At 30.2% G+C, this 119,534-nt stretch overlaps 8 protein-coding genes and 1 non-coding gene across 12 annotated transcripts; 4 read left to right on the top strand and 5 right to left on the bottom strand.

Moving 5' to 3' along the window:
* Window positions 1–8,740: 8,740 nt before the first annotated feature.
* Window positions 8,741–10,677, top strand: LOC108469250 (probable N-acetyltransferase HLS1). Its single transcript, XM_017770140.2, has 3 exons — window positions 8,741–9,307; window positions 9,418–9,599; window positions 9,696–10,677. Exons 1-3 carry the CDS (start codon window positions 9,125–9,127, stop codon window positions 10,558–10,560), a joined length of 1,230 nt encoding a protein of 409 aa, XP_017625629.1. The 5' UTR covers window positions 8,741–9,124; the 3' UTR covers window positions 10,561–10,677.
* Window positions 10,678–28,586: 17,909 nt separating this feature from the next.
* LOC108470028 (BTB/POZ domain-containing protein NPY4-like) lies at window positions 28,587–32,411 on the bottom strand. 2 transcript variants are annotated; one of them, XM_017771207.2, is made up of 5 exons: window positions 32,211–32,411; window positions 31,225–31,369; window positions 30,726–30,795; window positions 29,378–30,550; window positions 28,587–29,301 (listed from the first exon to the last, which is right to left on the bottom strand). In XM_017771207.2, the coding sequence occupies exons 2-5, from the start codon at window positions 31,284–31,286 to the stop codon at window positions 28,759–28,761; spliced, it is 1,848 nt and encodes a 615-aa protein (XP_017626696.1). In that variant the 5' UTR covers window positions 31,287–31,369; window positions 32,211–32,411; the 3' UTR covers window positions 28,587–28,758. The 2 variants fall into 2 exon arrangements, with proteins under 2 accessions (XP_017626696.1, XP_017626695.1); XM_017771206.2 differs by having other exon boundaries at window positions 31,978–32,411.
* Window positions 32,412–51,721: 19,310 nt separating this feature from the next.
* On the top strand, window positions 51,722–54,201 carry LOC108468163 (uncharacterized). 3 transcript variants are annotated; one of them, XM_017769036.2, is made up of 6 exons: window positions 51,722–51,921; window positions 51,999–52,071; window positions 52,734–52,880; window positions 53,499–53,564; window positions 53,854–53,920; window positions 54,153–54,201. In XM_017769036.2, the coding sequence occupies exons 1-6, from the start codon at window positions 51,890–51,892 to the stop codon at window positions 54,185–54,187; spliced, it is 420 nt and encodes a 139-aa protein (XP_017624525.1). In that variant the 5' UTR covers window positions 51,722–51,889; the 3' UTR covers window positions 54,188–54,201. The 3 variants fall into 3 exon arrangements, with proteins under 3 accessions (XP_017624525.1, XP_052879640.1, XP_017624524.1); XM_053023680.1 differs by lacking the exon at window positions 52,734–52,880 and having other exon boundaries at window positions 51,726–51,921; XM_017769035.2 differs by having other exon boundaries at window positions 51,737–51,921; window positions 53,854–54,201.
* A 3,796-nt stretch (window positions 54,202–57,997) lies between these two features.
* LOC108468002 (BTB/POZ and TAZ domain-containing protein 4-like) lies at window positions 57,998–61,392 on the bottom strand. The gene is made up of 6 exons (XM_017768847.2): window positions 60,983–61,392; window positions 60,310–60,600; window positions 59,824–59,954; window positions 59,288–59,594; window positions 58,897–59,210; window positions 57,998–58,337 (listed from the first exon to the last, which is right to left on the bottom strand). Exons 2-6 carry the CDS (start codon window positions 60,544–60,546, stop codon window positions 58,199–58,201), a joined length of 1,128 nt encoding a protein of 375 aa, XP_017624336.1. The 5' UTR covers window positions 60,547–60,600; window positions 60,983–61,392; the 3' UTR covers window positions 57,998–58,198.
* A 3,540-nt stretch (window positions 61,393–64,932) lies between these two features.
* Window positions 64,933–65,006, bottom strand: TRNAV-AAC (transfer RNA valine (anticodon AAC)). Its single transcript has one exon. It is a non-coding gene; the product is annotated as a tRNA-Val (tRNA).
* Window positions 65,007–73,646: 8,640 nt separating this feature from the next.
* Window positions 73,647–75,657, top strand: LOC108469045 (cyclin-D5-1-like). The gene is made up of 4 exons (XM_017769933.2): window positions 73,647–73,916; window positions 74,016–74,149; window positions 75,110–75,161; window positions 75,237–75,657. Exons 1-4 carry the CDS (start codon window positions 73,685–73,687, stop codon window positions 75,335–75,337), a joined length of 519 nt encoding a protein of 172 aa, XP_017625422.2. The 5' UTR covers window positions 73,647–73,684; the 3' UTR covers window positions 75,338–75,657.
* Window positions 75,658–90,772: 15,115 nt separating this feature from the next.
* Window positions 90,773–95,544, bottom strand: LOC108469838 (calcium-transporting ATPase 2, plasma membrane-type-like). The gene is made up of 7 exons (XM_017770899.2): window positions 95,012–95,544; window positions 94,609–94,663; window positions 92,559–94,510; window positions 92,298–92,453; window positions 91,824–91,995; window positions 91,405–91,703; window positions 90,773–91,307 (listed from the first exon to the last, which is right to left on the bottom strand). The coding sequence occupies exons 1-7, from the start codon at window positions 95,183–95,185 to the stop codon at window positions 91,068–91,070; spliced, it is 3,048 nt and encodes a 1,015-aa protein (XP_017626388.1). The 5' UTR covers window positions 95,186–95,544; the 3' UTR covers window positions 90,773–91,067.
* A 6,179-nt stretch (window positions 95,545–101,723) lies between these two features.
* On the bottom strand, window positions 101,724–102,450 carry LOC108467525 (60S ribosomal protein L26-1). Its single transcript, XM_017768168.2, has one exon. It carries the CDS (start codon window positions 102,348–102,350, stop codon window positions 101,910–101,912), a length of 441 nt encoding a protein of 146 aa, XP_017623657.1. The 5' UTR covers window positions 102,351–102,450; the 3' UTR covers window positions 101,724–101,909.
* Window positions 102,451–112,845: 10,395 nt separating this feature from the next.
* LOC108467835 (adenylyl-sulfate kinase 3-like) lies at window positions 112,846–116,397 on the top strand. The gene is made up of 7 exons (XM_017768633.2): window positions 112,846–113,199; window positions 114,637–114,777; window positions 115,108–115,257; window positions 115,345–115,463; window positions 115,557–115,641; window positions 115,726–115,772; window positions 115,966–116,397. Exons 1-7 carry the CDS (start codon window positions 112,992–112,994, stop codon window positions 116,062–116,064), a joined length of 849 nt encoding a protein of 282 aa, XP_017624122.1. The 5' UTR covers window positions 112,846–112,991; the 3' UTR covers window positions 116,065–116,397.
* Window positions 116,398–119,534: the final 3,137 nt, after the last annotated feature.

Raw genomic sequence — 119,534 nt, forward strand, 5'->3', positions numbered from 1 at the left:
TTTTTAACATTTTGAGATTTAATTATTCATGGTAACAAAGTTAATAAAAATTTATGGGTTTAATCAACTAATAACATCAAATATATATTCTAATTCATTGGACCTCAAAACTCAATAAAATTGATCCATTAAATTAATTATATGTTTAGATCATATCAAACTAGCTTTATGGAATACAAGAGAGTGGGATTATTTTATTATAAAATTGGGGATGAATAATATTATTTTATTTACTTAAAAGGTATTATATGATATAGTCATAGAGGTCATATGTATAGGTCTTCGTTGAGGGTTCCTTCTATATATATAAATACATGTCACCGACCATTAAAAAAATACATAAAATGAGAAGCAAACAAGAGTCTGATTTTAGGTCCTTGATTTTGGCTTTAAAATATTTGCAAAATCCTAACCTTTTTCGACCAGAAAATAACGTACTACGTCGTCTGCATTAGGTCAAATATTAGACAATCTTGAGAATATATATATATATATATAATAATTAATTAAGTTGTTGTTATGAATCAAATAATAATATTGTATTAGATTTTTTATTTTTGTTAAAAATATTTTTAAAAATTTTATTTAATAATGAGTATAGGTAGAGTGGTTATAAATTTATATTTTAACATTATCGAACTTGTGTTCAATTCTTGAATTTATAATTTTAATTCTTTTTAAGATAAAATAAAAATATGAAAAGATAAAATGTCATCATAATAATATTGATTATAATTTAAAAGAATGGGTACTTCTATAATTTCATAATTTAATTGATAACTCGAGTGACACCGACTCAATTAAGTGCTTAAATAATAAGTATAAATAATAAAAAAGAAAATATTTGGTGCAAGTCTTGAGTGAAATTTTTAGATTCTACAAATAGGTTCAAGGGTTAACAAGTGTCTTATAAATGTGTAGTAAAATATTAAATAAAAATATTTTTTTAAAAAACACGTGACAATTTTTAAAATTACTTATGAAATAAAAAAAGTACACTGCTAGTGTACCAAATATAAAAATAGTATATATAAAAATAATTATGTCATTTGAAATTTTTATTTAATATATTTTTGTATAAAAGGACTAGAATCTAAAAGATAGGCTCTTTAAAAGATATCAAAATGTCTATCAAAATTTTGAATGTTTATCAAATTTTAACTTATACTAATATCGAAATTTATAACAAAACCGTCAGAAATTTTGATACTACCTAACATTATTTGTAGAGTTTAAAATTCCACTAGCAATATACGAATATTATTCCTTAAAAATATCATTATCTTTAAAAAATCTAATAATATGTATAGATAATTTTTTTCTTTTTCACCGGTGAGAATAAAATTATTTAATATTATATTTAAGTGTTTAAATAAGTTAATGTCACAATTCAATCAAATATCAATTGATCAGTTCATAAATGATTAAAACCATTCTTTTCATAAAAAATTATTATGAGGATATTTTTATCTTTTTATATTTTTATATAAAAATTAATTTAAGCTCAAAATAAATTTAAAAATAGTTTTAAAAGACTCGAACATAAGACAACATAATCTTTAAAACATCAAATTTACCATTTCAACCAAAACTTAATTTATTTTTACAGAAATTCTTCACTTAAATTGTGAACAAGGTGTAGCTAGGGGCCCCGGTTCCCTAAAATGAATTTTTTTCATTTAAGCCCTTTAAAATTTTTAAAATTTTAAATTAGTAAAGGTAAAATTACACTTTAACTCTCCTAAAAATATAAAAAATTAAATTAATATTTTAAAAATTATAAAAATATAAACTATTAAAATAATAAAATTATATTTTTATAATTATAAAATTACAATTTAATTTTACCTCTTTAAAAAAATGATTTCGCCTCGTGAATATGTTACTATCAAATATATATATATATATAAATTACAAGATACGTAGGTGGTGCTTGCGGCCAGCCTAACCTTTATATATTTTATTAAGCATATGTAGCCCTTTTCATATATCCTTCCTCGAGCCACACCATCCCAATAACTTATATATAAATTTGTTCTTTCATGTTTGGTGGTCAACTTGCTTAACCCTAAACTTTCCAACTGTATTACTATTTATTTTAATCTTCCAATTATGTTATATATAGCAAACATATATATATATATTCGTTTCCATCAAAGAAGACAACTTGGAAGACAATGGTAAACATGTTGGATACTTGTTAATTTCCTTTCTAACCCATGTTTGGTTTCCCACAATACATGAGAATCTCTTTCTTTTTTTTCCTTTTTATTTGATGTGTTTATCGTTTCAAACATGGTGCCTAACCAGCGATAATAATTAAATGGTAAACTATAAAAATAGTCACTTTTATTTGACTAAGATTATATTTTAGTCATTTTGAAATATTATGTTTTTGTTTTGTTACGAAGTGGCCATTCTACTGTTAAACTCTGTTACCTCCCTAGTGGCAACCCTACGCGACAGTCTAAATGAGTTTTAAATGTCAACTTAGATATCCAATTATTGAGATCAAAATAAGTTTTTAATTAAATAAATAAATTTTGGACTGCCACGTAGGACCATCGTTAGGAAGGTAACGGAGCTTAACAATAGAGTGACCACTTCGTAACAAAATGAAAACGCAATATTTCAAACATAAATATCTAAAAAGTAATTTGAGGTAAACAAAAGTGATTTTTTTTATAATTTACCCATAAATAAATTTCTATATATAAATATAAAAACAGATACAAAACACAATGGGATATTACCTAATTTAAGGATTTAATGTCCCAAATTGGGCCTACAATGTTAGTTGTGTTTTGAAGCACTCAAGTCATTAATTAATACATGATTGAAGGGGGAAAAAGAATAACCCACACACACACACGAAGAACAAACTAGATTACATGCGAGAGGGAACAAGATCCCTACAATGATCATTTCGAGGGACTTGTGGAATTTGTTTTTATTTAATTAATTCTTTATATCTAAATGAAACATGTTAACATGACATGTGTCGAGGACCCATATTCTTCCTCTACAAGTGTGTGTTTTTATACTCTATAATAATATGAACCTATAAAATACTCGTATTAAGTCATTTCTTAGATGAATTAGTACGGGTTGACTTATGACACTAACTCAGTTAAAGGTCTTAAACGTATTAAGTCATTTTTTAGATGAATTGATACGGGATTGACTTATGACACTAACTCAGTCAAAGATCTTAAATATGATTAGATCTTGGCACACCTGTGATATTGGTGAAAAAAAGTTTACATAACAAATATATTTATAAAAATGACAAATTTAGGGGGAAGCAAGAGTGTTGGCCCTCAAAATGAAAAATAATTTGCTATGCAGGCTCTTAATAAATGATTAAATTATAAATTAATCCATGGCCAAATTGTATTTTGGCTTCTAAAATGAATATATATATATTAAGTCCTTTCAAAAATAATGAAAACATAAATTAATACAAGATACAATTATATTTTGATCTCTTAAAAATTATAATTCAATTTTACCGCCATAAAAAATTGTGGATTCTCCCCAAAGCGAAACTTTAATTGAAATAATAAAATTAAGATATTGAAGACTATATATGGTGTTTTAAATTCAAAACCGCACAATGTATATTTTTTAGATTTTACATAAAATATAAAAACAATAAATATCTGATCGTAGCAATATTTATTACTTTAAAAAAGAATGGGTTTTCGTTAATTTTTCAATCGATTTAAGAGTTGAGCCGTGATTAATGATCAACATCAACTAAATTAATTAATGTAGATATAAATAAATATATAATATATATCGTTATACGTGATATATCATGCGATATCAGTCTTGGTATTAGGGTTTTTGTGGTCCTAATTTGTTTAAAACTTGAAAGTCTAATTATATATGTGTGTGTGTGTTTGTGTGTGGACATGACTAGGTATTTCGATCCATTATCGACCTACTCAATCTTTTTTTAAAGTTTCCAAGTCTTGACCAAAGGTAGGAAATGTGGAACAAAAAAGCCAAAAACTTGGCGAGAATCATGTGTTTTTGCTATGGTTAACATGTTTCATAAGCTGTTTGGGGCTTAATTTATAGGTTGATTAAGTAATTAAGCTTTAATAATTAAAGTATTCAGGTTTTCATAAAGTCACAAGATAAAATTTTCACCAAAGATAATATAGACCTGTAGACGGTTTGTCGATTTTTGATGAACTATATTTCGAAAATTCAAGAGTTCAGTATTCTTGCCCATAAATGCCCTATTTGTTATAAGGCACATATTCAAATCCCATCAAGCGTAATTATTGAGATTTTCTTAATATTAATCGTGCATGCACACACAATCCAAGGGAAAGGGGGCAGGTAGTGGCCTTCCCCCTAACATGGTAAATTTGCTCCATGGTAAAATTATATTTAGACTTCCAAAATTTTATCATTCAATTTTGACCCCTTAAATAATATTCTACCTTTGCACTTGATACGGTCTATCTCTTCAGACACTCTATGATGTGCACTCACTTTGTTAAACTCGTTACCTCTTAAGATAAACTTTTCAAGCACTCGAACTCTAGAAAGAATTAAAAAATTGCCCAATATCCTTAAATTATGTTTTTAAAAAATAAAAACTGATTAAAAATGACATAGATAACTTCTTCCTAAACCTGCCACTACTAGTGTACTTAATAATAGTCATTAAGCTAATCCTAGATCTTTATAGCATACTTATTTATTTCATTACCACTTTATTTCTAGACCAAATAAACCAAACCTTAATCATTTGAAACAACTATAGCCTACTTAATTAAAGCCCTTTTAATGCATTTTGTTTAGTCAAATGAAAAGAAAATCATTTCATACATATCCGATCGTTAAGGGTGTTTATCACCCTAGATGTAGCTTGGGTTTAAGTAGCGCTAGTCGCGTTTATTTTTTGAACTTTATCCTGTTATTGTAATTCAAAAAAAAAAAAAGACACATACACTCTTTAAAATATGGTAAAAATATATTAATATTAAATATTTAAAACAATAAACATGTGAGGTCACATTACAACTATTTCAATAATTAATTTACAACTTGTTATTAGTAAAAATATTAAAACTCCATGTTTATTATTTAAACAATATATAAGATACTTACAACTTGTGTCAATAGTCAAAAAATAAAATTTAATTTATGGATAAGTCATATATTTTATCCATAAGACCATCCTATCAAGTTTGGTGATAATTATTATTTGGATAAACTATAAAAATAGTCATTTTTATTTACCTCATATTACATTTTAGTCACTTACGCTATCGTCTTGTTACGAAATGGTCACTTTACCATTAAGCTCCATTACCTCCCTAATGGAGGTCCTACGTGGCGGTCCAAATGGGTTTTAAATGTCAACTTGGATGTCCTACGTGGCAATCCAAATTAAATTTATTTAATTAAAAATCTATTTTCATCCCATTAATTGGACATTTAAGTTGGTATTTAAAATTCATTTGGACTGTCACGTAGGACTATCGTTAGGTAACGGAGTTCAACGGTAGAGTGACTGCCTCATAACAAAATGATAACGTAAGTGACTAAAACGTAAAATTTCAAACATAAGTGACTATTTTTATAGTTTACCTTTATTATTTTAAAAGTGGAAAAAAAATTCTATTGTTTTTTTGGTATGGGGAAGAAAATTATAATAGTGAAACCTAGAATATTCTGACATTTGAACATTCACATATATAATATAATAAAAGTACAAAATCCTCTCTAATTATTTCCACAAATCTTAATTTAGAAAATAAACTGTAGTTAGCAGCAATAATTGGTAGTTTACTTCAAAATCAACTCCCAATAATCACATACCATCTCCACCACTAATCCACATAAATTATGTCAAAGGGATGTCCCATTTGGTATTAATGTATAGTTTATGTTATGATTTTTTTATTAACTTTATATTAAGAATGTATCTATTGTAATTTTAAGTACAACCCTAAAGTCAGCTACACATCCATTACCATTTTGATTTATTTTTCTAAATTGTTTGCAAAACTCAGTTCACATGACTTTTCAAGGACTTTCCTTTCATTTTCCTTTTTGCAATGTGTTTTCTTTTTAATTTTATTCAATTAAATCCTCCCTAATTTTAGGTCATTTTCAACATGTTTCTTTTTAATTAATATATTTTATTATTTCTCTTTTGTTTGATATTCGATAGTCACATGAATTCCAACTAGAACTGTTTGTGATCGGGTTATTCGTCCAAGCTCGAAGGCTCGCCCAAAATTTGGGTAAAAATACTAGGCCCGAAAAATGGACTTGGGCAAAAAAATAGGCACGTTTAAAATATGGGTCGAGCTTGGGCTTGAACATTTAACGTCTGAGCCCGACTCGACCAAGTTTATAATACTTTATATTATGTTATTTTTATATATTATGTAATTTAGAACACATTAAAAAAATAAACCTATACTAAATATATAATACTACTATAATGTAAACATTAAAATAATGTTAAGATGACTATATAAAAAATGTATAAAATTATTAAATATTGAAATAATATATATAAATATTTTTAAAAAATAAAAAAAATATGGGCGGGTTTGGGCACAATTTTAAGCCCATATTTCAGGTCGGGCTGGGCTTGGGAAAGCGTAAAGTTTGTTAATATCATGCTTAAACCCAGACAGAGCATAGTCGAACCCAACCCATGAGCATCTCTAGTTCCAACTAAATTCGAAGTTGAGTTAAGTCAAAGTTCTAAATAAAAGTAAAGTTCTCCTATTTTTTATTTTCTCTATCTACCAAACTCGAACCTACGACTTTTTTTTTAAGTTTCACTAATACAAAGATAGTACAATTACAAATATAGGACATGTACGAGTTACAAATTTAACCAATACAATACACAACTGACAAAAATCAAACTAATACAAAAAAAATTAAACAAAACCTACCTCACATATCGTAATTACAAACTCGAACCTCGACCTTCAAAAACCCACACCTAAAATTTAAATTAATTTAAAATATATCGAATTTCTTACTACTCAATACAGTGAATTATTGGTACTTAAATTTGTAACCATATATCACAATAAATAATTAATCATGTTGATGACGTGTCCCTCTCCTTTTAAGAAGCCAATCATTATCGAAACCGTTGTGGGTGGGCTTACAAATTAAACTCCCCACTACCTCAACATGTAACGCCACTCCATTATCAATCATGTGGATTCATTTTTTAATATTATATATTAAATATTAATTAAATAAAAATGTCTTCAACTTTTTTATTAGCTAAATATAATTAAATTTACAAATTTTGAATATTAAAAAATAAATTGATTAAAATAATTTTTTCCTTTTTGTACACTTCAATAAAAGCTACAAAATGGTCGAAATAATTAATTTATTAAAAAAGAGAATTAAAATGAAAATTAAATGTCAAGTTCCATCAAAATTATTATGAATATGATAGAGGTGTATCACATAATAAATATTCCATTCAGAAAAAAAAAGGGGGGGGACGTGGAAGAAAAGTGAGCATTGAGGGAGGCATCATGACCGTCAATTTGGATTCTGATTAAAACGAAATCAAAGATACCAAATTACCAACGGTGATCCTTATAGGAAAAGCCACGCTACAGTAATACCGGTAGTATACTATAACCATATCATATTTCAGTTATATTATTCTTTTATTATCATTCATGAAATATTAATTATTCTTTAGTAATTTGATTAAAGTAATTTTAATATTTATCCTAAAAATTTATCTAAAACGAATTTTATAAACGTTCAAATAAAATAGTGAAAATCACAGATTTAGAATATAGACGTATTTTTAAAAATAACATACAATAAATAATGAAACGTATAGACCTTTCTCTCTGGGGGTAGGAAAATCATGATCGGCATAACGGACCTAAAACTATAGAATTTGGGTGTGAGTCTTTTGTCGAAATGAAGTGACTATTTACTTTTCTATTTTTATATTTATATATAGTATTACCGGCCAAAACAAAACGAAGTAAATATTTTTTTTTTGTTTTACACCCCGTAACTCTTTCTCAACCAAGTTTGAGCAGAATAGCAGAGCAAGTACAAGTATTAGTAGCATAGAAAAATTACGCTCATCGTCGTAATAACACATGAAATATATATAATATTAAAATTTAAAAAAATTAAACATGTCAAATTAACAATAATAAATACACTACAATTGTTATCGAGATATATTAAAATCGAAAAGTATAAAAATTAGTATTAATATGACGAAGATACTAAATTATATATATTAAAATAACATAATATATTTTAAACTTTAAAATATATATATATTATAATTTTTTAATTAAATTGAGGCTAGATTATCGTGACATAACTTAATTTAGAGCTTAAATAATATATATTTAGGGCAACTTAATTTTTTAAAAAATTGACAAACACAGCGCAGCCACAGCCGCCATTTCCACTTCCATCCTTTTAGTGATGATTAATAATAGAAAATTATAATTTATTATTATATTTTTCCCCAATTATTTCGGTATCCATTTTTAACTTTTTTTAATCTTACTAATAATAAAAGAGCGAAAAAAAAATACTATATTTATAAAAACAGACAAAAAGAGAAAGGGACTTTCAAAAGCACTGAAATAAATAAAATAAAAATTTAAACCCAGAAGAGAAAATGAAAGGTCTGGGGATTCTAAAGATAAGTCTTTTCCTTTTCCTTTTTAAAAAATAAAAAATTTAAAAAAAAAAATCTCCTTTTTAAAGGAAGCTTCAAAGTTCAAACCATTTGTTTCAATGGCAATGAACTTCTCAGTATTTTTCTCTGTGAAAGAACCTTTGAAAAAACAAAAAGCTTAAAGAAAAAAAATATATAAAACCCCTTTTTTTTGTTCTTTATTTTTCTTGTTTATGACGTTATTCACCTAAATTTTCTAAATTTTGAAGAAAACTGGGTTTTTCAGTTTTCACCTATATAAACAAACCCTTTCTCTCCTTTCCTCCATTCATCTTCACTGATCAAAATAAAAAACCCCGTTTCCATTTTCCCACTTTACAATACATATACATATAGATATTTACATACATATAGATATATATATATATATAATATAGTGAAAGAAAAATGGGAGAAGATGAGTGTTATATAGTGGTGAGAGAGTATGATCCAAGCAGAGATATAACAAGTGTTGAAGAAGTAGAAAAAAGATGTGAAGTTGGTCCCAGTAGCGGCAAACTTTCTCTCTTTACCGACCTCTTAGGTGACCCTATTTGCCGGGTCCGCCATTCCCCTGCTTTTCTCATGCTGGTACAATTCTACACATTGTTTTTTTTTTTTCCTTCTTTTGTCTCGTTTTCTTTTCTTTTTTTTTCTCACTGATTTTGGTTTTTGTTTTTTTTTTCTCGGGTACCAAACAGGTTGCTGAATTGAGCTCGACCAAAGAAATCGTCGGTATGATTCGAGGCTGCATAAAAACCGTCACATGCGGCAAAAAGTTCTCCCGAAATAGTAAAAACAATGATCCCATCGCAACGAAGCTCGTCCCTGTTTATACTAAACTCGCTTACATTTTAGGCCTTCGTGTTTCACCTTCCCACCGGTAATTTTTTTATTATTTCTTATTGAAACAATGAAAATCAATGGCGATCGATGAATATTTATGTGATTTTAATTTTGGGTTTTTTCTTTTTTGCAGGAGAATGGGGATAGGGTTAAAGCTAGTGGTTACAATGGAAGACTGGTTCACTCGAAACGGGGCCGAATATTCATATATAGCTACGGAGAACGATAACCGAGCTTCCATTAATCTGTTTACCGATAAATGTGGTTACTCCAGGTTCCGTACGCCGGCCATTTTGGTTAACCCGGTGTTCGCTCATCGACTCACTGTTTCAAACCAAGTTACCGTGATCGAACTTTCCCTTTCCGACGCCGAGTTGTTGTACCGTCGCCGTTTCTCCACCGTGGAGTTCTTCCCTCGCGACATTGACTCGGTGCTTAATAACAGACTCAATTTAGGAACGTTCTTGGCTGTGCCACGTGGATTTTACACTCGAGAATCATGGTCCGGGTCGGATAAATTTTTATCCGACCCGCCAGAATCGTGGGCGGTATTAAGCGTTTGGAATTGTAAAGACGTGTTCAGGTTGGAAGTTCGTGGCGTGTCGAGGACGAGGAAGACGTTGGCCAAAACGACGAGGGTGGTGGACAAGTTGTTGCCGTTCTTGAGATTACCGTCGATACCGGAAGTGTTTCGTCCGTTCGGTTTTCACTTTTTGTACGGTCTTGGCGGGGAAGGACCACGCGCGGCTAAGTTCGTTAACGCCTTGTGTGCTCACGCTCATAACTTGGCGAAAGAAAAGGGGTGTAGTGTGGTGGCGACTGAGGTGGCGAAACATGAGCCGTTGAAAGACGGGGTCCCACATTGGAAACGATTATCGTGCGACCATGATTTGTGGTGCATCAAACGGCTTGGGGAAGACTATAGTGACGGGTCTGTCGGTGACTGGACTAAATCACCCCCTGAACTTTCCTTATTTGTAGACCCCAGAGAATTCTAAAGTCTTAACAAAAAAAAAAAAGAGTAAAAATAATAATTTTATTTTTTAGATATTGACCAAAGATAAAAAGGAATAAAAAGATATGGGTTTTTGGTGTAAATCTTTGGGTCCTTTTTATTTTTTTAATTCTAAATCTAGCCTTTTAAGATCATGTTGTAGACAAACCAACCCTTAGGTTTTATTTTTTATTTTTTAGGGAATATTTCTTAATTTTTTAATTTACTTTTCAATGTTTTTTAAAGATGAAAATAGGGATGAATAATCATGTGTAATTAGAATATCCTTCCAACGTCAACACTCTAAACTTATAATGAAATAAATTTATATATTAACAAATTTGACACCAATATTTATAAATTTTGTCACTATGGCTCTCCATTTTGATTTTGTTTGTTTTGAATGGAAAAGTTGACTAAACTATTACAAGTTTAATGGCATTGAAATGACAGCATGCATGGTAGTTTACATTAAGGATGATATCGAACTGATCGTAATTTAATTAAATCTCAAAATTGTACATGAATTTTTATTCAATGTGCAATATTATACATGGAGTTTTATTCTGTACAATTTTATGCATTAAATTTTGATTTGATTCAAGTTTTACAAACTACTAATACAATTGATGACATAGCAACATTTTACGTTTAAATCTAGTATAAAATTAAACTAATACATTTATTCTTTCAAATGCATAAAAAATCAAAATTAAAATTTTATGTGTACATTTGAATCACAATTAAATTTTCATTTGTATAATTGCTTACGAAGAAGCTTCTCTGTCCCTTTCGTAAAACCTGATTCCAAGGACCATCTTCAAACATCAAGTATCAGAGTCTCATATGGCGGATTAGTCCACCACCGGTCCTTCTCCACTGCATCAATAGCAAGAGAAGGCACCTCCTCTAACAGATAAGTTGTTTCTCCTTTGTGAATACCTTCCGTAGCTATGATATGAGCAACTCCATTCCCCTTTCCCAATGCATGTACAAAAACACATCTCCTATAGTTTGCACTTAATGATTTTGAGTCCATAATGTACACACTAATTACCGACCCATCTTGATTATTTACATAAATTCTCTTCACCAATATAAGAGCATCGCCTTCAATCACCGCCTCCAGAAAACCCAGATTGAGACCCATTTGGGCCGCCTGAAAACATGCAAGCGCCTCCGCAGCAAAATCCGAAGGTTTGTGGTTGTTTATTATCATTCTAGAATCTAGATCCCAAAACAATGCCCTCTAAGTTTCTAATCACAACCCCTGTAAATGATCTCTTTGTAAAGCTTTGAAAGGAAACGTCGTAGTTTATCTTGACTGACGGGCATTCTCTATCTTTCAGACTCTACTCTCCGAACAAGTAATTTCTCATTAATGACATTGAGTTCACGAATGTAGTAGTTAATCATATTAATTTTCTCCTGAGCTGTCTGTATAACCCCTTCATGAAGTGCTTTGTTTCTTGCTGTCCATAGTGTACAAATTGCACAAAGCCACAATCCTGCAATGATAATTTAAGATGGTTTTAAAAATAAATGCCAGCCAATCATTATAATCAAAACCTGAGACCTCCTAGGACCATTGTAAATTTAATTTGGGGTAATATACAAAAATAGTCACTTTTGTTTGGCTTAGGTTACATTTTAGTCACTTATGTTTAAAATGTTACGTTTTAGTCACTTATGTTATTATTTTGTTACGAAGTGATCATTCCACCGTTAAGTTCGGTTATCTCTTTAACGGTAATCCTAGGTGGCAGTCCAATTAGATTTTAGGTGCCAACTTGGATTTCTAAATGGAATGAAAATAGATTTTTAATTAAAAATTTTAATTAATTAAAATTTTCAAACTTAAACCTTAACTAAAAGAACTGTTCATCTCCTCTTTTTAATATTTCTTCTGTCTCTTACTTTTTTCAATGTTTTTTTTTATTTGACTGGAAAAACTATTATTAATATTAAAATAGTTGAAATCGGGAATAAGAAAGAATAATTTGGAATACCCACAAAGAGATTGTGAACATATAAGTTGATTCAGATCAGAAAAAATTTGATTGAGAAACTAATTATTCAAGAACTGTGAAAGAACTAGAAAATATAATAATTAGGAACAAGAACAATGAAAGTAACAACCCTTTTTTGAAAATTTTAAAATTAGCTTGAATGAAACATGTTTATGAAAACATGTTTCTAGTTGTATTTTATGGGATGTTACTAATGCAAAATAAAATACATGTTTACAAACAATTTCAAAAAGTAGAAGAAAATATCAAGAATTTTAATTTAGGTTTTTCATTAAACAGTAAAAAATCTAGTTTTTTGTTTTTTAGTATTGAATAAAAGAGATAGAGAAATGCAGAAGACATACCTGAAACCTCCATTGAATCCATCTATATGAAGCAGTAATTTTGATTTCAACTATTTTGATCTTAATAATAGTTTTTCCAATCAAATGAGAAAAAAAAACCCATTGAAAAAAAGAAGAGATGGAAGAAAATAAAAAAGAGGAGATGAACAGTTTTTTTAGTTAAGATTTAGGTTTAAAAATTTTAATTAATTAAATTTTTTAATTAAAAATCTATTTTCATCTTATTTAGAAATCCAAGTTGGCACTTAAAATCTAGTTGGACTGCCAATCCTACCGTTAGAGAGATAACGGAACTTAACGGTAGAGTGATCACTTCGTAACAAAATAATAACATAAGTGACTAAAATATAATATTCTAAAGATAAGTGACTAAAATGTAACCTGAGGCAAATAAAAGTGATTATTTTTATAGATTACCCATTTAATTTGTGCCACACTCCTTTCCAGTGAAACAATCCCAGAAAGTATGCTCCAAGTTTTCATGTCCACTCAGAGCATCTGCGGTAAATTTATTTTGACAAAAGAAATTTTGCATGAATTATTTTTAAATTTATCGTTTTTTTTTTTTTGGAAATTTTACAAAATACATGTGAACTATTACCCGTATGATAAAAATCAATAAAATTAAAATAATAGAAAAAGATAAACATTAAGGATAAAATTTATCATCCAACCAAAAATATTTGACTTTTTTAGTCGTAAATTATTCATTCATTTTTGTTTAGATAGGGAAATAAAGCTTTGAACACATGCTTTAGATAGGGCACCCTACTCTATCTTTTACATTCATTCATTCATCCATCTTTTTATTTTTGGTTTACAATTAATTAGTTCCTTAGTATCTTTCTAATTAAGGGTTTGGTGGGATTTCAATGGCAAAAATGCCATAATTGGCAACTTTCTGTGGGTGAACTTTGGTATTGTTGCTGGATTCTTCCTATTCTAATTAAGGCTTTTGCACGAGGAATATAGGTGAGTTTTCGATAATCACATTTTGAAAAATCTTAACACGATAATATATCTTTCAATCACGTTAAATATATGTATCGAGAATTTTAATTTATATTTGTACTTTATCAAAATACAGTAAAAGTATTATAGAGGCTTCTACATTTGTCTACTTAAAATTGATAAATTAATTCTTATATATCAAATCAAAAAATAAATTAGTAATTCTGTTAAAAATTTTATTCATTTCTACCATTAAAAATTGATCTATGTACATCGACATGAGGTACACATGACACTATTTAATTATTCTGTCAATCATGTTAATTTTAACAGCACGAATAAATTAAATTTTTAACAGATAATTTATAGAGACCTAGGAGAGCACACCTTCGAGCAGTTCTCCGATTATCAACTGACTTCTTTAAACTCTCAGCACTACCGTGTGAATCTCTTATGTTTTTCCTTAGTTTATTACATTGATTTTGGACGGTAAGATGTGAAATTGAAATTGATATTGATGGGATAGGATAAGATAGGATTGTGGCACAAATGATATTAAATTTGATGTGCTTTATTTTGTTTTCATATTTTTGAAGTGGTTTTTTTTTTGTATAACAATGGGCCATGTAAGAGGGTTCTATAGGATTTGTGATTTGTCCTAATCCTTTTTCTTTTTGTTCTTAAAAAAAGACAAAACATAAATTGCAATCATCATCATTGCAAGAATTAATTCATATGGTTTTGGAACTATTATAATAACTATTTATTTATATTTTCACCATCATAATTTTTTATTTCATCGGATTTTTACAAATTATTAATACGGTTAATATTATATATTTTATGTGTTTATATTATATATAAAAATAATTATATTTTGCTCGTATAAAAATAATTTGATATATTTTTTCTTTAAATATGTTTGATTAAATCAAAACTAAAATTTTATACGTATGTTTTGAATTAAATTAAAGTTTACGTATCAAATTATATATTAAATCAAAATTTATATATAATTTTAATATTTATTTTATTTTTTATTTTTATTACATTTTTCATTGGGTCACGGGATTTTGCACCAACGATTTATTTATGACTGTAAAGGGTGATTGGTAGGAAGTGGTCGGTCATTCAAAAGATTTTTTATTTTTATTTTTTTTAAGATATAAATTAGATTTTACATAATTTATAAAATGTCTGAACACATAATTTGGTACACGAGTTTTACATTTTTGTAATATGGTATTTGTGTTTTATGGTCAAATAACAGAAGTTATACATTGACGGTGTTAAATTTTTAGTATTTATTTCAAATTTTAGAGTCAATTTGATGAAAGTTCATAATTAACGATAATATTAGCAATTAATTTTCATCAAATCAATCCTAAAATCCTAATTAAATCACATCCATTGAATTATATTGAACAAATTAAACCCGAAATCAAACAAATTCAAAATTAACACTAAATTTCTTCTATTAACAAAATCATGAAAAATTCAAGCATAATAATATTAACAATTATCTTTAATAAAATTTAAACCTAAATTTTAATAAAAAAATTATTAACTTGCTCAAAAAATTAACTCTCATTTTATTATCTACATCGGTTGTATAGTTAGTTTCAAACCATACGTTTCATTGTTATGTTACTCTTTTTTTTAAACAATCTCATTATAAGTTATGGTCATATCTACTCTTGTTGACACGATACCTAAAATTACTCATAGTCCCTCCCCAACACCCATAAATAGGAATATAATGCGCTTCAGTGCACTCGAACCCATGCGCTTATCTAGATTGCTTATATAGAAATCAACATTTCAACAATTATATGCATGAAATTAACAAAATTGAATAATCCAACAATTTATATGCAACAAATTAATAAAAATAAATAACCCAAAGGCAAAGAGAGGAATTCAATATCGGAGTGCCTAAATAAAATTTTAGAATCAGGGAGGGGACAATGGTAGAAATTTTGTCTAAAAGAAGTTGAAATTGAATTATGAACAACTAAAAAGGACTAAAATTGTTATTAGTCAATTTAACCAAAGTGAGCCAAGGACCTTATCCACTTCCCCTAGCTATGCCTACAAGTTTAACAACATATAGACTAACTTGTTAATTTTTACAAGGTAGAAAGACGAAATTATTAAAAAAAAACAATATTTATTATAAAATTATTACTGTAAGAAATAAATATTCATGTGATGTGATGTAATAAATTTTATAATGATGGTAAAGAAAGCACCAACCAGCAAAAAAAAAGCCATGACTTGACTAAAATATTGTGACCGTCCTTTAAATTAAAGAAGGGTTATTTTTATTTATAAAGTTGTATACCATTTTTATTTTTTGTTTTAAGTGCTTTTGGTCGATTTAAGTATTTTTAATCGATTGAATCTTAATTCGATTAGTATAGATATTGTTGTTAATATAGAGAGATGTGAATTGAGTATATTGAAACGTATTATCTTCTTATTTATAAATTTGAAGAAAATTTATGAATAATTTTAAACATTATACCAAAAATAATAGATACGATTAAAATATATGAATTTTTTTTCTCTTAAAAGCTAAGGTAAAAAAAAGCATATGGGCAACATCACTTTATATTTTGTCAATGAAAAGTGTGATAAATCCAATCATTTTTCATTAATAAAGCTAATTTGGTTGTATAAAAGTTAAAGCTAATTTGGTTTATTAAGCATTATTCATGCAATAAAAGCATCAATAAGAACTTTTTATTATTTATTATTATTTTAAGTTGATGTCGATACAAATAGGAAATTTTGAAAATAAATATAAAAAAAACTTCTAAATTAAAAGGATAAATTGCTATTAAGAGTATTAATTCAATTTGACATTACAATTGATTAATGCAACAAATTATTTTTATTATTAATATTGTTTGAGTCGGTGATTGGGTCGAGAACCGATTTAGGTATTGATCTAATAAGAGATAAAAGAAAAATAGTTACTTGTGAACAGATATAAACCGATTGAACCAATTTCTTTTATAATTTTTTTATTTTTAATTAATTATTTACTTAAAATTAATAATTTGACCAATTCAACCGTATAATTTATAAACATTGATTATTGTTGTATGAATGCTAATCTGGGAATCATGCAAAGCAAGCATATGTATTTGGGCTAGAAAGCTAGACCAATGTGGCTTGTAAAACCCTTTTAGGGCCTTTAAAGTTTAGTGGGATCAAAATTAGGTTGTCAAAATGAAAGTGTAATTTTAATTTTGTAATTTTATATATAAATATTATTTTGATTTGATTTTCACAAATCAATAATATAATTATTTTATATTAACATGTTGTATTCATAAATAATTATATTTATTCAATATAAAAATAAATTGATGTATTTTTTTTTTAAATATATATAATTGAATCAAAATTAGAGTTTCATGTATATATTTAAATTACAATCACAGTTTATGTGTATAACTTGCACTAAATCAAAGTTCATGCATCAAATTGCACATTAGATCAAAGTTCATGTAACACCCTCTTACCCAACCCGATCGTCAAGTCTGAGTTACAGAATGCTACTCTAGTTATCAGAGCATCAATTATCAAATAAACATTCAATTTATGATATTATACACATACATACAAGCAACACAAACATATAATGTGATATATAAATAATTCTGAGACTTATACAGGCTTAAAAATGTTCTTATATTAGTTCACTTTCGAATTAGGACCAAACTGTAAGGTTTTAAATATTTGGATCGACGTCGTGACTTCGCCATGTCCTCGTCACGACATGGCCAGCCATCATAGTATGTCACATTGTGATGACATGCCTGTGCTCGTCACGACGTCACTTTTAATGATGACAACTTCGCAACGTCAAAAGTTCGAAGCCGCGACATTTTCCCTGTTTTTGGAAAAAAATACATATTTGGTACCTAATTCATGAGTTATAAACCATTTTTGTATAAATATTCAATCAACATTGTACACAATAAACTTGTTAAACCATTTCCATGATAACCAAATTCAAGTACAAAAGTACCTAAATCAACCATTCGAGATTACACTATCCAAGCATCCATCATTCAAGCTTATTTACTTCTCGATAAATTAAACATATTCAAAACACTACCATATTTAATTCCTACCTTCAACATGCAATTTTAGACTAAGTATTTTTAATTCCTACCTTCAACATGCAATTTTAGACTAAGTATTTGCTAAATTTGATATGAACTAGCCAAATCAATCTATAACAGCCCGATTTCGGGCTTAGTCGGAACAGTGGTTTCGGGACCAAAAATCCAAGGTTGAGAAATTATTTTTATTATTACTATGGTGTCATAGTATGATTATATGAGTGTATAAAAATTTTGGTGAATTAATTTTAGCGTTTGTAAGCTTAATTGCGAAAAAGGACTAAATCGCATAAAAGGTAAAAGTTTTATTTTACTTGATAGATATACCAAATTGCTAGAGAACCATAATTGGAGGTGTTTAAAGAGCAATTAGACCCCTTAAAGAGGCAAGGTCGGCCATAGGGACAAGAAAAATCAATTGGTCAAATGGTTAGGTGAGTTAATGACTTAATTTTGTTTAGAAATAAAATAAAGAGAAAAATGTTGTCATCTTTTTACTCTTCTTTCTTCCACCGATTTTTTCTCCAAGAAATATCCATAGGAGCTTGAAAATTTCATCCATTTATTCCTCTCTCAAGTAAGTGATTTAGATGGTTATTTTTGATAATTTCGGTACTTTTAGAACCCTTGTAGTATGAGCTATCTATTCAGGGGACTATTTTGCAAAATGTTTGATAGTCTAGGGAATTTTCATGAAATTATTTATTATGTTTGCTGAGTTTTTATGGAAGAAAATGAATTTTAGTTGTTTAATAAAAAAAACTTTTGTGAAATGATGTTTATGAAAAGGACTAGTTTGTAGTAATTGTAAAATAGATAGTAATATTGTGAAATAATGGAAATTTTGGATTTCTGTAAGAGTAAAAAGGGTTTGGCTAGGCTTAAGGCATGAGGAAATTTGATAAAAATTGATTTTCGAGCCTAAGAGTGAAATGGTCATTTTGTGAAAGTCTAGGGGCAAAATAGTCATTTTGCCAAAAACGTGAATTTATGATTGCCTAAATTTATTTAGAGGTTAAATGAGGGAATTTTTATTATTTTAGATCAAGAAATACAAAATCTGAACCTAGACCAGGGGAATGCCAAGCAAGTAGATTAAATCGACTAGTCGCCTACGTTTTGTAATCCGAGGTAAGTTGTATGTTAATAATGCAACTATATTGTTATGATGTGTGATTGAATTGATATTGCATAAATTATTTTGATTGTGAATATGAGTATGGATGTTGAGAAATTAATGTAATAAAGACTCCTGGTTGAACATTAGGAATAGATTTGGATATTTATGCCATGACATTGGATGATATGTGTGCTAGTGTAAGACATGTTTGAGACATGCGTCAGCCACATTACGAGAGCCAGTGTAAGACATGTCTGGGAGATGAATCGGCATTGAGACGAGAGCTAGTGTAAGACATGTCTGGGACATGCATCAGCCTCGAGATATACAAGCTAGTGTAAGACCTGTTTGGGACATGGCGTCAGCTTGTTGTGTGTCAGTGTAAAACCTGTCTAGGACATGGCATCGGCATTGAGATGAGAGCCAGTGTAAGACCTTTTTGGGACACGGCATCGGCCTCGATATATGAAAGTCAGTGTAAAACTTGTCTGGGACATGGCATCGATTTTAATGTGCTAGCTAGTGTAAGACCATGTCTAGGACATGGCGTTGGCATTTTATCCTATGTTTTGGGCTATCAAATATCCTGTAATATTCCAAATAGTTCAACAAGAGATTTATTATTTATATCAAAATTAGAGAACTTATGACCATGTGGTGAGTGGTACAGGTACTTAAATGAGAATTATGAAATACGAGCTTTATTTACGTTGTATGTTTAGTAAGGGAGGAAAATGAGTAAGTTATACCTATGACTACTTGTGTATTTTACACGAATTATGTAATGTGAGTTCAAACCAATGTTGTATGATTGGTGAGAAACAAATATGAGCAAGTAGTGTTTATGAATCCTTACTTTCATGTGCAAATCGAGATATGTTGAGAGTCTAATCCCTTATGGTATCTTGTAGTTATTTCATTATTTACATGCGACTTACTAAGCTTTGTGCTTACTTCTCTTCCTTTCCATTTCCTTTTAGTGCCACCAAGTTAGTCCGTGGATCAGAGAACGAGGCCTTGTTCTCACTATCATTTGAAGCACTTGGTATAGTTAGTTTTTTTATTTTGATTATGGCATGTTCAGGATCTTGTCTTTAAGTTTTGTGTCATTGTTAATTGGCCAAATGTGTTGCCTTGGGGTGAAACCCCTTTATTTTGTATAAGACCATGGATAATGGCTAATACTATCATGATTTATATACAAATGATGATGATTTCATAGATGAGTAGATTGCATGACTAATCAAGTACTTGTTAGGTTGTTAACGTGTAATGTAGTTGTATTAGATATCTTGTTGTGGTTGAATTGACTTTGTATTGCTATGTGGCTTGGTGGTATGAGTTGTTTTGTAGGTTGATGTAAGTAAGGGTTGCAAAAAAGTTTGGTAGATAGCCTATTTTTGTCCACACGGCTAGACACACAGTCGTGTGCCTAGGCCGTGTGCGACACACGGTCAACTTCATGGGCTGTTGTTCGACTATGTGGCCTCTGCACCTCGAATTTGCAAGTCAGTATGTATGGTAATAAACACACGGGCAGAGACACGGCCGTGTGTCTCAGCTGTGTAGAGGACACGACCTCTGGCCACGAGCGTGTGCCTTGGCCGTATGCCCTTAATTTGTTGTTGACGTCAAAAACAGAATGTCAAGGTTTTTACACACAGGCTGGGATACGGGCATGTCATGGCCGTATGAGGGACACGTTATAGACACGGGCGTGCGCCTGGCCGTGTGAAAACCCCTATAGGTTCGAATTAGAAAATAAATCCACACGGGTGTGTCGCCTTTCCACACAGGCGTGTACCCCTGGTTCTAGTGACATTTTTAAAGTTTTCAACGGTGTTCAGATTAAACTCGGATTATTTCCTAAGAATTTCTAGATTAAGAGTGAAAAGTTTTAAATTTGATCTAGTTTTTATAACACTGAAATGATTGTATGCATGTGTTTAAGTCAAGTAATGCCTCGTGCCCAGTTCTGGCCTCGGACTTGGGTAAGGGGTGTTACACAATCTACAAACCATATAACATGCCTAACAATCAACTCACCGATTAAAATTCTTTAAGCAATCTAGCTATTTCAAATGATTCAAATTATAACATACCAATCATTCATGAATAAAATCATTACTTTCACAGCATCATCTTGACCAAAATATGCCTTATTTGGTTTCATACCATAAGTTATAATCAACTCAACCATTAAGTACATGAGACTACCAAATCCTAGAATACCTAAATACATACTAGGGACTTTTAAGTACATGCCACATAGTCTAGCTTCAAAATGACATTATAACTACCGTTTCAAGATAGTGTGTACTCTATTGATCCGGCTCAATAGTTTTACGAAGTGAAAATCTACAAGGAAAGTAAACAACTAAGGTAAGTTCAACTTCATTATCCTTTGGCACATTATGACGTACCTATAATACAACAACATCACAAATTGAATGCATTAGTTACATTTTCGAATATTAAATACTGTAAACATTTAAACAAAGTCATGTAGCAATCTATATGTCAAGAAGCATTAATACCATTTTATTTTTATTTCATGATTAAAATTCCATTTCCAATCAATTGAACATTGTCCGATGGACTTATAGTAAAACAAACTCGGATACACAGAAATAAACTGCACACACAAGCTAACAGTATATTTGGGTTGCTCACAAAAGGTGTCATTATTAGAGTTGCTCACGCAAGTTAACATTATATCAAGATTACCCAACTGGGCTAAACCTACGATACGTATAACCCATGAATCTACAAAAAAAAACTAGATCTCGCAATAAAATGTAAAATCTCTGATTAATTTTTCGTATAACACTAATGGCATGCCATACATATCCTAACAATTTACTAAGTTCATTCAAGCATAATATCCTTATACTTAACGATACCAATTCTTGTACATAATTTCATTTCTCATTTTCGAGTCATATAATCATTCAATAATCATATTTACATATTGTACTCTTTCCATGTAGCCTATATTTACGTGAATTTGTAATTCAGTCCATTTCAAGATATGTGCCAAATTCACTAATTCTACTTAATTCTAATATATAAATATAAATTCAAGTTCAATTCATACATAAAATAAAATAGAATGGTAAGTCCCATATGAACGTACCTATTCAAAATATGTAAAGCGCATACTTACTTCAAGGGCTAATCCGTAATTTTAGATTTTTCCCGATCAACTCCACTTTGATCTGGTTCTTGATCTAAAAAACCATTTTATATCATCAATAAATACTAAATATCTCTATACTATGCTATGATATGCATGAATGTTTATAAATACAATTTTTTATAACCCTAAAATTTTACATTTTATTTAATTTAGTCCCTAAACTCGAGATAGTTATAACTTTAAATTCCTAACCTTGGATTAAAATCGTATTTCAATTATTCTCATTAGGGACCTTTAACTTTTTATTTCTAACATAATTTCATAACAAGTTTTACATTTATTCAATTTGGTCCCTAATGTAACAAAATTAACAATAAGCTAAATTAACTTTACAATCTAGTCTTTTTCATATTCTAAGCTTAAAGTTTATCAATTTCAAGCCTAATTCTTTAAGAAACAACAATGGAAACTTTCAAAAACTTTAAAATTTTTACAAATTGGTACATGGGCTAGCTAAATCAAGATTCCATGACTTTTATTTCATAAAAATTATAAGAAAATAACTTAAACTTACCTTAGAATTTAAGGCCGAATGCCATGGAAGGTTCCGTAAGTTTTTATTCTCTTTGGACTGTGAAAAAGGAGGTTCAAGATGAAGATGTTATTTTTTTTCTCATCAATTTAGCTTATATAGGTAGATTAATACATAAATAACAAAGTTTATTTACTCAATCGTGATTTAATTAACCTAATTAATTCATTAATCAAACTCAGTGGAAGATATCATCACCATTCACTAAGAGCCATAGGAAAATGATTTATTTACCATTTTAAACCTTTGACTAAATGCTATTTAAGTCCCTAAACCTTTGGTCAATTAAAACTCTATAGTGATTGCGCTTTACGATTTAGTCCCTAATCCTTAATTAACTATTAATTCAGTAAAATTACTGGACCAGACTTTAATATTTATTATATCATCCTCATAAATATTAATATTTAATAATTACGAACTCGCCATGAAATGGGGTTTTGAAACTGCATTTTCCAATATCACTAAAAATTGAGTTGTTACAGTTTATGTTCAGTTTTGATATTTATCTTTTTTTTTAATTTGATAATTGAAGTTTAATAATAATATCGTTAAAAGATTCATTAAATCAGATTATATGACCTTTTTTTTTTCTATAGATTGCTTATGTAGATAAGCATGAAAAGCTTAATAAGCGAATAATAATGTTGAATATGGAGTTATAAAATTTTTGGTTCTCTATTTGGGATTGTAAAATTGTTGAGTGTTGTTTCTAAGTAGAGTGAAAGTCTTTTTTTTTTTTTTACATGACTTCCACATGGTTTTAATTTGGTCATTTAAATAATTATTTTAAATGAAAAATAATTCGATTAAATTTTAAAAATTAAAAATAAAATAACTAAATTTCAAATACGCAAAAAGTACATTGATTAAAAGTATAATTAGATATTTTATAATTAAATTTAAATGGAAAGTCTTCTTTATTATTTAAATCGAATTAGGCGGTTCAAACTAGATTGTCAAGCTATCCACCTAAGTTTAAAAATCTGTCCAAATTTGAAGCGTTTCAACAAAAATATGAGGCCCCACAAATAAGATTGGATAAAAATAATTAAGCCCGCTAAAATTATGGGTTGGACTCAAGTTTAAACATTCAATGCCTAAGCCTGGTTCAAACTAATCCATTTTATAAGTTTCTAATATATTATGTTATTTTACGTTTATATTGTAACACCCCCTATCCGTATCCATTGTCGGAATAGGGTACAGGCATTACCGGAGTTTACTGAACATTTTCAGACAATTCTGAGTCATTTATTATTCATATTTTGAAAATAATCATAACGCCTCTCTATTGGGCCCTCGAAACCCAAAACACACATTAGAAACCAACCGGAATTAAATCGGGATCATTGAAAAAAATTCGCAAAATCTTAAATTATATTTTCATCTAAGTACTTACCATTTCAATGCTCCTTATAATTAAACATGTTACCATTCAATCAATAGCTTGGCACTTGTCTAAGCGTCAAACAACATTGTTAGTATACTTGCACATATTTCATATAACTTCAACATTGGTATACCTATTTTCTCGACATATCGCACTTGAGTTTAATAATAGTCTCAACTTACATAATTTTCTTGTATCAACATATCAAAGATAATCATATATGTACATGTCATGAAACATATCATGCTCTTACCGTTTCTTCATAAGCATATATCATTCATTTCGTTATATCAATATTTCATGCTCCATCATTTCCATATATTTTATGTATATTTATTCCGGTAATAGTTTATATCAAACTTAACATGAATTATATTTCATGTACTTATACTTATTACGTTTATCTATTTTCATAATTATTTCATACAACTATCTTGTACATATATTTCCATATAACCAGTTCTTGTAAACATTTCACACAACTATTTCATATAACCATTCGTCATCTAATACATATTACCTGAAAATCAATTGTTCAACAGATGTCATAGCGTCTCCCATCCACGATCTTATTTATCTTTGACATGATGCCATAGTGTCTTTCAACTATGGTCATACTCATTTTCTGCCATGTTGCCATGGTATCTTTCAACCATGGTCTTATTTATTTCATATCACGTTGCCATGGTATCTTTCAACCATGGTCTTACACATTTCATATCAGGTTGCCATGGTATCTTTCAACCATGGTCTTACACATTTCGTATCAGAGAGCACACTCCCGCGAACCTCATCTTTACAGTGGGATTACCAGTCCAAGCTAAATCCCCTGTAATATAAACTCATAAAGTATTGTCGGGATTACCGGTCGTGCTAAATCCCTCGCAACGACAATTACTCTAATGAGCTTGGATCCAATTATCATCCGAGCTAAATTGAGACCTAATTTGGATTACCCGTTTGGGCTAAATCCAATTTACACGTATTCTTCGGGAGGGCTATATCAGGATAGGATCACTCGTTCGGGCTAGATTCTTTTTACCGTCAATTCCTTTTCATTCAACCGAGATTTCTTCCCTTTTTTATCAAATATATCAATGTTTCATCAATTTTCATACAAGGAATATTTAAATCATATTCACATCAATAACATACATTTCAAGTATTTAAAAATATAATTTAAGTTATACGAACTTACTTGACGAAATTACAGAAATATCAAGATTCAGGGGTATTTTGGTAATTTACCATTTTCCCAACTTTCACCCGATTTTAAATTGATAATTTCATTCAATTTATTAATTTATATAATAAAACAATTCATTCCCTTCAATTTAGTCATTTTTGATATTTTTACAAAATTGCCCCTAAAATTTTACTTTTATTTAATTTAGTCCTTAAGCCTAAAACATGCAAATTAGCCATGCTAGCTGAATATTCATATATATTTTCCTCCTCATCCTCTCCATTCCACATCCTTAATGTATATAACACACTTGTAAGTAACATTATCTATAATCTTTATTATTTACTTTTATGAATATTCAAGTTGTCCATCTGTGTCATATTCACTAAATTATTTATATCTAGAAGTATAGAACTCCAAATTAAGTTCCTATAATTTTTCCTGAAACTAGACTCATATATATTCTTACCATAAAGTTTTCAGAATTTTTAGTTTATCCAATAAGTACATTTTATTCTTTAAATTTACCCCTATTCTATTGTCCGACAGTTCTGACCCTTCTTCACTAAAATTAATTATCTATTCTTACAGAATTTTAATGATGTTCCCATTTATTTATATTGAAAATAGACTCATTCAAAATTCTAAAATATAAATTTAAACCCATAATTATTTTTATCCAATTTTTATGATTTTCCAAAGTCAGAAAAGGGGAACCCAAAATCATTTTGACATTGTCTCACAAAATTTATTATATCTCATGATTTACAATTCCATTTCTTATATAATTTCTTCTATAAGAAACTATACTCAATAAGATTTAATTAAATATTTTATTCATCCTATAATTCGATTTCTACAATTTTGGTGATTTTTCAACATTAAACTACTGCTGCTGTCCAGAACTGTTTTAGTGCAAGATATTAATTACTATGTTTATAACACCCTTATTTTCTTTTTTTACACTATTTCTCATCACTTTCTCTTATTTTCTTTTCACTAACATGACAAGAACATAAGACAATATATAAGAAAACTCTAAATCAACATCAATTCCATGCTTTTTCAACAATATTAAACTTAAAAATATATTGAAATCTTGATGTTCTTATCTTTTTTTATTGACTTCAATCTTTAACTTGATTTTTCTCTCTCCTCCAGCTTCTATTTCTTGAATCCAACTTGATATTCTTGCTCCCCATCATCTCCTTGCTATCTTTCTCTCTTGATGGCTATGGAAATTTTTTCAATTTTCAGGTGAAAATAATGAATTTTTGGTGGAATGACTAAATTGTAAAGAAAAAAATTCTTTTCTTCTTCTTCTCTTACGTTGGTTTGCATGGGAAAGGAAAGATGATGATAATCCTCATCATCATCTTTCCTTCCTTTTATACTAAATAAATAATAATATAATAATAAATATCTCATAAAAATATTAATAAAATAATATTTATCTAATTAATTAATTTAAAATATCATCAACATAATCATTACATTCTAGAATTCTCTCTCTTACTAATTGACCATTTTTCCCTTCATGATCTTTTAAAATTCCATCCTTGAGTCATCACTTAATTTGGTAAAATTGCGATTTATTCCTTCATAATTTTTCACCTATTCAATTTGGTCCTAATTCATCCATTTTCCTTGGTTTCTAGATCATTCCACCCTTAAAATATTTGCACCATTAGTCCTTCAACTTTTTTATATTTACACTTCAACCCCTTAAATTTTGAGTATTTACTCTTGTGCAACAAAACTTTTCTTATCTTTGCAATTTAGTCCTTTCCTGAATTAATATATCATAATATACTTCCCAATATTGACATAACTCAAAATTTCCCTTTTTGTCACTTTATTTCCTTATTTTACTATATCACGGATAATATTTTACTGTAAAAATTTTCGGGTATTACATATACATTGAGAATCAACTTATATTAAGATGATCTTAAAATATTATTCGTACTCAATCACATATGATATCATCTCTATTTTAATTTTGGGGAAAATGTTGAAACTGTATGCCGGGAAAAACATAACAAAATATAAATAAAATTTTAAAATGCTTAAATCAATAATTAAAAATTTTAAAAATTGATAAAATCATAAGCACAAATTGAAAAAAAATTAACCATTAAAAATCTAGAAAAAACTACTAAAAATTAAATTTTGAAAATTTATAACCATCATTCGTGGTTTTATCAAATTAAGAAATTTAATTAAATATTTAAAAGAAAAATTAGAAAAGAAAAATTACCTGCTTAATAATTAAAAGAAATAAAAAATTAATTGCATAAAAATAAAATACGATATGAAAGCAAAGAAATAAAAGAGGATTAACTTTAAAAGAAAAAATGAAATAATTTAAAAGTATAAAAGAAGAAAAATATTTGTTTATTTATTGAATTTTTAATTTGTTAAGTAATTTAATCAAAGTTAAATTAAGTTAGAGAAAATATTAGATATGAATGAAGATTTTATACTTTTAAAAGTTGATATGGTCATTGGTTATGCGGGTACTCCTTAAAAGTCACTGAGGAAACGATATTTCACATCGGAGCTTGAGCGATTCTTGAAGGCTTACGTATTACATTGGAAAAATGTTACAGACAACTGGAGATGGAATGCGACAATGCACTACTTGTAGAGTTTGGGTTGAAACTTTTTGAAGATCCCTAATTTCAATTCAAGAGATTTTACAATTCAATGGTGATTTCTTCAATAGAATTGTATAATCTCATTGTTTTTGTTTAATGTTGTTTATTTCTACAAAAAAAAATAAGTTTCAATTAACCATTTACAAATCTGAATGAATTTACGCAGAACTTAAAACCAATATTTTAAGTCGAACTTAGCTTTAGTTAAATATAAAGTGTATAAATATCATTCACAAACCTAATCTAATTTGACTCTACCGGACCTATGAATACCTTTAAAACTAGTATATAAAAATTCCTTTGTCTAGGGTTTGGCCAGGCAAGCATCTGGGGATGGCAAAATTTTCTTGGATCAGGGTTTCAACTCTACCAGATTGAGTCAGTCTCCTTTGAATCGGGTTTCGGTGCGGGTCTCTAATTCTCCAATTAGTCGGGGCGGGACAGGATCGGAATCTTTTAAAAATGAATCCCCGGACTATTCAATATGCTTCGTTCCATTTGCTCGAAAAATTAATACAAGTGGTAGTAAAACCAGCTACAAGAGTCGCCGTCTCTAATCCCCTACTGTCCATTTTTTTCATAGAATTTTACAAAAAACCAGACCATGTCATATGCATCAAATCATTTGCTAAGGTGTGTGGTCTGAACCTAAGAAAGTGAATGTTTCCTACTTACGGAAGGAGTGGACTTCGTTTCTTCGGGGCTCTCCGACGTATCGCTGCTGCTGATTTCACCGTTTCTTTCCTTACTCGACTTGAGTTTCGAGAATATTTTTGACATGGCCAAACCTTTCATTCTACTCGCCGACACCCTTTCGATGTCGGTTTTGGCCATGCCATTTCTGTTTGTTTCGCCGCTTAATCTTAGAGTTGTAAGCTCCCCTTTCAAAGCCTTGATGTCCTCGGCTGTTGGCACTGAATCCCAATCCTCTTCAGTGTTGGTTGTCGTGGACCTTGAGCTACCATGAGACCCTCCGGGGAGAAGGGCTCTAACGGACCCCGGAAGATCGGGGGTGCTACTGCCGGAGGACGTTGTGGCTCTGGCTTGCTCAAAGAAAAGAACCTGCACGACGACACGTAACGGAAGCCTCTCGTTTTGCACAGCATGCATGCAGGCCTCGGCCGATAGCTTCTTGCAGTCCATTAACCTGCATATTCTCTTTCTCTCACTTTTGCTGATTCCCGGGTGTTCCTATAAAAACGAAAAAAAGAGATTAAAGACGGATTTCCCAGCAGTAAAAAGCAAAGCCGAGATGCTTAGAAATTACCTTCAGATACATGTCTATGCCACGGTAAAGTCCGTCATGAGAAGGTCTCGAGACACTTGATACAATTTCAGCAAGGTTAACGAATTTTGAAACTGGTAAATTCGGATCTCGAGCAATTTCAGCTAGGTAGCCGTCAATTAGCTTCGCTACCAACACTTTAGAAGCATCCGGTCCGAACTTGGGACTTCTAGTACTCTCCAGGAATTCTTTCTTATCAGGGTCGGTTTGAGAAATGTGGGTCATAAACGAGGCGACTAAGTTATGAACTATATCGACATCGTATATTGTTGCTTCTCCGGCTGGAGCGCGAATCAAAAGATCGGTCACGGTTGCCTCGGGAAGCTGCTGACTGATTCTCCTCATCAACTCGTTTCTTTCTGTTTCTCCGCAATCCAATAAAATGGCTGCTCTTAACAACCTAAGCAAGAAGCTACAAGAAACGGTTCCTTTCTCTGCTGGCAGCAGCCACACGATGGTCTCCACTAATGACCGATACTTTATAATATCATTATTTGGGATCATACCCTTGCTAAAACCCGGCAATCTTCTCATTGTGTATGCATTTAGTGCTTCTCCGATTACATCACCCGAAACTCTGCCTTTCGTTTTAATTGTCGTTATCACACGCTTGAATAGATCGATACGAAGCTCACAAAGATCTTCCACCCACCAATCCTTTGGAACTGTTTGTTGTTTTCTTACACCATTCCATTGCGGACTGTTTCCATTTTCCGACGGGAGCTTTTTCCTATTATAAGTGTATGACCATTCCACCATGGAAGTATCAATTGAAGCCTTGGAAGCTATAGAATCGAGGCTGCGGCTAACCACCTTTAATTCCTCGGACCACGGGAGTAGAGATTTTGTTGATTGAAGAACAGTGATGGAATCTTTCCAGCTCCGGAATATACTCGAATTGAGGAAAACGTCGATTTTATAGATAAGGTTTCCTTTCTCAACAGTTTCGTACATCTCAAGGTACTCCGCAGCACATCGAGCAGCAACAACATTGTACGCGTTGAGTGTGACTGTCATGCAGTAACAGAACTTAGCACATATTTCGAAAGCTCCAGGTCCGCCCGGTATGTCTTGAATGTGTAGTTCATCACCGTTCTCATCATTCGACGTCGCGACCAGCTTTTGCAAACGTGCACTTTTCGATAACAATGGAAACTACAGAAACATTATAGTTATAGATGTTAGCAATCAATACACAGAAAAACAGACAAAATTAAACCATCCCATCAGAACCACAACTTATTTGCCTACTTAATGAGTTTGGACCTTGAAATTACAAGAATGGAATATATGGTCCTTTGCGTAATGGTGGATTGATAATGGTTCATACCTTATGACAGTAGAATTTCACATCCCCAACATTAACGACTATGTCAGTTGCCAACTCGGTTGCAACATACCTGAACATTAATATTTGCAGACTTATGTCAGCATAAAATCGAAGCCCAAATATCAGCAGAAATAGGACAAAACTTCAGAAACATAACATTGTTTTGCCGCATCATAACAAACGAGGAACAACAATAAACAAGGGGTTCCACAAGGTAAAGGCAGTTAGGTCGCTATAATTATGAATAGAACCGAAGCATCCTAAAGCTATGTTACTCGGACTCAAGTGTGAGTGCCGGATTCTAAGTTATTCCATGCATTAGATACAAGTTTAACATATGCCTCAAAAGCACGAATGCTTGCCAAACATACTCAACCGATTTAACTTTTACCCGAAACCATTTCTGGCAAGTCCTAATGTCGGAGCTGAAAATTACAAAGGCAAGGCAAGTAACAGGAGTGCTAATCAAAGAGCATATACATAAACCATAAAAACTCACCTGATATGATCACCATCAGTCTGAAATGAATCAGGCTTGGATCCCAGTTTCATAAACTTCATCTTGATAAAGAAAAATTCGAAACTTTACTCTCTTTCGAGCACTTGAAAACTTCACCTCTGCTTCTTCGATCTACAAAAATATCCTATATGAACAAAGATACAATATCTCAAACCATGGAAAGCATACGGATCAAAAGAGAAAAATCATGTGCATATCATAGTATGACCGAATCTTTGACACAAAATAAGGGGTCAAAAGCTGAGAAAAGACCCCTCCAAAGAAATGGGGTTAATGTTACTTCCTCACAAAGGGGGCTAAAGAGACTTGGACAAACACATGGTTAAAACATATATAAATTCTAAGAAAACCAGACACCCCCACTTGCTCAAAACTGACACCACCGCCCTCTTCCTTTTACTTGTTTATGTTATTGTTTTTTTTTTTTTTGTATTACCAAGAACATTTATGGTCCACAAAAATCCCTAAACCTCCCTCAAGAATCCAAGGTTTTTAAACCCTTTTTTTTGCTCCCTAAACACAAGTGATCATCAATTCCTATAAAATTGTTCTAAAGTGATGAGAGACTGGTTAAACTTTATCAAAAACTGATAAAAAAATTGACATCACATCAACACAGATCATGTGTTTCATTGTGAACGATTTAAGAACAAAACAAAGCAAACCAAAGTGCTTGATTCACATTTATAAAAAGGAAAACATGAACATGAACAAGAACAAGAAGATGCATACCTTGAAGGGGTTCACTAGAAAAAAAAAACTTTAAAATGTCCCAAATCTTAACATTTCCCACTAATAAAAAAAAAACCCAAAATCTCAAACACTAATCCCTCTCATATAACAATGGTTTCGCTTTAAAAATCCAAACTTTTTTTTCCTTAAAAACCCAAACTTGAGAGCACTAGTTCCTTTTGGGGTTTTGCAGGAAAAATATATCAACTTTATTTTTTTTTTTTATAATTCACCTTTGTAAAGCAAGAAACTTTGAAATAAAAAAGGAGACCCCACTAATGTGATGGATTTGAATCTTTGTTTTTTGGTATTTGGTTTCACCGTCTGCAATGTAAGAATGAAAATGCACGCCAAGTCTGACATGAATAACTTTGTTGCTCCCTTTATTGTTTACAAACTTCACTTTCACTTGGTTTTAGTGTGGTGTGAGATTAAAACAATCCACTGTTTATTAGTTAACGACCCATCCATCCCCATCACGTACTTTGATAATAATGCTATCCACCTCATTTCTTTGCTCTTCCTTTTCTTTTTTACATGTATTTTTGGAGATAGTTTAAGATTTAATCCTTGAATTTGATAAATTTTCATTTTGGTCCTTGAATTTCTTTTATTCACATCCATCTTGGAACTTGACCAACTTTTCTTAATTTAGTCCCTAAATTTGGATTACTTTAAAGTGTGATGATGGGGTACTCTAGGATAAAGTAACCTTTAGACCCTAAACTTGGTAATTATTTTTGGTCCATTCAATTTCAAAACTTAACAATCTTCTCAAATTGGTCCGTGAATTAGGAATACGCTAAAGTGTGATGACGTGGAACTCTAAGATTGTACCATGTCATTACTTTAATTTTTTATTGTATTTCATTTCTTAAATTTCATATAGTTTTTTTTTTAAATCTTGAAGTCCAAGTTTAGGAAACAAATTGAAAAAAAATCAAGTTTCGAGATTAATATGAAAATAATTAAGGACTAAATTAAAAAATTTATCAAATTTAAGGACTAAATGATATTTAATCTTTATATTTTTAAGTAAATTATAAAAACCATATAACTTATCAACATTTAATAATAAAATTAATATTTAACCAAGAAGTTAGATGAGATAGTAAAGGTCTCTCTTATCTTAATTAGTAGTCTAGGGTTCAATCATTGCCCTAGATGGAGAACAATTTTAAAAATTCGTGGCTAGTATTTATCCCTTAATGAACCTACAGAACGCGAATTAATTACTAAACTTACTCAAAAAATACATGTAATTTTACAGGTTATTAATAAATAATGAAATATAAACCTTTATAATGAAACATGGTAGCTAACGTTTTCTCGTGAGATATTATAAATTATCGTGATATTATGATATGGGCCTGGGCCCATCTCTGGGTTTCACGTGGCTCTGTTATGGCCTTCTTCTTTTAAATTTTGGACACCTTTCACTTTCACGCTTACCTTTTTATGTCATTTTTTCTTAATTAATCAAAACTTTTAGTCCTCTATTTTTTAATTACGAAACCGGTCTAATTTTATTCTTTTTATAATTATTTTTAAATTTTAAATTTTAATTTCTCAATATTTAACATATTTTGTAATAATCATAATATTATTATTAAATCTAAGTCTATGATATTATTAATTGTTGCTATTAAAATAATAATATAAGCATTTGATTTAATATATTTAATTGGATCGAATAATAATAATAATTTTACATCATAATAATAATAATTTTACATCATCCTTTTAATGACAGTAATTAATTTAATTATATTAATAATTTTGTACAAATAAAATATAATTAGTGTATGCAACAATAAAATAGTGTCACGTTATTAAATTTTAAAGATAATAAATTATTTTTATACATACATTTATATCTACTGTATTCTCTAACTTAATTTAATTTAAGATAATTATTTTTAAAATTATAAACAAATATCTTTTTTCTTTTATAAATTTTAATCATTTTTGAAGAAGTTATTTTTGTTCAACAATTTTCTTTAAAATTAGTAATTTTGGTGCAATTTTTTCATCTCATTGACACATAATTTTAATAATTTTTTATTCAAAATCCGAACCCTAAATTCAGGGTTCAATATTTAATGTTCAAGGTTTAGGGTTTGGGGTTTTAGATTTTGGATCTAGTGTTTTGGATTTGAGATTTATGGTTAAAGATTCTAGATTTGGGGTTCAGTGCCAAAAAGCTACTGAAATTATATGTCAATGGCATGGAAAAAATTAATAAAATGTCATTAAATAAATAGAAAACGACCATGAATAATATGGTGGGAAAAGTTCATAAAATAATTTTTCTAAGGATGAATGTATAATAATAAGTTCATATTTTTAAATTTTGATGATATGAAAAATTTTATTAGTAACTAAAAACTTTAATTTTAGGATCATCTTGACGTTTATTCCGATTTATAATAATAAATAATTAAAATTCTCTTACTAATATTTTATATAATTCTTTGTCCAATCACAATGATGAACAAACTAGGTGACCACAATCTTTTTATTATTTATTTTATTTATTCCTCCACCTAACATGCATTGCTCCAATTATCTACTCAATCCAATGTCACAAATTATAAAATATAATATATATTTGCTTAGATTTTATCATATTATTCTTTTGAACACATCCCCGTAACTATGCTTAATTTTATTATTAATATTCTTATTGTTTTTGCATCAAGATTCTCATCACTTGCCCTAAGTTTCTAATTTCTTTCTTTATTAATTCAATTTAGTTTAATTGTGAATTTCATCCCACTAATTTATTAGATTTGACAAGTTAATTCTTTTACTTTAATTTATTACAATTTAATCCTTACAGTTTATAAAAATTGAGAAGCTAGTTCAATTGTTAGTAAACATGTAAACTTCAATTATTGATTTTTGTTAATTAATAACATATAAATTGTTAAATTAATAATTTTTAGATATCTGATTTAATTGTAAGATTTAACAGTGTTACTTAATTAGATTAACTTTTAATTTTTATGAAGAATAAGGACCACATTTTTATAAACTAAAATAAAAGGATTGGATTTCTAATTAGACTAGTCTTTTAATATACATGGGAGACAAATATTGTAATATATATATATATATATATATATATAAATCTTCCAAATATCATAACTATTAACAAGAATTGACATGCATGCTCAAGTTCGGATTTAGATATTTGTAAATATTTGATATTTTTACTAATTCGGATAATATTTAAATTTAAATATTCTAATTATTATTCACAACGGTTTAGATTAAATAAAGATATCAACTCGTGAATATCCATTAATCCAATTTGCTCTACTTTATGATTTGTGAATAACGATTTAGATTTAAATATTCAAATACTCAATTTATTATTCATGTTTAATGATTTTGAGGACCTAATGGATAATTTAATTAATTTGAATTTAAATAGTAATTAATAATATAGGGTATTGGAGAATATTATTATTGATGAAAAAAAGCCATACAAGCACAACCAAATATTAGGTGATGTGCTAACTTAAAGGAGAAAAGCAAGATTGTGGGATGTCAATTGTTGTGTTTTAACCTATTTGAACCCATAGCACGTGGTATGTTCTAAATTGGAACAGTCTTTGCCCTACCATCATCTCTATATGGTCTTTTTTTTTTTCCTTCTAAAAAGGACTTCTTAATTTCCAGCTCAATGGAAAATTCCAGGCTTCAAGGAGTGGACCAACTAATTCTCGGATAAAGTTACATTTGGTAAATTTTTGTTTAAGTTAGTACTTAAATATGATAAATTTTTTTCGGTAAATGTAATGATGTGATATTTTGATATTGTGCCATGCTAGGTGATGATCATATGATAGAATATCATAGTATTATATCATCACATACACCAAAATTGGAGAACGTTACTAACTCAGAACACCCTTACACTAAATTAAAAAGGAAATTCCAATGTTTTTAAATTCAAGTTTTGTTTAATTGATTCATACAACTATTCTTAATATGTGATATATTTGCGATTAGACCTATCACTTTTCTGCTTGAATATGAAAGCCTTACTTGATAAATATAAACTCAAGCTCTAACTTAATGTAAATTTAATTATGAAAAGTTAACAACCCAAAACTCATTCAAATTTAACGAAAATTGACCTAAATCTAAAAGAGCAACAAGCTCGAAACCAAAACGATCCGAACTTGAAATGATTATAATATAAAATGAATTAAATCCAAATTTGATTCAAACTAAAATAACTTTAAAATTTTTCAAAACTCGAATTAATATGATCTAAATTTACTCAATCCAACCGTAGGTTAAATTTCAATATCTTTGTTTAAGAAATTAATGTATATATTATAGGAAATGATGGTAAGGCACATGGCCACGGATCTCATGCTCATTGTTAAATGCATTGGGAAGTTTATTGTTTTATTTAGCCTTAAAATTAAACTTTAGGGACAGAAGATCGTGAACCCTAATCATGAACGTCATATGCTCTAATATTCATTGCACATTTCTTTGTAAAAGATAAGTTTGATGGGGAGGGGGTTGCTTTCTAGAATTTCACAGTTCCAATGGAAATAAAAATAAACAAATAAAACTTTGGTATTGGTGGTTCAATGAACTTGTTGATATTGCTCTCACTTCATGCCATTGGATTCCTTTTATCATGTTTATTATAATTTCATCCTTTATGAAGATTCTATATCATATGCAAATTCAGCTTTTAGGGTTTGATTTTTTTTTTATGAATATAGACTCCAAAATCAATTTAGAATCTTTTCCAACTTCTAAACTATGATAATAATTAGATTCATTCAACTACTTGGACTAAAGAAAAAGTTTTCGATTTTTCAAAATTCCAGTCCTCGCTCAAATAATAATAATTAACTTCTGTTAGTTAAGTTTTATCATTAGGCTTGTATTATCCGTAAAGTTACAGATTTAATCAATGTTTTCTGATTTGATCATTTTCAGTTTATATTTTCGAATTTTAAAATTTCAATCTTAATGCTATTAAATCCATTAATCAGTTTTTTTATTATAAATAATACCTAAAAATAGCAATGCTAACACATTATTACACATTTGATAATATATTTGTCCCATAAAATTTTGTAAATAGCGAAAGTCAAGTTTATGAACTTAACACCTACTATTTTAAGTTTCAAATTTCGAAGAGCACAATAATATGAAGATTAAATCTACGAACTTCCACATAGAATCAGAATTTAACCTATTAGAATGCCATTCTGAGTAGGTATGTACGATCCCCCCTCTAAATGATAATGCTGTTGACGTGATAATGGACCATCTATATATATCCTTTGAGCTAGGTTTTAATGGTGTGTGGTCCTTGTGCAACAAGGCTATGAAAATCATCATCAATCTTTTGGTTCTTTTTTTTTTTCAACAACCAATAACATACCCACAACTCACATGAATCATGGTCTCACTAATGCATTTACATATATGTATATGTGTATGTGTATGTACACGTGTATGCACGAGTAAAAAAATACGTATGAGAGGATCTAGTGATGAAAGTGAGGACAAGGTGCATGAGATACAGTGATTTTGCAGGTTTTGTTTATGATGATGATGATGAAGAAACATGAACATTGACAGATTCTCAGTGATCATGATGTTCATCACCATTTCATGACCTCGTCAGAGTTGCTGTTTTCTGGTTTTTGCAGCAGTCACGGGTGTCGTCTGCTTTAAAAGGAAGACTTTTTTGGATTAATATATTACTTGGTATCCGAATTTAATTTTACTGTTCAATTTAATACCGAAATATTATTTAAGTGGAGGGAAAAATAAATAATAACCATTTAGGGGGTCAAAATATAAATTTATTATTATATTAATTTGTAATTACGTAAAGTCAAGTCAAACTCGAGTTGTAAAAACTTAGATACTCAAATATCAAATTTAACGTACTTTTTTTGTGTCTCAGTGTGCGAGATTTTTAATGTCTGAAGACCGAAACGGCGTCGTATGCAGCCAGACTGTATGGGCCAGCTTAAGCTTAAAACTAGTTATGGGCCTTCATTAAAGACCTGGTTTATGGCTGTTGAAAAGTTATGTTTGGGCTTTTAAAATAAAATTTTGCAACATTCGTACTAAAAAGTCATATATGGTTGACCTTTGATTTTTTTATTATTATTATTTACCTTTGATGAGTGTTATTAGAGTATATCGTGCTGATAATGTAAAAGTATTATCATTTTTTATGTTGTTAAAAAGCAACACATTTTTGAAGTTTTGTTCTCAACTCTGAAGAGAGCTTAGGGACGTCTCGTAAAGCCAATCAAAAGCCAAAACGGTGGTCGAGAAAAAGCATAAAACATAGTTTATTTTGGTATTGTACTTTTTTTTTATCCATTTTGATATTAAATTTAACATTTTTTATTGTTAAATTTGAATTTCATAAAAAAAAGTGATGATATAACACATTATGGCACATCATCATCTAAAACTTAAAAAGTCATTATTTTTAATTTATATTTTTTAATTTTTATGCGATAACATGATATAATCTCGAATATCATATCATAACACTTTTATGAAATACAAATTAAGGTGTTAAAGTGGACTTAATAGCTAAATCTAAGTGAAAAATTTATTAACCCTCAATCTTATGCTAACATTTGTTAAACTCTAATTCCAAAAAGTAATTATAATTTTAAAAAGTAATGGATGTTTTATTTTAGAATAGTTACAATGTTCAAAGGCTGGTCATATTAATTTTCCGTTCAATTATTATAAATTAAAAATTCCTAAAAATAAAAAAAAGGAAATAAAAATAATAGAACCACAATCACGAATTTTGTAAACTATATTAATAAAACTAAATATTTAAATTAGCTTAAATCATGTATGTCTGGTTGAATTGGAATTATTCAATTTTTACTTGGTTCGATTAATTTTTTGTCGATTCAACTTTTTTCTAGTTTTATGATGTAATGCCCCTAACCCGAATCCATCACCGGAATAGAGTTACGGAGTATTACTGGAGTTACTGATTTATTTATCAGATATTTTATTTCATCTAACGTTCATATTTGGAATCAATTAAAATCAAACATATTGTCCCTTAAACGTACTTATTTTTCTCGACATATTTTACTTGAATTTATTACTCGTCTCAATATACTTAATTTCCTTGTATCAACGTATCAAAGATAATCACATATTTACATGTCATGATAAATATCATTCTCTTGCCATTTCTTCATAAACATAAATCAAGTAATTCATTATATCGATATTTCATGCATTTAAAAATACAATTCAAGTTACACTAACTTACCTCGTTGCTTGTTCATGTTTATAATTTCACTAATCCGATATCTTTTCTTTTCCACGTTCAAGTCTTGCATTCGAGTCATCCAGACCTTTATAAATAAATTTGATCGTCGTTTTCATTAATTTCATGTTCTAATACATTCAATTAATGCTCTAAATAAAATTGTCATTTTACCCCTAAACTTTTAATTAATGACGATATTATCATTAGGCTCAAAAAAATAAAATTCTTGCAATTTAATCCTTATTTCCAGCTGTTATTCTCATACAAATTGATAACAACCCATGAATTCTATAAAATATCAGAATTTTCCATAATTTCAACACTTTTCAATTTAATCTTTAAAACATATTTTTCCCCGATCTTGAACTAAATTAATAATTTCATTAAATTTTGTAATTTTAAATAATAAAATAATCGGACAAGAAGAGGGAGTTAAAAGAGCGAGACGGGAGAGTTTAGAGGAAAGTGGGGAAGTCTGGCTTCAAGTAATGAGTGAGATCATGGAGGAGAATGATCTTTCTGAATTTACAAAATCAGCGGCTGCCAACTGGCAAGCCGACCGGACGCCATGAAACACATTAGTTGGAATGTCCGTAGATTGGGAGTCCACGAACAATAAGAAGGCTGCGATATTTTCTAAAGCAACATAATCCCCGTATGGTCTTCTTAATGGAGACAAAAATTAACAAGCAGCGCATGGAGATGGTCAAGAGAGGTTGGGGTTTTTTGAATGGTATCAATATTGAAGCGGAAGGTTCGAGAGGTGGATTAAGTCTAGCGTGGAAAGGTGATATTGTAGTTACTTGAGGAGTTTTTCTAAACATCATATTGATGTCATGGTTAAGGAGGGTGATCATAAAGAAGAATGGAGATTGACAGGTTTCTATGGCTCACCTTATGTTCAAGGTAAGAATGTTTCTTGGGACTTACTAAGAAAACTAGGACAAGATAAAAATCATCCATGGTTAGTATGTGGAGATTTTAAAGAAATCTTGTACTCGTTTGAAAAGAGTGGAGGGATACCAAGGGAGGAGCGAAGACTGAAGGTTTTTCGGGAAACTTTAGAAGTGTGCCAATTAGAAGATTTGGGATTTAAGGGAACTTGGTATACATGGGAAAGAGGGAACTTGCTAGAAACTAATATAAGAGAAAGACTTAATAGAGGAGTTGCAAATGATAAATAGAGGCATATCTTTCCAATAGGTAACATTCAACATTTATCTCATTCAATATCGGATCATTGTCCACTCCTTTTAAATACAATGAAGGGAAATAAGCATATGGGAATCCCAAGATTTAAATTTGAAGTATGGTGGACTCTGGAGGAGACAATGGAAGAAGTAGTTAAAGATTCATGGGAGTCAACTAGGGGTACAATAGTGGAGAAGTTGGAACGGCTACAAGTAGACCTGAAAGATTGGGAGCGAACAATTAAAGAAGGGAGGGACAGATTAAAGACAAAGCTTACAAGGGATCTTGAGATGATGTTGGCGGAGGAACGAAGTGACGAAATGATTGCCAAAATTATGGATACAAAGATTTCTCTTAATTTAGAAATTGACAAAGATGAGATTTATTGGGAACAAAGGGCAAGAGCAAACTGGCTTCAAGCAGGTGATAAGAATTCAGCCTTTTTTCATCAATTTGCTTCTTATTGTCGACGAGTGAATACAATCAACGTGTTGGAGACAGAAGAGGGAGGAGAGGTTACGGATGCTAATGAGATTAGTGAAGTGGCTACTCTATTTTTTCAAAAGCTATTCAAGACAAATGGTGTCGGAGATTCATCTTATCTTTTAACGGGCATTGAAAGTAGGGTTTCGGCAGAGGTCAATGATATTCTATTATCAACATTTACAGAAGAGGAAGTGTATTCGGCATTGAAAGATATGGGGCCTACTAATGCCCCAAGACCGGATGGTTTTCCAGTACTATTCTTTCAAAAATACTGGCACATAGTAGGTAAAGATGTCACCAATTTTTGTTTGGGAATTTTAAATAAAGGTCAAGATTTTGGCTCTCTTAATCAAAAAGATATCGTGTTGATCCCAAAAACTCAAAATCCCACAAGTCTAGTCAATTTTAGACCTATCAATTTGTGTTCGGTTATTTACAAAATAGTGGCAAAGACAATAGCTAACAAATTTCAAGGAGTAATTGGTATATGTATTGATGAAGCACAAAGTGCTTTTGTACCGGGGAGGTTAATTGTAACACCCCTAACCCGTATCCGTTGCCAGAACAGGGTTTCGGAGCATTACTACCATTTGCAGATCACTTAAAAAAATTAAAATACTTACCGATTCAATACATCATATAAAATAAATATATTACCATTCAATCAATAGTTTGGCACTTGTATAAGCATCAAACAACAACATTGTTAGTATACTTGCACATATCTCATATAAATTCAACATTGATATATCTATTTTCTCGACATGTCGCACTTGAGTTTAATAATAGTCTCAATCACATAATTTCCTTGTATCAACATATCAAAGATAATCATATATGTACATGTCATGAAACATATCATGCTCTTACCGCTTTCTTCACAAGCATATATCATTCATTTCATTATATCAATATTTTATGCTTCATCATTTCCATATATTTTATGTATATTTATTCGGTAATAGCTTATATCAAACTTAACATAAATTATATTCCATGTACTTATACTTATTTCGTTTATCCATTTTCATAATTATTTCATACAACGCTTTTGTACATATATTTCCATATGACCAGTTCTTGTAAACATTTCACACAACCATTTCATATAACCATTCGTCATCCGATACATTTTACCGAATATAAATTGTTCAATGATGTTATAGCGTCTCCCATCCACGGTCTTATTTATCTTTGACGTGATGCCATAGTGTCTTTCAACTATGGTCTTACTCATTTTTCGTCATGTTGCCATGGTATCTTTCAACCATGGTCTTATTCTTTTCATGTCACGTTGCCATGGTATCTTTCAACCATGGTCTTACACATCTCATATCAAGTTGCCATGGTATCTTTCAACCATGGTCTTACACATTTCATATCGAGTTGCCATGGTATCTTTCAACCATGGTCTTACACAAAGTTGCCATGGTATCTTTCAACTATGGTCTTACACATTTCATATCGAGAGCACACTCTCATGAACCTCATCCTTACAGTGGGATTACCGGTCAGGCTAAATCCTCAGAATATAAACTCATAGAGTATTGTCTGGATTACCGGTCAAAGCTAAATCCTCGCAACGACAATTACTCTAATGAGCTTGGATCCAATTACCAGTCCAGCTAAATTCAGACCTAATTCGGATTACCCGTCCGGCTAAATCCGCTTTTACACATATTCTTCGGAGGGCTATATTAGGATAGGATCACCCGTCCTGCTAGATCCTTTTACCGTCAATTCCTTTTCAGAGATCCATCGAATTTTCCTTTCATTCAACAGGGATTTCTTCTCCTTTTATCAAATTTATCAATGTTTCATAAATTTTCATACAATGAACATTCAAATCATATTCACATAAATAACATACAATCTCAAGCATTTAAGAATATAATTCAAGTTACACAAACTTACCTCATTGCTTGTTTGTATTTATAATTTCATTAATCTGATATCTTTTCTTTCCACGATCAAGTCTCATATTTGAGTCGTCCGGATCTTTATAAATAAATTTGATCATCATTTTCATTCATTTCATATTCTAATGCATTTAATTAATGCTCTAGGCAAAATTACCATTTTGCCCCTAAACTTTTAATTAATGACGATTTCATCCTTAGGGTCGGAAAATAAAATTCTTGCAATTTAATCCTTATTTCCAGCTATTATTCTCATATATATTGATAACAATCCATGAATTCTATAAAATATCGAATTTTTCATAATTTCAACACTTTTCAATTTAATCCCTAAAACATGTTTTCCCCCAATCTTGAACTAAATTAATAATTTCATTCAATTTTGTAATTTAAATAATAAAATAATTCATTTCATGCAATTTGGTCATTTTCGACATGTTTACAAAATTGCCCATAAAGTTTTACTTTTATTCAATTTAGTTCTGAGCCTAAAATATGCAAATTAGCCATGCTAGATGAATATTCATACATATTTTCCTCCTCCTCCTCTCCATTCCACATCCTTAATGTAGATAACACACTTGTAAGTGACATTATCCATAATTTTTATTATTTACTTTTATGAATATTCAAGCTGTCTATCTACATCATAGTCACTAAATTATTTATATCTGGATATATAGAACTCCAAATCAATATCCGATAATTTTCCCTGAATCTAGACTCATATATATTCTTACCATAAAAATTTCAGAATTTTTGGTTTAGCCAATAAGTACAGTTTATTCTTTAAAGTTACCCCTGTTCTGCTGTCTGATAGTTCTGACCCCTCTTCACTAAAAATTAATTATCTCCTCATACAGGATTCAAATGATGTTCTTGTTTGTTTCTCTTAAAAATAGACTCATTCAGGATTTTATAAAAATAAATTTAATCCCATAATTATTTTTATTCAATTTTTATGATTTTTCAAAGTCAGAACAGGGGAACCCGAATTCATTCTGACCTTGTCTCACAAAATTCATTATATCTAAAAATTTACAAATCCATTGCTTACACTATTTCTTCTATGAGAAAATATACTCAATAATATTTAATTACATATTTTTTTAATATTCTAATTCGATTTCTACAATTTATGGTGATTTTTCAAAGTTAGTCTACTGCTGCTGTCCAAACTATTTTTGTGCAAGCTATAAATTACCATGTTATAACACCCTTATTTTCTTTTTCTACACCATTTCTCATCACTTTCTCTTATTTTCTCTTCACTAACATATCAAAAACATAGGACCTTATGTAAGAAAACTCTACTATAACATTATTTCCATACTTTGTCAATAATAACAAAGTTAAAAACATATTGAAATCTTGATATACTTACCTTGTTCTATTGATACTAATATTTAACTTGATTTTCTCTCTCCTCCAGTTTCTATTTCTTGAATCCAACTTAATATTCTAACTCCCCATGCTCTCCTTAACATTTTTGTCTCTTGGTAGCTATAGAAATTCATTTGATTTTTGGGTGAAAATAGTAAATTTTTGGTAAAAGGACCAAATTGTAAAGAAAGCAAAACTTTCTTTCTTCCTCTCTTTCTCTCACGTTAGTGCATGGGAAAATATGGATGAGAATTTCTCATCTTTCTTTCTTTATATACTAATAAAATAATAATAAAATATCTTATTAAAGTATTAATAAAATAATATTTATCTAATTAAATAATTATAAAATATCAAAATATCTCTAGCATCATTATTACTTTCTAGATTTCTCTCTCTTCCAATTGACCATTTTGCCCTTCATTATCTTTTAAAATTTCATCATTGAGTCATCATTTAATTTGGTAAAATTGCAATTTAGTCCCTCATAGTTCTTCATCTATTCAATTTGGTCCTAATTCATCCACTTTCCTTAGTTTCTAGATCATTCCACTCTTAAATTATTTACACTATTGGTCCTTCAACTTTTTCATATTTACACTTTAACCCCTCAAATTATGAATATTTACTCTTGTGCAACAAAACTTTTCTCACTTTTACAATTTAGTCCTTTCTTGAATTAATATATCATAATATACTTCTCAATATTGACATAACTCAAAATTTCCCTTTTTGTCACTTTATTTCCTTATTTTACTATATCAAGGATAATATCTTACTGTAAAAATTTTCAGGGTATTACATTAATATATGATAATGTGATATTGGCCTATGAGATATTACATTCTTTTCAGCAAAAGCGAACAGGACTGAAGGGATACATGGCGGTTAAACTTGATATAAGCAAAGCATATGACAGAGTTGAATGGGTTTTCTTCAGGATATCATATTGCGAATGGGTTTTGCCAATAAATGGGTGGAATTGATTATGAAGTGTATTTCCACAGCATCTTTTACTGTTAATATAAATGGGGGTAAAGGAAGAACTTTTCAGACATCTCGAGGACTACGTCAGGGAGATCCACTAAGCCCTTTTCTTTTTCTTGTATGCAGTGAGGGCCTTTCATCGTTGATGAGATTGGCAATTAAAGAGGGCATGGTAAAAGGTGCAAAGGCTAGTAGGAGAGGACCAGTAATATCACATTTGCTTTTCGCAGATGATTGTATATTTTTTAGTGAGGCATCAGACAAGGGAGCGACAACACTAAAGGGTATTCTGAAGGAGTACGAGAAATGCTCAGGGCAATGTGTAAATTTTAATAAATCCACTATTTTTTACAGTTCGAATACTCTAGAAAGGAGGAAAGCTGAAGTCTCGACAATATTAGGGGTACGGAGCTCAACAAATCTAGAGAAATATCTCGGTCTTCCTAATGTGGTTGGTGGGAGGAAAAAAGAGTCATTTCGAAACCTCAAAGCGAAGGTTCATTCAAGAATCGATGGGTGGAGTACTAGATTTTTATCACAATGAGGTAAGGAAGTTTTTATAAAATCAGTACTTCAGGCTATCCCAACTTATGCGATGTCGCGTTTCCTTCTTCCAGCTTCTCTTTGTAAAGAATTAGAAAGCAGTTTTGCTAAACTTTGGTGGCAGAAAGCATGGGGCAAAAGAGGAATTCATTGGTGTTAATGGAAAAAATTGTGTCTTTCTAAAGAAGAGGGTGGAATGAGATTTCGAAGTATGGCAAAATTCAATATTGCTTTGCTTGCAAAACAAGGTTGGCGAATTCTAAACAATCCGGATTCTTTAGTAGCACAAGTTCTCAAAGGAAAATATTTCCTGAATGATAGCTTTTTAAAGGTGTAGTTGAAGAATAATGTTTCATACATATGGAAAAGTATATGGGCCGCTCGGAGTACTGTTGAAATGGGATTATGTTGGAAGGTAGGCAAGGGCTCGGATATTTAGTACCTAATGATGCGTGGGTACCAGGATTGGAAAATATCAGATTAACGTCTTTATTTAATGATACGAGTGATTTTAGAGTTGCTGAGTTGATTGATATTAATAGCAGATCATGGAAAAAAGAGCTGATAGAAGTTACCTTTCCAGAGGAAGTAGTAGAAAAGATCCTTCGGACACCGTTGGCAGAAAAACCCCATGAAGATTTTCGGGCCTAGAGTGGTGAACCCTCGGGAGAGTTTACAGTGCACAACGCCTATAAACTATTACAGAACATGGAAGAAAAGCCTAGAGCTTACGCTTTACAAAACGACTACAAGGAATTTTACAAAAAGCTATGGAGTACAGATATTCCCTCAAAGATAAAAATTACAGTCTAGAAAATTTCAAAAAATTTCTTAGCTACAAGGGCCAATATGTATCAGCAGAGAGTTTTAAATACCATAGAAGCCCTCGATGTGGACGAGGATCAGAAAGTATGGACCACCTATTCAAAGAATGTTCAATTTCAGTAACAGTATGGAAAGAATTATCATATCAGTATGTGCTACAAGAACCGAACCTGGAGTTCGCACAGTGGCTCATCTGGGTGTTTTTGCAGAGTTCTCCATCTCAGAGTAAGGTTGTCTGCTATGCATTATGGGCAATTTGGGGTGACAGAAATAACAGGATTCACAAGAAGACCAACAAAACTGGGAAAGAAATAGCATGTTTCGTACAAAGTTACATCTCAGAGCTAAGTGCGATAGAATAAAAAAAGACAAGAAAATGTAAAGTTATTAGTAAATGGAAGCCTCCGCCTATAAAGGTCGTGAAGATCAACTTCGATATAGCTTTTGATGAAAGATCTTGGCAATCGTCAGTGGGATTAGTGGCTAGGAATAGTGAGGGCAGGGTTCTGGTTTCGTGCTCTGAGATTCACGAGTGCGTTGCCTCGGCTTTTGCTGCTAAGGCTCTCGCATGTCCCACAGCAGTTCGACTCGGTATTAACATGCAATGGACATCAGTTATCATTGAGGGTGATTCATTAGCAATAATAAAGAAGTGCAAGTTGGATAGTATGAATAAATCACAAATAGGGGCTTATATCTACGACATTCAGATGTCACTGTCAATTTCCAAGAATTTCAGATTTGAGTTCATCCCACGAACAACAAATGAACTAGCACATAGTATAGCCACTGAATCAATGAAGGAAAAGAAAAAGTTTTATCTGATAGGACGAGTTCCTAAATTTGCTGAGAAACATGCTGACAAGGGGAGGGTGCGAGAACCGGACTGAACATAAAGGTTAGATGAGACCCTGGAGAGCGTTTGAAATGGAAATGAAAGGGCGAGGAGAATACAGCTCTCTGTGGAAATTTGGAAAGGGTTTTGCGGAAAGGATGAGGAAAATGTAAGAATGAAGGCAAAATGTGAAATGGAGAGAAAAGATTAGCAATCAATAGCTTCGGTGGAAGAGCTCTCATTAGAAATCTGGAAGCGTCATGAAGAAGAAACGGCAGACGATTAGATGGGATGGGCAACAGATTGCTTTTTTTGATTGGGTAGTGAAACGGTGGTTTTTTTAATTAGGTTCTAAAATATACTATTATGTTTTAGGAGCCAAAATATACGGGCTTGTTCTTAGGAGAATGATGCTGTGTTTTCATTTATTAGGCCTATCTTACAATTGTTTTCTTATAGGATCCAGTAAGGCTCAATGAGTTAGTCCTGGGCCTGTTGTCCTTTTATTTTTGTTATTTTAGGTTTATGTTTGTATTTTTTGGTACATTTTAATAAAGCCCAATCGAAAGATGATTTTTCAAAAAAAAAAAATCTATTTCATACAAATTGGTCATTTCTAACATTTTTATAAAATTATCCATAAAGTTTTACTTTTATTCAATTTAGTCCCTGAGCCTAAAACATACAAATTAGCCATGCTAACTGAATATTCATACATATTTTCCTCCTCCTCCTCTCCATTCCACATCCTGAATTTATATAACATGCTACAAGTAACATTATCAATAATTTCACTATTTACTTATATGTATATTCAAAACTGTCCATTTGCGTCATAGTCACTAAATTATTTATATCTTGAGCTACAGAACTCGAAATTAAGATCCGATAATTTTGCATGAAACTAGACTTACGTATATTCTTACCATAAAATTTTCAGAATTTTTGGTTTATCCAATAAGTACAGTTTATTCTTTAAATTCACCATTATTCTGCTGTCTGACAGTTCTGACCCATCTTTACTAAAAATTAATTATCTCATTGTAAAGGATTCGGATGATGTTCTCATTTGTTTCTATTGAAAATAGACTCATTCAGGATTTTAAAAATATAACTTTAAGAACCTAATTATTTTTATCCAATTTTTTATGATTTTTAAAAGTCAGAATAGGGGAACCCGAAATCATTTTGACCTTGTCTCACAAAATTTATTATATCTCATGATTCACAATTCTATTGCTTACAAGGTTTCTTCTATAAGAAACTAGACTTAATAAGATTTAATTTAATATTTTATTCATTCTCTAATTCTATTTCTAAAATTTTTTGTGATTTCTGAAAGTTAAACTACTGCTGCTGCCCAAAACTGTTTTAGTGCAAAATGTTAATTATTAAGTTTATAACACCCTTATTTTCTTTCTCTACAATATTTCCCACCACTTTCTCTTATTTCTCTTCACTGATATATCAAGAACATAGAACCATATATAAGAAAACTCTACTTTAGCTTCATTTCCATGCTTTTTCAATAATATCAAACTTAAAAATACATGGAAATCTTGATGTGTTTACCTTGTCTTATTATTTCCAATCTTTAAACTTCATTTTCTCTCTCCTCCAGCTTCTATTTCTTGAATCTTACTTGATATTCTAGCTTTCCATAGTCTCTTTATTATTTTTCTCTCTTGGTAACTATGAAAATTATTTTGATTTCTAGGTGAAAATGGTGAATTTTTTGTAGAAGGACTAATTTGTAAAGAATGAAAAGTTTCTTTCTTCTCTTCTCTTCTTCCTAACATGGGATGCATGGACAATGATGGAGTGTGTGTTTTTTTTTTCCACACACACACACACATATATATAGACTAAATAAAATATAAAATATGTTATTAAAATATTAAATAAATAAAAATTATCTAATTAAATAATTATAAAATATCACCAACATATCATTACTTTCTAGATTTCTCTCTCTTCCAGTTGACCATTTTACCCTTTGTGATCTTTTAAAATTCTATTCTTGAGTCATCACTTAATTTGGTAAAGTTACAATTTAGTCCATCATAATTCTTCACCTATTCAATTTGGTCCTAATTCATCAATTTTCCTTGGTTTCTAGATCATTCCACCCTTAAAATATTTTCACTATTAGTCCTTCCACTTTTTCATATTTACACTTTAATCCCTCAAATTTTGAATATTTACTCTTAAGCCACAAAACTTTTCTCACTTTTACAATTTAGTTATTTCTTGAATCAATATGTCATAATATACTTCCTAGTGCCATAACTCATTTTTCCTCTTCTTGTTACTTTATTTCCTTATTTTACTATATTAAGGATAATATCTTACTGTAGAAATTTTCGTGGTATTACAAACATTAGTTAAATTACCAATTTTCAATTCAATCTAGAAGTGAGTATTCAATTAAATCAAGTTGAATAGAGTAAAAATTTTGAGTTAATCGAGTTGACAAGTCCTATTTTATTATACTAACTCTATTTGAATCAAGTGAAATTATTCAATTAAATTAAAAATTAAATATGTCAAATTAAAATCTTGTTACAATATAACTAATTTCATGTTTGAGCACATAAATTTGAAAACTTTTTCAAAGCAAAATAATAATAAAAATATAAGATATTTTAGCATGGTAATCTTGAATCATTAACTAACTTATTTAGATTCTCAAAATTATTATTTTAGAAAAGATTTAAAATTCTAACTTTCTTTGTATATATTTTTAGATTTTAAATTTATTATAATTTTTTAAATATAAATTTTAAAATTTTTATAAATATTTTTAATTTTATAAATTATTTTATTTTATTTTTATGATTTTTGTTAAGAGAAAGATCAATTTGTTCATTTTCAAAATTGACAGGACAAAAGGGATATTTACACCAATTTGTTATTCGAATTATTCGAGTTATTCAAATTGTAAAACTCAACTTGATTCAAACTCAAAACTCGAATTACTTATTCGAGTTAACTCCAATAACTCAATTCAATTAACTCCAAATTCAAAAAAAAATTAATTTTTTCTAATCGAATTTTCTATCAATTAATTTTGTCATTTTTTAATAACGACTGTCTTTAAATGACATACCTTTTTAGGGTTGCTTTTCTAAGGAATGGACTAAATTTTCTTATTTTAAATATAATATATAGGTAAAGGTATTATGGAGGTCCCTATATAAGGATTTGGATTGCATTTTGGCCTCTCTATTGAAAATAGGTAGATTACTCTTTATATGTTAGATCAAAGAGTAAATCATTCTGTTAAAAGTTTCATCCATTTCTATTGTTAAAAGTTGGTCCATATACATCAGCATAAGGTACACGTGACACGCCAAGCGTCAATGTCTGGTTATTCTATCCACTATGCCAATTTTTAATGGTACAAAAGGGTGGAATTTTTAATAGAAATGACCGATTTATTATTTGATTTGATGTATAAGGACTAATTTATCCAATATTTAGGTAGAGAGAACAAAATGCAATCTAACTTTTACTTTATACATAAAACATTTAAAAGTTAAATATATCCTTAAAATATTTTTTAAACTTAAAAAAAAAGAAATTCTCGTCACGGGAATTCAATAAATTTTTTTATAATAAGAGAGATATATTTGGTCTAAACTATTTTCTCTTCATGATTAAATCGAGTTGAATCGTGTTTGAATTTAAATCAATTGAGTTGAGTTGAGTGCTTGTCAAATTGAATAACGATAGAGTCTAATTTTTTCAAGAGATTTATTTTGCCCACAACACGAAGACATCTTTTATCATGAGTGAATTTACATTATTTAAATTCTGCTATTAGTTTTATATTTTGTGAATGTTTTGAATTTAGTCCTTTTATTTTAATTTGATCATATTTAGTTTTTGTATTTGTAAGTTGGTCAATTTTAGTTTATATATATATTTTAAAAATTTTGAAATTTTAGTTTTAACCCAAATAGTAGCAGTTAAATCCATTTGGATCATTTTAAGTCTCTTTACTTTTTTATTTTTAAAATTTCATTCGACGAAATGATAATTGTTAATCTATTAACTAAATTATTTTTAGTGAGTAATGTATGAAAATAACAAACTAATATGGATAATACATGAAAATATGTTTACTACATCAGAATTTGAAAATATCATAACTTAGTTTAATAAAATTTAACAATTATTGTTTAGTAAGTACTGAAATTTTAAAATTTAAAAGTATAGAGATTAAATCTTCAACTTTTGTAAAAGTACAGGGACAAATAGCAGAATTTAACCTATTATGAAATAAGAACCCGTCCCTTAAATAAAGGAACCGCGCGTTGGCGCCATGCTCGCGACTGCGAAAGATAGGAGGACGGGTATTTGTGTTCTTGATCCTTTTTTGGCGAAAAAATAATTAATTGAAGTGTATTTGAATCTTCAATTTCGTGTATGGATCCACGATACACCGCCGAAATATTCAAGTAAGTTTCAACCCTAATTTATTTTTATTTTTCACGAAATTTTGGCTTACTTTTTTTCTTTAATTTATATTTTTTAGGCATTTGGAGATGCAGAATGAGCTGCTTTTAGAATCTCATTCATCAATTTCTCATCAATTGCATAAGCTTCAGGTTATTTTCTTTTCTTTTTCTATTTTTTCATGGTTTAATTTTGTCTTGCCAGTCCAAGTGATTTTCAAAATAAGAATCGTTAAGTAGAGACACTAATAAAGCCAAGGTGTTCGATGAAATGCTTAACACAAATTATAATGAGATGGGGATGTCTGGGGTTAATGATGAAACCAAGATTATTGCTAATGTTGACGAGGTGATCAATATTGAAGGAACCAAAGATTTGATTCCAACACCCAGCTCGAGTTTCAAGTCTACTGGTAACAACAAGATAATGAGTATTTGGATCCAAAACATTGTTTGGTTCAGTTGATGAGTCTAAGAGATTTGCAAGGGTATTAGCTAAGGCTTTTGATAGTGAAGTATCTCCTAGTGTAGGTTGTGATAACCTTTTGTTGTTTGATCAGTACTGTCAAATGACTACCGTTAGGACAAAGGTTTCTCAGTTTGTGTGTGATTATAGTTGTAAGGGTCATTATGTTGTTACAAGAACGAGGGAGTTTGTGAGGCCATTTGTTGGTTCGATTTTACACAATAGGTGGGAGTGTTTGTCGGTTAGATTTTACAGAATAGATTTAATGGTTATACTATTCAGAGGCGGTCATTTATCTCCTGCTTTGATGACAGTTCTGGTATTGTTGTTGTTTATGACATGGGTACAGAGAAGCAAATTACTGCAAGAGCAGTCTGCATGTAGTGAAAGTGCGAATGCCTACCTAAGCTCTACAGTTGGGATTGCCTTTATCTTTCGTTTTAGTGATGATACTTCTCGTGTCTCTCTTTCTACCATTAAAGAGGGTATATTCAAGGTAAAGATCGTTGCTGGACATATTAACCTTGGAGGTAACGATTCTGATTATAGAATTTTGAAGCACTTGGTGGCTCTGGATTTTATCTATTTGGGAAATTCTATTGTTGATTATGGAACTTTTATTGGATAATCAGTAGGTATTAGTGAACGATTTAACAGCTGAGATGGTGCATCTACCCTCAGGCAAATAATTCACCAAGTTGTTTGAAGTAGTTAGGAGGGGGTATGAAGTTAGTAATGGGTTTAGACTTTTGGTAATGGGTAGGATGAATTGCAGTGTTGATGTAAAGAGGACAATGCTTATTAGGGAGGATCTCATTGAAAATGTTGTTAAAATTTGTAGTAGATTCTAGGTGGTAGGGTTTTTTATTTATTTATTTTGAGTTGGAAGTAGGATTTTAAATAAATAAATAAATAAATAAAAGAATCATGTTAGTATTTTAACAAGAATAGTTAATGATTTAAGTGTATTAAATGATATTATAAAAGTAGAGGAATCAAATTATGCCAAATTAAAGTATAATAATTCAATCCCGAATTTGAGTATAGTCTAGAGATGAAGACCAGAATTCAACCAAAAAATACCCGGAATAACACCTTAGTTTCCTATTTGTAGGTAGAAGAAGAGATGTTGATGCGTAAATTTCATGAACTTATGAAGGCTCAAACTGTAAACAAAAAGGTATGCCTTTCATTCTCCTTTTGGTACAATGGACTCGGAAAGCCGTTGTAGATGCTGGTATTCTTGTTCAATGTCGCCTTTTTAAGTGACTGTATGAACCAATTGATTAAACCGTGTGTTGTATGTTTTCGATATTTAGACCTTGTTAATAGAATTACATACCAAGGAGATGTTAAATGTATAATCTTTTATCTCATTGAATTTTGAAGTATATTTTGGTTATACTTCTAACCAGAGTACTGGATATGATTTGTCTAATACTATTGTTTTTTTTTTTTTACTTGAACAGAATGAAAACAACGGTAACATTTCCACTGCTTTAGTTGATCCAGCCTGCGTTGAAGGTGATGAAGCAGGTAATTCCGCTCCTTTAGTTCTTGTAAAGAGCAAGGAACAATTGTGAAAAAAGCTTTGTTCGAGTTTAAATCTCAATCATAAACTCTGGTAACTTTTTAATGTAGTGTTAAAAATTTTCTCTCCATCCTTTGAATTTCAATGATTGCTGTATATTTTGGAAGCGATTTCGGTCTTTTCTTTTTCTTATTTTGTTGGTTCTTTGAGATCACTATAGGTCTTTTCCTATTGTAGAAAACAACTTTGACGTTGAATGTGAATGTGGTTAACTTCGTGAATCAAAGCTGGTTACTGCTGGAGGACGTTTCTCTGTATGCTAACGCGAGAATTTGTGAATGTACAAAGTATCAACAGAAATGATAGCTTAAAATTATAGTATACCATTGGTTCTTTAAGGTTGGTGGCTTTAGTGAATTGAGAATCTATCTATATATATAGCTCAGTTCACAGGCAGGTAACTTGATAGCTGGAACCTTTGCCTTGCATATGCTCTGAATTTGGATGTTTTGAACTGTTGTTATAGGGATGGTTTCCCTTAGGGTTAAATCACTTTTTGGGGTTTGAATTTGGCAATTATTCCAATATTGGGGTTTGAACATTTTTTTTGTCCAAGTTAGGCCTTGAACTTAGTAATTATTCCCCTATTGGGGTTTGAACTTTTTTGTCCAAGATTCTAAACTTGGCAATTGTTCCCACATTGAGGCTTGAATTTTTTTTTTGTACAAGTTAGTCCCTGATATTTCCTTAAAAATCCTAAAATTTAGGCTCCAACGTGAGAACAATTGTCAAGTTTAGACCCCAAATAGTGATTTAACCCTTTCCCTTAGAATCATGAATTTCAATGTTGAATTTTGATTTTTCCAGTTTTATTGGCTGTGGGATTTTCGATTTAGGACACCATTGTTGGCTGAATTATGTCATTAATTGTCCAGTTATGAAATAATAACCAAAGAACTCTCCATAAAGGGTAAAAAGCAGCTTTCACTAGGCTGCCCATTTAAGTGACCCTATTTGCAAGTTATTCCCTTAGTATAGACTTGATGTGCATGTTTATACCCATAAAAAATAATTTAGAAATGACTTCAGTATTAATAGTTTGAAAAACTTTTAGATGAGTGAATAACTTGTCCATGGAAGTACAAAAACCTCTTAATGAGCTCCATTCATGTTATATATTTGATCACGTTGATGAAAAGACTGAAGAATTTCAAGAGTTCTCTCTAGAATTATTTATTTGATGATGGCCAACAAAAATTATAAATTATTGAACTTCACTCAACTTTTTGTGCATCTTGACAAGCGTGTTGATATTGAAGAAAAACTTGTTAAATTCGTTAGGTCAAATTTTGCTATTAGTCTTTTAATATGCATAAATTATGGATTTAGTCATGTTCTTTAATTTGATTATTTTTAGTTCTTATACTTTTCGAATTTTAAAATTTTAACTTTGATTCAAATGATAGTCGTTAAATCTATTAACTAAAATGGCATAGTTTTGTCTAAGTATTACGTGAAAATAGCAAGTTGACATAGCATCATATATTTGATAATATGTTTATCACATAAGGTTTTGAAAATGGTAGAATTTAACTTAATGTACCTTTATTGCATAAGTTATTTCTTTTGGGTATGATTAATGTGTCTTTCATATTTGTTCTACGATGTATGAAGACTACTCCTTTAAGGGATGATGGTTGTCTCTCTCTACACTGTCATCTCTAAGGCTTAAGTTTGGATTGATGGAGTTTTTCTAATTTTACAAATAAATTTTCTTAATTTTTATTTTTTTAACAGCCAAGAGGAGTCTTCAAATTATTGTTTAGAAATTTGTTTTAAAATTTTAAAATATTTTAATTTAATCCTCAAAATATCAATATTGTATTAATTAGGTCCATTTGTGAATCTAGTTTTTAGTTTAACGTTAAATGTTAGATTGAATTTGACATTAAGCATATTTAGAACACCATAACTAAAATTTAAACACATACTTATAACTTGAACAACTTGAATATAATGTGTTAAAAAATAGTAAATTTTAACAACAATGATTTTAATATATATATATATATTAATTAAACTTTAAGCCCATATGTTTTAAACATAATTCACATCATATCCAAACAAGAATTTTAATGCCTAAGATGACGACCAAGTTAACAAATTCTAATAGTTTAATATTTTGAGGGCAAAATTAAAATATTTTGAGGATTAGGTATTAATTTAAAATTTTAGAGCAATTGTTTAAGGACATCTTGTGCAATTAATTTTTAAAATAAAACATAAGTATATGTGTACACTTTTTAACTTTCACTTAGGGAATTAAAAAACTACACCATCAACATACATGTTAATTATTCATTGAATGAATTATTTGGCATCTAGTGAATGTTTTATGGTATTATTAACATTCATTTTAGGGCTTATTTTTGGTATCAATGGCCTTTTTAAAAATATCATTTTTAAAGTTTAAATATGCAATTTTTTAAAGTATTATATGATTTATTATTGTACTTAATATTTATCAGTGATAGTTATTGATATTTATTTAAATTTTATATTTAGAATTTATAATCTAAAGATACGTAGTTATAAATTTTAAAAAATTAACTACGAATGCACGTGATAATTAGTCATTGAAAGAAATTATTATTTATTGCCTTACCAGCAAAAATTATTGAAGCAAGATAGGGACCAAAATTACTGTACCAAGATATTTGAAGCAAATTTCAAATAAATAAATAGCTTATTTTATAAATGAACTGTATATGATATTTTCCTTTGGCGTATCTCACCTACATAATTAGTCATAAGTTGCATGTAAGAAAAAGCCAAAAGAAAAAAGAAAGTGCTTGATTACAAAAGTTGACATCTTTGATGAAAACTCTTGTGACATATAGCAATCTTTTTAGGTGTCCATTTGCCCCCACAATAATAATTGGTTTTGATTAGTTTGAAAGGGGATTTTTCATGCTTTTTTTTTTTCAGGAATAATATAGAAAAACGGTAGAATTAAGAAATTTTTTTAATTACCCAAATAATATAGATTGTGGACGGAAACTTCAAATCGGTATGGCTGTTGACAATTTTAGATGACAATGAAGCATGAAGCAATAATTGTGTTAAAAAGAGATATGGAATTCTTATAATTTTAAATTGGTAGGCGACATACTGTTTGAGTTTTTGATGGCTTGTTATGTTGAAACTTTAGATTTTTTTATATCTTTAAAATTATTTTCATTTTAAATTTTAAAGAGTTTATTTTTATGATTTTTATTTTTAAAATTTTATTAAAAATTATGTACTTTTAAAGTGTGAATACCAAATTAATAAAAATTATAGTCGAGGGCCATATAAAATTATTTTACATTTGTCATCATTAACTTAAATGGCAAAAAAATGAAGGAATCAGGATTTTAAATTAAAAAACATAAGAACTTAATACCTCAAAATAAAAAATATAATAACTAAAATTTAAAAGAGTATAAAAACTTTTTAACATATTTAGACTTATAAATTATACCAATAGATGATATAAAACATCGTATCAAATAGCTTAAAATGAATTAAAATGGCATATAAATGTTTCAAAAATCGTATAGGCATTGTAAATAGTTATGAAATGGAAGTGCAACCATACCAAATGGCATTCAAGCTTTAAATTACTATTTGCACAATGTGAAAGTCTAAGCTCATTTAGTTTTTTTTTCTTTTAAAATAGATATTATCTATACAATTTTTGTCAACTTGAATTTACCCTTATAAATACATAAAATTTATTTTAAAATTAATTTTTCATATTTTAAATAAAAATAAAATTATAAAATGAAATCTTCAAAATTCAAAAAAAAATAATTTTTAGCAAAAATATCTCATCTAATATTTGACAATTTGCAAACTAGAAGAAACCAAGCTTATTAGGAAGGAATGACTCTTTGCTGTTTTGCATATCAAAAGGTATAAAAGTGGAAACTAAAATTTACAAATAAATCATCTGTACCGTTTAAGTAGCTGTGGTTTGGATTTTTTTTTCTTTTCTAATTTCCTTATTCAAGCTTCATCCGAATGTGTCCCATAATCCATTTTACTATTAAAAACAAAAGTATACTTTTTAAACGTTAATATTTATATAAATTTTTATTACATACATATTTTCGTAATTAATACATGTTTTTATTTTCATATTTAAGTATTACATATAGTGTTGAACGAATCCAAACTTGAAAAAAACCTAGTTTGGAGCCGATCTATACGTGACCCTTAAATAGATCTATAACTTTATTTTAATATGAAGAGATGGACTTGGAGGACAGAAAAAATGGTTCATCTCCAATTCTCTTTGTGCTCAAGATTTTTTTAGCTAGTATTTTCCATTTCATCTCATCCTTCTTAAATTGTTTCTTGATTTTATCCTTGAAATTCCTTAAAAAAAAATTTGAAAAGTTAGGGTCTCAATAAGTCATTAGAATAAATAAGATTGGATAAATGAATGGCTTTGGTAAAGAGATCTCTAATCTCTTTTAATTTTGATATTTAACAAATTAATCCCTTTCATAAAGTTTAGAATAATTAATCATTATCAATTTCGAAAGTGAAGAATTAAAGACAATTAATCACAATGTTGGTGTTTTGGTCAATGGTACATTTTTTTATTCGTATAATAACAAATTTAGCTCGTAACATTTACACATTATGTTGTTTTGGCCGTGATTTAATAATTTTAGCTTACAAATTTTAAGCAAAATATAAAAATTGAGGGCTAAATTTGTTATTAAACCAATCAAAATTATGTACTATTGACAAATTAGTTGCTTGCTTTCAAAATTAATAGAGATTAAATTACTTCAATTTTTTAAGAGGGACCAATTTGCTTAATATCAAAATTGAGAAGGACTGGAGAAGTGTTTTTACCTAACTTTTGCGGATTAGTTATTTTAGTGAACAAAATTGACATCAAGCATGTTGCTTGGTTTTTAATTACCTGCACAAAGGAACTCTGCATGAACCTGAATCCGCACAGAGACGGGAGTGTAACTCGAGGAGCTGCCACATTCTTTTGCAATGGATGCAACCGCCGGGGACTCTCAACTTGCAACCGGCGAAATGGCGAACAAGCAATTCGATCCCTTTGCAGGCCTCGTAAGTGCAAGGTTTTTGGTCGTCTTTTAAATCCTTATCGCATGGACCAATTGTCCTGCATCCGTCTCTGCATATGTGAACAAGAGCCTCCATTGCTTCGTATAATTGAAGGTAAATCTTCCGCTCGTTCAATTTTCTGATTCTCTCCTTCTCCATCTGGGAAAATCACATTTACCAGTTTAAGATCAAAGTGATAATAACAATGAAAAACAGCCTTAAAGACATATCCTTACTTGTTCTTCATAGATCATGGATTCCAAAATTTCCTTTTCCAGTGCTGGGTGGCTCCTCTTCATGGCAATCCATCCTTCGGTTGCGGAAACAGCCTTGATGTTCCTTAGGATCATACGGTGAGTAAGCAGCACGAGCCGAGGTGCGTCACAAAGTAAAGAGAGCTGGAAGACATCAACGACATTGTCTAGCGTAAGCAAGCTGTTCTCGAGTTGCTGTTCACAAATTCGCTTCAACTGAGGAACAACAAATGCATGTGACAATACCAACAATGGCAGGACAAGTTCCTTCATTTCTTCTTGCTCATAACTACAGATGAAAACCAATTACACTTAGGAAATTAGTAACATGATGCAGCCAACTGGATATCAATGGCTCTAATTTCTGCATTTAATGGCCTTAAAACTGAACAAGTACAGACCAGTTTGGCAGTTTCCTAGCTTGTCAATCTTTTGAACAAATGTTAACTGATTTCCAATTATTATACTGGTTCACAAACTGTATTCGAAAAAATCTCTACCAAGGAAAGGGTAGTTACCAGGAAGAGTACAAGAACCGGATGAAAACACGAACTGCGTCGTGCTGAACACCGTGGATTGAAATCAATCTCTTATGGCCAACACCTTTTGCTTGTTTCAACATGCCTCTTAAGACGGGAGAGGCCATGCCCTGTAGGCAAATATCTAGTCAATGGATTGAATCAATGATAAGAACAAAATCATGCAAATCAGCAATGTCACAACCCCACCGTTTCAATGCCTATAACTATTTACTTACACAGAGGATTGATCATTGTCTATGGTCTAAAACTTGCATATACTATCAAACTGTGTAAGAAACCAAAAAAAGCTTATCTAACTCATCAATATTTGGACTTGAGAGTGTTTTAATTAGTTTAAATTATGAAAGAATGAGCCAAACAAGAAAGAAAAAAAAAAAACACAATTTGGGGTTAGTTCATGACATTAAACAGGCTTTTTACAATCATTAAAATCTGAGATGGAAATACAAGGAGGGGGCTTACAAGAACACCGGCATGTGCATAGATGATTCCACCATCACTAGTTCTAATTGTAACATCGGCCCTATAGCCCCTATCAAAGAGGTTATCCCACAAATCTCTCGTGGCTGTTAACGCACAGCTGTTTCCTTTTGTTGCCGATCCCTTACGCCGACAGTTCATAGCTGGGCCTGGTAATGGAGGTGGCGTTGGACAAATATTATTGCAACCTTGAGGTGATTGCTTTGTAATAATTTCCATCCGTTCAATTTACTTCCCTTTTGGAAGGATTTAATAATTTTTTTGTCCTTGGATCTGAAAATGATTGAAAAAAGCATAGATTTGATCAGCGATTTCACAAATTGCAATGCAAAATCAAACAGAAGATTAAGTTTAAAAAAGGAGCAAAATCAATGAACATGATTATCAAAAACGTATAAACTACTAATATTCCCTTGAATATCCACATACGGATCCAAAAACTATCTAAAAATTCACGAAATTGAAACATTAAAAAAATTTTAAAATTAAAACAAATCTTCACATTTTCTAATCAAATCAAATCAAAACTAAACGATGTACGGAAACGCAAAATTCAATACTGACCAAGTTAACATGATTTCCTCCCAAAAAAATCTCAAAAAGATCAAAATCTCACAGAAAAACTGAAATTAATTGAGGTAAATGAATAACATACCTTTTCTTTTTTCCTTTTTTTGCTTCTCTTCTTAACGTAATTTGTTCAACAGAAAAAATAAAATAAGGAAAAGGCGACGACAGATCGCTTCCTTTTCCGGCTGAAAAAAATCTTCAAAGTATAAACAAGAGTCAAAATTAAAAGTTAAAACACCGGCGGAATCTGATATTCCTAGCACTCAAAATTGCCGACGCCTATCTCAAGCGCCACCGCTAGTGCCTACAAGCTTTGATGCAGAGGCTGAAGAGAAATAAAATGAAAATGAATAAATAAACAAATAAACAAATAAACAAACTAGAAATTAGAAAATTTTAATTAAAAGGAAATTAAATAAATTTTGGGGAAAAAAAAATCAGTTACTATTCAAATTCCACTCTGCTCTTCTACGTTTCTTTTCCAACTGTTTTCACGTGCTTATTTCGGTCACGCGCTTCCACGTCCTCCAACTGTTTTTCACGTGCTTGATTTCCCGCGTTTTAATCTCCGCTACGCAAAAATAATTAAATAAAATAATTCTAACAGTTTATTTTCAACTGTCTTTGACTTCCAGTAAATTTTTACGGGTTTTTACTAAACTAGGACAAAAAATAAAAAATTTTAAAATAATACAAATGAAAACTATGTACCAAAATGGTATATTTGGGAGGTCACTATGAGGCATACCCCATGTCAATCAAAATTATTATTATTATCATTAAATTCGGCACAAAACTGAAATATAATAATATAATGTATTCAAGGACCTGTTATGCAATTGTTCCATTTAGAATGACAGCTGAAAAAATAAAAGGGTAAGGTGCCGACTGACAGTGTGGCGGCACCATACTTAAAATATGACTAATTACTTTGTTAGCCCTCATTATTTATTATTTTCTTTTTTTCCTTTCAACTCACTATATTATTTTAAACAAGCCCTTAGCCTATTTTTGTAGTTAAATAACCCTTAAATTATGGTTTTACTCACAAAAGCCCTTCATTTTAATATTAAAGTAAATATATTTTAAATTTCAAGCTTTTATCTTAATTTTTGTTGATGCAATAAAATTATATACAATTTAACATCAACATAAAATTTAAAAAGTAATCAAAATTTTCAAAAGAGTAGTTAAGAATATCATGTATATAAGCACTCTCAAGAAATTTTAAAATTTTATTTTTATTTAATAAACTATTCACATCAACATAAAATGTGAATTAGTTTATATTTTTTAAATAGCTTTACTTTGAGTAAAATATATTTACTTTAATATTAAAATGAAGGGCTTTTATGAGTAAGAACCATAAGTTAAGGGGTTATTTAACTACAAAAATAGGTTAAGGGCTTGTTTAAAAATAATATATTGAGTTGAAGGGGAATAAAAAGAAAATAATAAATAATGAGGGCTAACAAAGAAATTACCCATTTTTTAAGTTTGGTACCGCCACACTGTCAGGCGTCACCCTTACCCCTTTTTTTCGGCTGTCATTCTAAATGGAACAATTGCATAATAGGTCCCTAAATACATTATATTATTATATTTCAGTCTTGTGCCGCAATTTAATGATAAAGAACAAGAATTTTAATTGACATGGGTGATCATGCCTCTGCCATAGGCGGCACCTCCCCAAATGTACTATTTTGGTACATAGTTTTTCATTTGTATTATTTTGAAATTTTTTTATTTTTTTGTCCTAATTTAATAAAAAACCCAAATTTTACTAAATTATTGCAAAAAAAGTCATGAATTACTCTTCTTCTTCTTTTTCATTTTTTATTGCAAAAAGGAAATGCGAAATTTTATTTAAATTTTTAAAATATATTTATTAAAAATTATGTAGAAATAAAATAAAGTTTTTGTTGAAATTATAAATTTAAAGGTTTAAAAATCATAATATAAGGTGTACTTACAAATAATTCAAGTTCAATTGAACTCGATTAAATAATTATCAAGCTGAGTTCAAATTTAAACTATCAATCGAGCTGAATTTGATATTAGCAATACTTAACTCAAACACTCTTGAGCCTTATTCAGCTGAGCTCGAACTTGAAAACGTACGAGCTAAATTAAGCTTGAATTCGAGCTTGTATATAAAAATCAATAAATGAATTTAATTAAGCTCAAGTTCAAATAGTTCAATTATATTTTGAATTGAGAATGTTTGATCGAGTTTAAGCTTCGAATTTCAAGTTGAGCTCAAGCTTTTCAATATTCCGGCTCAACTTGACTTCATTATACCATATCATAAAAATATTTTTATTTTATTATTATTATTTTATATAAAATTAATAGAAACTCAACCATGATAAAACATAATTTTTTTATAAATTTTTTAACCATTTCAACTACTTCGTGTATGATTAATTAGTGATATTAACTCCTTGTCACATCAATTTAATTAAGATTTTAATTAAATATAAATTAAAATTTAAAAATAAATGCAGAATCTATTTTGATGAAAAATTATTTAATTGAAATAATTTTTAAATTAAATTTTGGCAGTGTTTTTCTACAGCTAATTGTTTGCTGTATAGAGGAAGCCGACGGTCGGGCAGAGCCAATTTTGTTTTGGTTCGGTTAATGAGCTGGACCGGTACGGTGTAGCAGTCAAAGATGCTTCTCCCATTATTCTTTTTTGCACATGTGCGTTATTCTTTTTAGTATATTTTTTTATATTTTATTAATTTTTTGAAAGATATATTATTTTATCGTATGCATATTATACTTTTATATTATAATATTAAAATTTAAAATTAATAAAACTCGATACGAAAATCTAGAGGAAGGTTGATGATGATCCACCCTATACTATCAAATTATTAGGGGTTTGGTGCTTCAAATGTTTAATATTATTGAATTTTAATATTATTTATAATATGATATTACAGATTTAAAATTAATATTCAGTGCACTCGAATTCACATACTTCTATATTAGTAACAATGTTCATGTCAGTCGAATTAAAATTCAATCGACAAGTTAATTTTATTACCACTATTACCATATTTATACAATTTTAGATTATTCTAGAATATTTTTTATTTTTTAATATAAAATTATGCATTAATAATTGAATAAGTGTGTGAATGCTTTCATTAGTTTTTAAAGCATGTAACCCTATTGACACGTTGACATACTTTTATTAGTATTTGGGGTTATTGATACTTGATAAATTATAAATAGAAAACGTAACTACTACTTGTCCATAAGATCACAACTCAATAAGGAAAATTCGAGTTGGATTTTGATTCCTAATGAGTTATAGTATGGAATTAAACTTAATCTTTTGAGAAAAGAGATTCAATATATTGTTACTTGAGAGATAAGTAAATCAAAGGTTCTAAGGGCAACAAAATTTAGTTTATGAAGTCTTACTATTGTTGGTAGATATTGAAGCTTTGGGTTTTTAAGTACCTAATAGGTTCAATTTTTTTGGAAAAAGTTTTCGAAGGTTATCTGTCGGACAGCTGGTCAAACTACCAACAATTAAAGGTATTGTTCCTCAGAAAGAGTTTTGTCTCGAGCTTTCACAAAGAGCTAATGTATCTTGAGCAACTACCATAAGGATCTGGTTCAAGAAGAGAGACGTCTTTGTTGATGATATCTACAAAACTCTAAACACTGAACGACTCAAACCATCAAATTGAAACTTATAAGACCCTTACATTCCAATAATAGGAAGGAGTCAATCTTCCTTTAATAATACCTAAATTCGAATCCCACCATCCACCATATTTAATTGTTATGAAAAAAATTTGTCTGTTTATTTTTCGATTTTTCATCCGAATTGATTGTGACATAAACAATTACTAGTAGAAGGAAGAACCCAATGTGACAAAAAGGCTTACACATAGTGACTGAAGTTGTAATTGTGAACATGCCGTATGGACTTGGACCATATCATAGCAGCCTGGCCCAAATAAATGGCTCGTGGTGAAACCCCCCAAAAAGAAGGAAAATAAAGTAAACCATTGGCGTCGCCCGGACTCGAACCGGAGACCTTCAGTGTGTTAGACTGACGTGATAACCAACTACACCACGACACCATTGTTGATGTAATCTTCACACATATATTATTTATCTGTTTTAAGTAATTAGTATCTATGAGTATTCAAAAGTTTTCACTTAAATCATCATGCTATTAAAATCATTATTGTATAGTATTCTCTATTCACACTACCTTCATCAATCAAAAGCTTTTCTTCCCTTTCTTTTTTACGAATCTTTTTTTTTCATGAAACAACATTGAACGTCACGACTCTACGAATCAAAATCCAAACCGCTTTCTCCTTTGATTTTCAACACCAACCATTCGATCAACTTAGATCTAAAGTATGTTCTTCTACTCATTGATAGATATTGATCCACCGTATTGATTGTTGAATTGTTGCTTGAAACTTGTTAGTTGAACTCTTTAAAAAAAAAATTTAACAGTCTAATGACTTAAATGAAAGCTTTCAAATAGTTCATTGGCTTAAATGAAAGCTTTTAAATGATTCAGTTACCACATTATAACTTTTAAAGTTGAGTGAGAAAAATATAAATTTACTAATATTTTAGTGACATTAAATATAATTTACCCTAGTATTTAAAGCTTTTCTTTTGATTTCATTATCATTAATTTAATTAAAACCATTCCAATAAAATGAAAAATAAGGGATATTTAATTGCTTTTAAAATTTTATTTTAGAAAAAAATTAATATTATATACTTAACAAACAAGGATTCAATTAAAAGAAATCAAAATTGATTTAACCAACTTTGTATAAATGACTGATTCATGGGTAATTATTAAGGATTCTTATTTCAGTAAAAAAAAAAATTTGAGGTGTCGTTTGTTGGTAATCAATAGACTCTCGAAACACCCCAAAATTATCCTTTAAAGGAAAAGTTTTGTCACCCAACTCTATCATAACGAAGTTCACAAAATGTAATCCAACTAAAACACAAAACTTCTTTGTAAACAATATTTTCACATTATTGATGTTAAAAGTACCATAAAAGCTATTGTAGTAGGAGTTAGATTGCAATTTACCCATTCTACTAAAAAATGACAAATTAGTTTCTATACATTAGAGTAAAGAGCAAATTGATTATTTTGTTAAAAATTCCATCTATTTTTGCTGTTAAAAATTAGTCCCTATATATTAGAGCAAAGAGCAAACTGATCTATTTGTTAAAAATTCTATCCATTTTTACTGTTAAAAATTGATCTTTGTATGTTAACATAAGGTACAAGTGGCACGCCATATTTAATTATCTTGTTATTCTGTCAGTCACGCTAATTTTTTATAATAAAAATTGATGAAAATTTTAATAGAAAACTCGCTTATCCTTTAATTCAATATATAAAATTAATTTACTCGCTTTTATAATAAATTGTACAAAATTTCTAATACAAAAATCTCCATGATTTTTTATCTGTTATTGACAGTTGACACATCTCTCTAACAGTATCATATATCTCAAGTAATAATCCATATATATATATATATATATATATGTATATAACCCTATTGAACTTTTTGTTGTTGTCTTATAGTGTGACCATAATAATTAGTAGTAAGATATAGAAGAATTAAACAAGTGTCTAAATGTCTTGAAAAATGTTGAAACTAACTCGCAATTTAATGAGTGAAAGCAACTGAAAAAAGGACAATATGGCATTGGAACCATGATTTTCCCTCCCAACACACACTCACTTGAGAAATGAAAAATAACATATTATTATTATATCAATTGTTGGTCAGTAACTAAATCCAACATTAAAAAAATAACATTTACAGATCATCAGTCAAAGGTTGTTGTTTGACCATCTCGGAGTTTCCCTTCCCCCAAGGTTTCAGTCAAAGGTAATTTAGTCCAAAGCACCAAAACCTAAGCAAAAACAACCCAACACCCCCTTCCAAATCCAATGTAGCACCACCACTCCAACTAATTACATAAAACTATTTTTATGATAAAATTACTAACAAGGTTTTAGCTAAATTAGCTATATGCCAAATACAATTGTTAATTCATCAAATAGGTCGTTTTCTTTTTAATTTAGGGAAATATGCCGTTATTAGAGGATGTATGAAAATTCGTCTAGTTGGACAAGTTTTCCTGCCATCTATGTAAAAAACGTGTATTCACGCTCTCTCTCCAAAAACAACTTATTTCCTTAAATTTTTAAAAGTATTTCGGCGTATATGGCTAATTTAGCTGAGGTCTTTATACTAAAAGTTAAATTGTATTTTTTCTTATTGTGTGTATGTACGTTAAATCAAATAGCAAATTAGTCATTGTATGTTAGAATGAAGTACACATGACACTCCTAATGTAACTATCTGATTATTCTATCAGTCATACCCGTTTTTAATAGTAAAAATAGATGAAAATTTTAACAAAAAGTACCAGTTTACTCTTCGATTTAATGTACATAGACTAATTTGTCCATTTTTAAGTAAAGGGAATAAATTATAATTTGACTCATAGTACAATGACCTTTATAGTACTTTTACCTCTTTTTATATGTATTAGATTACGAGGCATTAATGATGTGAATGAAGAAAAATTATATCTATACAAAAATTACACAAAAATAAATAAGAATTTAATTGAAATGATAAAATTAAAATTTTAGAAATCATGATATCTTAAGTTTTACCATTTGTAGATATGTTCTGAGTTTACCCCTATTTATAAGATTCGAACTTAATTTCTTTTCTTAAAATTATAACACTAACATTATACATATATATATATATATATATGGATGTATATAGTGATTATAGCATTGGATGATAGTTTGAGTATAAAAACCAGAGTGGGGGGGAGTGGTCCAGCCTTTTGGCACGTGAAGACGCTCCTCCATCAGCTAACTTTCACTGCATCACTCCCTGCATTTTTCAACTTTCAGTGCTGTTATCATATCTAACTATCAATGTTTTTCTTGGCATCTCTCCCTTTTTTCTTTAACCAACCCCTGCAACTGCTGGCACCTTATTTTACAATATACACTTCATAATGTTAGATTTTTCATCTTTCCACTTTAGGGAAAAAAAAAAAGGTTTACTTTGATTTTAGCCTTTGAAATTTGGTGATGGCTGTGGTATGGTAAAATCTTTTATCTCACTGTCACTATTATTTTTAGCCTTATCGGAGGCAAATGCACCTCTCATAACAAAACACTCTTAATCTCCTACTTTTATAGGTTTAAATTTGATGATATTTGTTAGTTGATTTTTTTTTTTATTGTTATTCAATTATTCAGTCAATGACATTTAAAAATTCAATGAATCATGTTTGATTAATAAAAATTTACACGCCAACCAATTGTTTAATATGAGTTTAAAAAGATTCCGCATCATTATTTTAATGTTAATAATTAACGGTGTTATCAATTTAAATTTACTAATAATATTGTAAAAATAAATTATTAAATTATTTAAAATTAAAGTAAAATGATTAAATCTCAAGTTCTAATAAGTAGAGGGAGCAAAACTATAATTGAACCCTTTAGAAATAATGCAGTCCCTTCTCATCATGGAAAAAACAAGCATGATAAAAGATTTGTAAACTATAGTGACAATTTTCCTTTTATATTTGATTTCTTTCATTTTTTTAGTTGAGATTTGAAAATATAAAATTGTTGTGTGATTAGTATAAAAATAAAGGTGACGGTGAAATTTGATACTATAGTGTAAAACAAAAAGTAAACTAAACGTACTGCAACGCACCGCTCATCCAAATTCACACTAGAATTCTTTTAAAAATATCTTTTATCACATTTTAACATATCCACGACAAAATCCTTTATAACTTTGTAATCATTTTATCACAAAATAGTTAAGTAATTTCCTAATAAAGTTCTTTAAGACCCTTCCATTAACTCTAAGATATGGAATATCAATCGAGGGAGACTCCTATTAATTTTTTGATCTAATAAACATTAATTTTTTGATCTAATAGACCTTACACATCGCTGGAAATACTCCAGTGGCGAATCCAGGGGTTGGCAGGTGTCCTGACCCCTTAAAATTGAAAATTTTCTATTTAGGTTTCTTTATGATTTATAAAATTTAAAATTAGTAACGATAAAATTGCACATTAACCCTCAAAATTGATAAAAAATTGATTTATTTATTTAAAAATTATAAATATATATATTATTAAAAGAATAAAATTGCATTGTTACTATTGTAAAGATATACAATTTAATTCCAATTCCTCCAATTTTTTTTGGCTTCGCCCTTGAAATACTCCAAGATACTATTTACATGCTAACACTCAATCAAAATTCTCTTAGAACTATTTGTTTTCTACTCTCTATGGTAGGTTGTTGATTGTTCGATTAAAACCGAATTAATCGACTGAATCGATTTAATTTGGTTAATCGATTGGTGACTGAATTTAGTTCAGCTAGAAGTCGGTTAATGATTTTTTTGAAATTTCGGTTATCTATAATATCTATAATATATTTTTATATTAGCATGTATTTTTGAACTATTATTTTTATATTAATTGAAGCAAATAATATATTATATATAATATTTTTGAATTTTAAAGAAAAGAATAAAATGAAGATTAGCAATGTATTTTTTATATTTTTATACTTATTTTAATAAAAAACATATAAATCTTAATTAATCGATTGAATTAACCGAAATATTTCGATAAAAGTTCTTGCATTTCGGTAATTCTATTAATAATCAAACCGATCATTTGAACACCCCTACTCTTTAGGAACACTTAGTACATCGTGTGAACTATTTTTAATATCTATAAAATGTTTTTTTAATATATTTTTTTGAAAATGTTGATAAATAAAGTTTATAGAGTATGCTACTTAGTGCTAGATATGGGCCATTTTTTTTCTCTAAAGAAATGAAGAATTATATAACATTAAATATTTTTTTCAAAGTTGAAAAATTAATATTCATATTATTTTTCTTCAACCATTTCCACTTTAGTTAGTTGTAATAGCTCTTTGCCTCCATATGATAGCTTTTTAAAGAATTACAGCTTGTATTCCCATTTTTCAAGTTTCAACCCAGTTTATATAAATATATTTATACCCAATTTATGCAGTAAAATCTCAATTACATTTGTAGAGTTAAAATTTCTACCATCAGTGCACCAATTACTCTTATAGATCAGTATTTGACACACTGACAGTATAATTTTTCTTATTCTACAAGTTATATTAAAATTTGTCACGATCTCTTTTTTAAATATTATAAGACACTTATCAACTCCTGATTCAATTTGCGGAGTCTAAAAATTCTATTGACAGTATATTAAATATTTTGTCTATTATTATATGTGTTAGTAATAATTAAAAACTCCACAAACCACTGTTTTACATTATAAAAATACATATATTAATAACTATATTTGTAGAGTTTATTTGAGTAGCAGCCAGTACATAAAATAATTATCTACTTATTAAAAATAAATAAAATAAAAATTGAGGATATTTAAACCAATTAGATTAATAATATTTGACAAAATATGCAGTTTTTGGATCTTGTGTATACCCTCTTACTTTGAATTTTTATATTCACATTTTTATTCCACTTCACTGATTTTGCTCAATAAAATAAAACTCAAAGGGCCAGAACCACCTGCTTCCCACTTTTAAGAATTCTCATTTAAAACAAATTAAAATTAAAATTTAATCCCTAAACTGAGTAATTATTTAATATTTAATCTCAAAACATCACGTCATTATATTTTATTATAATCTAAATTTAAGGATTAAATTGAGAATAATTACCAAATTTCGAGACCAATGTTATTTTATCTCTAAAATAAAAATAATTCGGATTAAAACATAGATCGACCAATTAATCTAACATCTAATAATCATTTCAAAGCATCTTACATGAAGTTTGGTTCATGGAATATAGAATAGCTATTGTCAATCTTATATTTCGGAATTACATTTCTATATTCAATATTGTCAAAATTTCGTAATATAAGAGGTAATCTCAATTGTATTGCTTAAACATCTAAGCATTTATGTTCAAATCAGTTCTCGATTTCTTGATTTATTTTGCTCAACCCTAATTTTATTCCAACCTGGACCGATCTAAGTTATTAATTAATAATATTAATTTTATTTAAAATTTGATTATAAATTAATTTTATTTTAAATAATAAAACGTTCTAGGTTTATACCTTGGTTATTAGGGTAACTAATATTAATTTATTTTATGTTACACTTATATGTATTATAATTATTATGAAATAATGCAAAATTTGAACATTAAAAATTTCTTCATAAGCCTATTCTATAAAGTTGATTGCATTATACCATTGTCTCCCTAAGTACCAGGAACCCTTTTTAAGTTAGTTCAGCCAAATTTAATGTTTGTTTTGTAACTAAAGTACACGAGCCTTAATTCAATTGATATCGACATTGTTATCAATGTAAGAGAACGTAAGTTCAAATGAGCTGAAGTAAAAAATGACTTTGTTATCAATATTTGTAAAATAATAAACTTTAATCATTTCTTAACTATTGTGTTGATGTTCAATCAACTCGTGACCGATGAAATAAAAAATTTCATAAACTAGAATATTGCTGAGAGTCCTTTATTATTTATTATTTTACTATAGTCTAAAGAAAAATGACATCATTCTATACCGTAAGATCTACTTGCAGAGCAGGTTGAAAATTAAAATATATTAATACCTAAATCATAATAAATTTGGATAAAGTCTATATATAATTATACTTAAATTTAGAATAATCTAGAAGAAAACTGATACATGATATTTGTGCATAGATGAACTCGTCCCAAGGCCTCAACTTTGCCAACAAAGTCGATGCATTTTTTTTTGTATTCTTTATGATTGTCCCTTCTAATAATATCATCTCTAAAATTAGAATCTACGGTCAATAAATCATTGGTTATGAAGCTTTTTTACTCTAATCACAATGGACAATGCCATATTTATATAAAAAATTATATAAAATACAAATGACAATTTAGTTGAAACGGTGAAGTTGAGAATTTCATTTTAGGATTTATTATTTTATTTAAAAATAAATTTTAAGTAAAAATTTAATTGTGTCTAACTTGTGACCAAAATTTTCATAATTGATGATCAAATCAGTTAACAAATGATTTGCCGATTTAATTAATTCAATTAAAAATCATTAAAATAAAAATATATATTAAAAATTTTCATTTAACCACTCAATTCAACAGGTTTTTTATTATTATACTTCAATCAATCCTTATTGATTCCCAAATTAATCAGTTTAATGCCCTTATTTGAACTAATACATCAATTACTCGTGACACCGATTCAATATATATATATGTGATACATCTATCGTAAGACTAAGGTACAAATCTTGATTCTAGTTACCTAAATAACGCCTCTCTATATCAGAGCCGCTACTTTTGGCGGCACCAAAACGGCAAACTCTCATCTCAATCACCATCTTCCCCCTCCTTTCACATCTCTTCATTCAACTCTTACATACACATTCATACATACATATGCAATAAAACGACCAAACCCCCATGCTTTGTTTTCCCTCTGTTCTTCCATAATCCCAGTTTCTTTTTCCTTTCATTTCTGATCGATGAACAGAGACTTTAACACTTCGTTTTCCAGTTCTAATCTCTTATGCCAAGAAACCCAACAAGAACAAGAAGCTTGTTTTTCTGAAACAGCAAAAGAATCCCATCATTACAAATCACCATGTTCAGACAATGAAGACGATGATGAATACATTCAGAACTTAGTTCAAAGAGAAACAACAACCGATGTAGGATTCCAAATTAATCTATTCACCACTAAAACTTGGCTGAAATCTGCTCGTTTTGACGGTATTCAATGGATTTTCAATGTTCGTTTTCTTTTTTTTTTTTTTTTATAATCTCTATTTACATCTTTTTCATCTATTGTTTTTTTTTCCAATAAATTTTTACTGTTTTTTTGTTTGTTTTGTTTTGGATTCAGACAAGAGAAACCTTCGGATTCCAAGTCCATACAGCGTATTTATCTGTTACTTACTTTGATCGGTTCATTGCAACAAGATCCGTTGATGTAAGGTTTTTTTTTTTTTCTCTGTTTGATTAATTATCAGAGGTGAACAGGGGCGAAAGCATGAAATAAATTTAGGGGACTAGAATTGAATTTTAAGTTTTTATAGGGGTTAAAAGAAAATTTACTATTATATGTTTATATTTTTATAATTTTTAAGGGACCTTAAAAGAAATTTGACCTTTTTTGGAGTAGGCCCTCTGCGCATTCAACCCCTTTGGAGGTGAAGCTCAGCGAGGCAAAGAGAGCTTGGCCGGTTGGCCCCTTTGTTAAATAGGAAAAATATCACTTTTAGTCTTCCGAAAATGAAAAATTTTATTTTTGGTCCCTCCTGTTGAGAATGCTCCTCCTAAAATATAATAATTCATTTAAGATTTTTTTAACACTAATTTTTTAGCTTTGACACCAAACTCTATAATCCAAAAATTTTAGAAATTCTCCTTAGTACCTTGAAAATTTTGAAAAAATTAATTGAATCCCCTAAAATTTTTGAAAATTCTAATTAAGCCTTTTTCAAAAAATCCAATTAAACCCTCAAAACTTTTAAAAGTTTCAATTAAACCCCAAGAACTTTTAATTAAACCCTTAAAACTTAATCCCAATACGTTTGTTACAGGAAGGGAAGATGTGGGCTATTCCATTGTTGTCAATTGCATGTTTATCATTAGCAGCCAAAATGGAAGAACCCAAAGCACCATTTTTATCAGAGTTTCATACAAAAGATTATCAATTCGAAAACAAAGTGATTCAAAGGATGGAATTAATGGTGCTCACCACATTGGAATGGAAGATGAGTTCTGCAACACCTTTCTGCTATTTGCATTACTTCATCAGAAAATTTCATGGTGAATTTGAGACTAAAGGACTAATTTGCAAAGCTATTGAATTTATTATAGCTATCATCAAAGGTAATTAAAAATTAAAAAAAATGATTTTTGACTGAAATTATAAACTGGAAATTTGGGTTTTTAATTCATAGGATTTAATGTTTTTTTTTTTTAATGTAGAAATGAGTTTGGTGGATTGTAGACCATCGATTATTGCTGCAGCTGCAGTGTTAGCTGCTTTGAACGGTGGATTAACAAGGAAAGCAATGGAGGATAAGATTGGTTGCATTTCATTGTGGGGATCTTTACAAAGTGTGAGTTTTTTTTCGTTTAATTATAGTTTTAGTCCCTCTACTACGTTAAAAATTTATATTTAATTCATCTGTTTTTTTAATACAATACAATCTCAAACTTACACACGCACACATTACACTACCATACAGATGAACCTATAAATTGAACCCTAATATCAATCAAAGGTGAACTCCCTTTTAGCCAATGGACCTACTTCTCGAGTTCAATTCATCTAGTTTAATTTGGCATAGTTTAGTCTTATATACTTTTATAACATTAGTCTTGGAATATAACAACTTTTTTCTATTTAGTCCCTAAACTTTTTTTGATCCACATTAGTCTCGTAGCTCAAGCAAAATTTCCCAATTTTATCATTGAACTTGGATTTCGATGTTATGCCACATCATCATTTGAAAAATTTTAAAAAATATATATATAAAATAAAAAAAAACTAAAAATACATTTAAAAATTTCTCATAAAATTTTCAAGTAATAATGTGACACAATCTTAAAGAAACACGACATCATAAGTTAATGAATCTGAAGTTTAAGGATCAAATTGAAAAAACTATCAAATTTCGGGATGAATGTGGACAACAAAAAAATTTAAAAATCAAAATAAAAAATTATCAAATTCAAGAATTAAGTATTTTTTTATCCCATAATGTTAATAATAGTGACATATTCACGAAAAATCCACTTCATCACTTTAAAGGCAACAATCAACTATTTTCAGAGTGTTAATATTATTAAATGTTAATATTAATACTTTAAACGTAACAATTAACATTATTATCAATTTAGACATGATAATAAAGTTATAAAAGTATGATTCAAAATATTTCAAATTAAAATCCTAAATTTCACCATAAGAGAGGGACTAAAATCACAATTAATCCTTTGTCTCAAAGGCTAACAAACCATTGTGCAACTTTTAAGTATATATACTAATATGAATCTTTTTATATTGGATGGAACAGGAACATATATTTTCATGCTATAATATGATGGTGGCAATAGAGATGAGAAAATGTAAGACCCCAAAGTTTGCAATTTCCCCAAAATATTGGTCAGTTGATAATGTAATTGGTGAAGTTTTTTGTTCAGATGTCAGTGATGGAGGAGGTGGTGGTGGCATTAAGAGGAAACTTACATTCAATCACTCCTCTGATCAAAATAGCCTGTCAAAGAAAATATGTCGGCCATAATGGAAATTGGGTAGTTTTATTTTTTTTAATTTCCCTTTTTTTTAGTGATAAGATTTAGGGTTTATACAATTAGATTGATTTGTTTCAATTAGATTTTCCATATCATGATTTGGTGTCCTTTTTAGTGTGTGTTTGGGAAATTACCAATTTCCAATTAAAAAAAAAGTAAAATATAAACATATAGGATAGTTTTAGGAGGTGATTATTGTTTTTTTCTTTAAATAAGATTTTGAGTTCAAATCTTGTGAATGGATAAAACGGTGTTAAAAAAAATTTATGTTTTATTTTGGACTTTAATTTGATTCAATTTTGGTATTTAATTGACTGGATGTTGAAAGATTGATTTGTTTGTATTTTATTATATCTACTCTTTTCAATACAACGCTTAAAATTGTTCATAGTCTTTCCACAGTCTTTAAATAAGAGGATAATGCGCTTTAGTGTACTCAAAACTCATGTTCTCCTACACTGCAATAATAACAATATTAATCGCGTTAAAATTCAATCGACGTTTATATTTTTTTATCACGTTGTTAAGAAAAAAACTAAATGATTACATATATATTATATTATATCTCACTTGTAATATTTAACCCTACTTTAAAAAAAAAACATTTTAAAGTTTAAATGGGGATTGGATTTACTTGGAAAAGTGCAAAGGCAGGGGTGAATTTGAATAGACGGGAATTAATTTGTATAATTTTATAATAGTTAAAATATAATTTTATCGTTTTAATAATTTATATTTTTATTATATTTAAGAGTTAAAATATAATTTTACTATTTAATAATTTAAAATTTCATAAATTTTAAGAATCAAAACTTAAAATTTCAATTTGAGAGAGATTGGGCAAAGGGGTTATAAATATGGGATTCGAATTGATATTTGTTAAATGTCATTTTCTGCCAAAATGCTAAATTAGGACACAAAAATTAAAAAAAATGAACATTATTTTCTTGAAGTTGCAAGAAGGTGATGTTTAATGTAAGATCTTATTATAACGGGATATTGGATCCTTTTTAAATCAATGACTATAGTTAAAATATAGAAATTAGAATACTTCAACTATTTGATCAAGTCACATCAAAAATTAAGAAATTGTGCCGGTGACCATGAAACTCGTTAAATCAATTAGTAGAATACATCGTTTTTCTCTGAAAAATCAATTTCTTTCCTTTATGCAATATAATTCACAATGGATTATTTTTTTAAAAGATCCCTATATATTTAAATGTTTAAATATAAATGTATTTGAAACTTGATCAAATTAGCCCTTCTACTATTAAATAAATTGATTTAAAAATATTATTTATTATTTAACAGAGTTAATATCTTTTAAAATTTTTATGATTATATAAATAATATCTGTGCTTTGAATTTAATTACAATTGAAAAAATTCGAACAATTTTGTACAATAAATATTAATTTTATGGGAATTTAATTTTTAAATAATATAAATACTAAATTTAACTCAATTAAGTGCAGAGGAATCATAGGGCTTTACCCTTTAGAAACATTCTTTTATGGGGATTGAATTTTGGGGTGAATTTGGAGGGGGATTGAATTGGGGGTGTCAGAGGCTCCACACTTTAACAGTGTTCCACATGCTTTCATGGGGTTCTTAGGATTTATCCAGTCTGGCATTATTAAGTATTTGTATTTTAGTTGCCATTAATTACTATGTAATATGACCTCTGAACATACAGCTGCAGGCTGCAATTTAAAGTGAGATCATATTTGCCTGCCATTGCCACTGAATTATTAACTTTAGGATTGTACATGTTTTTTATTTTTGTTCCTAATGTCTCGTGTTTTTTACAAATATGGTATAAAAAATTATTATATACGAAAATAGGTTGTCAGATAGATTATTTATGAAAATGGTTACTTTTTTTTAGTCGCGCCTACATGATGGTAGCGACATATTATTTTATTAATAAATTTTTCTAATATTTTATTATTATTATTATTACTATTATTATTATTATTTTAAAAAATTTCGGATTAAAACGGTCGCTTGTGACCAGAGGTGCTACATGTGGCGCTCTGATGTAAGCGCCACACCGCAAACCTCATTGACCGTGCAAGTGAAGCAAAGTGAAGAAAGAAAGAAGAAAAAATTTAGTAATTTTTATAATTATTTTAAAATTAGATTGTTAGTAATTTAGAATTATTTGATAAATTTTTGTGTTTGTAATTATTTTAAAATTAATTTATTAATAATTTAAGATTATATATTCTAAATTATTTTGTTTAGTTTAATAATGTAACTTTATTTTGTTAAATATTTTGCTATAAATAATTTGTAATCAGTAAAGAAAATAATTTAGAATTTTTAGAAGTCAAGAGACTAGAAAATTGAAAGTAAAAGAGATTGAGAATAAAATTAGAAAAGACGGACGAAATTGAATGGAAAAAGATGATATTGGTGAAAGTAGTATTAGAATTTGAGGGCAATAAAATTTGTAAATGTTGGTGCAATAAAATTAATTTCTAAAATGGTATTTTTAGTAGTGTATTATTGTATTGTGATTTTTTGATAATGTATTTTAAAAATATTTTTATAACTATTTTATTAGTAATTTATGATTAGTTTATATAGTGGTTTTATTGGTTTTTACCTATTTGGTATAAAAATTTATTATATACTGAAAATAGGTTTTAATAAAATACGGGTTGAGTTTTCGAGAAGGCACCACATGTCGCGCCTACCGACAAGCTCAACATGTCGCGTCGGTAGGGGCAACATGTGGTGCCTCCTCGTTAGGCGCAACCCATTTCTATATATACCCTCCCGGAAAGCATGAGCAAAAAACTAGTAAAAAAATTAGTAGAAGTAAAAGAGAGAAAGAAGAAGGAAGAAAGGAAAAGAAGAAGAAAAACAAGGTATTTTAATTTATTTATTTTTAAATAGAATGTAGAAATTTGTTAGAAATTTTATTATTTAATGTTATTTTGTTAGATAAATAATTTTGTGTGTTAGGTTCTGAATGAAAAATTTTGCATCAAAAATTTTGAAAATTGCGAGAATTTTGAACTTTTTTTAACAGATCTAGTATTGAAAATGGAGAACAAATTTTTCGTATGCGTTTATTTCGATGGAGAAATTTTGACAACAAGCGTCGGATGTATATTTGAATGCCGAAAACAAGTTGCAATGAGAGTTAATAGAAATATCTCGTTTGATGATATGAAGGAAAATATTAGTGAAAAAATTTATAGACGTTGTGGGAGAAAGATCTCAAAAATTTTCTACAAGTTTCCAGTTTCGATAGATCCCATAAAATTCACCGAAATGGAACTTGTAGACGATGAAGATGTGGAGACAATGGTCGCTCTTTACTGCCATAGCAACCAAAATGCACCGATTCACTTATTTGCTGAGTTAGCTATTGTGGAGTCAACAGAAGATCCAACTCTATTAGGTAAAGAAGATGGACCTCAAGAGCCGTGTATGGTGGTTTCGATATTATACGTTGGTAGTCAATCAACTACACATGGGATCGACATTGATCTTAATGCTACACCTGAGACTGATGTGGGTGGTGATGATGTATACCGAAGTAGTAATCCTTCTGATTATGAAGTTGATATTGATAGTGATCCTGATGTGGATGATGTCCCAGATGATATTGACGATGAAGGCGTGAACGAGGATGGAAACATTAATGCGTCTTTAGTCGGGAACCAGATCCGTCGTATTGTGATACACAATAATCCTGGGGAACACATGTCTCAGATAGACCCCGATGCGGTGCATACAACCGAGTTCCCGGAGTACCCTGAGATACTACCTGCTCACCAGATGGCCATATATTCTGATCCTGAGGAGTTGTTCGTGGGCCAGAGATTCGAAAGTAAGGAAGAGTGCGTATTTTCCATTAAGCGATATAGTATGAATATATCAGTAGACTACAAAGTCGTCGAGTCTAAAAATACATTATATATTAGAGAGTGTTGGAAGTCGGCAGAAGGCGACAATTGGCGAATACGAGCTGCATTTATCCAGAAGTCTCAGATGTGGGAGATACGAAAATTTGTTAGGCCTCACACATGTACTTCAACACGAATGACAGAAGATCATCGAAAACTTAATTCGAAAACTATCTGTACATGCATCATGCCAATGGTTGAAGACATGCCGACCATTAAAGTTTCGGTATTAATTGTCGAAATGCAGGCACGATTCCAATATCGAGTATCATACCGAAAGGCATGGATAGCTAAACAGATGGCAATGGAGTAATTGTACGGAAATTTCGATGCGTCATACAATGAGTTGCGGGGATGAGGGAGTACGTACCGGGGACTGTCATTGAGTTGCAGACATGACCTTATTATGGCTCGGATGAGCAATAACAGTCGGGTAAAAGAATTTTCCAACGGATGTTTTGGACATTTGATCCATGTGTGCATGCATTTCCCCATTGTAAGCCATTTAGGCAAGTGGATGGGACATGGCTATACGGTAAATATACACAAATCTTACTTATTGCGATTGCTTAAGACGGGAACAGGAACGTGCTACCGATTGCGTTTGCCATCGTAGATGAAGAAAACATGGAGTCGTGGGAATTCTTTCTTACAAATCTGCGAAGGTATGTAATTAGTAATGATAATATTTGCATTATTTCCGATAGAAGGAAAGGATTAATTGCCGCCATTAGGCGTTTTGGTGTGCCATAGAGATCCGTTTACTGCATACGGCACGTTACGGCTAACTTTCATCGAGATTATAAGAATGCAGATTGGAAGAGACAAGTTGTGAAAATGGGTAAAGAACAACCTTATCATTTCAATATATAACATACATTTTTTTTGTGGCGAGACTGTAACTTAACTTATATCGTCTTAATACATACACAGCATACGAGCTAGAACCACACATTTTTCGGCAGAGGATGACTCGGCTTGAGAGTGACATGGAAGTTCAGACGAACACATCCATGGCAATGGGCTCAAAGTTTTAACGAGGGCTTTCGTTACGGTCAAATGACGACAAACTTGGTAGAGGGGATTAACGCTGTGTTGTTGAAAATGCGACATCTTCTGATTTCATCTATCTTCTCAGCTACATTCTATAGGTTGGCTACGTTGATGCCAAGAATGGGTCAGCAACAAGTCAATCAGATGAAGGCAGGATACGTGTTTGTCGAACATGTCAGGGATGCAATTGTTGCAAACCGTCTGATGGCGAGGTCGATGAACGTAGAAGTATATTCACAACATAATGAAACGTTTCGCGTTACAGAGACCATCGGTCATCGACCCGGTATTCCACCTAGGTCATAGGGGGTTGACCTTCGAAATAGACGGTGCGATTGTAGAAGGTTCTAAACACTTCATTATCCTTGTGCACATGTTGTGGCAGCTTGTGCTAAGGTCTCGCTCAATGTAGATCAATTTATCGATGAGGTGTACACACTTGAACGTACGTTGCGTGTATGGAAGAATGAGTTTCCCGTACTTCCTGACCTATCTACTTGGGAGGTTCCTCAGACGACCTTTGAGCTTATCCTAGACAAAGGCTTGCGTAGGAACCCGAGAGGTCGTCTGCAATCATCAAGAATCCGTAACGAAATGGACATTAGAGAGAAATCCGACGGGAAGCTGTTTGGAGTATGCAGATTAGCTGGTCACAATTAGAGTAACTGCCCACTTCGAAATTACCAAACTGGACAATCATCGCGATCGAATAGAAATTAAGATATTGTTAATTACATGTTGCTTATTGTATGTTGAAAGAAAAAGTATTGCCTTTTTAATTTCTAAGTACTTCGAAACTACTAAACTGGATAATCATTCTCTTTTTTTATTCGTATTATATATTTCAACTAAGCAATTCCAAAATTCGCACACAAATCCGATAATAAAATGCCAAATAAAAAAATTGATAAATATAATGCAAAAAAATAATTTACATAAAAATAAAGTAATTTACAATACAAAACCCCTTAAAATTGATGGTTTGATGGTGTGGTTCTAGGGGTATATCTTCGTGGAGCTTGACGTTCATGTTGTGGGTGACTACGGTGATTAACGTTCTCTTCATCCATATGTATGGGTGTAGAGAACGACTCAAATGCCATTGATGAACTCGAGCCGGGGGGAGTAGAGAACGGCGCTAGATATGGGCCGGGAGGAGAAGAGAATGGCGACGGATACGGCTCTGGAGGAGCAGAGTACGATGGTGGATATGAGCTGCTCCCGGAGTGTAGCTTCGGCTCTGGCTCCGGCTCCGGCTCCGGCTCCGGCTCCGGTTCCGGCTCCGGCTTTGGCTTCGTCTCTGGCTTTGGGTCTACCTCCGGAGCTGGTGCATGATGCGGATTTGGAAGATGTTGCCCAATCCGTATCGTATGAGGGGGGACTACTATCGACCGCCCACCAAATAAAAATGGTTTCCCCTTCTCATAGTACCACTGTAGGTACTGTGGCGAGGGCTGCAGATCCAAACAACGATCCATCTGAGATACCCTACTAAACCGGTTGTTCCACATCGTAATATATTCTGAATGCTCATCTCCCCAATCAGTTCCATGCCTCTCCCTCCTATTCATGTCATGTAGCTGTACATCTAATCTTACTGGCTGTGTCGAGATATATTGTATACAACTGAACTGCCGGAGTACTCGATCGCCATGATACCACTCCACCGTATGAAAATGGATAAGGGGTGCGCTAATGCACCATAAGTGTGAGTGGACGTGGGCATACGATGGAATAACAGCTGTAACTTCAGGAACAAAATATGACATCCAAATGAACTGCACAGTTCATAACATTTTTATATTAACGCGGGTTAAGTGAGATAAAATAATAAAATAAAAATAATATTAAAAAAACTTACTCCCTCTCCAGAATGATTCTCGATCATCAGACGGTATATCGGAACCGTGTATGACCTCCCGATACCCGGATTCGTGCTCCATCTATGAAAATAAATTGTTAGAATAATATAATCCGAAAAAGAGACAATTAATTTCTGTAACGCGTAAAGATTCATCACCTGTTAACGAGTGGAAATATATATGATTGATGACTAATGGATGCCAAGAATGGCATCCGATAAAGCGCCGACGACTGCAACAGTATGAGGCATCCACCTATGTCAACCGCAGAGGGATCTGTCGTCTGACAAAGTTCGTGGTATAAAATGGCTAACACTGCGGACCCCCAACTGTATGAACGCGTGTTATGCAAATTAGATAGCAGCGGTAAGTACATCAAGTGGACTTCACTACCGTTTGTATCCGGCATGAGTATATCTCCTATAAGGTGCATAATATAAGCTCGCGTTGCCTGCATAACCTCCAATTCAGTGGCAGTACTAGGCAAATATTCAAAATTGGCCTTTAGCCATGAAAACTTCAAGGTTTGAAATTTTCCCTCACTTGGCAAGCGTCCAAGTAAGTCATAGCAAAGGCGAGCAGGCCTGGAGATCAAACTCATGCCCGTGACCGCATTCCCATCGATAGGGAGCCCCAGTTGTAGTGTAACGTCCTCTAGAGTGATTGTGCACTCCCCGCACAGCAAATGAAATGTGTGGGTCTCCGGACGCCATCGCTCGACTAAGGAAGAAATCAATTCATATCGTAGATTAAAAGTCCAGATCAATGCTACTGATCCGAACCCGGCTAACTCTAAGAACGGTATTAGGTATTCATCCGGCTAAAACCTTACACTATGAATACGGCCCTTCAATGCGCGGTACTCGACCTGACATTATTATATTAACGAAATAGTTAATACAATATAATTTCATTCAACAAATAATGTAATGTGAATATTAAATAAAAATTTCATTACCGTCTCATTAATGCTACTTGATTGTGATTAGTACTATCAATCAATAAATTCATTTGTCACAAATCGCAATTAAAATTATATAACAACAAATTTAATCAATCAATAAAATTATCAAATAAATAAATAAATAAATTTATATAACCTAATCATTTTTTAAAATACATTATCAAAAAATCACAATACACTAATACACTACTAAAAAATAATTTTATTGCACAACCATTTTAAAATTAGTTTTATAATTCCCCATCATTTACAAAAACCATTCAATTCCGTCCTTCTTTTCTATTTTTTTTCTCAATCTCTTTTACTTTCGATTTTCTAGTCTCTAAACTTCTAAAAATTCTAAATTATTTTCTTTATAGTTACAAATTATTTATAACAAAATATTTAACAAAATAAATTTAACATTATTAAACTAAACAGAATAATTTAAAATAAAATCTTAAATTACTAATAAATTAATTTTAAAATAATTACTTACACAAAAATTTATCAAATAATTCTAAATTACAAATAATTTAATTTTAAATTAATTATAAAAATTTACTAACCTTCTTCTTCTTTCTTCTTCTTCTCTTTTTTTTTCTCTCTTTGCTTCTTTGCTCCTGCTCCTGGACATAACAAACTTAGGGGGGGAACCTTATATGGTCCCCTATTATTGTTTTTCTACAATTAAATTTCATCCCTCCCCAATTTGAGATGACAAGTCACTGGGGAGGGTCATGAAATAACTAAGGCCTGCAGGGTGTGGCGCCCCTGCATCAGGCGCCACATGTGGCGCCTACGGGTCACGGACGACCGTTTTAACCCAAATTTTTTAAAATATAATAATAATAATAATAATAATAAAATATTAGAAAAAAATTTATTAATAAAATAATATGTCGCGCCTGTCAGGTAAGCGCGACTAAAAAAAGTAACTCATTTTCGTAAATAATCTATCTGACAACCTATTTTCGTATATAATAATTTTTTTTATACCATATTTGTAAAAAACCCTAATGTCTCTCTCTCATCTCAACAATTGCCATGCTGCCTACGGTCTAGTTTCAGAATTTCTTTTTAAAAGTGTTTTGAAAAAACAAAGTATTTTTTAAAAAAGAAGTTAAAATTTTTAATTTTAAAAAAAATAATTTTGAGTTATTTTTTATTTGGGAGAGGCACTTTTTCTCTCAAAAACAGTTTGTTTAGGAGTGATTTTGTTCTAAAAGTACTTCTTAAAAGTAATGCTAAACAAACCCTAAATAAAATCAGTGGTCTTCTCAAAAAGAAGGAAAAGTTATTTGTTTAAATTATAAATTTAAGAGTTTTGTTGATACAATGTTGAGATTACGTGGTTTATAGTGACCTATTCATTTGGCGGAAAGTCATAAATCATTTTGTAAAATTTTTATCGAAATTTTTGAAGGAAGAGTTAGATTATATTTTGCCTTATCTATTTAAAAAATGAGTAAAGTAGTCTTTATATAGTATATCAAAGAGCAAATCGATTCTTTCTATTAAAAATTTCATCCATTTGTACAATTAAAAACTGGTGTAGCTAATAGAATAAGCGAACAGTGACACATGGCGTGACACGAGAGAGAGAAAGAGAGAGAGAGAGAGTGTGTGTGTGTGTGTGTGTCCTTGTTTCGTGTTCTTTGTGGGTTTTAAAATGTGTGCCTTTGTTCATTCGCCTAACACAATATGTCTACTCGATATTAGTCATACACTCCCTATAATCTAATTGACCTATTGATATCATGTCCTCATAGATATATATTGTCATGTTAAGACAATAGATAAATGTGATGTTCTTCGATACAAAAATTCTTGCAGCAAGTAGTCCGCTCCACTGCACTGAATTAAATCTAGTAGAGCGGAAGACTTCTTTTCACCACCTTTTACTCTATTCTTTAAAGGCATAATTCCAAAAAAAAAAAATCCTCAACGTTTGGGGGCTTTTGGTTTTGTGCCATTGACTTTTTTTTTATGACACCCTCAACGTTGTGATTTTTCTAGAAATCAACCAAATTTTAACAATAAACGTGCGTTTACCGGCCGGTCAACCTAGTAAGCCTTGTGACGTTATAGATGACATCATCTTTTTTTCATTTTGTTTTCATCTCCTTTCTTCGTCTCTTTTCTTGTAACAGCCCGTTTTTAGCTAAATCAGAACAGTGATTTTGAAACCATAAATTCGAGATCGAAAAAAAATATTTTATATTACTTTAAGTGTTTACAGCATGCTAGCATATATGTGTGAAAGCTTCGTGAATTAATTTTATTGTTTGAGTTAATTCAGTAAAAAGGATTAAATCACGTAACTCGTAAAAGTTGAATTCTATTTGTTAAATGCACTAAATGACTATGAATATTAAATGTGGAGGTCCTTAAGTGATAAATGGACCATTATTAAGGTAAGTGGACATTAATGGACATGAAATGGATGAGATAAATATTTTATTATTAATGTTAATTTGGTAATTTGTCTAATAAGGTTAATTAAATAAAACAAAAAAACCAAAATTTTGATGGTATCATCTTCATTTGTCGAAAATTGGAAGAATAGAAGCCATAGCTAGGGCTTCAAGCATTCGGTCACTTTGGTGCTCAATTGTAAGTTCGTTTTTCTCTGTTTTTAATGATTTCTATATTTTTGTAATCGTTGCAACTAGTTCTATCTAGCCCATGGACTATTTTGCAAAACTGTTAAAGATGTTAAAAGTTGCCATTGATGAAAATATGTGTTCTTTTATGTTTGATGATGAAATATGAAATCTTGTTGCTATATTTACATATTTTGTAAAGTGATTTTGAGTAAAAATGCAAAATAGGGATTTTTTTTGTGAAAATGTGAAAATGTGTGGTTAAATGTGTGAAAATTTGAAAAATCTAGGTTGCTAGGGCATAATAGTAATTCGGCTAGCATGGCTTTATTTTTAATTTTATTAATTTGTGATTTTATGAAATAAGGACTAAATTGTGAAAAACGTGATTTATTAGGGGTCAAAGTGTAAATGTGTTTTAAAGTGTGATTTGGACTAAATTGAATAGAGGGATAATTAAATGAGTTGAATTTGATATTATATATCAAGAAAAGCAAAATTTGGAATTGGATCGGGAAAAGATAAAATGTTCGATTAATCGACAATTTCATTGTTTTCGAACCCGAGATAAGTTCGTATGTGATAAATTTCATTATAAATGTATTTTAAATGCTTTGATACTGTATAAGTTGTGAATGCAAGACTTCGGATAAGTTCGACGTTGACTCGATAGAAATTCGTCATTCAAAATTCCGGTTGAACCTTAGGAATAGTTTAGGATATTAGTGACATGTCATTAGGGGATACATGTATTGGCTTCGGGCCATGATATTAGCACTTCGGGTGCGATTTATACCGATTTGGCTTTAGGCCATGAATATTAGCTGATTTGGCTTCGAGCCAATATATCAGTATTTCGGACATAAGTTACCTTAATTTGGCTTGGGGCCATAGTATAGGTACTTAGTTTGCGAGACTTCTTGAGTATCCAACCTCTATTCTGAATGGTTCAACGGGTAAACGATAGATGTGGACGAGTTTGAGATTGATGCTAGATGATACAGGTACGTACATGAATTATATAGGTTTCAAATCGAGGAAACTTGTGAAGGAAGTGCATACTTTCATAATTAAGTATTTGAAAGGTTTGTTAATTAATGTAAGCTATATGTTGGTATATTCAAATTATTAAATTATATTTGTGAGATTGCATTGAGTTTATTTCATACGAGCTTACTAAGTTTTATAGCTTATATCGTTTATTGTGATTTCAAAGCCAGCTCAGACTCGGGGATCATTGGAGATTTCGTCACACTATCCTACAATCGATTTGGTACCTTTAAGTTTATATTTTGAGTATATGGCATGTATAGGGACTTTGGTCATTTTGATTATGACTTGATAATGATTCTGGCCATATGAATTAGCATTGTAAATGTTTATGTTTTGATATGTATATTTAGCCATGTGTGATGGCTTATTTTAGTTTATTTGATATGTTTGAATTATGTACATATATGTATGATTATGTCTTGTGAATTGAGTTGGTTAATGGCTATGTGATGATTGATGATAATAGTATTATGGGTGTTAAATTGATGATTTGTGAATATTGGTATTCTTCTGAAATTAGGCCAAATAATGCATATTTGAGTTTGGTCATTTTGATGTTTGAAGTAATTGGTATTTGGTATGTTTTGAATGAGTAAATCATGAGTTTATAAGCATGTTGGTTGTTAGTATTGGAAATGATATGATTTAGCCTTAATTGTGGTTAATATAGATGTCCATTTATGCTATGAATTTGCACCATTGGATTGTGTAGGTACATACAAATTTGGTGGCAAATTGGCTAACCTATTTTTGTACACATGGGCAGAGACACGGACGTGTGTCTCAGCCGTGTGTGACACATGGTTAAGTACACGGTCGTGTGTCCCTTGGTGTTGAATTTGAAATCAAGTCAGTATGCTCCACATGGCCTCACACACGGGCGTGTGAATTGGCTGTATGTCATAAGTCAGTATACCTTACAGGTTTGGCACGGACTAGCATACGGCCTAGCACACGAGCATGTATGGCCATTTTTAGGGCACACGGGCTAGTGAGAGAGTTACATGGGGTCGGACACGGGCTGGGACACGGCCATGTGCTCCCATTTCAAATGTCCACATGGCCTGTGACACGGGCGTGTCTGTGGCCATGTGAGACACACGGCCTAACCACACGGGCGTGTGTTCCCTATTTTAAGCAAAATTTTATAAGTGCTCCAAATGTTTCCAGTGTTATCAGTTTCGTCCCATACCGCTCTCAATATATGTTTAGGGCCTCGTAGGCTCGTATTAGGGACAAATTGATTGAGATTGAATGATGAATGTATGAATTATGGAAATGTATGCTAAGTAGTGGTTTTATTATTTTATAAGTCCGTTAACGCTCCGTAAGCCTATTCCGGCGTTGAATACAGGTGAGGAGTGTTACACTTCCTCTCTTTCCCGGTTGTTACAGTAACAAAATAAAATTTGTACCAGGATTCAACACCACTTTGGTCTTCATATTATAGGGCATTCAAACAAAACATTCAAATTAGGACAGAACTCATACCAATATCATAATAGAATCAAATGTTTACTAAGCAACTAAAACAACTCCATCAATCAATAAACAATAAAAAATTGAGTTTGGGTTTCTCAAATGCTCAGGACACACACACACACACACACACACACACACACACATAGCAAAAGGGTCACTAACCAATTCATCATTGCAATAAACCTCAAAAGCACTGAAGCTTTGCAAAAAAGATTGCATTACGTTTCTAAGAAGTCGAGTAGTTGCAATAGACCCAAACCTATTTGCACACAAGGAAGAATACCACGGCGGTGGTGTCATAATCCTAATCATAGGATAAATTTGTTCACCTGTCATCGTAATCCCTCTACTCCAAATTGGAAAACTAGAACCACTTTCGAAAGCAAATGTTTGGCAGTAATAGTGGATAGTTATCAAGGATTACATCAATTCCAGGAAACTAGGCTTCTAATATCTTCTTCATTGTTACAGCAGTTCCCCTGCAAATTTTCATCAATTACATGTTCAATTGTCACTTGAGGAAAAATATCAACTGTAACATCCAAAGAAAAGGAAAGCATCAAAAGAAAAAAAAATCAAATAAAACCTAGAACAAAATGAAGCGTAGAAATTGATATTCATCGTGCTGCCATAGCTGATTCCTCCAATAGCGTTGGGTTTCTTCAAAGGAAAAAAGAGAAGAGGAGATAAATTGAATAAGAAATTCAATAAAAATAATGGATTAATGATTAAAGTTATCTATAAAGAAATATCTAGGGTTGGAGTGAGTGAAGGTTTGGGTAGGTGGGGACGATGGTGTAAGTGAAGTTTTTTCCGGTGTTAAATAGTAGAGTTGAAACTGAAAGGGAATTGTAATTTATTTTTACCTTAAATGTTAAAATTAAGTTGTTTTCTAAAAAAATAATAACGTTGAGAGTCTCAATAAAAAAAAAAAACTCAAGAACACAAAACCAAAAACCCTCCAAATCATTGAGGTTTTTTTACAATAATGCCTGTTTTAAATTTTCCATTCTTTATAAGAGACATACAATATAGATGATAAAAATTGAACAAAATTCATATAAAATTTATACTACTATATATAAAAGGAAGGCTCTAAGGCTTTCCTTATTTGACACATGTTTTTTATGTTATTAATAATAATGGCTAAATTCTAATTATAGTCCCTCTATTCTTAGATTATATAAAATTGATCAATTTTTAATTTTATCCTTATATTATGCTCAAATTTGAGATCTAATATTTATACTTTATTTTTGGACATAATTTGATACCTCAATATTTATAATGCCATTAATTACTTTAAGTATTTTATTTTAATTAAAATGTTGACGTAAACTTAAAAATTTGTTAGCATCGTTAAAATTTTAGTTAAATTCAAGTTTATTACAATGTCATTTTTTTCACATGATTATCGAATGAGTATCTTTTTAAATTTTAGAATGTTACACCAACAAATTTAACAGAAAAATTTTAACAAGGTTAACACTAGCTCGCATCCACTCTTTTTTGTATTTTATCAAAATGGTTAAATTTTAATTTTGATCTCTCTAATATGTCTAAATTTAAGAGTTAATCTTTACAATTTAGTTTCTAGCATCAATTGGTCCCTATATTTTTATAATGTTATTAATTAGTCCAATAGTTAATATCGTTAACTTTTCGGTTAATACGTTACTAGGTTATATATAATTTGAATATCCTAAGAGTCCTAGAGACTAACACGCAGTTTCTTTTAGGTTCACATCAATCTTACCTCTTTTTTTGTAGTTTTAGAAAAAATATTAAATTTCAATTTTGGTCCCTCTATTATGCCTAAATTTGAGATTTAATTGCTACACTAATGTAATTTGGTTCCTGTATTTTTAAATGTTATTAATTAGTCCAAATAGTTAATATCATTAATTTTTCAATTAAATATTATGTGCTTATATATAATTTGAATCCTAAATAACTTAAAGATATATAAATAGCTTTTTATTTCTTTTAGGTTTGTCTTGCTCTTCTTCTTCTTTTTTGACATTATAAAACAATAATCAAACTTCACTTTTTAATGGATAAATTAGCCCATGTCCTGTAGATTAAAGAGTAAATTGGTTCTCTTATTAAAAGTTTCATCCATTTTTAATGTTAAAAACTAGTCAATGTAAGCATGAGGGATTCGTGGCACATTATGCGTCACTGTTTAGTTATTCCGTCAACCACACTAGTTTTTAACAGTACAAATAGATGAAAATTTTAATAGAAAAGACTAATTTATTCTTTACCATGACATATAAATACTAATTTATCTTTTTTTTAAGTAAATGAGACAAAATACAATCTAACTATTCTACATTTAACCATTTCTATATTCATTCTTTCACGTTATTTTCATTTCCATATATATATATTTGCATATTCATATCTATATCTATATATCGAATCTGTTGATACAGTGACAAGAAATAGAATGGCATATATTCATGTCAATGAAGACAAAACTTAGAGATAGGCTAAAATTTGCAAAGACAAAACAAGGTGCATAAATTTCGATTACCAGAAAGCGTGTAAACAAAATACTTACATGCCTTACATGTCAATTAGAAAATGAAATTAACAAGAGTTTAACAACCTAGAGCTTCACCTATAAACAAAAGAATTTCAATACAGAAAATGTTTCAAAATGTTTGTTTTTATGGTGATCCTTAGTCCCGAAATCTCTATTTACGATCCGATAGCAATCAATCGCTGTAAATAAAGCAGAGAAAACTTTCTTGCTATTCACTCGGAAAACAGCATTGCTAGTATAGTGGTTCATACGGGTATCGTCTTCAAAGCAGCAGCGATCGGCATGCCTAAGAATCCTATGAACACGCTTACAAACCATTGCAAGCAAGTGAGAGGAGTTGTACTAGCAAAAGTGCCCAAGAATTCGATGATGATGACTTGGAACACGGCGGTGCAACCAAGGACGGCGACGAAGACGTAGTTATTTAATATGCCTTTGAAAACGTTGATTTCCTCCATGTTGCGTGAGCTGATCTCGTTGAAAACCTGTGGAAAATTACAGAGCATTGTTTTGTGGTAAATTCAAGGAGATGACAACGTATGCTTTTCCAGCAGTATCAAGATGTTCATAATAAAAGGTTACCTGACAGAAGACAAATGAGTTGAAAATAATTGTGTTCAATTTCAGGTCGGAATCGGGACCGTCGAGACTGAACATTCCTTTTCCTTTCACCTGAAGGTACCATATAACCATAAACTGATAAAAGGATTGTCCTAATATATTCCTCCACATCACGTTACTGATAAAGTTTCCTTTCTTTCCGACCGGTGCACGCTTCATTAGTTCGTCAGTTGGAGGCTCGGTTGCAAGCGCAAGTGCTCCCAGTGTATCCATAATCATATTGACCCACAATAGCTGAACAGCAGTGAGAGGAGCAGTCCCTGCAGAACGATTTGGTGCGGAAAGGCATAAGCAAATATGACAAACATTATATCCATTTGCAAAGAAAGCTAGAATATAAGTTGAAAAATAGATGTAAATGAAATGTATCGCTTTCGTACCTGTCAAACATGCTGAGGAGAAGTTAACGATCAATGCGACAATGTTGACTGTCAGTTGAAACTGTACAAATTTTTGAATGTTTATGTATACTGAACGACCCCATTTGGCTACCGTCACAATTGTTGAGAAATTGTCATCCAGAATTATGACATCAGCACTCTCCTTGGCCACCTGAAATCGAGAAATCTCGTTACGGTTAATTTCAGGCATTTGTTCATATACTCCAAGTAAAATATTTTACTAGCATGTAAAAAGGACTATCATTACTACAACACTAGTATCAGGTGCATGAAAGGTGGTAGTATTCTTTCATGACTAAGCGGCATATATTGTATCAAAACTCGCGCTAAAATATTGTTTATAGTAATAAAATTATTGCGAACTTGCATAAGCATAACTATCTGACTCATTCCCATGCCATTGATCAGTGCAAGATGCATGCATAATACGAAGATATTGGTTGCATCAAATACCTCGGTTCCAGAAATGCCCATTGCTAGTCCAATATCTGCTTCATGCAGGGCCGGAGCATCATTTGTTCCATCACCTGTCACAGCAACAACTTCATCGATACTTCGCAATTGCCTTACAAGAGTATGCTTGTCCATAGGAGAAGAACGAGCCATCACCTGCAAAAGAGATGAAAATCGAGGAATGAGTTAGATGAATTATCCTTGTTTAAAAGTAACTAACTGGGTGAGTTTCGAATCAAAGAAAAAAAATGTGGCGAGTACCTGAATCTTAGGAATTAAAGCAAGCATTTCCTCCTGACTCTTCTCTCTGAAATCCGGACCTTCAATGGCTATGCCATCATCTGTAAGAATTCCACATTCCCTGGCTATAGCCTTTGCAGTGTTTATGTTGTCTCCGGTAACCATTCGTACGGTAATCCCAGCAGCACGACAAATTGCAACAGATTCTTTGACACCAGGGCGAACAGGATCTTTAATACCCACAATTCCTATACAAGTATAGCCAGAAACTGGAATGGCATTGTCAGGGGAGAAACCATTTTCCAACTCCATATATGCAAGACACAAGGTTCGAAGAGCCTCGTTAGCGAACTGATTAATTGTAGCGTTGAGGTGGTTAATGGATTCTGCATCCAGGGGAATAACTTCCCCATTGGAATTAATCACCTTATCACATCCAGCCAAAACTATCTCTGAAGCACCTTTAGTATGTGCTCGTAGCCCTCCTTCAGGAAGTTCCAGGATGACTCCCATTCGTTTCTTTGTCGAGTTGAATGGCTCAACCTTAACAAGTTTCGATGCTAGCCGTTCTGCTTGGGAATCTCCACCTAGAGACAAGCCAAACTCTAACAAAGCAGTCTCTGTTGGTGTTCCCAATATCTCACGTTTTCCATCTTTGTTAATAACAATTTCACCCCCAGTGTTGGTAAAAATCGATTGTAGCAGAAGTTTCACAGCAGATTCTGGGATCTCAGAGCAGAGAGAAGCTTTATTGTTGTTACCTACTTCCCTGACATCCATGCAAATGCATGATTTCACGACTGTCATGTGATTAGTGGTTAATGTCCCGGTTTTATCGCTACAAATATTTGTTGCTGACCCCATAGTCTCACAAGCTGCAAGGTGTCGAACTAGTGCTTTATCATTCATCATCTTCTTCATGGCAAAAGCAAGGCTCAGAGTCACCGCCAATGGTAGACCCTCAGGGACTGCAACAACAACAATTGTAACAGCAACAGCAAAGAACTCCAGCAGTTTCAACGCCTCATCGCCGGACCAACTCCAAATCGTCCCTTCTTGCAGTTTACTCGTAAACAGTCCTTGTACCATTACAGCAAACGTCACTACAGCAAAAAACAAGCCTACCTTCCCAATAATGGTTGCTACTCCATTCAATTTCACCTGCAATGGGGTCTCATCATCTCCCCCTTCACTAAGTGTTGCCATTAATTTACCCCATTGTGTTCTCATCCCAACTGAAGTAACCATCATCTTACATGATCCATCTTGAAGCTTAGTACCAGATAGCATAAAAGGATTGTCAACATTCACGATGACCGGCTCACTCTCCCCTGTTAAACTTGACCCATCAATTAGCACAGAAAACCCCGAGACGAAAAGACCGTCGGCAGGGACTTGGTCACCAATATTGAGATGTACAATATCACCAGGAAGCAAATCATATATAGACATTTTCTGCCTACATGCATTTCTTGTTACCTGAATGGTGATTTTCTTTTTCTCCTTGTCCAAATCCTTGAACTGTAATGATTGGCGATAATCACTAGTTGCCGTGACAAACACGACCAACAAGATACTTGCGACAATCCCAAGTCCATCATGAGCTCCCTTTGGCCATCCTTCCATTGCTATCCCAACTATCAATGATACCAAAGCACACACACCAAGGATCATAAGAGTCATATCTTGAAGAGCTTCCCAAACAAATACCAAGAACCCCTTAGCTTCAGCCTCAGCAAACTTATTGATTCCATACACCTCTTGTCTTTTATTCAACAGACCGGAATCGGAACTTAGCCCATCAGTGGTCGATGTGGAGAGCTTTTCAGCTATACCATCCACTCCACCATGAATCTTTAGTTTCTTTACATCCTGATTTTCCACAATGGATCCTAACTCCTCAGCACAAAGTTCAAAACCAGCAGCTTTGACTTCTTCAGGAACAACATAATCACTTTCACTTGGTTTTACACCTGAAAAAAGAAAAGCAATTCAATTAAGTTTAAAGGCAGCTTTCATTAAAATAAAATAGAATACAACAACAAACTTGATTTTACTGCAAAATTCTCACCTGAGATAAATTGAAGAGCAGCTTTAGAAACCAGTACTGCAATTCTCAACTTTTCCTGCAATGTTACAAATAAAAATTATTAACTCTACATTTCAATTTTTCAACCGCGTAACCAATTAATAAAGCTAAAAATTGTAAAAAAAAAATCAGATTAATTTTTTAGAAAATAGATTCATATTTCGACACTACAAAAAGGAAAGTATTAGAGTTATTAGACCTACTATTTAATGATAATAATTAAAATAAAAATTATATATTAGAAGTTAGAACATGATATTTCAGCTATTTTTTTCTAAAGATCAAACATAATTAGAAATTTACTAATTTTAGAGCATGATATTTACAGCGGTATGATCTTAAATTAGAAACTCGATTTAAAAATTAAAAAAAAAATTCAACGCACATGATTGGATCGTCGCATAGCGGCGGCTTCGTAGCGTTTGGACAGGTTGGCGGTGAATCGGAACCGGCGCTTCGGATTCTTGACAAAACCGACAACTTTCCTCCATTTTTCCAACGCTTCCTCAGACGAGTGTTTCGGCTTCAGATCAAAGTTTTCATTCCAAAAAGTTCCCATCACTTTGCCTTTTTTTTTTTTCAGTGCGTTTCAAATCGCTTTCGTTCCTAAAACTTCTTCATCTGCTCCGTTGAAATATATAATGAGAAGAAACTACGAAGAAACGAAGAAGTGTTCAACCGAGTAAAAGAAATCCCGAGTCAAAAAAGGGATCCCCCATACACCAATAACGCGGAAGTTTCAGCTCCGGACACCATTTCTTAGGACTTAATTAATTCTTTACAAATTAAGAATTTAGTCCCTGTATTTTTAATTTTCTATGAATTTAGTCTTTTATTTTTCAGATTTTAAATTTTAAATCTAATTATTAACATTTTTTAAAATTTTTGGCTGATATTTTAAAATAAAAAATACTTAATTGGTACTCATGTAACTAAAAATTAATGTTATAATAAACTTAAATTTAACAGAAACAATTTTAACAATATTAGAAATGTAGAGACTAAATTTTAAATTTATAAAGAGTACATAGACTTGTGACTAATTTTGCATTCAGGCCTTACACTCTTTGAAATTTTGAAATCTACTCCTATTTTTTATTACAGGAAATTTATATCCTCTGATTTAAATTAAATTTCAATTTATATGAATTCCAATTAAATTTTAACATTTTAATAATTTAAAATTAAAATTAAAACTACTGATACATTCATTGTTTATATTTGGAATAAGTTAAATTCTAAAATTAATAAAAATATCAATTTATTTTTATTATTTAAGGCATAAAATTAATTTAATTACTTTTTAATTAAAAAACTAATTTTTAATTCAAGGACTTGATTTGAAAATTTAATATTCAACTTAGAAGTTTCTTTCTGTACTGCATGAAATTAATATGAAATTTGAATGAAAGTGGCTTTTTTACCTTTTTCTTGCTAATGTTTAATGCCCTGGAGAGTGGACCCCACGGCTGCAGTCCTTTCTTACGCGGTAACTTCAGGGGTTAATTTCATCAAACGTCCCCAAACTATTTCTTAAGTTCTACATTGATTCTTAAACTTTAAAACATTCTAATTTAATCTTCAAATTATCAATATTATATTAATAAGATCTGTCAGCCTAGCTGTCTATTTAGAAGTTAAATACCAATTTGGATTTGAAATGAAACATATTTAAAATAAATTAACGCTTATCACAGTGACAACTTAAATAGGGGTGCAATTAGAAATTTGCTTTAGAGGAATAAAAAGTGAATCATAAACTTTTAAGGGTCAAAATACAAATTTATCATTATATGAACTTGTAATTTTTAAACTTTTGAAAAGATTACAAGACAAAATTACCATTTAGAGGGGAGACAATGCTATTGTTGCGCTTATTTAACTTGGACATGAAAATGATTTTCGAACTAAAAATTATTCAAACTCAAAACGAAACAAACAAAAAGTGACCCGATTGAGAGAATCCAATTAACATACTTGAATGATTCAAACTTAAAATGACTCAAATTTTAGAACTCGTATTAACCTGATTTGGATTAATTTAATACAAAACCAACGCTACCCTTCCAATTAAAATTTTATCGATATCTTACAGGACAAAAGAAATAAAAGGCACATCTTATGTATACATGAAGGTACCAAATTATGTATATCGAACATATATCTAGCATGGAAATCACAATTAGCCCAATCTAGACAAAAATAATTATTTTTAACTTCTGGTATTTGAAAGCTACAAAGTTATTCAAAGTTGAGTCAAGTCAAATTTCATTTTGGGAGGTAAGTTTTCTCAACCCTATTTTTATTTATAATGCCTAAATCTAGAAGTTTATTTAAAAAAACATCTAACTCCTTATTACTCAACTCAATAGTTATAAGTGAAATGGTTAAATCATAATTTGGGGCATGTGCTTAACAATAATTTTCACATTGAGGTTTGAATTCTTTTGGGGTTCAAGTTAAGCCTTGAACTTGGTAATTGTTCCCACATTGGGACTTGAACTTTTTTTTGTATCCAAGTTAGTCATTGAACTTGGCTATTGTTCCCATATTAGGACTTGAACTTGACAATTATTCTCATATCGATACATGAACTTTAGGATTTTTAAGCACTAATTTGAGAAAAAAAGTTAAACCCCAATGTGAGAACAATTATCAAGTCTAGGGCATAACTTGAATAGTAAAAAAAGCTCAAGTCTCAATATGAAAAAAATTACCAAGTTCAAGGCAAAACTTGGAAAAAAATTTCAAATCCCAATACGAAGAGATATTTATTTCCTTTTTGGTGAGGACATTTCGTCATTGGCGTATTTAATAGATTTATTGTTTTCTTTAAGATAAAATAACATTTAATCATTGAAGTTGACGATTGTTTTTCAATTTAGTCTATGAATTAGTCTTCAATCCACATTAATCTTTAAAATTTCTATCAAATATTATAAATTTCTTTAACCCTATCAAGAGGTGTTAATAATATAACATAATTTTAGAGTGTCATATCATCGCTTTTTAATGGTATTAAAAAAAACATCGAACTATTTGACAAAATCCAAATTATATGACTGACGTGGACAAAAAATTCAGGGACTAAATTAAAACTTTTACTAAGTTTGGAGACTAAATGTTGCTTTATTCCATTTATTTATGTTGTGTTTTTTTGTCTCGGTTACCTGCCCTTTTTTGGGGAATCCAAACGCATCAGCCCATTGGCCATTTTGTCTCGCTATTGCCCGTTGGGGCACGCCTAGCTTACCCCATTTGACTCGTGGCTCCATGTTCTAACGGGAGCTCAGAAACTATATATTATATAATTACAACTGATACTCCTAAAAAACTAACGTGATAACTCATATGATATAATATTATTTATTTTATAAGTATCATCAAATAATTTAAAATTTATAAAAATATTTTAAAATTTCAAAATAAAAGAAAAACACAAAATATACATAAATTGTTATATAATATACCATATTTAAATTTCAATGTTTCAAATATTTTTTACAAAATAATAATTTAACTCCTTTTAAAAATTTAAAACCGAATTTAATTAAAAAGAAAAGGTAAAACCAAAATAATAAAATATATAAACATTAAAAACTAAACCCTTTGAGCCGTCCATAAAGAAACATTGCTTTGTACCGTCCATAAATTTATGTCGTTGAAACCGCCAAGAAATTTGAATGTCAAAGCATGCGGGCCATAAACAAATGAAGTGATTATTCCTTGGGGTCGCTCGCCCTTGGCTTGGTCTTGCATTGACATAACAACGTGGTGTACTATCAACTATGAGTATTGGATTAAAATTAAATTAATGGATGGATTAGATTTAATTTGATTAATTAGTTGGTGATTAAATTTAGTTCGGTAGGAAATTAATTAATAATTTTTAAAATTTAATTATCAATTAATTTCAGTTCAAAGCGTTAATTAACTGAATTAACTAATTAACCGAATATTTGTTGTTTTCTAAATTTATGTGGTGTTTGATCATTAACTTTCAAGATTTATATAGTGATTCTAATGTCTTATTTGTTATTTTCACATTCATTTAAAGTTTTTGAACTATTAAATAAAAGAAAAGAACGTTAGGAATGTATTTTTATACTTATTTTAACCAAAAGATAAAAATATATAGATTTCGAAAAACCGATTGAATTAACTGAAACATTTCAGTTCAGTTAATGTATTTGAAAAAAACTTTGATTCGGTTAATGGTTAAATTTTTTTACATTTCTAGTAATTCGATTAATAGTAATTCGGTTCGAATATTAACCGATCCGACCGTTTGAACAACCCCACCATCAACCATCCAACTTGCCTAATCACATTCTTCTTCTTCTTAACCCCTTAAATACCAACAGCTACTGTCAGTGTATGTATATTTATATATTTTATGAACTAAATTAATATCATTTTATTGTTTTATTTTATAAATTAAATTTATTGATTACATAAAGTCAAATATAAATTTAAGCTTCAACAATCATTTTAAGATTGCAAACTTCCCATATAATAATTGTCCTTAAAGCATATTGGATTAAGTATTTTATAACTTATTTATTATTGAAATAAAATATTTTAAAGAATATTCTTTTGTTAGATTTTTTTCAAATCATAAAAATTAATATTAAGTGGCATTATGCTCACACTTCGCCAGTTTAGTACTTTATAAGTCAACACATTTAATTAAAGAAAGACCTCACGAGTTTGAATTTAAGGAATCACGCAGCTAATGCAAATAAGATAATTGTCACACATATATCATTCTTCCAACAAGACATCTCATACTTAACACCACGACGCTAAAGAAAATCCTCTAAAGGATTTACTAGTAGCAAAAAAAAGGTACTCTCTTCTCTTCAATCTTTTTTCAAATTCGATCATCTCAATCATTTTACAGCTCTCCACCTATGAGGTTAATCATAACAAACTTCCATAAACTCTTTGTATTAACAAGAGACAAATTTTAATTAAAATATATTTAATAAAATTTAATTGAATAGTAAATTTATGAAATCTCTCGAAATGTAATGGCAAAAACCAAGTAAATGAGCAATCTCGGCATTTTCGTGTTGGATTCCAAAACAAAAAGACACACCGTCCTTGGACTCTGTTTCACCTCTATTTCTTAGATATTTCCCAGTATTTATCAGCAGAATTGAAGCCACAAGTAAAGGACCACCACTCTTCCTCGAATCCTTCTTACATTTATCATTCTACCGTACCATCTTTAAAACCAACATCGTATTTCCTTCTTTGCGTTCAACAATTGAAATCTCATTTGCCTTTTTAATAATCGTGTGAAGTGTTTCAAAGTGTGTCCTAAGTTGTGTATTTATATGGTATAATCAATGTTCATGAATATGACATAAGTAAATTCTTTTTTATGCCTCACTCTAAGATTAACACATATTTTTTAAATGTGAGCTCGCTTACATAATAGCCCGAACCCACATCTGCTTGCACACCTTGTGGTCCCATAGAATGGTGCAAACTCCTCGCATGCGAACCACTTGGGTGGAATTCAAGTCAAGACCCAATCAAATAATCAGATAGCGAATCGGTAATAATGAATACCTTAATGAATAGATTTTCAATTTTTCTTGAATACCTAATGAACATATAATCTAAGTAACAATTACCAAATTGCACAGGAGCTGGAGAATCGAGTTGCATTCCAGACCAGTGAAAGCATTCGTTACTTAGATTTATGTGCAAGTTTTAAACATTTCGTTGTTGTTGTTCTCATTACTCAAAGGGATTATTTTATAACATTGTGCCCAGTTCAAAAGACCTTTCTCACAAGGTTGTTTGAAACGGATCAAACCAATTCGACAGAAAACCGATCAAAATACTGGCTCAAAGGGCATTAAATCAATTGACCAAAATTTAACAAACTGATTGAACCAAAATTTTAATATTTTAATATTTTTATAATGATTTATTTAATCAAATCAAACTGACCATCATTTACATACCCTATAATCGGGTCATATCAACACTGACCTAAATAACAGCCCGTTGACCAAGGGAAGACATTTAGCCTACATGCGTGTCTAAAGTCAACGGAGAAAGGACACAACCACCATTCCAACTACTAGCTTCCTCTCCTGGCAAAACCAACCTCCTCCATACCCCGTCTCTCTCTTGACCCACCAGATAAACTGCCTCTTCGACGTCCTCCACCTTATCACCAAGGCATGCATTTGTATGATATTCATATTATGTGAGCATATCTCAACGACTCTTGCATTCACTGGGATTCTTCCATTCACATAAACTATAACAACATTCAAATTGCCTTTCTCCTACGCTGTGCAATGTTCTTTCACGATGATGGTTTATAATATGTTTAAAAGTTCAATTCTGCTATTTGTTTTGCAGTTGGGAGATTCAATATTTCCATGAACATGCAACGTTTACAACAATTGGTTTCAAACCGGACACCAGGCATAGATGTCACAGTAACCATTGGCACACCCTCTATTGATTTTTGGTGCAGAAGCTGGTTATGATACCATCTGTGGCAAATTTACAAAAGTATGTTGGCTTCTATTTTTTTACCCTAAACCCTCCAAACCCCTTACAATTATACTTGGCTGCCTAAGCACATTAAGTACTTAAGTTGACGCGATCACGCAACCTTTAGGAGACTGCAACAACGTCAATACCAACTAAACTAACACTCAATCAGCAACCTTAATTGATTCTAAAAATGGATGGAACTAAGAACTTTCTAATACAATCACAGAAACTGCGTAACAGCATATCATACGTGCACCATCTAGACTGTACAAAGAAGAGCACCGCAGCAAGACATTAACCATTGGAGGAGCTAATGATGATGATCATCTCACGCCTGATCAAAGCTAAGATCAACAATCATGGAAGGCTTAAGAGCATTGTTACAGCATGAAGAGGTACCAAACTCCTTGCTTACAATCTCATATCCTAATTGATTTTTAAGCAATTCATTGTTACTTTTAGGCTCATACCTTTATATTCTTTTTTGGGTAACCCTAAAAGTATGTCAATAACTAGTTCCATAGATGATTAATATTAATTACTCAAAAATCCACGATAAAAACCCACAATTAAAAAAAACATAACAAGAATTGCAATATAGAGAATTTAAGTTTTAAAAAATCCCAGATTCATCCATGTCATAAAACTAAAGCTCAAAAGCAGCAAAATCCCTAATTGATAACATAACAAAAAACATTTAGATTAATATTAAAAAAAAGGGGATAACCTTAATCGACACTCTGCATGAGATAACCTTAATCGACACTCTGCATGATATCCTCAGCCGAAAACTTAGTACCCTTATCCTTATCAGCCGCAGCGCGTCCTTTAGCCTTACGATCCAGCAACGACTTCCGATCTTTGTCGAGTCTCAGCTTGGTGATGACGACCTTCGATGGGTTGATACCGACGTTGACGGTCGACCCGTTCACTTTCTCCCGCGTGATACGCTCAATGTGGATCACCCATTTGCGTCGGTACACTTGCACGACTTTCCCTTCGCGGCCTTTGTAGGTACCGCGAACGACTTGGACCTCGTCGTCCTTGCGAACAGGCATGGACCGGACGTTGTATTTGGACCTCAGATCGGTCGAGAGTGGAGCGCTCATCAAAACACGGCGGACGGACGAAGGTGCCGTGAAATGGGCCTTGCGGCTCTTACGGCGAGAGGAGGAGACACGTGGGTTGTACTTCATTTCTGCTGCCGGTGGTGAAGGAGGAGGGGGCTTGGATTAAGGGTTTCGTCTTCGACTCGGCGACGGCTAATGGAGAAAGTGGAGGACTAGGGTTTTGGGCGTATATATAGGGTGTTAATAGTGGCCTAGAGAGCTAGGGTTAATTTCAGATTGTTGTCTATTGGGCTTTTTGGGCCTAAACAGTTTTTTGAAGTAGGCCTCAATATTTAGACCCAACTTCATTTTGGGCTGTACCTCTTCCAATTTGATTTTTCCCTAATGCACTAATAATTGAATCTATATCAATATTAAAATAATTTAGTTTTCAACTTTACACATTCTGTCAATTTAGTATTTGACCTAACTTAAAAATATCAATTCTAACTCTTTTTGACTTGGGACTGAGTTAATAGAATGTGTAAAGTTAAAGGCTAAATTTGGTAATTTTTTTAAACTTGGGACTAAATTGATAGAATTTATAAATATTGTAATACTAAAGTTATTATTACGTCAATAAAAAAGAGACCACCGCTAATGATTTAACAGAAAAATGATCAAAATATTAAATTTTAGTAATATTGTTGACTAAAATATATTTTTTTAATTTAGGTAATCAATTAGGTCACTGTTTTTATAATTTACCCAAACAATTATAAGAAATTAAGGATTTGGATTTGGATGAGTGGCCATTACAATGTGGAACACATGGTACTCCAAATTGACGACCATGAAATATAGATCCCTGTCGCTGTCAACAAAGATCGCCTATACGTGTCATTTGTGTGTCGAGTGGACTACAATGTATCCTCATCATGCCTGCAATAGATGCCAATTTTTTACTCTTTTTCTTTTTTTTTTTGCTAAAATAAAAATTTTTCAAATTATAACGTGGATTGATATTGGTATTGTTAATAGTATAGGATGATATAAGTTCGAATTTGTCAAAACACATTAATTTTTCATTTAAGGGTTAGGGAGAAGTTATAGCTAGTCTACGCATTTATCAAAAATAGCAAATATAATAAAACCTACAATGAAATTAATATCAAAAAAATTATTATAATAGGATCTTGTAAGGATTTTTTTTAAATCAATAGGTATAGTTTAAAGATAGAAATGAAAATATTGTAATTATTTGATTAAGTCACGTCAATAACTATGGAATTGGATACCGAATACTTAGTTTTTTTATTTGGGAATTAGATTCTCCTTTTATTTAATGTTGAAAGTGATTGAATTGATTAAAAGTAAATTCACGTTATGAAATGATTAATGGTGAATTGATATTTCTTTTTATTCCATTTTTATTTTAACCTTTGTTTGAAAGGATCCTACGGGCTTCCACTATGTTTGGATAATTATTGTAATTGGTGGATCTCTTTGAATTGAATATAATTGGAGTATCACAATTACACTTTCCAATTCTTAGGAGAATTGTGAGAACCAAGTAATTAGACATGTAAGTGTTTGGGATAGTCATGACAAAAATTCTTATATTGTGAATCCTAAAAAATATATTATAAAATAATTTGTATATTTTATAACGTTATAACAAAACATATATTTTTAAATCTTAAAAGATTTCTAAATTTATGGTCAAAATTACATGTTATAAAAGTTTTATAATATATTTATTTATAAAAGTTATGATCAAGTATGAACATAACTTATTTATATGTTCATGCTATATATTATAATCATAATATACATATTCATAAAAAAATGTTATAATTTTTATCATGATTTATTTATAAAATAACTTTTAAAAGTAGTGACGAAATTTATATTATTTCGTGTTATAAAAGTTTTTATAATTTATAAAAGCTCTTTTATAAAGATTTAATATCATCATTTTATATTATTTTGACTTAATTTATATTTTATGAAAAGGAGATAACTTAGAATAAATAATTTTTTAAATTAAGTTTATATAAGTTTTTATAATTAAAGTTACAAACTATTTGAATTGTAAACCTAAATATCACAATGTCGATGCTAACTATGCAAATAGAAAATATTTCCTTACACCATATAGTTGGGTATGATGCCATTTGAGAGAATGGTGCCAGAGACTAGCACTATAAAAAACGTGCAAACTCTTTAATTTGACGCATTTAATGCTTCAAAATGTGGTGGAGAACATGTAAACAACATCACCTTAATATATCATAAAAAATAGGTGGACCATACTAGCATGTTGCATATTTTATAACATCAATCATAGTTGGAATTGAGATGATCCATGTATATACTACATGGAAGAAATAGATGTTCGTAATTTTAATGATGTAAATTCAAATTCAAATGACTAATAAATGATATAAGGAGCAGTGTTAAATATTAAAGATAGAATAACCTAACAAATATGCACTAGAACAATTAGATAAAACCGCTTATGATGTTTATTTTTCTTACTATTTTTATTAGTAATCGTATTATCATATATATTTTTAGATTAACATAATACATGTGATGATTTGGTTTTAATTTTTGTTGCTTGTTTAGAAATTATTTTTATCATACTAATAATTTTTATAGTAATTAATATTTTAATAATATAAATGATGTAATTATGTAATCATAAATTGTACTACCAAACATGACATAGGGAATTACGATGTAATTACACGTTGTCAGCCAAATACGTTTAAGGAATTATAATTTTTTGTAACTACAAGAAAATATAATTACTACCCTAATAATTATACTTTCATTCAATTGCTCTATGTTGTCTAGATAGATCCTTAGCCTTTGTTTGATAGGGTGAAAAGAAAATTGGAAAGATGAAAATATAAAGGAGAAGAAAACCAAAGTTGTTTGAATTAGACCAGTCAGTTGGACCAATTGAACCGGGAACCAACTGGGATACTTGTATGGAGAAAGGCATTTAATTGGTTGACTCAGGAATCAAAACGAACTAGTTGAACAAGGCAAAAAAATTTGGTTGAATCGGGCAGTTTAACTAGTTGAACAAGATTTTTAATATACATTTTTTTATTTTTATGATTTATTTAATTGAACCAAACGAATTGGTAAAACCAGTTGGATCGACAAACCAATGACACGATTAGTTCGATCATTGATTCAGTTTTGAAAACTTTAAAGAAAACTAGAGGAATAGAAAACATAAATTTTTTTCACCCATATGCTTGGTAAAAAATATGAAAAATTGGATATTTTCCTTCCCTCTATGAAAAATATGAAAACATAAATGAAATGAAATTGTAGCGACGTAAAAAAAATTTTAGTTTCGCTTGGTCGCTAATTGTGGCAATTTATTAAACATTTGAAAACCAACTTTCGATTTTATTAACAAAGGGAGTCGCCACCGATCCTTTTTATAGATGTGATCGAACACCTAATAAAATTATTTTTAAAACAAAAAGAAGGCCAAATTTAGGTCTACGTGAAAGTCCAGAGAAAAATTGGGGTTCGGGAGTTAGTTACGCGCGAGGAAGGTATTAGCACCCTCGCGACGCCCAAAATTGGTATCTCATAAACATGTATTGACTTGATTTTCAAAAATACGAGTTCACTATAAGATTTAATCGTGATCCGATTGAAAAGACGAGAACTTTCAATTCTTGATTTTTGAGAAGGATATACCGATTTAACACGAGCCGACAAATTCCATCCAACATAGCGATGAGATCCGATAACTTAATATTAAATCGGTACATTGCCTTGATTATTGAGATTAATTAGAAAACAAGAACACAATTTTTGTTGTAATGCAAAGCAAAGCTGATATGGAATAAAAATGAATAACTGACGTAACCAGAAATATATTGAAGCGGAATAATAATCGCGGCAATAATCTCAAAAACAATAATCGTGCATGCTATATTAAACATAATAATAGTATTAAACTAAAACATTATAAATATATATATGTATATATGAACATATATTAGCAGTGATAATAATAGTAATAAAAGATGTATATATATATATACCAACTAATACATAATAAAAAAAGTGAAAATAATAGTTATAATAATGAATGTAATAATATACGAAAATAATACTATATGTAAAATGTATATACAAGAATAATGAAATATGTGTCGATAAGATTGTATAAAAATATATAACAAAAATATTAAAGTATATACATAATATGTATAAAAACGTAGTATGGTATTGGAAATGTATACATGGGATAATATGTAAATATGTACATAGTATAATGTTAAAATACATACTGATATAGAGTTAAAATTATATATATATATATATATATATATATATATATACATAAGACAATATACAAGATCAAATGTGATACAATATTCAAATATGTACACAGACAAAAATACAATACTAAAAAAATACATATATGTAATATAAAAATGCATAATATAATGTTTAAATATTTACATAATATATATATGCATAATAATAATGTTGAAAATATCTATGAATAATATTACGAAACATGTACTTATATGTATTAAGGATATATATATATATAAATAATAAAACATATGCTAATATTAATGATAATAAAATGATGTAAAATATATGCATAAGATCATATAAATATATATATATATATATATAAATACCATGGTAGTTAAAAAAATATGTGGAATAATAAAAGAAACATATAACAAAGATCATAAAAACATAATATATATAAGAAGTTAGATAATATGTACACAATATACATGTGAAAAATATATGCATAATATAGTATTAGACCATAATAATACAACATTAAAAATATATGATATATGTAAAGTATAGTATAGTATTAAGAACACATATATATAATATATGAATAATATACATATACATATAATACTAAAATATTTAGGTACTATATACATATTAAAATAAAACTTTAGTACTAATATTACATAAGTATATACAAATATATTAAGCATGTATACGTATTATAAGTATATAATTGTATAATAAAACATAAGCTAATAATAATAATAATAATAATAATAATAATAATAATAATAATACTAATACTAATATTATAAAAATAACAAGAACATTTAATAAGAAAATAAGAATAAACAAAAAAGGACTGAAATTAAATAAAAAACAGAATGGTAAGGCCAATTTAGAATAAAAACAAAGAAAAGGGACTTAATTAAAACACGCGCATAACTTGGAGGGGTCAAAACGCAATATTGCCTTACCCTCAAAACGCAGCGTGGCAGTAAAGACTAAATTGAAAAACGGGTGAAATTACAGGGCTGAATTATAACAAAAAGATCTGATTGTGAATGCATGAAAAAGCGGAGGGGCTAAAAGTGCAATTAGCCCCTCAGATGGAAAAACATGCGGATCCTTGGAGCGGGTCGGGTCAACAGACGGGTTAGGCCGTCGTTTTGGGGCTTAAGTATAGCCCCTAAAACGACGTCGTTTTGGAGGGCTATAAATAGGCCTAATTTCAGAAAAAAAAAATCATTTGTAAGAGGAAGAGAGAAAAAAAACGAAAGAGAGGAAGAGAGAAAAGGGAGAGGGAGGGGACTACCGGCCAAAGGGTCGGTCACTGGACGGCCACCGGAGGCTCGCCGGCGCTGGCCACCACACGCGGTGGCCGGAAAAGGTAAAAAACTTATTTTTTTTGGTATTTTTTTATGTTTTAATATATATATAGGTTAAAAAAAACTTAAAACCGAATTTGAAATAGAAAGAAAAAAAAATCACCTTAGGGTTTTTTTAAGCTTTTAATCATTTGATCTTGGTGTTTTCGTATGCACGAATGCTATTTCGTATTTAAACGTGATTGAATCACTATATTGAATCAAATTGAATGTTTCACTTTCTTGTTTTTGTGTTTATTTCTTCTTGCCAAAATGAAAGGAAAAAAGAGATCCTCTATTACATTCGGATCCGCCTTTATAGCCATTTCTATACAACATTTTTTAAGCTTCTTGCCATTGCTCCTTGTCGTCTGCTCTGTCTTGGTGTTTGTTTCATTTTGCAGGTATGGAGGAGTTGGTGGGAGTGTGTGATGCACAGGAATGGTCTTTGCAGAGGCGTGGGGTGGCTGTGGTTCTTTTCTTTGCTATTTTTATTATTGGTCCAGGCTAGGGTTAGTAGTTTGGGCTGTTTTGTATTGGGTTTGTTTAGTTTTAGGTTTGGCCCTTTCAATGTGGAAATTGGGCCTGTTTTGATTTTTGGGCTGTTTAACATTGTAAAATGGACTTGAATTTTGGTTTTTGCTTAGGCCAAAAATTGGCCATTACAGAAATTTTTTGTTTTTCTTTTAAGAAAATGATGTTGAGTGGGGATAAAAGGTTGGCATGCATGAAATGTCATAAGTGGCGTGCGGCAGATAAAAAAGGAAAAGGCAGAAATATTTGTAGTGGCATTGGGATGAAATTGAAATGTGCATGGAATGGGACGATAAGGCAAACCTAACCACACATTTCACCTACTCACAATTCACACCCACACACCTTATTTTCTTTGAAGTAAAAGCCCTCCAGTGGCCACATGCCTATATAAAATCCATGATTTAATCGGTTTAATTTATATCATAAAATTAGAGAATGATTAAATTAATATAAAAATTGAATTTAAGCTAATTTAAATTTGTTGCCAATTGAGTCTTAGTTCGATTAGCATGGGTATTGTTGCTAATGCAGGAAGATGTAGTTCAAGTGTGCTGAAGCGCATTATCTTTTTATTTCTGGGTCAAAAATGGGCGAGAGGTAATACTAGACATTGTGTCAAAAAGAACATATATTATCAGAACTATAATTAGATTGTTCCAAATATATATATAATTTTGTTGTTATAATTTATAATTTTAATGATTGTTTGAAAAGGATAAATTTGATTAATTAAATTTGAAATCAATGAATGATTGAGTCGATGTAAGTTATTTTTTTGTCAAACCACCTCAAAATAAAAGGAAAAATTAATATTTTTAACTTTACTAACATTGTATACACGTGGATGACATGTCAACATTTAATTAATTTTTAAAAATTTTAAAAATTCAAAAGATTATAAAACTATTTTAAAAATTAAACATAATTAAAATTATTAAAATATATAATTTTTTAAATAATTAAATGCTGATCTACCATTTACATGGCCAACCACATGTATGCCATGTCAATAAAATTAACAAACGTTAACTTCACCGTCCATTTTGGGTGATTTGACAAAAACTACGAGTTTTAGGGCTAAAAGAGGCAGAAAAATAAATAGAGGGCTAAAATGATTTTTTTGAAGTTAGAGGGCTGAAAAAGTCATTATGCCAAAAATAAAATAAAATGTAGGGTAAAGTACCTAGTTGGTCACTCAACTTTTAGGGGGCTTTCATTTTCGTCACCCAACCATTAATCTCTAACGACAGTTAACTTGTACATGTCACATCATGTTTACATTTTCATTTTGGTCACCCAACTTCTAAGTTACTTCCATTTTGATCATCCAAAATATATTGTTTATTTTTAATATTGATTGGGATAAAAACATTAACGATTTAAGTGAAAAAGCTATAAAACTAATATAATGCTTTAAAATAGTCAAATTATACTTGTTTACCCTAATTGAAAGTTCTAAATTCTTTTTTTCAATATTGAATTTTAAATCTAAAAGCATCAAAATCAATTAAATATGTTATTGAATATTTTTACCCTTAATAATGTCAATTGATTTGTTACTATGATATTGAAATTAATTAAATTAATTAATTTAGTCTCCTTTTAAATATTAAAATCTTATTTTATGTTTTCAAATTAAAATCATCTCAAGTAAATCATTTTTAATAATTGTAATTGAAACTCAAAATTTCTTTTGATTACATGATCTCGAGTCTTTTCATGCTAAAAAACCCATAAATTTTACATCACTTCTTTACCTAAATAAAGAACAAGTAATTAAATTAATTAATTGCAATGATTTTTCTTTACTTTTTAGCATAGTATGGAATATTCAAGATTATATAATCAAAATAGTTTATGTTTTGCAGACAATTATTAAATATGAGTTATTAAGTTGATTCAAGAATAATATGAAAACATAAAATAAAATTTTAAAATTTAGAAAGAGATTAATTTAATTAATTTCAATATTACAATAACAAATCGGTTAGCATTATCAAGAGATAAAAAATTTCAACAATTTATTTAATTGATTTTTATGTTTTGAACTAAAATGATTTGTTATTTTGTAAAGTTAAGTGGAGGGCTAAATAAGTCTGTTTTCTTTTCTTTTCACTTGAAGCAATATATGTATATTGGAATGAGAATTAATTATAATTTTGTTTGAGAAAAATCAAAATACAATTTTATCATTTTATTAATTTTAATAGATCAATTTGTAAATTTTATCTTTAGAGTGTCATATCCCTTATTTATTTATCTCTCGTGTCATTATTGTTCTTGTCAGCTCAAATACATGGTTGGTACGATCAATAACATAATAAGGGGATAGATAAGAACTTCGTCCCCTTTAATTAAATGAAATAATAACAATTTTAATCCATTATGATTACTATCGATTTAATTTAAATATTATTTTAAAAAATTTAACACAAAATTTTGATTTTACCTTTGACCACAACAGATTTTCTTTTTCGAACCTAGCTAATTGTTAATTCATTTTTAAATATTGTTTCGATTTATCAAGATTTACAAGTACAATTGTTGATATAGTTTCTGATTGGGTGAAGTAAGGAGGATGAAGATGTTTTGGTGAACAGGAAGATGAAAAATATCTGTTGGGAAAAATGTAATTTTTGGAAACATTGAGACATATTTTTAATTGGTAAAGATGGAGAGTTGAATAACAAAATTATAGTTTTAAATTTCATTTTATAAGATCTTTACAACGGTATATCATATGTTTAAAATGGTTGAGTGATAAATGAGAAATTGATATTCAAACTAAGTCACTTGCGAATATTTGTTGAAAAGAAAAACTTAGATCTTACGTTGATTAAATACAAAATGTGAGATATGCATATATATATATATATATATATATGTGTATGAGAACGTACTTAAAGATTATTGAATGAATTAAGCTTAAAACATTGTCTCATGTACAGAAAGTGCGAATTCAAATCCACCGGTGTTCGAACCAGCATGCGGATAAATTCTATCAAGCATTGCTTTTTTATTATAAGGTTCATTTAACAACAAATATTATTTTATCAAGCCTTGTTTCCATCGTTTGAATAAAATAAGTTATTATTATTTATTATTGTCTTTGTCCAAATTGATATTGTTTTTTTTTATAATTTCCTTTGAGGAATTTTATAAATTATTTTATATTTGCAAATCTATACGAAAGTGGGATTCCTTTATAAAAACATATATATTGGATTACAGGTGGAATCAAGTCAATTTTTTTATTAAATTTCATAAATACAATAAAACATGTGAAAAATTACAAAATAAAATTAATATAGCTTCAAATAACACCAAACAACTTTGCTTAAAAAAATTAAGGTTTAAAAAGTTTTATATTCTTTTAAAATTTAAAATTTAATGTGAATTTAAATGGACAAGACGTTTAATTACGATCTAACGATACTATAACGTATGACAAAAAGTAAATTAAATGTAGTGCACCTAATTGCCCATCTGAACCCATCCTTAATCAACTTTGTATATATATATTTTAAATCTTGATCCTTTACTCCTCTTTGCTAACTTCCCTCTATTTTTGACTTACATGCTGGAAGAAATTATAAAAATGATAAAATTGTTTTGTAACCTTTAACCTTTACAATATTTATTAATTTAAGTCCTACTCGTTAAAAACATTTAAATATTCTTAAAAGATTAAAAAATAAAGAATGTTTTCATATTTTAATAAAAATTCAAAAGTTACGATTTCTTTTAAAAATTTCAAATTCAAAAATAGAAATTTAAAATTTAATTTTAAAATTTAAATATAAATAAATAATTCTAAAATTTTGGAATTTCTTATAACTTTTGAAGGAAATAACATATTAATTAAAATAATTGAGATGTAAAAATAAAATAAAATCTAATATTTAAATTTATACAAGTATAGTCTTCACATTAGCCATCTTAATGCAAGCCGTAAAGTTGTTAATAATAAAAATTCAAGGACTTGAGTAGATAATAAGAATCAAATTAACAAAAATTAGAATAGTTGAAGGCTACAAAAATTTTACACATTTTTCTATAATTGCCACATTGACAATTAATGATAAAAGTGGATGGTCAAAGAATATTTATTGTCTTAAGTGTAGCTGAGTTTGAGTTTTGTTAGTTGCGTAGAATTTGTTTAGAGTTAATTGCATCACACTATGATCTTCATACAATTTAACCCGAAAATTAACTCCATACATTTGAGTATTCTAATTAGATCTTCAAACTATTAATGTTATATTAATAAGGCCCATTCGTTATAAATTGACCCGAAAATTAACTCCAAAAATAAGATTGAAATTATGATATATTATTTTTAATATCTTATAAAAATACATGTCAGTGTTTTTTTGTATTTTTTTATTATAATAAAAAAAATAATTATTTTTTTATATCTAAAATTGTACTTATTTATTTATTGTAATTAAGTCCTTTTGGCGTTTGCGTTTATGGACCTTGGTTTGTTATAAAAATCAAGAAACAAAATCCAACCATTTCCGTAATTACTGCATTTGCATTTCCAACTTTTCTCTTTCAATCAATTTTTACAACAAAGATGGTCACGCTCAATACGGTCCCACCGTCGATTTCTTGTTGTTCTTCTTCTTCCGGTTTCGATGCCGGACCGCCGGTACCGGTTCCCAAAGTTGGTTTCTTTAAGTTACCAAGGTCAAACGGCGGTAACCATGCCAAGTTGAGCTTAGTTCAGGCGACGGAGGAATCCACCGTTGCGACGACGAATGGTCGTGTTGCTGCAGTTTCCGGTACCTTCTTTATATAATATTCATGGTGAACAAGTGTTTAATTTTCAATTTTTTTTTGGGTCAAGATTCTGGTTTAAGGTTCTCTTTCTCTCTCTTTTTTCTCGCATCTCTGGAATTGGATTGAAATTTGACTATACTTTTTTTTCTTCAAAGAAAATTGAGAATTCTTTTATTCTTTCACTGACTTTTGTCTTTCTTTTTGAGTTTTGGTGTATAAAAGACGGCCTTTTAGGTACTGCCAAATGTGGTATCTTCAGCTGGCTTTTTTTGGGGGGGCTTTTAGGCAAGTTTATTCTCATAAAAAAAAAAGAAATTTATGAAGGTGGGGGAAGGGCTAATTAGCTTGATTTTTTGAAGTTAATTGCAAACTTAATTGGGTCCTCCACTTGAAAACTTAATTGGTTTGATTGGTTTGACTTTGTTCTTTTTATACAGTGGCTGCACCAGAAATCCCTTTTTTAAATGATGATTATCTATGAAAATTTGGCTTGATTGATAGGTTCCCCAACCTATATTGATGAAGGACTCTACATTGTAAATAGGCTCAATGAAGATTATTTTTGGTTAAATCTTAAGATGATTTATTGTGGAAAAACAGAGCAGCTAAACCCATATTTAGACCATCCATTAGCTTCTGTTTGTACCTTTCATGGTCTTAAGCAAGGTCATAATATGCCCTATTTTTATAACCAAGATTGTTGTTTGTTTAATAGACAAGTTGGGAATGATAAAGTTGAGCTTGGGGGCCCTGTTAGAGTATGCCCTGCTTATATGAGCAAAATTTTCTTTTATGGTGGTGTTACTTATAGAGTTCCATAGCCTTGAAGTCATCAACTTTCCACTCTGCATAATATTGGCCTTTAAAAGCACAAGTGTAATGAAATGGTTGGGTTGGGATCCAAAATCACATTTTTTCTAGATTGAGATGAAGGTTTAAAGACCAATCACAACATGTTGTTTGAAGGACTGAATCTATAAAATATTAAAACAAAAAAGAGAAAGTTATTGGTAAAGCAAAGCCTTTGCTTTATACTGGATTCTTTTTTATTTGTGATGATAGTACCTATAATTAATTTAACTGCTGAATTCTTAAGCATCAGCCTTTTTCATATTTGACTGTTTGTTAGCTTTAGGTTCTGATCTTTTATTTTTGGTTAAATGGCTTTCTTAATTTGGGAGATTGTGTTCTTAACTTATGGAATAAGTTAGTGGAATTTTTTTCTCAAATATCTGTATTTGATACGTGTTCGACATATATTCATATACGAGTATGTTGATATGATTCTCTCAATGTATGGAGAAACTTAAAAAACTGAGCATGCTCTGTTGTACATATAGCCGAATCCAGGTAACATAGGTGTGAAGTCGTGATTTCTTTGGATATGGTTTCTTTCCGGTTGGATTTTCTTAGGGTTCTGATTCCAAACGTCTAACTAGGTGAAAATGCCCATCAGATGGCCACTAATGGAAAGGCAGGGAACATAGTATGGCACAAAAGTTCAGTTGATAAAGTTCATCGGCAAGAGTTGCTTCAGCAAAAGGGTTGTATCATATGGATTACGGGTCTCAGTGGTTCAGGTTTGATTAAGTAATTTATATGGTTTTTTTTCTCATTTATGCTAATCTTCTTTCTATCAACTTATTTCTTGTTTTTTGCTATCTATTGAGCGTATAAGATGGCTTTATGAGCTTATGATGTGCTTTAGTAGTCTCTTTTATGTGCTAAAACAACAAAAGCAAAGTTTCTGAAAACTGAACCACTGGTCTTTTAGTTGTGGAGGAACTTGTAAATTCAAAACCAAGAACTTGGATCAACATAACTGACATTTCAGAGGGCCTTCTTTGTGACTATCATGCTTTTATGCCATTATGGTGCTACCTCTCTCTCACTGTGGTCTACGAATTCAGGAAAGAGCACATTGGCATGCGCGCTGTGCCATGCCTTGTATTCAAAGGGAAAGTTAACTTACATCCTTGATGGTGATAATGTTCGGCATGGCCTAAACCGTGACCTTACTTTTAAAGCTGAAGATCGTGCAGAGAACATTCGAAGGATTGGTAAATGATGATTGATTCCTCGTCAGTCATTTTATCAGTTTCATTCTCTTCTTCTGATGGTTTCAACTTGCAACGATTCAAAAACAGGAGAGGTGGCAAAGCTCTTTGTTGATGCTGGCATCATCTGCATTGTCAGTGTGATATCTCCCTACCGAAGAGACCGGGATGCATGCCGCGCGCTGTTACCAGATGGAGATTTCATTGAGGTATGTGCTGCCTTTTTTTTTAGAGAGCTTTTATATCAAATATATGTTGTACATTGCTTTTAAGAAGAATCCACTGGCTAATGCAATGAACAGGTGTTCATGGATGTGCCAATCGAAATATGCGAGGCAAGGGACCCAAAGGGCCTGTACAAACTCGCAAGAGCTGGAAAAATTAAAGGTGTCTTTTCCTGAATTTTATTAATCTTGAAGATTGGTATAAGCTAACATTTAAAAGAATAGCTTATATAATATTTCTTCGTAGGTTTTACCGGTATCGATGACCCATATGAACCACCTCTGAATTGTGAGGTATGTGTATTATTGGAGTAACATTCTTATAAGCTCGTTCTTGTTCAAATATGCATCTAAATGTCATTTAGAAATGGTTCAATGGCTATGGCTATATGAATATGATATAAATTCAATCATGGTTCAAGCATCTCGACCTGAACACGTCAAACCCGTGCTTGTTTTCAAAATGACAAAGCTTTCCATTTTACAGTTAGCATTACCACCAAAGGGAAACAGCTGTGCTTCCCCATGTGAAATGGCTGAAACTGTGATATCTTACCTGGAGGAGAAGGGGTACCTTCACGCATAAGAAAACCTGGTAACATAAGTCTTTTTGGAACCAATGAAATTCGATTCTTTTCTAAATCAAGGGAAAAAAACTTATGGTTCCCTGTATCTGTATGATCCTGTTTCTGGCATGAAGGAAACTTAATTGTTTCCTGTATGTGTAGTTTTATGTTATTGTATTAGATAGTTAATCAATCGATTAATTAGAATCTGTTTCCTGTATTAGGCCATATTAAAAGCCATTGTAATGGGGGGGGGGGGAGTATTTGGGAATGGATTTGGTGGCAAATAAATTGGTGATTTGGTGTATGCATTTGTATCATATGGCATTGCAATGAATATGATTATGAACAAACTCAGATTTTTCTCTTTTAAGTTGCCCTTTTGAAGTTTGTACAATTCTTCCCTGCTTTTTACTTTTAGGTGCACAGATTTTGTATGCATCAAGGATTTTTAGTTTTTCTTTTCCCTCTCTATTTACTGCATGTGGATAATCATACCAGTGATTGAATCAATTAAATCCCCAGTTTTCAATTTGATCTTTGGTCCAACAGTTATTAAATAAATAGTTAAATTTTTTATAGAAGTTAAAAATATATTAAAAATAAAAAAAATTGGTTTAATCAGTTTAACTAACAAATTTTTTTTTTATTTCGGTTTTCGATTTTTAATTAGTTTCAAGGGATTTGTTCAGAAGGTGGTTAAATCTTATGTTTGGATAGATGTTATCAGTCAATTTTTAGTTCAATTGATTCAACCAGTCGGTTGCATTCAAATAACATTGTGTAATCGATAGGTGTGTAATTTTTTATTTATTTGTGATACTTTTCGCTTTGAATTATGTTATTTATATTCTTAATTATATTATTTCATTGATTTAGGAAATGATTGGTGAAAAGGGAGTTAAAATTAATTTTTGACAAGTTTTTATGGTTTGGACTTTTAACATAGTGCAGTTTCAATATTTTGACCATAATTTGAGCTATTGGCATCTGTTTCGGACCCATAGTATACTGATTCAAAGGAAACTGAAAAATTTATCTAAAAATAAAGTCCAAAATGTCAAAAAGACATTCAAAAATGGCTTGAAAGTTTAACGTGAAAATAAAACCTTTGTTTTACCTTTAATTTTAGTTTTTAATTTTAAATCTCCTTATTTTATTTTATTTTATTTGTTTGTTAAAGAAATAAAATTACCATTGGTATTCGTGAATACGAACCTACTTGTCATTTTTTACTAATTCATTTTTTTCAAGATTGTTTTACTTTTGGTCTCTTCGACAACCCTATAAATTTACAGGAAGAGATAGAATAATCTCGATTAAATAAATATAGCACAAATAATATTTATTTAAGTCACCCTTCACATGTAAAATGAGGGAATTTGGCATCTTATGCATTGAGTCTAATTATATGTGTTTTCTAGACTTTTGACCCAATTTTTATAATTTAATCCAACTAAATATTTATTTCCTATTCTCAAAATAAATATTAATTAATTAATTTAATTTAATTAATTTTTTTGATTAAATAATTTTTTCAACCCAATTTTGATTCCGTTAAAGTCATGACGAATTTACCATAAAAGAATTTATGAGAAAATATATTTAATTTCAAAGCCTTAAATATTTCAATTTAAAGAGTTCGTGAGCTATTTATGGTACTTGTGTCTGACACCATTCTCTAAAATGGTATCATGTATCATGATATGATTTATTTGTAAAATTAACATTGACTTTATAATATTTATGTTCACAATCAAAATAATTTGTAACTTTAATTATAAGATCTTATATAAGTAAAAATTAATATAAAATTTATAATATATAATCTCTATAAAAATGTTTTATAAATTGTCTAAATCTTTTGTAACACTTTTTATAAATAATATAATTTATTGTCGAAAGTTATTTTTTATAAGTAAGTGTATTTATTTTTATAATATAGCATGGACACGAAATACGTGATGTCTATACTTGGTCATAACTTTTATAAATAAACATATTGTAATACTTTTATAATATGTAAATTAATTATTACAATAAACTTTTGACAACTTTAGAATTTTTTAGGATTTAAGTAATATAAGTTTTTGTTATAAATTTATAAAATACATAAATTACTTTTATAATATATTTTTAGGATATATAATATAAAAATTTGGCCATATCCATCGTATTCATACATGTTCATGCTTATAATACAACTTTTATAACTTGTATAAAATATTTTAAAAAAATGAATTTGGGTATAATTATTTGCATAATTACTCCAACTCTCACCCTCCAATCTCTAAGAATTGAAAAATATAAATGTGATGCTTCAATTGCACCCAACTAAGTGAGATCCGTTGATTACAATGATTACTCAAACACTATCCAAGTGTTATCAAAGAATTTCATAGAGTGTTAGCACACTTTTTGATGCTCCTTCTTTGGCTTTGTTCTTAATTGTTGATCATCATCCATCATTGTGCATGTTCTTCTTAAAGTACTTGTGAAATGCCTTGCTGAAATTTTTAGTTAGCAGTAATTTCTTTTCCTTCTAAATCTTCCAAGAGAGTGAAATTGCCATACCTTCCATCAACACTGCTTTCAACAGATGGAGTCCAACTTGTTCTGATAACATGCCATACCTTTACATCGATAGCCCTCTTTACAATAAGCAAATCCATCAAGCAATTGTGGTTGAGAGATGATTCCCTCCTTCCTTTAGATAGTCTTTAGCTAATAGCCAGACAATTAGAATCACACTAAAAATTAAAGTTTGATGACTCGTTCCGATACTCATTAAAAGGTTTGGTTATTAGCAAGTGTTGTATGGCATGTTGTAACTTCGCCTAGAACAATTAGTAAAAAAAAGAACACAAATAAAATATTTACGTAATTTGATGATCACCACTAATGTTTGCAAGGTCACGTTTAAAGAATGAATCTGCTACATGAAGTAAAAGTAAAATCACCATATGAGCTCAGTCAAAATAGCACATCTTATGATTACTATAGTCTCGATGTGTATGATGTTATTTGGATAACAACAAGATCCCGTTGCTCTCAAATGCCTTACTCCTAAAGGCAACAGATTTTAAGTTAATTAATCATTAAAATGCATCAATGAAAAAGTTTGCTTCATGAAAAGATTTTATGCTTAATCTCCACTCACATTATGAAGAATACTAATATATATATATTTACAAAGGAGATTAATCCAATGTAAATTTATAGAAGATCTTCATGTAGTACTTGAAGGATTTTATCCGGTGGTTATTTGAATATATTTTTACTTAACGGTATTGAGAACGCCATCTTTGTCATACCATCTGCTATCCTGTTGCCCTTTCTGAACCCATGTGTTAAGCGTATTGTCTAATCTTACTAAAGTAAGTCCTTAATGATGTGTATCACTACTGAGTAATCCTGCTTCTCTCCAGTTGCTTGAATTTATTGAATAGCTTCTTTACTATCTATCTCAAGGATCACATTCTTCATGTCA

Source organism: Gossypium arboreum, chromosome 2, assembly GCF_025698485.1.
Source record: "Gossypium arboreum isolate Shixiya-1 chromosome 2, ASM2569848v2, whole genome shotgun sequence".
Classification (NCBI taxonomy): Eukaryota; Viridiplantae; Streptophyta; class Magnoliopsida; order Malvales; family Malvaceae; genus Gossypium; species Gossypium arboreum.

Coding starts and splice junctions, on each gene's coding strand:
- LOC108467835 (XM_017768633.2), top strand. CDS start 112,992: ATGGTCACGCTCAATACGGTCCCACCGTCGATTTCTTGTTGTTCTTCT. Junction 115,258..115,344: donor AGAGAACATTCGAAGGATTG/GTAAATGATGAT, acceptor ATTCAAAAACAG/GAGAGGTGGCAAAGCTCTTT. Junction 115,464..115,556: donor CAGATGGAGATTTCATTGAG/GTATGTGCTGCC, acceptor TGCAATGAACAG/GTGTTCATGGATGTGCCAAT.
- LOC108468163 (XM_017769035.2), top strand. CDS start 51,890: ATGGATCCACGATACACCGCCGAAATATTCAA. Junction 51,922..51,998: donor TACACCGCCGAAATATTCAA/GTAAGTTTCAAC, acceptor TATATTTTTTAG/GCATTTGGAGATGCAGAATG. Junction 52,072..52,733: donor ATCAATTGCATAAGCTTCAG/GTTATTTTCTTT, acceptor ACATGGGTACAG/AGAAGCAAATTACTGCAAGA.
- LOC108469045 (XM_017769933.2), top strand. CDS start 73,685: ATGGAAGAACCCAAAGCACCATTTTTATCAGAGTTTCATACAAAAGAT. Junction 73,917..74,015: donor TATTATAGCTATCATCAAAG/GTAATTAAAAAT, acceptor TTTTTAATGTAG/AAATGAGTTTGGTGGATTGT. Junction 75,162..75,236: donor GGCAATAGAGATGAGAAAAT/GTAAGACCCCAA, acceptor TTTTTTGTTCAG/ATGTCAGTGATGGAGGAGGT.
- LOC108469838 (XM_017770899.2), bottom strand. CDS start 95,185: ATGGGAACTTTTTGGAATGAAAACTTTGATCTGAAGCCGAAACACTCG. Junction 94,511..94,608: donor TGCTCTTCAATTTATCTCAG/GTGAGAATTTTG, acceptor TTCTTTTTTCAG/GTGTAAAACCAAGTGAAAGT. Junction 91,308..91,404: donor ACTCATTTGTCTTCTGTCAG/GTAACCTTTTAT, acceptor AATTTTCCACAG/GTTTTCAACGAGATCAGCTC.
- LOC108467525 (XM_017768168.2), bottom strand. CDS start 102,350: ATGAAGTACAACCCACGTGTCTCCTCCTCTCGCCGTAAGAGCCGCAAG.
- LOC108470028 (XM_017771207.2), bottom strand. CDS start 31,286: ATGAAGTTTATGAAACTGGGATCCAAGCCTGATTCATTTCAGACTGAT. Junction 30,796..31,224: donor ACTGATGGTGATCATATCAG/GTGAGTTTTTAT, acceptor ATTAATGTTCAG/GTATGTTGCAACCGAGTTGG. Junction 30,551..30,725: donor TGAAATTCTACTGTCATAAG/GTATGAACCATT, acceptor ATGTTTCTGTAG/TTTCCATTGTTATCGAAAAG.
- LOC108468002 (XM_017768847.2), bottom strand. CDS start 60,546: ATGGAAATTATTACAAAGCAATCACCTCAAGGTTGCAATAATATTTGT. Junction 59,955..60,309: donor ATGCACATGCCGGTGTTCTT/GTAAGCCCCCTC, acceptor ATTTGCCTACAG/GGCATGGCCTCTCCCGTCTT. Junction 59,595..59,823: donor CGGTTCTTGTACTCTTCCTG/GTAACTACCCTT, acceptor TTTCATCTGTAG/TTATGAGCAAGAAGAAATGA.
- LOC108469250 (XM_017770140.2), top strand. CDS start 9,125: ATGGGAGAAGATGAGTGTTATATAGTGGTGAGAGAGTATGATCCAAGC. Junction 9,308..9,417: donor CCCCTGCTTTTCTCATGCTG/GTACAATTCTAC, acceptor GGTACCAAACAG/GTTGCTGAATTGAGCTCGAC. Junction 9,600..9,695: donor CGTGTTTCACCTTCCCACCG/GTAATTTTTTTA, acceptor TCTTTTTTGCAG/GAGAATGGGGATAGGGTTAA.